The following is a 102,143-nucleotide window of genomic DNA, read 5'->3' as shown; positions in this document are numbered from 1 at the left end:
AACCCCCCCCGTCCCCTGACTGCCCCGACCCCTATCCACACCCCCACCCCCCAACAGGCCCCCTCAGGAGCGGCGGGCCAGAGGCTGGCGGCGTGCTGAGCTGTGGCTGCGGGGGAGGGGGCACAGTGCGGGAGGGACCGGGGGCTAGCCTCCCCGGCCGGGAGCTCAAGAGCTGGCTGGGACAGTCCTATGGGCCGGATGTGGCCCACGGGCCATAGTTTGCCCACCTCTGGCCTACATTGTAGATTTTGCTATGTAAGAGGGTACACTATAACTACATTTATTTAAGTAATTATATAGATTAATATTTTCAGATTCTTATTTGTACATTTTTAGTATGTTAGAAAATGGTGAATGATGTATTGCTTATTTACTAGATAATTAACGTTTTGCTCATGATTTGTGTGCCATATTAGGATGGTAACTGGAATTAAAACAAACACACAAAACAGCATATAAAATGTATTTTTATTAAACAAACAAACTTTAAATGTTTTGGATACATAAACTTCTCATCAAAACATTTCACATTTATAATTAAATTATAATAAGTTTAGGCCTAACATATTTTGCATTAAATTCAGATTTCATTTTAAACAGATTTATTTTTTAAAAAGTTATAATTTAAATAAATTGAATTTATTTGATTTTTAAGTAAAAAAAAATTTTTTTTTTAAATCAATTGATTTTTATCCACCCTGTTTTTCTGCTAACCTATTAATCTATGCATTGAAAGGAACTGATATAGTGTGATACATAATAACAAAATGGCCAAAATGAGCCACTTATGAATTATGACTTTCATTATCTTACCTGGAATATTCTGGTGAGCAAACTGCCATTTACAATGTGCTATTACATTGTTACTCATTGTACTGTGCAACATATCTATTTAAGAAAGAATGAGTAATCCACTAGTAAATAGTAATTACTCCAGTTTAATTCAATAGATCTGGGTCAAACTTGGACCACAGGTGATCTCAAATCTTATGTGTTTCCTATTACTTCCTTTTTCTTGTACTTTTGGTACCATGTCAATATCCATGCTTGGCCAGAATAGCATGTCTTGGGCTCTGCCAGAATGTCTGATCCCATGGTGTGTGGCACTGTGACAGAATGCCCTATCTGTAGGATTCCATTATCTGCAGCAATTTTGTCTCTACAGGCAATATGTTTATATGCTGTTTTCCATTGGTCATCCATCCATCTAGGACAGGTGCTGAGGACCAATGTTGGGCCTGGGAAAAACGTGGTAGTTGGAGTCTTTCGACCATCCCTTTCAAACCAGAGATCAAAGAGCTGTTAAAGTAGGTCAGGCAGATTCCCTTGCCATCGCTTCCTGATTCCTCAAGCAGTAGCTACCCCTGACTCCAAGCAATGGAAAAGAATGTGCCGAACAGCTGCCCTCACCTAGCAGCAGACCAAGGGATGAGTATTTCCCTAGGTGCTAATGGACGAGCCCCCCGTGAACTGGGGGCTCCTGCATCAGTATTGCAGCAACCCCTTCTCACCACATTTAGGCTTATCCCTAAAGCCCCAGCCTGTGGAGTCCTCCGGGAGCGGTGCGGATCTCAGCTTTTACTCCGACCCACTGACAGTTCCAGCCCGCAGGGCTGCAGAGAACAGTTCTCGCCCCGTCACCCCAGCGCCCTGGCAGGCTCCGAAGACAGGCGGGCAAAGACTGGGAGCTTCGTATTAACCCCCCGCCCCCCGGGATTTCCAGACCCTGGGTTTTGGAGGCCAGAGGAGGGACATGAACATTGGTCAGACTGAAGGCTGCGCTACGGCCTCTACCTCGGGGTCCCACCCTGTCCCGTGGGGACCCGGCTCCCATCCCCTCGGATCCCGGCCAGGCCCCGCCCCGTGGGGAGCCGGCCCCCCCCCCGCGGGGGTTCCATCCGGCCCCTACCCGTGGGGGTCCCGCCCAGCCCCCCAGCGGAGGCGGCCCCCACCCCGAGGGGCCTGTCCCGCCTCAGCCTCCCCCGGGGCCGAGGCTCCTCTCCCCGCACCACCAGTAGGTGGCCGGGGCAGGTCACATGACCCCCCCAGTTGCTACCACAGAAGCAGAAGCGGGGAGCCTCGGAGAGTCTCAGCCACCGACCGGCCCGGCACCGCCACCGGCACCCTTGGCGCCGCCGCCTGCAGCGTAGGGCACCGGCCGGGAGGCTCCCGGGGCTGCAGCTCCCCGCGCCCAGGTGAGGCAGGAGGTAGGGAGGCGGGCGAATGAGCCCCAGCCCGTTCCGCCGAGGCTGGGGGCGAGGGGGCTGGAGGAGGGCGCGCTCCCCGCGGCCGTTGGCTCAGCGCCCCCCGCGGGTTGGCCCAGCGCCCGGGCGGCACCTGTCCCCCGGCCGGGGGCTCTCGCCGGCGCTGGGCTCTGCAGCGGCCGGGGCTGGGGCTGGGGCCGGGGCTGGGGCCGGGGCCGGTCTGCAAAAAGAAGGAAGGAAACGCTGCAGCGCTGGGAGCCTTTGACAGCTGCAGGCGCGGCCCGAGCGAGGCGGGCCTGGTGCAGCCGGAGCTCCCTGCGCGCGGGGTCAGGGAGGGCAGCGGACAAGCCAGGGAGCGGGTGCAGAGGTCTGGGTGTCTGGTCTTGGCCTTGCAGGGTTGTTAGTGGGGCTGCAGCGGGGCACTTGTATAGAAAGGCCCTTTGGGGCTGCTTCTCCCTTCCCCTCTGGCCGGCCAGAAGCTGTCAGCTAGCCTGAGGGTAACCTCTGCTGAGAGCCCTGCCCAGTTGTGCTAGGTGCTGTACAAACCCAGCTAGAGGCGGTCCCTGCCCAAGGAGCGCTTGCGATCTAAATAGCTGAGACAAAGCAGGGTGAATGGAGGTATTACTAACTCCTTTTACAAAGGGGGATTTGGGCAAACACATAGTGAGTGACCTGCCTGAGGTCAAAGATCTCCAGATGCTGCTGCCACACCATCCTTCCTGTCCCACCTAGGATGCCTGGAAAGCACCTGGCATATCATGGGCGCAACTACAAGAAATAATTATCATAATAAATGCTGCAGCATTGCAGTAACCTACACCTGTGATAATTTGCATTTAGTGCAGTTCTTTCTCTTCTCCCTGCTTCTTAGCAAAGATCTGTTAGCAGGTAAGTGTGGAGAGCTCTTAGTATACAAAGGAGTTGTCTTAACAAATTATGAAGCACTATAACAAAGTATAACTCAATACCGTTGTCTGAATAAATAAAGGTAGTATACCTTATGTTTGCATTATAGTTGTTCTTAGTTATTTGCAATGTTTTTCTAGCCTTTAGTGCACATTAGTGAGATTATACAGTACATTCAGTGTTCCCAGTCCTGCAATGTGACATATGCAAGACCCCCCATCAACTCAATTGTCTGCCCACATCACATTGTGGGAGTAGGAAGGGATTATCTAGTGGATTGGGGACTAGATTTGTGTTTAGAACTGTTACTGTGTTCAATTCTCAGGTCAGTCACAGACTTCTTTTGCACTGGTCATTTATTTTCCCCTCTGCTCCAGTTCACTATCTGTAAAAGAGGGATAACACTTCTGTTCCTCACAGCGATATTGTGAGGCTAAAGTCCACTGACTGTGGCATGCTCAGATACCGTGAGAATAAATAACTACTTTGATGAATAGATAAAAAAAATTTCTGATAGGTCAAATAGTACCTCTATACTGGTCAGTGCATGATTGTTACAAACATCACACATTGTGCTTTGCCCAGTCTAATCTCATGTGCTTTCATCACTTCCTTTACGGGTCTAAGAAATTTCATAGTTGAGAAACTCATTGTGATGTTACTTTAAATGAACTTTACTTCATTTAAAATACTTTAAAGTTACTTTAAAGTAAACGGGTAGGTCACTTTGAAAGGTGAATGGTATAGAGTAAAAGTAGTGGAAAGTTTTATACTGTAGGGAGCAATCCTTCATTGGTCAATTTAAGGTTTTTAGTCCATCCAACAGATCTTTTTCCATGTCTGTTCAATGAAGTAGATATCATTAAATTTAGGATGATTTCAGAGTACAGTACAAACCTGACCACTGATATGTATCTTGAAATTTAGAATTAATGATAAAATAACCAATGAAGATGCTTACATCTTAAGGGGGGAAAAGATAATCTTTTATAATTCTCAGAAAATTTAGGAGCAGAAATTTATTAAAACCAGTGTACCATATACATTGAGAAGTGTACAAAAGGCCATCCTTATTAAGCAACTTCCTGTGTGAAGAGACTGCCCCAAAGCATTCCTCGAATGAAATAAATTTGTTAGGTTTTGCTTTACAGCTACTGTTTGTCCCTATAAAAGACATATCTGATCTGTTTTGTTAGATTATCAAGAAAATGAGATTAATTTAGTAGTCAGGCGCTTGACTGTGTATAATTCAGTGGAGCATTAAAAAAATGAACTTCTAAAAATTATTTTTTAAAGACTCAATGCTACAGATCTGAATTATGGTCTGATTGATGTTAATGCAATTCTTAATTTTGGGTATGATGGGGGAGGAAGGAAGGAGAGATCAAGAACAGTATTGTATGTTTAAAAGTCAGATCAAGGGTTTCCTTTGATTTTTTCCCCTTCATGCATTGCCATTATCTCTTGTTATTGGAAAGCATTGTAACTGAAGGGATTATGGGTAGATCACTAGATATGAATCCACTATAATTTCATGAATGAATTATGTGATTAGTTCTATAGAGTCAAAAGGATCGATTGCACTTTCGGCTAAATCCTACCAACACAGTGACCCTGATAGGTAATTTGTCATCATTCCCTGGGGATTGATATATATAACTCCCATTAGAGTTAATAGAAGAATTTAATATGAATAAATGGGTACAGAACACCACAAACCTCTGTAGTGCTTTGCAAAACATGGGCTAAAAGGCATGGTCCCTGCTCCAGAGAGTTTAGAATCTAATGTAAAATGGGATAACAGGGCAGATCATTATCTTCTTCATCAGTGTGCGGTAGGAAGGATTAAGTGAAGTATTATTTAAGAAGGGATTTGAAAGAGAAGGGTGACTGTAGCAGAGAACTTTGAGAAGGCTGGGAGAGTGGACATTGTGAAAGGAGTGGATGATGAGATGGTGAAAAGAAAGTAAGTGTTGGTGAGAGAGAGAGAGAGAGGAGGAGGGAGATCTGAAGAAAACGGTATTTAGTAAGGATCAGGTCAGGAGACAGTGATGGGGGGGAAGTTAGGTTGAAGAAGGAGGTTACAGAAGGGAAGCGAGAAGTAGCAGAGTCAGATTGGTTATCCAAATGGAAACTGAAACTGCTCACGGTGAAGGGTAGTGGATTGAGGAGAGCGGAAGAGAACCAGAGGAGATTCTGGAGCTGGTGGTTGAAGCTGCTCTGAGGGGCTTTAAGCCCTTCCTACTTCTGGCCCTGGTTGAGAGGGATGTCAAGAAAGCTGTGGTGACAGCCACTGCTTCTTGTGCGAAAATTAAACCACTTCCTCCTTTGCTCGTGGATGAAAGAGTAGGCTCCACAGTGTCCATTGTGTGCAGGATTCTGCACCAGGGTGAGGTGTACCCGCGACTGTAATTCGTTAATGGCTGCAGTGATGTGCAGGAGACATGGAAGCCTCTTGATATTTATGAGAGTTGCAGCATGTGCATTGGGCCTCTTGTGTCTCTCAGCAGTGCTTAATTTGTGCCACCTCTAGGCTTGGCAGTTCATAGCCCCGGCACCTCTCGGCTTGCTGCATCGGTTATGATGTAAAAAAATTGCTTGAGCCCTGGCACCGAATTGCTTGAGCCCCTGCACCTCTTTCATTACAAATTAAGCACTGTGTCTCAGCGGTCTCCTCGCTTGATGGCTGTCATGTACAGAAACATGTGCCATTTGTCACATAAATAAGAGATGAGGTGACCACGTGGATATGTAAGTACTGTATGGTCGTAAAGCTTTAAAGGTGCAAAGACTGACATTAAATACAATATTGTAATTTGTCTTTTTCCCTGAGGTCTTTCTTGTCCTCTTCTGAGTCATGGGGTCAGATCCTCAGCTGGTGTAAATTGTCATCATTCTACTAACTTCAATGGAGCCTTGACAGTTTACACCAGGGGTCGGAAACGTTTGGCACGCGGCTCGCCAGAGTAAGCACCCTGGCGGGCCGGGCCGGTTTGTTTACCTGCCGCGTCCGCAGGTTTGGCCAATCGTGGCCCCCACTGGCCGCGGTTCACCGTCCTGGGCCAATGGGGGTGGCGGGAAGCCGTGGCCAGCTCATCCCTCGCCCACGCCGCTTCCCGCCGCCCCCATTGGCCCGGGATGGCGAACCGCGGCGAGTGGGGCCCGCGATCGGCCGAACCTGCCGCGTCAGCAGGTAAATAAACTGGCCCGGCCCGCTAGGGTGCTTACCCTGGCGAGCCGCTTGCCAAACGTTGCTGACCCCTGGTTTACACCAACTGAGGATCTGACCCAGGATGTAGCCTTTTCTTGCATTATCCCAAGTTTCAGTCACCATCCTTCCTGCAGCTCTCTCAGCTCCTCTTGGTGTAGTGGCAGAGAGACAGCAACACTAATTTGGGTTCTTCCCTGCCAACTTTCTACCCAGACATCAAAGGCCCCCTCAAGTGTCAATTTAATACTTTCTTTATAGGACAGAGCAAGAGTAAGAATTAGTTCTTTTTTCCTTTTCACCCCAATTAGAAATAATCCAGGCTTTCCCCCAAGCAGTTTATAAGCAGCATTTGCACCCTGGGAGAAGGCCAGACTCAGAGTTAGGGATAAATTATAAGAATGGTAAGATTTTAGGCATACTTTAAAACTGTTGCAGAGGCTTATTCTCCTTTATTGATATCTAAGCCACTATGTTCTTAATACCCAGGATGTAAAGGGTTTCTAGATATTTCTGACAGGAAGGGAAATCATAATACCCTTTGAGCCTGAAAGCCAGGATATGTCTACACTGCAATTAAAAACCCGTGGCTGGCCTGTGTCAGCTCACTCGGGCTCGTGGTGCTCAGTCTGTGGGACTGTTTAATTGTAGATTAATTGTAGGCAGGTGGGAGGATCGCAGACCTCAGGCTGCAGCCCAAGCTGGAATATCTAAACCACAATTAAACAGCACGTCAGCCCAAGCCCTGTGAGTCTAAGTCGGCTGGCACGGGCCAGCCGCGGGTGTCTAATTGCAGTGTCGACATGCCCTAAAAGTTTTTAGTTTGCACATAGAACACTTGAAAAAAGCTGATATAGAAGATAAATATGGTGGTATTGTAAAATGGGAAGACTTCTTTTAGGGAGAGAAAGTGAGTAGTGGTTTCAGATTTGGAATAGAGCTGCTACCTTCTCTATATGTGTCTCTATTAAAGATAATTGCTAAGAGTGAAGAGTCAGTGGTCTCTCACTCCTTGTAAAACAATAATAATTAAAAAAATGAAAAAAACGTTCTGATAGTTGTTGGAGAGCTGGGCCATGGGGTGGAAGGTACATCATTTAACATCTGCTGAGACTACCCAAAGGAGGCCAAATTCTGGACATTTGCCCGTGATTTAATCTTTGAATTCACCAGATCCAGACTGCATTGGCCTCTCTAGTGATACTTCTGGATTGCCCTGCAAACGAGAATTATTCGCTGAAGGATTCAAAGCTTATTTTTCACCTTTTGGTGTCAATGAGGTGCACCTTAGTAAAAGAAAGACCCTGTAGACACTATTATGTGGTGTAAAAGGACCCAGGGCACACTTTGTATGGAAAAGTTTACTGACAACACAGAAATGGGTTCCAGTGGTTACAATATAACAGGGGTCGGCAACCTTTGGCACGCGGCTCGCCGGGGTAAGCACCCTGGCGGGCCGGGCCGGTTTGTTTACCTGCCGCGTCCGCAGGTTTGGCCAATCGTGGCTCCCACTGGCTGAGGTTCGCCATCCCAGGCCAATGGGGATGGCGGGAAGCGGCGGCCAGCACATCCCTCGGCCCATGCCGCTTCACGCTGCCCCCATTGGCCTGGAGTGGCGACCTGTGGCCAGTGGGAGCCACGATCGGCCGAACCTGTGGATGCGGCAGGTACACAAACGGGCCCGGCCTGCCAGGGTGCTTACCCTGGCGAGCCGCGTGCCAAAGGTTGCCGACCCCTGCAATACAATTTGGATTAATATTTTAGGCCAAGTCTACACTAGAAAAATGTTGCCAGTCTAGGTATACTGGTATAGCTATACTGGCAAATGCTCCTGTTGTTGACACAGTTTATACTGTTAAAAAAGTTCTTTTGCTGGTATAGTTTATACTGGATTGGTAAGCAAAATAAGATATACTGACAAGTATTTCTGTGCCAGTGTAAACTGCATTATACTAGGGCTTTTGCTGGAAATGTTGCAAACAAATCACCCTTCTAACTGACATTCCTATACCAGCAAAAGTTTCTAATGTAGACCTAGACTTAGAATTTGAACAAAATAATCCTTCACACTTATTCGGTTTCTTGATTATTTTTAGCTGCTTTCTTTGTTATAAGATAGGCACAGTCTTCTCTCATGTACACATGAATCTCCTTTTAGTTTCAGATGCTTTCTCCTCTTTGTCACAGCTATGCTTACAGTGAGCGTATCTCTTACATCTCCTCTTACACTGTTTTCTCTCCCATGTCTTCTCTGTTGTTTCTGGGGAGAATCAAATCATCCACTGTATAAAATATAATTTTGAGCCTTCTGCATAATGCTGCAGATAATATTTGAAAGAGACAGACCACATTTATAACTGTGTGTGCATGCAAATCAAAGGTCAGGTGCATTTGCGCTACCTTTGCATGCTTGCAATCCCAGTTTTCCTGCATACACCAAAGGGACAGGGGGAGCATTTGTTCACATACTGTTATAAATTTGGGCCAGAATGACCTTAGCTCGCCTTATGCTACCGTGGAACTTTAGATAGTCATTATCGTTGCATTGTTGATGAAACAGTGGAGTTTTTGTTTTGTTGTTTAGAATCTGAGATCATATTTCATTGAATGCTAAGGCTGCTCCACCCAGCTGATTGTTCTGAGTCCTGCTGCACTGGATCACTGATCCCTCCCCCAGCGAAACACATTTCTCCTTGAAAACCTCACAGACTAGGTAGGATTGTTGTCAAGGTTAACCAGATAGCTGAGACTGTATGCTTGCACCTGAAGTGCAGTGATTCATTTTGATCTTTTTTCAACACTGATCCTTTATTTTATTTTTTATTTTTTGGTAAATTGAAGGAAATAAAACAAAGTAAAGTTATTTAAATATTAAATTTTGCTCCCTTCTCTCCTCCCCTTTTTCAGCACATCAGGAACGTATCAGTTTGATGAAATTTGATTTTAAAAAATGTCCAGAAAGAGCACAGACTATGGAGTGCTGCCGGAGTATGAGAAGAGCCAGATTAAAAGGACTCTAGAGCTGGGAACAGTTATGACAGTGTTCAGTCTCAAGAAGTTTACTCCAGAAAGGAGGACCATCCAAGTCATAATGGAAACCAGGCAGGTGGCCTGGAGCAAGACAGCTGACAAGATTGAAGGTTTCTGTGAGTATTGGCATGGCATGCCAGAACTTGGAATTTATTACTGATAAATGTAATTGACAAAGGGTCATTTAGATCAGCATTTGACAGTTTGCTTCTTTGCACCCAAGAGCATAATTAAACTTTAAAAATTGCATTCTGTGAGCCCTGTTGGTTTACTGTAATGTAAACCAAGTTTCTCCTACTAGTTAGCCTTCAGAAGGGCTAGCCGCCTACTCTCAGGCTTTTCTTCCTAGAGGCCTTTTGTCAAAGGCTAAAGATTCAGATCCTGGTCTTGCAACCTTACTTATACATGAGTAAGGGCTAACTTGCATAATTAAAAGTAGTAGGATCAGGCTGTAAGTACTTACTAAAAAAACACACAGAACCCAATTTAAAACATACTGGGAAGAAACTTAACACAAGGACTTGGGCTTAGAGCCTTTTTTTTTTTTTCCTTTCCAGTGTGTTCAGTTTGGATGAACTGGGGAGGTTGGGTTGGGAAAGCCGATTTGCAAACTTTGCTGTTGTTTTTCTTTACCTATAACTCATTAATGTTTTTAAAAATAAATGTTTGCAGATTATTAGTTTATACTAAGAGTCAGCGTCTTAGGTTATTTTCAATTCTGAGCCGTTTCATTACAAGAGGGGAAAAATATTCTGAGTAACAATGGCAAACTGGGATCATCGAGTAATTGCAATCTCATTGTAGGGCACAGAGGTCTGAAATGCAACCCTACCTTAAATTTTACTAGATGTGCAGAGGTGTGTTTCCTTGGTACGAAAGCTTTGTTGCGATAGGCTCTGTGTTTAAAAAAATAATTTCTGTATACATGGATCTCTTAGTCTTCAAAATCAACTCAACTCACAATTAATTAAAAAAATAAAACCAGGCAACAAAAGTAACACAAAAAATGAAACTATCCAACAAAAACTACATTGGGATCTGAAAGAAAAGGACAAAAGAATCATAGAAATATAGGACTGGAAGGGGCCTTGAGAAGTCATTAAGTCCAACCCCTGTGCTGAGGCAGGACTAAGTATACCTAGACTATCCCTGACAGGTGTTTGTGTAACCTATTCTTATCAAGCTCCTTTGGAAACCTAGTCCAGAACTTAACTACCCTTATAATTAGAAAGCTTTTTCCTAATATCTAACCTACATCTCTCATGCTGCAGATTAAGCCCATTACTTCTCGTCCTACCTTCAGTGGACATGGAGAATAATTGATCCAATTTATAACAGCCTTTAACATATTTGAAGACTGTTATCAGGTGCCCTCTCAAGTCTTCTTTTCTCAAGATTAAACATGCCCAGCTTTTTAAATCTTTCTAAACCTTCTGTCATTTTTGTTGCTTGTCTCTGGACTCTCCAATTTGTTTACATTTTTCCTAAAGTGTGGTGTTCAGAATTGGACACAGTACTCCAGCGGAGGCCTCATCAGTACTAAGTACAGCAGGACAGTTACCTTCCTAGTCTTATGTAGGACACTCCTGCTAATACACCTCTCTCTCTCTCTCTCTCTCTCTAAGTGGTCTTGGTGCCACTAGATGGGACAGAACACCACACCCAAGAGCTGTGTAGGTTACATACTTTCCCGTAGCTGAGGAAGCGTGTCCTGAGCTTCAGAGACTTCCCAGTTGAAATCCCTGATGAGCCCCCACTTGTAACGCTGACAGACCCTGGTCATCGGCAGACGGGATCAAACCGGGGACCTTTGGACATTAGTGCATGAGCCTCTACCACGTGAGCTAAAAGCCAACTGCCTGTTAGCTAAGGTTGTAGAGTCATTTAACACTCTCTCTTTAAGTGGTCTCGGTGCCACTAGATGGGACAGACCACCACACCCAGAAGGTGTGTGGGTTACACAACCACGTCACATTGTTGACTTTTATTCAATTTGTGATCCTCTATAACCTCCAGATCCTTTTCAGCAGTACTACCACCTAGCCAGTTATTCCCATTTTGTAGCTGTGCATTTGATTTTTCTTTCCGAAGTAAAATACTTTGTACTTGTCTTTATTGAATTTCATCTTACTGATTTCAGACCAATTCTCTAATTTGTCAAGATTGTTTTGAATTCTAATTCTGTCCTCCAAAGTAATAGCAACCCCTCCCAGCTCGGTATCATCCATGGATTTTATAAGCATGCTCTCTACTCTATTATTCAAGTCATTAATGAAAATGTTGACAAGTACCAAACCCAAGACTGACCCCTGTGGGACTCACTAAATACATCCTCCTTGTTTGACAGCAAACTGTTGATAACTACTCTTTGAGTACAGTCTTTCAACCAGTTATGCACCCATTTATTAGTAATTTCATCTAGAACATATTTCCCTAGTTTGTTTATGAGAATCTCATGTGGTATTGTGTCAAAAGCCTTATTAAAATCAAACTATATCATGTCTACTGCTTCCTCTCATCCACTAGACCAGTAACCCTATCAAAGATGGAAATTGTGTTGTTTTGGCACAGTTTATTCTTGACAGTGCCATGCTGGCTACTCCTTGTAAACCTATTGTCCTTTAGGTGGTTACAAATTGATTGTTTAATAATTTGTTCCAGTATCTTTCCAGGTATCTAAGTTAGGCTGCCTGGTTTATAATGCCACTGGTCCTCCTTCTTTCTCTTTTTAAAGATAGGTACTGTTTGCCCTTCTCCAGTCCTCTTGGACTTTACCCGTCTTCCATGAGTTCTGGGAGATAATTGCTAATGGTTCTAAGATTGCATCAGCTGCTTTAAGTATCCTAGGATTAATATCATAAGCTCCTGCTGACATGAATACATTTAACTTATCTAAATAGACTTTAACCTGTTCTTTCCCTATTTTAGTTTGCATTCCTTACTCTTTGTCAGTATTAATTATATTGAGTATCTGGTCACCATTAACCATTTTAGTGCAGCCTGAAGCAAAATAGGCATTGAACTCCAGCCTTCTTGATGTCATAATTTTTTAGCTCTCTTTTGCCACTAAGTAGAGGACCAATACTTTCCTTCCTATTGCTGTTGCTCCTAATGTAGAAAGTAAATTCGAAATACTGTAGTAGCTAGGCATTATGGACAACTGCTAATTACTTTCTCGTTATGCCCAGGAAGACCCTTATGCCCGGATTCTGCAACGGAATCTATCTGGTTAGTCCAGTTGACTTCAGTGGGGCTCTAAACTGGTGAATCTAAATTTGCAGAATTAGGGACATAATCTGGAATTTACGGGTTTGGGTAATTTTTCCCTGGTCCTCTCCCTTAGCCCTATGGGGTGTGTGTGTGTGTGTGTGTGTGTGTGTATATATATATATATATATATTATCATAGGAGATCTCTGATTGCAGAATATCAGGTGCAAATATTTTGTCAATGTGGTGCAAGTTTCTGTAAAAGTGAAAACCACAATTTGTGGCCTAAAAGGTATTGAGTTAGCCACTGTTTCTATATAGCATAAATTCTGGTTTAATATCTGAGGCTGATCCCATACTTCAAGGACCATTTTTTTGTATCACTATACTGTTTTTGTCTGCCTATTTTCATTATAATATTGTAATATGTAAGAAAACAAATTAAAATAGTTAAAAGGACTGTAGTGGTGTGAGAGAGATACAGGAATTAGACAATAATCTTACCAGTATACATTTACTGACAACATTTTACATTCTTTTTGTAAAGTTGCATTTAAAATGAAAATGATATATAAATGTGTCAGTCCTGTTCAAGACATTAAAATGATGAATTCTGGTCCACGTTTCCAGAAATAAGTACGGTATGTTGATATTTTAAAATGTATATGTATTTAATTTGTTTGTTTTCATTTTCTTCCTGTCCCTGTATACGGAAGAATTTCTCCTTTCCTCTCTGTGGTAGTGGCAAGCTTGCTTTTACATGACCCGTCCTTATTCTTTCAATAAAGAAATTGAAGATGAAAGGGATGCTGTTAAGTATTTTAGGTCCAGAATGTGAGGTTTAATTATATATAATTGAAATATAAAATTGAAAACATATTTTCCCTGCAAAGTTGGACACTTTAACACTAACAGTATTCTGATAACGGTAAAGAGTCAGAAAGTGAGAGTGACTATAAACAATCAAACCGACAAGTTCAGTTTCATTGTCCAATTTAAGTGTCAGGTATATAGTCGTAAAAAAAAATTATAAATTGTAAAATGTAAATTTTAAACTTCCACAGTTTAAAAAAACCCCATTAAGATATTATGAATAAAACAGATAAGGAAACACTTTTTTAACATCTAAGATTTTGGAGCCTCATTCACCATTCTGTTACTTTAGTTGTACACTAGTATGACAGTAATGTTATGGCGGTAAAAAATGGAATATTGTAGTGATAGTCAGAGATGCTTTCTGAAGCTTAATCAATAAGTATTTGCAAAGTGCTCTGAGATTCTTGGATGAAAGAAACTGTATTGTGGGTTGGGCTGGTAGTGCTACCTATTAAGGTTACTTGATACTCCCCATTACAAGACCCTGTTTTTAGTTGCTTATAACTTTGTCAAACTTTAACCATTTGGGCTGAAATGTTCCATGCTGGATGTCTGCCTCATGTTGAATTATTTTTTTTTTTTTAAAATTTCAGACACAAGAGTGAAGCTAGATATGTTGTTTTACCCTCGTTAAGTTCTGGCGACCTTTTCTTTGAAAAGCTCTAACACCCCCATGCTTTGGAGCAGGGACTTGAAATTTAACAGAGGTGGCCCTTGTGTCCGGGATGTGCCTTTTGCCATCCCTGTGAAAATCCACTTACGTTAGGCCAAGGCCTTTGGAAAATGGCAGTTTGCACATGCTCGGCAGACACGACTTAGACTTTAGCAGCTAAATTCCCCAAAGGTTCTGTCCTCAGTGAGCATGCTCCAGCACAGGGCTGAGCAGGACTCTACTTGCAATTGCAGTTCTGGGCTGCAGTGGGCCATCCTGGGTCTGGGCACCTGAACTGAGATCAGGGAGCCTATATGTCCTGTGCTCTCAATGACCTCTCTACTGGGCCCAGGTAGCATGGAGGGGAAAACTGCTTGATTCAGATGCAGAAGGGACAAGTGCTAGACCTGTGCGAGGGGAAGGTGGCAGGGGAAATGTATTGGGACAAGGAGCCTGCGGGTGGGGCAGAAATTGGTACTAGAGGCTGATAGTGGGTAGGGAAGAGGGAAACTAGGATTGGGAGGGTAGGGTAGATTGGGATTGACTGGGTAAAGAGACTGAAACTGGGAGCCAGGAAGCAAAACCGGTGAGTGTGCTGGGAGCCAGAGAGTGGGCGGATGAAAGACTGAGACAAATAGTATGTGATCATGCAATTAAAGACTGTATCATGATGCATACGCAGAAGGGGGCATTTCCTAACTTCTCAGTGATTGACTTTGCAACCTTCTTTTAATGTAGTTTTGGTGGTTTGTGTAATAATAATCTTTGTTATTTATATAGCTCTTTTCATTCATAAAAATGTGCCAAAGCAATTTGCAAAGGTAGATGAGCAACATTATCTCCATTTTACACTTAAGTTGGGAAAACCAAGGCACAGAGAAGCCTAGTGACTGGTTTATGTATACACAGTGAGTCAGTAGCAGAGCTGGGAATATAATCCATGTGTCTTGATTCTTAGTCCTGTGATTTATCCTTGGGGCCATGTTGCTTCTCTCCCTGTAAGTGCAAGTATTAATGCAATTCTACTTCACAGTTATGTAATTACCCTTTTTAACAATGGAATTTTGAGAATATGAAGTGTCTCTAGTCATGAATATGCAAAAAATTCCATTGTAGGACCATTTCTTTTGGACATGCTGTAACTCGTGTTAATGACAAATCACAGCTGATTTGCTTAAAACTAAAGTTACTGTAACTTTGACTGGTTGACAGTGTTTCTGCTTAAGATGAAGAAAAGCTTTAATTTAAAAAACAGGTTGTTTTTGCCTTTTTTCACAAATATGAATCCAGACTTCCATTTTGTTGAGGCAGTAGATGTAATTTATGAATCTAAAGTTTATGTAGCAAAGTGGTTAAATGTCAATGGAACTCAAAAAGTCCATCCAAGAGAATTATAACTTTTATTTCTTCAGAGCTATAACGTAGAGATATCAAGCTTGTCATAGTTTTAAAAAAAAATGAAAATCCCTGTCACAATGTGTAAATATAAAACAGAAAAAATATTCAGCTACAAGTTACGTTAACATTGTAAAAACCACATCTGGAACATTTTAATGGTCAAGAAAATGAGTCCTTACTCAGTTTTCTATTACAGAGTTTAAAAAAAAGTCATGTAGAAGTTGCATTAAAAAAAGGGTTTTTTGAATATAGTTTAATAATTTTCAATATATCAGGCAACATGGCACAGTATGGCGAAACCTGGAGCTTCTGAAAGATAACCCTGGTAATAAAATATACACTGAAAACAACAAATATGTAAGTGATTTTATTATTTAAATAGCACATACAGAAAAAGATTTCTTATTGTTAAAAATGAAGAAAATTTGCAAACAAAAAACTTCATTTAACATTAGTTAAGTTTGCTCTCATCTATAAATGAAACCATAATATATTAGAAAATACAAAGTTAAGGATTAAAAGGTTGCGAAGTCAAGCATTTTCAAATTGGTATTAGAATTAATGTTCCCATACAGCCTTAATTCAGCCCCCTGATTCTTTCAGGTTACAAGATGGATCTGCTCTGGGGATGAATCAGGGTTGTGTAGTGAAGGAATCTGTTGTCTGTAGAACCCCTGCTTCTTCATGTCTGCATGTTGTTAAAGGCTGTATCATAATTTGGTCCCCTTGTGAGTATGCATTAAGGTTGCATGGGCAGCGTTCATTTTGGTTTTTCCTGTCTTGACAGTTCTTGACTTTGTAATCTTTTACAGTAGAACCTCAGAGTTACAAACACCTTGGGAATGGAGGCTGCTCATAACTATGAAGTGTTTGTCACTCTGAACAAAATGTTAAGGCTGTTCTTTCAAAAGTTTACAACTGAACTTAGACTTAATACAGCTTTGAAACTTTACCATGCAGAAGAAAAATGCTGATTTCCCTGTCTTTTTTAATAGTTTGTTTAACACAGTACTGTCCTGTATTTGCTTTTTTGTTGTTGTTGTTCTCTCTGCTGCTGCCTGATAGTATACTCTGGTTCCAAATGAGGTGTGTGGTTGACTGGTCAGTTCGTAACTCTGGTGCTCATAACTCTGAAGTTCTACTGCAGTGTTTCTCAAACTGGGGTCACCGCTTGTGTAGGGAAAGCCCCTGGTGGGCCGGGCTGGTTTGTTTACCTGCCCCGTCCGCAGGTCCGGCCGATCGCGGCTCCCACTGGCCTTAACTTTGTATTTCCTAACTTTTCATAGCTTTGCTCATTGATGAGAGCAAACTTAATTAATGTTAAATGAAGTCTTTTGTTTGTGAATACCAGTATAATTCCCTGTATAGACATTCATATTCTGTTATATAAGAGGGCCTTTTTCTGATTTAGTTTGTCATTTTGGAAGTGGTTTAATTTAAGATTAATAAAAAAGCCACTTTTGTTCTGAAATAAGTGCATCCACGCAGGGGGGATATATGGGTATAATTAAATCTGTTTATTTCTACTGGTATAACGTGAAGAATCTCCTGTGTAGATAATTCCTGAGTATCGGGGCACGACAGTACTTGTATGGTTGAAATCCTGTTTCCTCTTGGAGAGAGTTGCAATTGTGGTCATTTCTGTATAACAACCAGTCTGTCTTGAACGGGATGGTGGAGTTTCTAAAACTGCACTTCATTTCCAACCCAATGCAAGCGGTTGTTGCTGGACAAAGAATTTTGGATGGAGATACTTCCCTGGTTCCAGAAGAGGTGATCTGTTAAAGCCTAGAGACCTGGGCCTTACAGGTGATAGCCAGCGGCTAGCCAATCTCCATTTTCACAGTCCTCAACTCCATTATAGTATTTAACATTCTGTTTTAAACTTAAAACTCCCCTCTGCCAACTTGACTGGATGAGCAGTTCATTATAGAGAGTATCGACTTAAACGTTACTGTGTACAAAGGAGATTTTTTTTGACAAAAATAGTCTTTTGTGAAATCTTTTTCTGTGTTTCTTTCACTCAACGTTACAGATTAGTCATGTTCTCTCGGAAGGAAGTGCTGTGTCAATGAAAGATCACTGGGCCAGATTTACAGCTGAAATAAATCAAGTAAATCCCTTGACTTCTACAGAGCTACACTGATTTAGAGCTGCTAAGAATCTGGCCCTATGTGTTTGGCCTATGCATATTACCCCAATGGAAATGAGATTGCTGCTTCTAATATCTTTGGGACTAAGAATACTTATTTATTTAGGCGGGGGAGTCTGACTTTACAATCCAGCCTGAATAAGGGATAGCAGGTTGCAATCTTGTTCCTGCTTCCCCTTGCTCTGTGGGGGAGGAAGAGGAAGTAATGTGCCCCAGCACGTCTGGCACAACTTACTTCCCACTCTGCCCGTCAGCACTAATATTGCCAAGTGCCTTGTTGACAGAAGAAGCAGACATCACCCCCTGATGTGTTTGTTATCAATCTCTTGGAGAATGTCTAGCTTTAGCGCTGTGGCATCTGAGGTGAACTAAGGAAATCTAGATTGGGCAAGAGGATTAAAATAGATTTTACTAGGTGCACTAGAAATTCCAAAGCCAGCAAATGCACTGTGGTTGGCACGTGCAGGATCCTAGCTCTGCTGAAATTGAGATACCAGATCAGTTGCTTGCTTTCCTTTGTGGCTGCATTCTCTGTTGCAGAGGAGTAAGACTTGCCTTCTAGTTGCAAGGTGAGAGGTTGCCAATAAAGAATCAAGCATCTCCATGTCCCAGCCTGCTTGGCTAGATTGAATGTGTTCCTTAAAGGTTCTTGGTGCCACTGTTCTTTTTCTTTCCACTCCCAATATTTTACTACGCAGAATAGCCTATGTAGACTCCTGCTAGCTATGATGTGTAAAAATCAAATGTAGCCTGCTGTGCAGGTTAAAAGCCAGGCAGACTGAAGAAAATAACATACCTTTGTGAGAGAGCTTTTCACAGCAGGTGCTGGGCACAGAGGATTTCTGAACTTATTAAAATTAAAACCAACAACATGTGTATCCTTATGTGGCAATGCAAAGTATTATGCAAATAGCTGTCTGTGAGAAACAGATCTGAGCTTGCACTGGCCATGTTCACTCATGCTTGGGGTGTTTTTAGCCATCTTGATTTTGTTCTGCACAAAGAAACTTTTTTTTTTTGGTTGTGCAGCACCGAGTTCCACAAGATGCAAAACAATGAGATGAATTTATCTGCAGAAATTGGCTGCAAAATAATGGGCCTTCTTCCCAAACCCCCAGTTATTACATACTGTTTCTTATAGCACCCCAGATAGTCCTCCTGACACCTTAGAAACTGTCCTACGTATAAGATATTTTAGAGGGGCAAAGGTACTGGTAATCAGCTACCAAACTTCTAAGTCACTAGTTCAAAACCATCCTATATCAGCAGTAACCAAAAATTATTTAACTTCAGATAGCTGAAACTTTGCCCTTAAACTGGTTCCCATTGTGCTTAAATACCACACCCTCCCATTAGTAGTATGTGGGATCACCCAGTAATCAGAAGCCTTCATTTTATTTTTATTTCAAATTTTTGGTAATGCTATGCATATTGGGCTCCATCTTGCGTCCACCAAAGTCAGTGGGAATCTTGTCATTGATTTCAGTAGGAGTATTGGTCCCATATTACTTCAGTGGATTTGCACTGATGAGCTTTGCAGAAGAAGTGTGCTTTAAGGATAGATTTGAATGATTACCGTGTGGTCATTTTGGTGTAAGAGCACTGGACTGTTCATCAGGAGGCTTGGGTTATATTTCTGGCTCTGCTTCTGTGACTCTAGGCATGTTACTTAACCTCTGTGTCTCAGTTTCTCCATCTGTAAAATAGAGATAATAATACTGCTGTTGTAAAGCATTTTGAGAGTAAAAAAAAAAAGTGTTATTTTAGGCTAGGGCAAGAAATTCTTGGTGGAAGTGATAGCATGTGAGACAGTGCAAAGAAAGATTTTTGTGACAAAGACGCACCTTTCCACTGAATTTTTACTGGAGATGCTCACAGACCCTGAACTTTGACACAAACTCTGCTGCTAGTATCTAACACGTTTTCAAGATAAGGAAGCTGATCTCATAAAGGGCAGGTCTACACTACCACTTAAGCTGATCTAACTTACGTTGCTCAGGGGTGGGAAAAAGACACTTTCTGACTCTGAGCCAGGGGTGCCGGAACAGGGTGGGCCAGGGGGCCATGCTCCTCCCACTTTTTCCCAGCCGTAAGGGCGAGCAACAGAGAGAGGGGCAAACAGGGGGTGGGGCCTCGGGGGAAGAGGCAGTGCGGGGGAGGAGCCTGGGGGGAAGAGGCGGTGGGAGGGCAGGGGCTCGGGGAGAAGGGGAGGTGCGAGGGCAGATCTTGAGGGAGGGGGAGGGACAGGGCCATGGTTCAGGTGCCTGTGGCCCTCCCACTTTCAAGATGCTTCCACTGCTCCAACCTTGAGTGTTGCAAGTTACAGCAACCTAAGCGCAGTCCACGCTGGTGCTGTGTCGGCAGGAGATGCTCTTCCACTGACATAGCTTCCACCTCTCACGGAGGTGGAGTATTTATGCTGACAGGAGAGCACTCTCCTGTCGGCATAGAGTGTCTTCACCAGATGTGTTATAGCGGTGCAGGTGCGACGATGTAGCACTTAGACCTGCCCAAAGTCTAGATCCTTTAATCACTGTAGCAAAGCTGAAATAATGGTGGTTGTATGGTCTAATCCAGAGAGGAAGGCTTGGAGTGTCTGACATTGGGTGTATTAATTTGTTTCTTTAATTTGCAGCAATAGTTTCTGTTTTGCCCATACCAACTTAGAGATGTTGGGGATGCAGTTGCAAGGTTCTAACTCAGGGGTCGGCAACGTTTGGCATGCGGCTCGCCAGGGTAAGCACCCTGGTGGGCCGGGCCAGTTTATTTACCTGCTGACGTGGCAGGTTCGGCCGATCGCGGCCCCCACTCACCGCGGTTCGCCGTCCCGGGCGAATGGGGGCGGCGAGAAGCGGCGTGGGCGAGGGATGTGCTGTCCGCGGCTTCCCGCCGACCCCATTGGCCCGGGATGGCGAACCGCGGCCAGTGGGGGCCGCAATCGGCCGAACCTGCTGCATCAGCAGGTAAATAAACTGGCCCGGCCCGCCAGGGTGCTTACCCTGGCGAGCTGCGTGCCAAACGTTGCCGACCCCTGTTCTAACTCATGCAGATCTTGGTTAGCCTTGTTCATTACAGGGTTTCCTTACAGTTCTGCTGTATATTTGCAGTGCCTAGCTGGCCTTTAATTTAAGAGTAAGTATGTGTCTGGCTACTTTTGGACTGTATGAAAGATGGGAGGTCTTTTCCCCCATGAGTTTGTTAGTGAAAGTATATTTTCTGCTCCAACCTCTTCTATTAGTGTAAAATGAGACCAGCTAGCGAGAGTAACAGGCAGTTGTTGTTGGTCTTTTCTAGCCAAAGCCAGGATTTCCTATAATAATTAGAATATTTTCATCTAAGCCTATCTAATTTAGCCTCACATATCTCCTGGTATTATTATATCCTTTTTACAGATGAGCAAACTGAGACCCAGAGAAGTTATGACTTGCTCAGGATCATAAAGCAAGCAATTGACAAGATCAGGGCACCAAAAGACCAATCCATAACAGCCATTTCATCCTTTATCTACACTGAACTGATTCGTGGAAAGCCTTTGAGGGAAAGTTTGTGGTGACTAGGTTCTGCTGGAGTCAGTGGAAGATTTGCAATTTTCTGCAAACTTTTCCCTGGATTCCCACTGCTTAACTTCCAGCTGGATGATTCACAGCTATGAGAACTTACACTCAGATGAGTTAATAGAGTCTCAGTTGAATGTGAAAAAGTAATGTGTGTATGTGTGTGTGTGTGTGTGTGTGTGCATGCATGCAAAGATTTTGAAAAGAAACTTCTTGCTGAAGGTAAAAGGGTGGACTATCTTGACATTTCTTTATCTACTTGGCCATTTTGAGAGCACCTCCTATCCTCTGTAAAATGACTTCTGCAATCTTTTTTTAAGAAAAAGGAAGCTGACCTAGATTGTCAATATTTTTGATTTCTTCCATATTGTGGTAAAATCAAGTTAACTTTCAGATATGTGGGAATGTTTATAAAACTGGGACAGGTCACACCCACTAGTCAGGAAGTGGGGGGAAATTTGGGAAGGTTCCTCTTTTCGCTAGCTCTTGGCAATAAATGCCAGTAGTTTGATCCTACATATTATGGACTTGCTCCTTCCTAGGTGTGTGTTTCCCTCTCCCACTTGTCAAATTTAAAAAAGACTTTGATTTTAATGATATCCAAACTAGAGTGGTAAATTAAAAAAAAAAAAAAAAACAATTAATTGATTTAAAAAAATTAAATTAACGGCAGGGTTATTTCTTAAAAATAAACTTACCGATATTTAAAATTAAATTTGAAATTGACAATGTATTTAAGGCCTAAATTTATTATAATCTATTAACATAATTTAAATTAAATACAAAAATATTAAGCATTAACTTAATATTAACTTTGCTGCCAAGTTAAACAAACAAACCACTGAACTGGCGGAAGTCACTAGCTAAGCACCTAGAAGGGGCTAACTCAGTTTTTGACAACAATAGCCTCTTCTGCGGGTGCAGAGAGAATATTTTCTTCAGTTTATTCAACCAGTTCAGTTCAATGATTAGTTCATTCAAAGTTAGGAAACCAGCTGGGAGTTGAAAAATAAGGAAAGCTTGTCTTCCTTTTCCAATCTATGAATGAAAATTAGGTGTGAGAGGATGAGACCTACTAGTTTTTAAAATCTTAAAGGACATGGTGACCAGAAACAATCAGTGTAATTAATTAACTACAGATAATATTTCCTTTGTTTAATACATGGAAAAATATGTTTAATAGTTTTTTTTCTTATGTATCCAGCACATTTAACAATAAAATTAAAATGCTGTTTTTATGCTTTTTAAATTACATTTGAATTTCCATCCAAACAGAGCTTGACTCAAATTGCAAATAAAAAAGAAATAAGAAATGGATTAGTCACCATATTCTGACACAATAAAAAATATAAAGAGTATAAAGTTAAGCTATGTAATTGCTTAAATAAATGTGTATAAGTGTAGTATATTTTATTGGTTAGCAAAAAGAAGCACCAAATTTACTGTAAAGGCTATATTTAATTGCAAATCAACATGTTTTACTAACTAATGACAATCAATCTTTCTTAAGGAAAATAACTAAAAAGTAAAAATGTAAAACACATTTTAAACTGATAAATTAAATCAAGGTTTCCTTCTTGCTGAATTAAAATCAATGATTTAAATCACTTTGATTTAAATCAATCCACCTTGATCCAAATCAATCCACCCTGATCCAAAACCATTGAGCTTCTGTTTAGAAGATGGTATGTCAGTAGTTCTTGATACTAACTAGGTAATTATAGCATTCCACCAGACTACTGATTGAGTGGTCCATAGGGTGCATAGTTCTCATCCTCTGAGAACTCTGAACACCTGTTGGATTGGTTTAGGTGTGGACAGCAGGGAGTGAGGTAACAGGAAGGTTGGTTACAATAGTCAAGGCAAGAGGTGACCAAGGGACAGACAAGGATTTTAGCTGGTAGAATGGAGAGGAAAGGATGAAGTTTAAAGGAAGAAGTGACAGGATTTGGTGATGGTCTGGTTGTGGGAGAAGTGGGCAGAGATACAGCTGACGTGCAGATTGTGAGCATCACTGGGCTGTAGGAAGGGCGATGGAATTATTGACATTGATGGAAGGGGGAAGTTTTGGAAGGAAGCTGAGAAGTTCAGTTTTCAATAGGAAGTCGGCTATGCCAAAAGAAATGGTCAGTCATGCGTGGCTGTACAGAAGGTAAAGGTAGACTTTGAGAATCATCAGGGTAAAGGTGGGAATTGTAGCCATAAGAATGGACTATGCCACCCAGGGATAAGTTGGAGAGGCAGAAGAGGAGGGAGGTCAAGGACGGAGGGAGGCTGACAGTTTGGGAGGAGAGGAGTGCGTGTAGATGTGGTGGTCTCTTCTCATTACTCATAATTGTTAAATTGTCCGTTCTCTGTCTCCCTCTGCAAACTTCTGGCACAGTATGGCTGCTACATACACACATAACATGTCCCACATCTAGCCCCTGTCAGCTCTCGGTGAGTTTGCAACAAACATGGGGTTTTGCCGTTGTGCAAATCCAAGCTCTTCATGAGCTGTCTGTGATCTGCATGAGAACTGGACTGACGGTAAAGCTCACAAAATGTTGGAGACTTCATTCCAAATTACTCTTCTTCCTCTTTCTCATCATCATTCTCTTTATTAGTATTGTAGTAGCTGCTAGGAGCCTGAATCAGGGGCCCATTGGGCTAGGCACTTTACACACGCATTCTAGAAAGATGGTTCTTGTCCCAGAGCTTACAATTGAAGTATCAGATTGGAGATAACAGGTAGATACAACAAACAGATGTGGGGAGTCAAGACAGCAATGGGATGGTTATGAAGACTCATCAACTGTGGTCGTAGCATATCAGCTGTCAGACCATTATCTGGTGTGTTTTTTGGTAGGCCTCACATCAGAGAGGAGTGTCAAGGAGAACATTGAGGAGGTTTTGCTAATGGTCTTTATTTTTTCTGCAATTGTTGTTTTTCTTAGAAGGTTAAACAGCTGTGTTTGTGAGTGGCAGACATGGACACCCAGATAATGGGCTAACAGTTGCTAAACACTGGAATATAAACGGTCCAAATTAAGGCTTTTAATGCTGATGATACGCCTCAGAGTAGAGCATATTAACCATTTCTTCTTTCTTCAGCCCAGTGCTACCTGGATGCAATGTAAGAATATTGTGCTTGCTGCTGTCTGCTACTTCCTTCATTTGTAGTGGAAAGATGTGAAAAGCGCCATATTTTATTTTAGTATAAAGTAAAATAAAATACTTGACTGCTCTCTGCCTCAGTTTCCTCATTTGTAAAAAGAACATAATTTTCGTATTCGAGCTAAAAATTAAATCTGGCTATGGAGAACTCTTTCCTCTTAGTTCTCCCCTTTCCAGTATTGGCATGTAAATATGTCTTTGTAACGTATGGCCTGTGTTTTCTGATTGCAGTTACCCTTCTTGCACATGCAAATATCAAACATTCGGGGAAGCGTTGTGGCCTAGCAGATACAGAACTGCACTAGGGTCAGAAGACTTGGGGTCTATTCCTGGCTTTGCCACTGGCCTGCTGGGTGACTTCAGCAGGTGACTTCCCCTTTCTATGCCTCAATTTTCCTGTCTGTAAGATGGGGATAATAATACTGACCTCTTCGTAAAGCGCTTTGACATCTACTGATGGAAAGCTTTATAAAAGGGCTTGGTGTTATTATTTGTGCTTGTAAATTGGGTGGTTAAGCTCCCAACTATCCGCTGTACAATCATGAACTATATGGGTTTTTGTGAGAGCACAAACACAGATTTAGAGATTGCATTGTGGAAAAAGTGGGTTTAAGAGCTTTGTAACAACCTGTGAAGTATGTAAATAGGCACTATTCTACCCATGCAGTCCAGGAGCCTTGAGAGTCCTCCTGCCTGACAAAGGGAATTCCACTGAATTCCTGTTTAAAACAAAACAACCCCCGCCCCCCCCCGCCCCAATTCCTTTCTGGAGGATAGGTGGGATTTTCATGCTACCTTACTGTATTTACAGTGGATGAATTTAAGGCAGAGAGTCACTGGCAGACAGAAATAGAATCTAGGAGTCCTGTTTTGCAGTTTCTGGCTCTGCTCATGAGATTGACTGCCTTTGTTCTCATTCTCAGATTGGATTACTCTGTATGGTAGGGAACTCTGCCTGTGAAATGTGTCTCTTGCAGTATTTCACCCTTGTAAGAGGATATCTGATTACACTGGTCTACAATTTTTTAAAAGTCGTCTGCTTCAGAGATAAAATGTGCTATTTATTATGTATTTTGATGTGCTGAATTCAAATATGACAATTAAAACAACTGATTGGCTACTGTTTCTAAGATATTTAAGTTTTTACATTTTATGTCTATGTATATTGTGTAGATAGTAGAGTTTTAATCATAAATTGTAAACCTAGGTCTTTTCATGTGTTTACGGTTGCTTTACATGATAATATTTCACCTGTCCTGTTTATGTAACACTTTAAAAATCAGCAAAAGGGTTATATGAATAAAATTTATTATGAAACAAAAGGCAAAAAACTATTATGTACATAGGTTAGTCCTATTCAGTGTCTACTCGGCGCTTCTTGGCTTGTCTCTTGTATTCATTAAATGGAGCATCTCTTGTCACTGTCCAGCAATAGTCTGCAAGCATTGATGGGCTCCATTTGCCCTGATAGCGTTTCTCCATTGTTGCAATGTCCTGGTGAAATCGCTCGCCGTGCTCGTCGCTCACTGCTCCGCAGTTCGGTGGAAAAAAATCTAGATGAGAGTGCAAAAAATGTATCTTTAGTGACATGTTGCAACCAAGGGTTTTGTATGCCTTGAGGAGGTTTTCCACCAACAACCTGTAGTTGTCTGCCTTGTTGTTTCCGAGAAAATTTATTGCCACTAACTGGACGGCTTTCCATGCCGTCCTTTCCTTGCCACGGAGTGCATGGTCAAATGCATCATCTCGAAGAAGTTCACGAATCTGAGGACCAACAAAGACACCTTCCTTTATCTTAGCTTCACTTAACCTTGGAAATTTTCCACGGAGGTACTTGAAAGCTGCTTGTGTTTTGTCAATGGCCTTGACAAAGTTCTTCATCAGACCCAGCTTGATGTGTAAGGGTGGTAACAAAATCTTCCTTGATTCAACAAGTGGTGGATGCTGAACACTTTTCCTCCCAGGCTCCAATGCCTGTTGGAGTGGCCAATCTTTCTTGATGTAGTGGGAATCTCTTGCACGACTATCCCATTCGCAGAGAAAACAGCAGTACTTTGTGTATCCAGTCTGCAGACCAAGCAAGAGAGCAACAACCTTCAAATCGCCACAGAGCTGCCACTGATGTTGGTCATAGTTTATGCACCTCAAAAGTTGTTTCATGTTGTCATAGGTTTCCTTCATATGGACTGCATGACCAACTGGAATTGATGGCAAAACATTGCCATTATGCAGTAAAACAGCTTTAAGACTCGTCTTCGATGAATCAATGAACAGTCTCCACTCATCTGGATCGTGAACGATGTTGAGGGCTGCCATCACACCATTGATGTTGTTGCAGGCTACAAGATCACCTTCCATGAAGAAGAATGGGACAAGATCCTTTTGACGGTCACGGAACATGGAAACCCTAACATCACCTGCCAGGAGATTCCACTGCTGTAGTCTGGAGCCCAACAGCTCTGCCTTACTCTTGGGTAGTTCCAAATCCCTGACAAGGTCATTCAGTTCACCTTGTGTTATGAGGTGTGGTTCAGAGGAGGAGGATGGGAGAAAATGTGGGTCCTGTGACATTGATGGTTCAGGACCAGAAGTTTCATCCTCTTCCTCTTCCTCGTCTGACTCAAGTGAGAATGATTCTGGTGCATCAGGAACCGGCAGTCCTTCTCCGTGGGGTACTGGGCGTATAGCTGATGGAATGTTTGGGTAATGCACAGTCCACTTTTTCTTCTTTGACAGACCTTTCCCAACTGGAGGCACCATGCAGAAGTAACAATTGCTGGTATGATCTGTTGGCGCTCTCCAAATCCTTGGCACTGCAAAAGGCATAGATTTCCTTTTCCTGTTCAACCACTGGCGAAGATTTGTTGCACAAGTGTTGCAGCATATGTGTGGGGCCCACCTCTTGTCCTGATCTCCAATTTTGCAGCCAAAATAAAGGTGATAGGCTTTCTTAACCATAGTGGTTATACTGCGCTTTTGTGATGCAAAAGTCACTTCACCACAAACATAGCAGAAGTTATCTGCACTGTTCACACAAGTACGAGGCATCTCTGCTCACTTTGGCTAAACAGAAATGTGTCCCTTTGCAAAATCAAACACTGACAAATAAGAGAGCACGACACTGTATGATTTCTAGAGCTGATATAGGGCAATTTGTTCAGCAGAGTGATGTAAGCTTCGTTATGATTGCATCATCCATGACTTCTAGGAATAACATGATGCAATTCATATCATGTATGACGCAATACCAGCTTCAGATTGCATCATTCATTGTTTTGCCTAAAAAGCAAGTACTGTCCAAACCCAGTCATAGATTTATTCATAGATCCAGTCAAAGATGTATTTTAGTCATTTCTGGTTTAAATTGAGATCCCTTCCCTTTATAACTCACTTATCCTCCGCCATTCCCAAGTCAAGGGTCGTATATACTGACCCAATAGCATATCTTGAAAACTAGAGCCAATCAACAATTTTAAGCATCATTTTCGTTCTCAGTGACCCAGAATTAGTAAAGTTTGACTACATTTATTTCAGAAGCATTTTGGCTATAGAGCAGTGTTATCAATGTTTGCCAGAGCTGTACTACACAGAAGCATAGTGTAATTATCTGGATACCAGCTGGCAGACCGGGCAGCCGTCATTGGACAGGAGTTTGATATAGATGTTGATACAGTCATATCTATCATGCCAAAGATAGTGCCACTCTGATTACTAAGGGTGGTATTTCTTTTAAATTAAATTGTGATCTGTATAACTCATGAACTTTATGCTGTTGTGCAAAATTTGTCTCTGAAAACGTAACTGTTAATTTTAGTTTGAGAATATGTTAATGGCCTTCCAATGAGAGAACAATTCAATTGTGCACAATTCCCCAGCCTTCAGAGACAGGGGTAAACATTTTTTAAAACATCTGTGAGTGCTATTTTCAAAGTGATGTAGGTGCCTAAATCTCATTGAAAGTCACTGGGATTTTGCCAACTCAGCATGCGAGTTGCATTTGAAAATGTAACTTAGGCACCTAGTTCACTTGCTTTTGAAAGTTTTACTCAAGATCATCTTGCTGAAGGAAACTTGCTGTGTTGTGGGAAACCCTCATCTCTTTCCCCTTCATATGAACTGATCTAAAGACCAAAAATAAACATTCATGCCACCTACACCTTATGGAAAAAGTGGTGAATATTTTGCATATTTTCCTATTGAGAAGTGAAGGTTTTTACAGTGTGTAAAACAATAGGAGTGCTTCTGTTGGCTGAATTTTAGGGTTGATTATGTCAGTTTCTAGGAGTAACTTTTATTTTCTTGGTCGTCAGAGCCTTGCCACTCTTTCTTTTATCTGTCTGAATTTCCTTAATTAGCAGTGTATACATACATGTAAAGTTTTACCACACCAATCTCTTCAAAATTGCATTCCATCACTTCCTTTCTCTTGTATATCCTGAATGGCAACTGAGTGTTTTATTAGCTCACCTTAAAAAGTTAATTTACTTTTTGATTTGTATGAAGTTACTTTTCAGAGACGTTAAAATTCACCATTTTTTTTTTCTTTTGAAGCTGATCTATTTCAGTTCTTACCCAGGGGACTTTCAAGTGCTTTGGTGTGAGTGTGTATGTGTTTTTTTTCAGCTGGGTATTTAGAGCTTGGTTTCTGTGGTAAAATGAAAAGATGAACATGTGTAGCCTTTAACTCCTCTGTGATCACTTCTTCCCTTAGCAGCTCATGCACTTTGTGTTTAAATGCTAATTTACAAAGGCCAGACTTCCTGTTACGGCCAGTCACTGAAACAGGGACAGCGTTTAATGAACTTCATAGCACTTCTGCACCATAAATGTGCATGAATGCGCCAAGCATCCACAACTCCCATTGACTTCAGTCAGTATTTTATTCTTCAAAGGTCCGGATTTCATTTCCATTAAATGTAAATTTTATTTCACTTCTTGGGATTTAACCCTCCCCCCCCTTTTGTGTGTGTGTGTGTGTGTGTGTGCATTAAATCAGGGGTGGGCAAACTTTTTGGCCCAAGGGCCACATCTGGGTATGGAAATTGTATGGCGGGCCATGAATGCTCTTGAAATGGGGGGTTGGGGCATGGGAGGGGGTGAGGGCTCCGGCTGGGGGTGCAGGCTCTGGGGTGGGGCTGAGGGGTTCGGAGGGCAGGAGGGGATCAGGGCTGGGGTAAGGGGTTGGGGTGCAGGAGGGGGTCAGGGGTGTGCAGGCTCTGACACCCCTCTGAGGTGCTTACCTCAAGCAGCTCCCAGAAGGAGCAGCATGTCCCCCCTCCAGCTCCTACGCAGAGGCGCAGCCAGGCAGCTCTGTGCGCTGCCCTGTCCACAGGCGCCGCCCCTGGAGCTCTCATTAACCGCAGTTCCCGGCCAATGGGAACTGCGGGGGCAGCGCTTGGGATGGGGGCAGCGGGTGGAGCTCCCTGGCTGCCCCTACGCGTAGGAACCAGAGGGAGGACATGCCACTGTTTCCAGGAGCTGCGCGGAGTGGGGCAAGCCTCCGACCCTGCTCCCTGGGTGGAGCGCCGGAGCGGGGCAAGCCCTGGGCCCCAGATCCCACTCCCCGGCGGGAGCTCGAGGGCCAGATTAAAATGTCTGGAGAGCTAGATGCAGCCCCCGGGCCATAGTTTGCCCACCCCTGATGTAAATGTTATAAAGTGGGATAGAAACCGCTATATGATTAGCGTGACTTGGCCTCACAATTTCAAGCCCTAGCCTTTTCACATTGACTGCTGCCTAATCTAAAAGATCCCAAACTAGAGAGGACTGTAAAAAAATCAGTAAAGTTTTGTGAGCTGCCTAGTGAGAAGTCTTCTATTTAAAATGTAGTTATAGTCAGGAAAATGGTACTTGTCCTTACCGTATTCTTGTGTGACCTGAATTTGTTAAACTGTGGGTGTTAGCTTTGCACCTCCCGCTAGTTTCAGTCTGTCACATGGCTAAATTCCCTGTCATTTGGAACTTTAGCCCTGTGTGTCTTCTGCGTTGTATCAAATCCTTAGGCTTTGTAACTGTGTTTCAAATGGATTTGTGGTTTATAATTATCGCTCAGTCCACTACAGCATAATACCTCTCATTAAATTTTACTGTCCTCGAATCAGGGCTTAATTTCTCATAGAGTATTTCCTGGAGTGCTGGGGCTCGGGGCTGATGCCCCATGAAGCGCATTGGGGCTCGGGGCTTGTGTCCCATGGGGGCCCCCGGGGCTTGGTGCTTCTGCCACACGGGTTTGAAATATTTACCAGAGCTCTGCTCCGGACAGCTTTGGTTGAATTGAAGCGCTGCCATGAGTCAAGTTATTTTCCATACTGCATGTGCACCAAGGTGTGTGAGATTTCTGGGGTGTGTACTGTCTGTAGGTGGTCAGGCCACCTTACTCTCTGATGAAAAACATTGCTTTGCACTCACAGCGCTACACCATGTTCGTGTTTTGACTAAAACAACAGGTGTACAGTGGCACACCTTGTTAGTGGCAATTTGATAGTTAATTCTTGGGTTATGTGGAAGTGAGAATAGAGCCATTGTCTCTGCCAACCACAGCAAGGTGCATTTGCAAAGGGAAACTAAAAAAGCTTTTTTACATTCGCTGGGTGCTCATTTGCACACTTTCCTACACTGCAGAGTTCTGTGTGTCTATCAGATCAAGTCAGGTTTCTGCCCCTCCCAAGAAGAAACCTTCTCATTTTATAGTGCAAATGGCTGATTATATTTTCTGAAATCCATTTCTCAAATGCATGAGCAAAATTTTGGCTACAGGCAAAATCATCCTCTGTTCATGTGTTTAAGTCTGTATGCGTACTCCTATCCATACTTACATATATAGTTCTCTCTGACCATACCACTAAAGTTTTCAAAACTTCTTATCTTTTCACATCTTATCTGTCACCGTCTTCTCTCTTGTCTTCCTGAGACCCTACTTATTCCATCAGGTCAATTCAAAGCACTGCTCCTAAATTAATCTTCCTGACATGTTGTTCTGACCATGTCACCCTCTTCTTTGAGTCCCTTCATGGTCTCCTCCTTCTCCAGCCCATCAAAAACTGGCTTCTGGGTCTGATCCTAAACCTGCTGATGTCCTTAGAAGGACTCTGATGGACTTCACTGGGATTTGGATAAGGTTCCTGGTCCTTACCTGTAAGGCAGTTCGTAGCTCAGTTGTTCCCTCCCTACTTACTTGTTCTTATATATTATCACTTCAGCCCTGCCCTACTAATGAAGTCAGCCTCCATTGTCTGTTTGTCCACGTCTTACACAGGCATCTTTATACTTTCTTTTATGCCTACCTCTCATGCACAGAACACCCTCTGTGGAGTTGTTCATCAAGCCACTACTCTTCCTTCCTTCAAATCCTTTCTCAAGATCTTCAAGATCCTTACAGACCAGTCAGCTTAACTTCTGTACCGGGAAAGAAAATGGAGCAAATAATTAAGCAATCCATTTGCAAACACCTAAAAGATAATAAGGTGATAAGTAACAGTCAGCACGGATTTGTCGCGTCAAACCAACTTGATAGCTTTCTTTGACAGGGTAACAAGCCTTGTGGATGGGGGTAAGCCGCAGACATGGTATATCTTGACTTTAGTAAAGCTTTTGATACTGTCTCACATGACCTTGTCATAAATAAACTAGGGAAATACTACCTAGATGGAGCTACTATAAGGTGGGTGCAAAACTGGTTGGAAAACCATTTCCAGAGAGTAGTTATCAGTGGTTCAGAGTCATGCTGGAAGGTGTATAACGAGTGGGGTCCCGCATGGATTGGTTCTGGGTCCCGTTCTATTCAATATCTTCATCAATTATTTAGATAATGGCATAGAGAGTACACTTATAAAGTTTTGGATGATACCAAGTTGGGAGGGGTTGCAAGAGCTTTGGAGGATAGGATTAAAATTCAAAATGATCTGGGCAAACTGGAGAAATGGTCTGAAGTACATAGGATGAAATTCAATAAGGACAAATGCAAAGTACTCCACTTAGGAAGGAACAATCAGTTTCACACATACAAAATGGGAAATGACTGCCTAAGAAGGAGAACGGTGGAAAGGGATCTTGGGGTCATAGTGGACCATAAGCTAAATATGAGTCAACAGTGTAACACTGTTGCAAAAAAAGCCAACATCATTCTGGGATATATTAGCAGGAGTGTTGTAAGCAAGACACTAGAAGTTACTGTTGGTAACAGCTGGGTAGATGGCTTGTAGGGTGAACCTGGCCTATGCATATACATTTTCTTAGAGAAATTTTCTGTTTCCAACTGTTCGTTACATCCAGAGGGTAAATTTTGTCATTTATTCTGAGTTTGTACAACACCCTGCATAAGGGTCCCAGTCCTGATTAGCCCTTGCCTCTAGGCACTACTGTATTAAAAATAATAGTAATGCATATTTTGAACAATGTGACTATTTAAATAAGTATTTCTCTTGGTAACTTATTTGAATGGAGAAGAATATAGATTTCTTGGGTCAAAAGTTTTCAGGCAAAAAACTTGGAGCCCTGGTGCAATGGGAGTTCCTGGAGGCATTGTGCATATAATCCATGCAACATCTCTGTTATAATACTATTTATCTACTTCCCAATGCATAGAAATTAAGACTTGCCTAAGGCCATGCATCTCGCTGGCAGAGCTGGAACTGGAATTTGAGAGGTCCTGGATCTTAGCCTCATGTGCAGGCCACTACACCACAAGTCCATCTCAGGGTCTGAAATACTATGGTAACTGAAGGTGCTTCGGGATCCAGTCCGGACAAGTAGTCACTTGAATAAGTTGTCAAAATTGAGAAGATGACTGACTAGCCTCCCAAGTAAATCCTTTTAAACCCCACAGAAATAGCCACCTAATGGAATGAATGAAATGTAAACTAGAAGCTTGACATTTTGAAACCGGTTTAGCGCGTTCTGGCTGTCCAAACTGGCATGAGATTTATTGGAATAAATGTGAGGTTTTCCTCTTTCTCACGTTGCTGGGTTTGAGTTTGTGGCTTTATTTGATTTTGTTTTATGGTTATATATTTCCTTGGGATGTGTGCTAGTTGTCCTGAGTACTCTTTTATGGACCAACAGGGAGCCTGAAACTCTAAGTATTACCTTTCGGGGCCTGTGTTATTTCTATTAACTATGGTGGGAGCACGATCAGGCCATTGGTGTCAAAATTTACCCTTGGACATACATACTGGTGTAACGAGAGTCCTGTGTGCATATCTGGGAGCGGAACTTGGCTTTATATTTTGAGCACACGATTGGGAAGATGAACGGGTCTAATGCTTTAAGACAGCAAGAGGGTGGCAAATGATAGAATTTCTGGTGCATTCTACAAGTATTGTGGGGGCAGGAGTTATTTTCCGTTTGTATTTCCCAATAAAAGACCATTCTGTTCAACTGCCAGTGCATTCTAGATGTTTGATTATAAGCTCTTGTCAGTACAGCAAACTTATCGGACTGAATTTGAGACATTTTTAAACAAATCTTTCTCCATGGTATGCGTTTTCCTGGCTATACCCTTTTCTCATTCAGTCAGGGGCAGCCAGTCTGGATAGTGGAGTTGTAGAGTTTGATCCTACAGTGAGCTCTATGCCTGTGAAGTCAGAGGAGCTCTGCACAACAGCAGGATCACATCTGTTGTGGCTCTTCCTCTGTCTCTCTGAGGGTCTAGCCCATGATTTTCACCATGACAGTGCCCTAGAGAGAGCACTTTTTCCCAGTGCGTTGTCCCCCCTCACAATTCACAATATAGGCCGTATGGGAAAGCCCTATAGTATTTAATACAAAAGGATAGCCCTTCTATAGGGCGGCCTAGTTTTAATCATCATCATAAAATTAAACACAGAATTATGTATCTTTATATAAAATTCGACAAAGTGGTTAAAAAACAGCCTTACAGAATGGTTATCCTTTCCTATTCTAGAGTTTATTTAGGATAGTTTCTACAGCAACCTATCAATTTCATCCCTATAAAATTCTATAGAACTTTTTTTCTAAGGGAAATAAAGTATAATAATTCCAGGAACATAAAAGATACTGAATTTGAACCCTTGATAGGGAAGTTGACCTACATCACTCTCATTCTTTCTATTCTCCCTCCCTCGTAACTGCCTTCCCTCATGGTTGAGCTTAGTCACTTTAGATGGCCTTTCATTGTGAGATCCATCAAGACTAAACCCATAACCTTCAAGATTGGAGGTCTGGAGTGGCGGCTGAGTGGTTAAGGCACTCAAGTAGAGTTACAGGGAATCTGATAAATGTTTCCTGTTGGTTTACTGTGAATTGAAATCTGGTCTCTGCACCCTGATGTGACTTTGTCAAACCCCCTTTGACATGCTTGGGAAGTAACACCAACATTTTAAAATGTGGACACTGTGACGCTACGGTAACCCATCACAGACACCTTAAGATAGGCTCAGATCCATTTGAGGCATCTAAGTAAGAATTTCAGAGGGGCTGAACACTCAGTGGGAGCTCTTCGTTGCTCAACATCTCTAAAATTCAGGCTACATATTTCAGTGCCTAAACGTAGGGTTACCATTCGTCCGGATTTACCCGGACATGTCCTGCTTTTTGTGTTAAAGATAGCGTCCGGGGGGGAATTTGTAAATCACTAAAAATGTCCAGGATTTCCCCCCCATGCAGAGCGAGGCGCGGCTGGGAGGGCTGCAGGAAATTCAGCCGCTCGCATGGGGCTCTGGCAGCCAGAGCCCTTCCCCCGCAGCTTGCCGGGCTGGACTCCGGAGCAGCTGTAGAGCTCCTCCTCCGCATTCTGAGCCGGCCGGCCTGCCGGGCCGTTTGCATCGGGCCTCGGCAGCTCCTCCTCCCCTGCTGCCCAGCGCCCCGCTCCGGCAGCACTGGGTGGGGTGGGACCGGGTTGTGTGTTGCGCTGGGGAGCGCAGCCACGTGTCCGGCTCCGCACAGAGCCCAACACCATGTTCTGAGCGGCAGGGTAAGGGGGCCGGGGGCAGGAGCAGGGGCAGGGAGATTTTGGAGGGGGCAGTCAAGAGACGGGCGGGGGGGTCGGGAGTTCGGGCGGGGGCTTTTGGGGAGGGGTGGAGAAGGTTTTGGGCAGTCAGGGTACAGGTAGGGGGTAGGGTCCTGGGGGGCAGTTAGGGTGGGAGGTCTTAGGAGGGGGCAGTTAGGGGACAAGGAACAGGGAGGCTTAGGTAGGGGGTGGGGTTCTGGAGGGCAGTTAGGAGCAGGGGTCCCAGGAGGGGGCAGTCAGGGGACAAGGAGCGGGGGGGTTGGGAGTTCTGGGGGCGGGGCTGTCAGGGGGCAGGGGTGGGAAGAGGGATCGGAGCAGTCAGGGGACAGGGAGCAGAGGGGTTTAGATGGGTCGGGAGTTCTGGGGGGGGCTGTCAGGGGGTGGGGAGTGGTTGGATGGGGCATGGGAGTCCCAGGGGTCTGTCTGGGGGTGGGGGTGTGGATAAGGGTTGGGGCAATCAGGGTACAGGTAGGGGGTAGGGTCCTAGGGGGCCAGTTAGGATGGGGGGAGGGTCTCAGGAGGGGGCAGTCAGGGGACAAGAAGCAGGGAGGCTTAGGTAGGGGGCGGAGTCCTGGGGGGCAGTTAGGGGCAGGGGTCCCAGGAGGGGGCAGTCAGGGGACAAGGAACGGGGGGAGGGTTGGGGGTTCTGAGGGGGGCGGGAAGTGGGAGAGGCAGGGGCGGGGCTAGGGCGGGGCTCCTCCCGTCCTCTTTTTTGCTTGCTGAAATATGGTAACCCTACTAAATGTAGATTTAGGGGCCTACTCTATGCAGCCACATTTGAAAAATGTGGATGGAGATTTTTCCCATCTATTTTTTCCCACTATTCTTACTGGGAGTTAGTGGGTGGAATCTGGGAGAAGGAGTGGTCACTTTATCTTGCAGATAAATATCTGGGGGAAATAAAGCTCCTTGGGGCAGGGACTGTCTGTTTGTTCCATGTTTCTACAGAACCTAGCACAATGGGGACTTGGTCAAAGGCTGCAGCTTATAAGGGCTACCTCAATACAAAATAATAATCATTTTCTTCCCCTTTCCCAGCAGCAATGTCATCTCTGGGATAAACAACTCCAAATGGAGCAGTAAGTTTGGTCTGGGATAGTCTCACTCACAATAAGAACTTCCTAGGTGTATGACTATTCCACCATCCAGGCTTTGCTGATCAACCCTCTCCACCACCTCACACCAAACCACATCACATAAAAATTAATCATCCCACAGAGCTTTAGAAACAGGTGGTCAGCCCTTTCCCTCTTTATTTCACTACATTTGAGATGTTGTGATCTAGTAGCAATGAGGTGTTCTTTTAAAATACATTGTCTGTATCCCTGAATTGTAAAACACACAAACAGAAACCCCCAGTCAATTTCCTCTGACACTGTATGGTTTGATAAACACATTTCAAGAGCAGCTGTGCAACTTTTTTTTTTTTTTTGGTTCACTCCTCATCCTGTAACAAGTAACTCTTGACCTGTCAAAAGTAGGAAGAGCCATGCGTGCTTCTGTCCAGTCTACGGGCAGAACGAAACCACTTCCTCAGTTTTCTAATAAATATCTTATCGTAAGAGTGCACATATTCTATTTCAGTGCTGCCTCACAAATATTATGCAGACCTAGGCCTCGGGCTATGATAAGGACTGACTCTAGGCCATATATCAGCACAGTGTTCTCCTTTCATGATTTTTTTAAAGTGTAGCTATGCTCTATGGGAAGGCATAGGTCACTCAGCAGTGCTAAAAGTTGTATTAAAAGACAGAGACCTGTTTGGATCTGAGCAGAGGAAGGTTCATAGATATCGTAATGGTTACATTGAGGCTTAGCCAAAAAAAGTTCTGAAACGTAAGTGTAAAGTGTAGATTTCCCACAAAAACTGCTCAAGTTCTGCAGACCAGAAAAAGTTTGAGTTGGTTTCATGGTGCAAATAAAGTAACATCAACTAGTGGTGGTGGTGTGTTGTCCATTTAGAGTACCCCCAAACAGTTTGCCATTCAAAAAGGGAACTCCAGTGCCAAAGTATATCACACCTGCAAAAGTGTGCGGACAACTCTTCCTGTCGAGCCTATTGATTTTGATATATAACTTGGTCAGTGGAGAGAGCGTCATGGTCCCAGGAATAAAAAGAACGAGGAGTACTTGTGGCACCTTAGAGACTAACAAATTTCTGCAAAAAAGCCGCCTCTGCGTCTCCCAGTCTCCCCTGGCCCAGCCTTGAGGGCTGAAACACATTTAGGCAGTCACCACAATAGCAAGTCCCAGATGTCAGAATCATATAAATTAATACAATAATAATAATAATAATTAATAATAAATGTTTTGACATGTTTGTCTTTTTGCATTGGTCTCTGCTGGAATTATGTAAGCACAGGTTGTACTGACACATGTTATTTTCTTTCAGTGGATCTGATGGAAATAAAGGAAATTCGCCCTGGGAAAAATGCAAAGGATTTTGAGCGCGGGAAAGCAACACAGTATAAAGAGCATTGCTTCACTATTTTTTATGGTACCCAGTTTGTTCTCAACACCTTAAGCTTAGCAGGTACTTTTTGTGTGTGTGTGTCTTTCTTCTTTAAACCTTAAACAGTAAACCCTCCAGACTAGGGATTTATAGCATTGACAGAGCAGTAATGCAAAGCTTAGGCTGTTTTTCTTTTCCCCTGGCCTTCCTAACACATACCAAACATTTAAAATTGAGGAGGCTGAGAGAGAGCACCCTTTTCCCCTTACTGCTTTTAATGCCCCTGAATTGTGGCATTTGTAATTTTTGAGTAAAATAATTAATTAGGTGAGATTTTTTTCCTTGTGTTGTTTAAAATGATCATTTTCATGGCTTATGAGTGGGTCATTTTAGGTGTCTGAATTGTTGCAAGCAGCCTTGTGCCCTCCTTGACACCAGCACTGTATGTTTTAGGAAGATGAAATGCCTATTTCTCACTGCAAGGCACAAGTGTGAGGTATAAGCAGGAGATATATAGTAAATCCCTATGTGTATGTTTCTGTTGATCCATTTCTTTATACCCTGCAGCTTCCTGATGCCTCTTTAGAAGGAACATTATAGAGAGTCTTTTTTATGAAGTACATATCTTTTATTCATTCACTCATGTTTAGCAGTGTAGATCCTTTCCGGTTAAATATCTCAGGTGAGATTTTTTTTTTAACACTGGAGACCTGGGTGAAATCCTGGCCCTATTGAAGTCTGGAGATTTTGCCATTGGCTTCACTGTGGCCAGGATCTCACCCCTGGGTCTGAAACCTGCCTGGGGTCACAAGTAAAAGTGAATTTAGGATCCATAGCATAGTTTTTAGTGACCACATCAGAAAAAACAACCACACAACTGGCAGGGTCTGTTTACTTAGGCCATGTCTATACTGCAAAATTAAGTCAACCTAACTTATGTTGGCATACGGTCGTGACAGTAATTACATTGCTTGTGCGTGTCTACACTTTGCTCCTTGTGTCAGCAGTGCGCTTCCTTACCAGGAACGCTTGAATCAATTGTACTATCAGCGTGGGGCATTGTGGGATGGCTTCTGAAAGCCAGTAACAGTTGATGTAACCAACGCAGTGTCTACGCTGACATTGCGTTGACCTAACTATACAACTGTGACTCTACACTCCTCATGGAGGTGGAGTTATTAAGTCGTCATAGCAGGGCAATTACATCGGGAGCAAAATTTAAGTGTAGACACTTCCATAGTTAGGTCAACATAAGCTGGCTTGCATTGACCTAACTCTGTAGTGTTGACCAGACTCTATGAGAGGCCAAGCACTGGAATAGGAGGTGAATTGTATGCTCAAGTGCACTGTAAGGGCTGTGTATGTCTATATGAGGAGAAGGGATGTTAATCAAATTGAAAGGTAGGGAATTGAAAACTAATACAAGGAAATATTTTTATGCGCAACACAATATTATGCTATGAATCTCTTTGCCACAAGATACCATTGAAGACAAAAGCTTAGAAAGTTTCAAAAATGGATTGGATATTTTTATGGAAAATGAAATCATCAAATTACATTAAAAAGGGTGTTTTTTTTAAAAAAAAAAAAAAGCCAAAACTAGAGTTTGGATGTGATATTAAACCCTTATACTTCAGGGCATAAAACAATTTCTAATCAATGGAGATTAGGAAGAAGGGGATAACTATCTACCGAAGGGGTCTTGAATCTTCCTTGGTACAAGAATACATGGACTGCTGGTTTCACTGCATATGGGAATTCCCTTGGTCCTATGCTTGATCAACATTGTCAGTTTCATGAACATTAAATTCACTTGCAAAGTTGTAATAAAAACTGAAGTAATTTTTAAGATGTTCCTAGTAGAGTAGAGAAGTGATCAGTGTGTTGTAAGCATTATAATCCTAACAGCCATAGAGCTTTTTTTTAAATGTGGAAGTGATGCACTCCCTAGTTGAGGTACTTTCCCATGTGTGTAAGCAAACCCCATATTTATGCTTGTGAAATAATGTATTGCACAGAGGATTGGTATACTCAAATGTGGGTTTACATGTGAAGGAGCATGCACAATGAAAATTAATGGCTACTTGTGAAAATTTGGCTCCACATACCAGATTTGAATTTAGATTAAGCCCATAATATCCCTGAAATTTCAGATTGTGCAGCATCACTTTAAATATAATTGTGCACTCAGCACTGTTGGGCTGTATTTTCCCCTTGTTTTTTTCTCAGAATCTAGTCTCTGCAAGTACTTTGAGAACAATCAGTACCAGGAGGTATGTTGCCATAACACTGGTTCTCAGAACAACATGACTGATATTTTCAATTTCAGGAAAATCCTTTTCTTTATTAAAGCACTTTGTCTTGGTTTCTGAGAACAATACAAAGTAACTGTTACTTAAGGGGGAATGGCAGCTTTCTTTATGGGCAGAATTGCTTTGGGACAGTTAGACTGGCAATGGGTGGTGTCTGTCCTTCCCAAAAAAGTAACTAATTGAAAAAGATTTCCACAGGGATCTGAAGCTGGGCTCTGGCTTCAGTTTTGGAGAATACAGCATTGTTTGAAAGTATACTTTTAAAAACAATCTGTATCTTTTGAGAGACTGTTTTTGTTTTAAAGGATATTGCAGAAATTGCTCAAGTTGGAGATATTGGCTGGAAATAATTCTTCAGGAGGACTGTTTTGGTGGAGGGATGCTTTGATGAATTTCTGAACTGGAATGCAGTAACGCGGGGCTGTCCAAATTCTGCCCAACTGAGGGCTGCAAAGGCTGCGCCTAATCTGCAGCATGAAAGGAAAATTGCAACCCACCTGCACCTTTAATAATACAAATTTGTGTCCCACAGGGACTGTAGCTCCCAGAATGCTATCTGACTAGTAGTTACTCAGATCAGGTTGGATCATCACCAGCTGGCCCTTCTGGTTTGTGGGTACTAGAAGTGTAGATGCAAACTCATTTTGGAACAAAATAAAATTTCTAGCCATTTTCCTTCTGAAAATAGACCTGAAAATGTAAAGCTCAGGATGAAAGGAACAAGCATCTGAGCTCTAATTCTGCAGCAGGAGTCTGAGGGAATTTAAAGACTCTTCTCCCAAATACACCTCTTATGCAAGAAGTTAACTTTCCCCCAAACCATAGTCTGGCATAGACTGTGCATAGTGGTGTGATTATGGCAGCCAGGATGAAGGATTTGTTTTGCAGGCCACTCAGAAATGTTAAGGATTAGGGTTAGAGCATTGCATGCTGGAATCTGCAGTATCCACCGGCCACATTTTCATTTTAAAGGAGAGGGTGGCTCTGGGCTACATTCAGCCCATGGCATGTACTTTGGTCACCTTGAGAACAGAAGATGGAAAAAGCAAAAATTCTGCTGTATCACAGTGAGAACCTAGTTGTAGGTTGGCAGTAATTCTGCTGCAGCTTTGAAACTTCTTATGTTCTGATGAACAAAGTTTTAAAAGGAGATGTTTTAGATAGGTCTAACAGTTTTTTTTTTTTTAATCCTTAAGAATTAACATAGATTCTTTCATTGGAATGTGTTGGATTGGCAGCGTAAAGCTCTGTAGTGAGATTATCGTAGAGAATGGGTAGCCAACCCACCTCATACACCAGGGCTTATCTAAACATCACAGATTATGTCTTTGTTATGTATTAATGTTTCTCACAGTGTATTAATCTTTGCAGCTGATTCCAAAGATGATGCTGATAAATGGCTGTGTGGCTTGAATATCTTGCATCAAGAGGTTATGAACGCGTCCACACCTGCAATCACAGAGAGGTACATGGAATTTCCCCCCTTTGTTTATGAGAGACTCTTCAACAGCTTGACACTTCTTTGCAATTTGACAGTGAAAAACTGAAAAGACATTTTCAAGGATGAAACCAGTGTGGTCTGTCAGTTACATTAAGAGCAATACTCTACAGACACATGCTATGCTTAGAAAGTGTGGTCCAAATTCAGATCTTGTAGAAGCATATGCTACTTGATAGTCTTCTATGAAGTTATGGCTACTTACACTGTGATGGATTTGGCTCTATTTTTGGTTGGTTGATTTGTTATATAAACTCACCTGGTTCCAGGTTTGGATGCCAAAGAAAGTCTTTAAGAAGTTCATGGGAATGTCTGGTCTATGTGTGTGTTGGCGTCTGTTTCAAGTGAACCAGAGTTTCTCAGGATCTCATAACTAGAACCTCTTTTTCCCCCCCTCTCCCTTCCCACCACCCAGCCCTGGGCAGAGAATCCCCCTCTTCTCAACAGGCCCTGAGCTCCCTCCCAGACTTAATCTTTTCTCACCCCCTTCACCTTTTGTTAACAGTGGGGGAAAGTCATGGCCTGCTACCCTGTCTTTCTTTATCGGTTGTTTGTCCAAATTGCAGCTCAGGTGTTGATGCCCTGCCCATCTAAATCCAATTTCAACTGGGAAAAAGTATTCCTCACTTCCTGTCTTTAACTTTTGTATGGTGTTGCTCTGTGCTGTTATACAGTTGCTGTGCATCACTCTAGAGGTGTCTGCATTTCAGCAACAACAAAGTGATTCCTGTATAGACAGAGTATATGAAGTTTTTAGTGAAATGCTATGATTATCCTTTGGGATGAAACATGTCTATATAAACAGATCTTCCCTGTCAGTATTGCCAATATCATTAAAGGGATGCTGGCCCTAAAATTGACACTTCTGTCTGATTTATGTTTTTTTAACCTAAGAGAGGTCAAAGATTATTACAGCTAAAAGAGATTAAGTGGATTTTCTTTTTCATTTTTACTTCATGCGTTTGACGATATTTGAGACCACATCCTCAACTAGTGTCAATCAGTGTAGCTCCATTGACTTAATGGAGCTATGCCAGTTTATACCAGCTGAAGATCTGGCTCCTTTGTGCCCAGTTATTTTCACTGTTTCCCATATGTATGGTTAGTCATTTCCCTTGTTTATGTGGGCTTGTCACACAGCAACAAGGGGACAAAAACATTTTGTTTAGAAATAGGAAAATATTATTGTAAAGCCACAAAAAATAATCAGGGCAGATGCAGCACCTGAAAATGCTTGTGACTCGTTTTTCAGAATGTGCTAGATTTCCAGTTTAAATATCTCTACTTACTTTCATCACTGAAATTGTGATATTGAACAGGCTCTGTTTGCTCTTAATTCTTTAAAATAACTTTTCTGTTTTTTTTTTTTAAGTTGGCTGAGAAAGCAGATCTACTCTGTTGACCAGACTAGAAGGAACAGGTATGAATCTCACCCTTTTTAGATTTTGCTTAGTTTTCATGGTCAGTTTTTCTACATGAAGTATAGGAGTGGAGTTTAAAGTAACAAACATCACTTTGCATAAGAAAGCTGTGACTTAGGTAACATGTGAGAGTCCGGGACACTGCACCTGCTCTTTCGTTAGTAATTTGTGTTCAGTTTTGTTACGGAGACATCAAGCATATGAAATTCACTGATGCGTATACATAGTGTAACAGAGAAGGAAATGACCACCACTGAATCATTTTGCTTTTAGCCCTTTCGTCATGGCTGGAACTAGGATGAGTGTAGTTTTAGGCAGGGAGAGGGGATGTTTTCCCCTTCCCGCTTTCAGCTCCCCACTCCCAGCAGCACCGAGCTGCTTCCTTTGGAGAGGCTAATCAAGTGGGAACCCAGAGGCTGGGACTCTGCTCTCCTGCCTTGGCTATGCCCCGAGCACTGCCTGAGAGGGTGAAGAGAGTGAGGAGGGGCACAGATAGAGTTGGCCTAACAGCAGCAGCCACAACAGTCCTTCCTCCCCACACTGAGTCAGAGCCTTGAGGAGGGGGAGCATGATTGGGTGAAAGGACAGGGGAATCCTTGGAAGGTGAGGTAGGGACAAGGAGATCCATGGGGGGGGACAGTCTGAGTAGGGATAGAGAGACCAATGGAGCAGGGTCATCCTGGAGATCCGGGGAGTGGGGTAGGTTAGGCAAGGGGAACACAAGATAGTCCTTGAACATAGAGGTGGGAGGAAGCCAGCAGTGGTCTTTCAGAATTAGACTGGCGACTGTGGCAGTGTTCCAGAGAGTTTGCAGAGTTCTCACTTGCAAGAACTTGCTTTGGTAAATATAACTTGGTGAAACTGGCCTGGAGGTTTGCGATTGTTACTCTGTTATGTGTCAGGGGAGGAGACCTAGGGCTTAGGAGTTACCTCAGGATTCATGCTTCTCGGCTGAGGAAGCCGCAGCATATTGTAATCATGGAGGTGGCATATTTGGGTTCCTGTGGGAAATGGAAGCTGCTCACTTCAGGCCCATGCAAAAAATGGCGTAGATTTTAGTCTTCAAAATTTCCCTTTATGGTGAGTGAGAGCGAGAGAGAATCCTTGCTCTGCTAGCTGAGGTGCTGGATAGCCTGTTGCAGTGCAGAGGATGCTCTCTTGCAAATTCAGCTGCAAATTTCTCTTTAGAATTGATGTAAGTTGTACGATGCCTTGAGAAGGAAATTAACCCCTCAGTGGGTGGCACTTTAATGCAGCTTAGCTGTCCCGTTTTCCCAGCAGCATGAATGTTTGTACTTCTGGTTCAGTGCAGAAAATAACATTCGTTTCCTCTCATTTAGCCTTTTCCTAAGAGTAAAATAAAACGTTCTCATTGTCTGGATGAAAACATGTTACTGCAGGAAATAACACCATTCTGCAAGCAATCTGTAGTACTGGGCAGATGATTGCGATACAAACCGAGATGGAAGGGCACGAACAGAATTGGGTTCTCAAGCGTAGGGGCTCACAGAGATTTTAGATATCAGAGACTGACTCGCTTAGTCTGGAGTGGGAGGACAAAGTGCGCCAGCTGCACCATTCTTTACTGGATGCCAGATCACTTCACTGCACTTGGCACCTGCTCTGTTGCTGATGCATTTTGATAAGAAAGCACCACAACAGGGGAGAACCATGAAACAAAGGAAAGCCATAGGGCAAAGAAGCTTCAGGAGATACTACATCTAGTTAAGGTTATGTTAGTTTCCATAGTTGTTTTACCACTGGAAGGTAACATAACTGACCCCCCTTGGATGTGTGCTGAATTGTGAGGTGATGGTGTTTTCACTTTACCCAGAGAGGATTCCCACCTTTGGAAAACTCCAGGAAACAGATGAATGCTGCAATTAATTTTTTTTTTTTCATTTTATTTTTAGTCACTTAATTATAAAGCTGACACTTCCTGGCTAGCCCCAGCAGTGAAGCTTTGCTGCCATATGCAGTAATGAAGTCAGCCCTAGGTTTAGGCCTTTGCTTGCCTGTCCAGAAAGAGCTGTTGAGAGGCAGTGTGCTCAGCCCCGTGGGTGCAATGGGAGAAGTGTGTGTTCTAATGGTCTGACAACAGGACCAGGACCTTCCTGAGTTCTAAACTTGGCTCCAATACTGACTCCCTCTTTGGCTCTTGACTGATCTCTCAGTTTCCATGTCTCTTGACTGCTCTGCCTCAGTTTCCATGTCTGCAAAATGGGGATGATGATACCTCACAGGGCAGTTGTGTGGATGGATATTTGTAAAACACTTTTTGAAGATCAAAAGGGTTTCTTACAAGTGTTAATTGTTGGGTTTTTTGCTCTCATGTGACCATTTCTAGCCAGTGCTTGGAGTAGCATTGGCATCTAAAGGGTCACAACAAAGGCCTAGAACTTGAGGCCTTGGTTCCCATCCCTGCTCTGCCAGAGACACTCTATGTGACTACTTAGTTGCTGTGTGCCTCAGTTTCCCCATCTGTAAAATGGGGATGATAGCACTGTTCTGGGAATACGTAAATTAAAGATCGTGAGGCACTCTGATACACTGAAACCAAAGCTGAAGTTGATGAGGGAGATGGGAGGTCTGAAGCCCCATTCGCTTCTCAGCCGCAGGGGGAGGGGTCACTGTACAGAGGTAGCTGCTCCACAGTTTGCTCAGCTCCCATGCATCGGGACCCCCCCGCACCCAGAACCCCACCACTGAGTCCTCTGCACCTGAGCCCCTACCCCGCCGAGCCTCACCCCCTGCACCCAAACCACCCTCCCGCTGAACCCCCTGCATCAGGACCCCCACCCTGAGGAGCCCCACCTCCCACACCTGGACCACCTCAACAAGCCCCCCGCACCTGGACCCCCACCTCACTGAGCCCCAACCAGTTGCATACAGATCCCCACACCTCCAGCACCCGGAGCCCCTGACACGCAGAGCCCCCCTGAGTCCCAACCACCATCACATGGACCATTACCCCTCTGCACCCCCCCACTGAGCCCCTGTGCATCCAGAGCCCCTCCCCCACACCTAGGCACCCCACTGAGCCACCTGCACCCAGATTGCCCCACACAGAACCCTCTCACCCCATAGCTGGATCCCCACACTAAGCCTCTCCACACTTCGATCCTGCCAGGCTGAGCCTGTCTGCCCCACACATGGATTGTTCCTCTTGCTTGCTATCTTGGTGCACCTAGCACGGAGGGGGCAGGGTCCCGGGGTGTTTCTGGGGCAGACCTGGCCCTTGTGCTTTGTCAGCGTTGGGTGCAGCCTCACTGCCAAGTCCGTGTCCCAGGGTGGGGGCTGCAGGGTGATCTTCCACCCTGGGACACGGTGGCCCCCACTGCCATGCTGGAGCCTCCACATTTATTTATTGACAAATAAAATATGCAGAATTTTTTTTTTTTTTTTTGGTGCAGAATTTTTATTTTTTTGGCACAAAATTCCCTCAGGAGTATTGTGGCTCTTCTCTAAATCCTCTCCAATTTATCCAAATGTGAATTGTGGACACTAGAGCTGGACAATGGGTGTGGATGATGCTATGTCTTCAAAGGAACCCCTCTCTGGAGTTATTCTCGTGCAAATTTTGCTTGAGTCAGGAGTATAGGAGCATGCCCCAGGGTTGCATGAGCAGTCTTTCACCAATAAAAACCAACTGTAATACCTTAATGAAAAGCGGTTGGAATTGATGTCTGAAGTTATCAAATGCTGTTCTAGATTTCACGTTCCTAAAAATGTGTGTACAAGTGTTGTTCCTGCATGATTGCAGAATACCTGTTTTGCACATGGAGAAGGACAACTGTGCGTATATGTTGGAGATGTGCCAACTGTCCATTTGTGTCTGTGTTCGTGTGTGCATAAACAGGTTCAGGCTGAATTTTATGGGACCCAGAATTGATATGCTATTTTTTCTGATCACAAAACCAGGGACTGGTTTAAGGGCAATTGAATTTTGTATCGTTAACTTTTACAACATTTGCTACCTATGTATCTTTAAAAAGGAAATTTACTGTTTTTATAACAAGGTCAGTATAGGTTGGTCCAGGAGTGGGCAAACTTTTTGGCCTGAGGGCCACATCTGGGTATAGAAATTATATGGTGGGCTCACGAAATTGGGGTTGGGGTGTGGAGGGGGTGAGGGCTCTGGCTGGATGTGCAGCTCCGGGGTGGGGCCAGAAATGAGGAGTTCAGAGTGCAGGAGGGGGCTCCGGGCTGGGGTAGGCGGGTGGGGTGCGGGGTGGTGGTGAGGGCTCCGGCTGGGGGTGCGGGCTCTGGGGTGGGGCTGGGGATGAGGGGTTTGGGGTGTAGGAGGGTGCTCTGGGATGGGACTGAGGGGTTCAGAGGGCGGGTAGGGTATCAGGGCCTGGGCAGGGTGGTTGGGGCGCCGGGGTGTGGCTCAGGGGTGCAGGCCCCAGGTGGCGCTTACTTGAAGGGGCTCCTGGAAGCAGCGGCATGTTTTCCCCCCCACGGCTCCTATGTGGAAGCACAGCCAGGCGGCTCTGCTGCGTGCTGCACTGTCCATAGGTGGTGCCCCTGCAGCTCCCATTGTCTGCAGTTCCTGGCCAATGGGAGCTGTGGGGGCAGTGCTTGGGGCGGGGACAGCGTGCGGAATCCCCTGGCTGCCCCTATGGGTAGGAGCCGGAGGGGGGACATGCCGCTGCTTCCAGGAGCTGTGTGGAGTGGCCCCCGACTCTGGCTGGAGCGCCGGAGCGGGGCAAGCCCCAGTCTAGACCCCACTCCCCAGTAGGAGCTCGAGGGCTAGATTAAAATGGCTGGCGGGCCAGATTCGGCCTGCAGGCTGTAGTTTGCCTACCCCTGGTTTAGTCCAACTTTCAAAGAAGTCAGTAGACTTCTGTTGCACTTGGATTGATCTATGGACAGAGAATGTTTTAAAAATGTATCAATAATTTAACTTTTGTGTTGATGAAAATATATGCCACTGGATAGTTGTAGGTTGCATAGATACTAATAGAATGCTGTTTTTGCCCTCTTGTTTTTCAGTATCAGCCTTAGAGAACTGAAGACCATACTTCCCTTAGTAAACTTCAAAGTAGGCAGCGTGAAATTCTTGAAGGATAAATTTGCGGTAATTATCCAAAGCACCTGATGGCCAATATTTGGTGAAAATATTTATTGACTCTTATATACAGCATCTTACCTGTGGCTTTTGCTTCTTATCATGTGACTTAATCTGATTTATATTGGTTAATTTCAGAGTTTAGGTTTGAATGTAATGCAGAAGAGTTTTTTAATTATCTTTATTACTGTTATTAATATTGCAGTATTGTCCAAAGTCAAAATCAGGCTTATGGCCCTCTTGTCGGCACTGCAAATGTGTAGGAAGATCTGGTCACTGCCTGTTTTAAGGCTAGAATTTGCATTATGAATGAAGCAATACTTTTGGTTTCTATTCAATGTGAACTACTGTTAATAACTTTTGAGGCCCCTTTGCATCCCTGCAGGAACATTAAAGATCCCCTTATTTTTCTTGCTTTATACCTCTCTATTCTCCAAGTCCCAAATTATAGTTATTGGTACTCTGGCTAATGAGCACTGAATGAGTCATTCTTCAGAATCTGCCAGCTGCCTTCTTAAGTGAGCAACTGGCTAACTGCCTGCTGGTACTCTGAGCCTGGGTAGTGGACAGAGATGAGGGGCAGGAACAGTGTATTACAAATCAAGATTCTGTTTGTTCAGTTAGCATATTAATGTTGTTAAGAAATCAATTAGCCATCATGTCAAAACAATTAAAGTAAAAGTATGGCAGCCATATGTGCCTTGGAAGACTATGGCACCTGGACAGGGCCGGCTCCGGGCACCAGCTTAACAAGCAGGTGCTTGGGGCGGCCAAGGGAGAGGGGCGGCACCTGCGGCAATTCGGGGGTGGCAGGTCCCTCACTCCTTCTAGGAGCGAAGGACCTGCTGCTGAACTGCTGCCGCCAATCGCGGCTTTTTTTTTTTTTCAATTGCCGCCACCGATCGCGATCGCGGCTTTTTTTTTTTTTTTGCTTGGGGCGGCAGAAATGCTGGAGCCGGCCCTGCACCTGGAAAGGGTATGTCACATGTGTTGCTGTACAGGTGTAACCTAGGATATTCCAAATACACTGTTTAATACTTCCTCCTCACAGGAAATAGGAGCTCCCAAAGAAGAACTTAGCTTCGAACAATTTCACGTGTTCTACAAGAAAATTATGTTTGAACAGCAGAAATCGGTAAGCTCATTTATAGATAGATAGCCAATCTCTACATACTATTATCCTGCTTGGTTTGAATAAAAGGTGAATACTGATTTCTCCTCCTTACCCCCACCATAGAGAAGCCCTCACTTACAGTATTGTATTTGATGTGTCTGTGACAATCAGTGCCAATAACTGGATTCATAAAATAAATAGATAAGAAGTTTGTGTTGCTTCTTAGGTGTTTAAAAGGTGAAAGTGTGCACACATGTAATGGGATTTTGTTTGTCATGTGAGTCTTTCTGACCAGTTTGTAGGATGTCCTTAGTCAGGTGCAATTAATAAATGTTAAGTGAAATAAGGTTTTCATTTTTGCATGACTTCCCAATTTAATTTATCCCATATGCCAAAGGATACTCTTTAAATTATGCCGGTGACATGTCATGATCACCAAATAATGACCACTGCCATTCTCACTTATGTCTAGAGATGATACGTGAATATGTTTGGTGTACTGCATGACATGCTTGTGACAGTGTAAATGCCATGGAATTATGCTAGTGATTTATTTGGTTAACTATTTGATCACTACTTCCAAATGTTCATTCCATCCAGATTCATGAAGTCAATGGGAGCTGTAAGTGTTTTAGCATCTCTGAAAATCAGGGCTCTTATTTAGGTGCCTCACTTTAGCACCCAAGTTTGAAAATGTTGGCATAAATATCTGAATGCTAGTTTCTGCACCCTGTTAATTGTGCCTGCAAATATGTAGGACATAGTTAAAACTGAAGCCTTCTATCCTCAGTTGTACATGGGCATGGTTTATTAGTAATTCTTTTTTTCAGCTTTGCAGATTAAGCTAATGCTATTAAAAAGACTTCTTTGTTTAGCTAACCTTGTTGATGTCTCTTTTCATGACACTTCACTTAAACAGAAAAAAGTTACTTAAAGAGGAGAGCATAGCACAGTATAGTGAGGTTATCTGATTGACTAGTTATCTGATTGTCCACACCCTTGGTGCATCATTTCAAGGAGACTCCTCAACTTGCTTAATTACTGTTTACAACTAAGTTTCCCAAGCTCTGTACTCTGCTGGTCCAACCTGGAGGCCATTTAGTTTAGATTTTGTATCCAGGTGACTAAATATGATACAAAATACATGTTTCCAGTTTTTCTGGACAATCTAGCAGGAAACTTGACTGCTTGTGTTTATGATGTGCATTAGCAAAACCAAGTTTGGCTGTGAATTGTGTGCTTTTACATGGAGAAGGCCTGAAGTGTAATCACGACACATGACAGTCTGTTGTTTCTTACTTTTCATTTTAACTCAAAATTTATCGTGCTAACATAGCTTGTATAAAATGCAAGTAGACATTTCTGTCCCTGCTAATAGTTACAGATATTTCTGATCATTGTGTGTCTCTCTTTTCCCCCCCCTCTTCTTAAGATTCTTGATGAATTCAAAAAGGATTCTTCCGTGTTCATTCTTGGGTGAGATTTCCTGTTACTATAATTTTGTGCATGTGTGTGTGTTGGTTATAACACTGCAGGACTTTGCATACCCAAAGATTTCATGGAATCTCAAAGTCCATTCTAATTTTTAAGTGATGTCACTGTTCTCTATTATGATATTTTCATTAGTGATCAGAGGTGGCATATCTTGTTGCTATGGTACTCATTAAGATGAATGAAAATTTTTCATATACCGTTTTATATGAATTTTAACATCTCACATTTTAAGACACTCTTCCTAAAATTCTGACTTCAGTGGAAGATTTCCTGAGTAAGGACAGAGTAAAAGTGGCATAAGGAAGCTGTTGATAAGAACCAATACTTTGCCCACAGATGGATTTCAGTCAGAGCTGCTCATGCTTAGCCTAGGACAGAAGTTGTCTCTGTGTCTTCTGATGAAGAAGTTTAATTTTTAACTGAAGAGGCGTGTGGTGCATGGACTTGACAGAAGCAGGGCAGAATTCTAATCCCACATCATGGAATGTCATTGAATCTCAGTTTCCCTGTCTGTAAAATGGGTATAATATTTATTTAGGGGAGTTGAAAATTAACTGTTTGTACAGCTTGTTGAAGAAATGAGATGCTGCAGCATAAAAGTGACAAGTATTGTTGCTATTATACTTTTCTGAGACTAGTTTTTCATAACTTTGAACATTACATCTACAATTTTGTTTAAAGCATTTGAGAAGTTCCTTTAGAAATGGTTGCCTTTAATATAGGGCCCAATTCTTTAGCCTACTGAGTAGAATTTATTGAACTCATTGGGACTGCTGGCATCAGGTTTTGGTTCTCCATGTCAGCTCATCCAATAAATATTCAGAAGAAATGGCTTGTGGGATTATGGCTATGCAAATAATTTACAATAATAATATTGTTATAGTACCATAATTAAGATGCACAACATCCTAGTGAGGTGAGTGTTGTTTCCACTTTACAAAAAGGTAAACAGAGAGAAGTTAAGTAACTTGCCCAGGGTGACAGAGTGAGTCATAATGAAAGCTGGGAAGGAAACCCAGAAGCTCTGATTCAAAGTCTTGTGATCGAGATGCTAGACAGCTGCTTTTGGGGCCTGATCCAAAGCCCATTAAAGATAATGGAAAGACCCCCTTCAACTTCAGTGGACTTCGGATGAGGTTGTAAATTCATGATATAATTTACTCGGTTCTCTACCATTGTCCTGCTATGGCCCTGACTTAAATGATATTTGATCTACCCCTTTTTTTTTTTTTAATGAAACATTAAATTTTTCCCTTTTCTCTGGTCTAGAAATACTGACCGTCCAGATGCTTCAGCAGTTCATTTGCATGACTTCCAGAGATTTTTGCTACACGAGCAGCAGGTGAGAAGGTTATGAAACTCAGAATTCTTCCTCACCAAGGTTCACAGCGTTATGTATTTTTCAAAGAGTCACAGTCTGACATAAAGGATGACTGATGATAATTGGCATTGAACCTTGTGGGCTAAATCTGAGCATTGGTCTTAATTATTAAGGCATGATCTTTCATTGAGCTACTGTTTTTCAACTGCACAAAGAACAAAAAGGTGTGCAAATGGATTTTTCTGGCCTCTGCTAAGCTGCTAAATAAACGGAGGTGGTTATTGACTGACGACATGTAAATGTCAAGGATGATACCCTGGCCCCTTTGTGGGTGGCACCATGTGAACATGTGGACTGAAATCCTGGCTCTGGCCCCATTGTGGCTGGCACAATGTAAACGTTTGGGGTGGTGTGCCAGCCCCATTGGAATCGAAGAGAGTTTTGCCATTGACTTGAAAAGGGCCGGAATTTCACTCCTGATGGGTGCTGTCTTTGAAGAAGTTGCCCTGTACTTGCAGGCAGTTGGGTTCAGTGATCTGGGAACGGGCTTGTCTTCATCTGTAACAGCTCTGATCCTGATTCACAGACAGCATGGTTTAGTTTGACTGATAAAGTAATGAATTAATTAATTAAAAAAATTGTCAGGCCAAAGATTCACTAAAGGAACAAAGCAGTTCATTTTTGAAGCTGTCTGCTGTATTACAGTGTGCATAGTCTACATCTTTGGAAAGTCTGGAAGTCTTCTGTACATTTAAGCTTTAAGACGTTCCACAGCCACTACTGAACTCCAAGTTTGCAAATTTGTTTGAACACTCAAATCAAACACTGAAGTTCATTGTTCCCATGCATTCCCTGTATGGGAATACCTAATATCTTTTCCCCTACAAAACAATGTTGAAAGAGCATAAAGGTTGTAAAGTCAAGCACTCAAAAGTTAGGAGAGACCAGAATGAAGATCTTCTCTGTCTTCAGTAGGGCCAGGATTTCACCCATGTATAGAGTCCCCACCTGTGACAGCCTAGCATTTAGACAGAGGGCATCTTAGATCCCTAAAACATCACATAGGCTTTTCTTCAGCTAGGAAAGACATTATCTTTTATTTTTAAACTATCATTTATTATTTTATTTCTGTAACGCCTATGAGCTCTAGTCACTGACCAGACTATTGTGCTAGGCCTTGGACAAACATTTAACAAAAAGACATTCCTGAATATTCTTTGGGGAAAAAAACATGAGCCTAAATTACAGTAGAAAAATTCAGTGAACTCAAACAGCTAGAGAGGTTTGTAAAACCTCCAGATATTCTGGTTTCACCCACTTACAAGTATCAGTATGTGATCTTAGACACTGATTTTAAATGCAGCAGTAGCCTGAACCACTGAGAGTCTTTCTTACTGGATGGGTTCATCAAAAGCTGCAGTTCTGTTAACTGTAGGCAATGAAGAACGTAGTTTAGTAAATCACTGCTATGGGCGTCTGTCTGTCTATTTCATATATATAATATATAATTTCATTCACAAAGTCTTATTACCTTTTTTGATAATAAAATAAAACAACTTAAATGATAAACTTTTTTTAATTTAAAGGAGTCTTGGGCACAGGATCTCAGTAAAGTCCGAGAACGAATGACAAAGTTTATAGATGACACTATGAGAGAAACTACTGAGCCCTTCCTCTTTGTGGATGAGGTGAGATAAAATATTTTCTTATAGTTCTATATATGTTTAACTTTCTCTTCTAGTTCCTTGAAATTTAGTTTGCTGGGCAAATCCCCCTCTATTAGCAAGAGGGCAGTTCCTCTAAGCTCTGTTGTTAGTGTTATATTCTCTTTTCTTTTCTGATTGCATGCATTTAAATCCATTCTCTTTTTTTATGTTTTAGTTCCTCACTTACCTTTTCTCAAAAGAAAACAGTATTTGGGATGATAAATATGATGCAGTAGATGCTCAGGATATGAATAACCCTTTGTCCCACTACTGGATTTCTTCCTCTCACAACACGTAAGTTTCCAAAATCTTGATCGTCTCTGATGAGACAGACCTGGTGTATATTAAGAGAAGCAAATATTAGTTTAAGTTTTATGCCAGGGGTGCTCAGACTGGATCTGTGAAGCCTTCCTGAGAAATTGCATCTGATAAGACTCGCTGACTTTTTCACTGAGTTATAGTGGCAGAAGACACAACCCCTTCCCTCCATCTCCCCTCTCGCCCCCAACAGAAGAGCACAAGAAACTTTGTTAAAAGAATGTAGTCCAGAAGCTGAGTTCAGACTGCCACCGTGAGCTTCCTGTAACTCCTTGATGCCAGAAGATGGGGATTGAATGACTGTGGGTGCAAAAATTCATGCTAATGAAGGAGTCTCCGCTCCTCTTGACACCTACAGCCCTGTTCAGTTAGCATCATTGTGCCTGGGCATTACAATGCCTAAAGGGTCAAATCCTGCTGGCCACATGTAGCGGGACTTTTGCCTGAAACTGGGCTGCAGAATTTGGGTCAAAGTCCTGTCAGAGAGTCTCCATGGGACACGTTACTTACCACTTCATTTCACTATGGTGGCTTGTATTTACCGAGAGATACCAGTACTCTGAGCATCACCTGTATTACAGCATTTTAATCTGTTGGGCATGCATCTGTGATTATAAACATCTAGAGAAGGGTTACGATAGTATTTTGAGCTTATATATTATCTACAGTTACAAAAGAAGCGTGTGACAGCACCTGGTGTCCTTGCTCCCAGGCCGCTTCTAAAATCAAAATAATATGTAATATAACTTTAGCATGGTTGGATCATCTTGGGGAAACTGTCGTCTTCCTTTATATGACCTGAAATGTAGCAGAACTGTGATGGTTGTTCTGAGCAAGATGGGGGAAGAGCAGGCTGCTGGTGGGAGTGGGGACACTGGGATAGACCAAAGCTCTGTGACTATTCACACTGCAGAAGGGGGTGGTTCAGGGAAGAGGAAGCATGTGGCTAATGGATCTTGAAACAACACGTTTCCACTGGTTAGAAACTAGCCCTACATGGCCTTTGTATGGGAGACAAGGATTCTAGCAGAGAGGGACCACAGGTGCTGCTATACAAAGGCATATTGGAACGGAATTAAAAGTAGCAACCTTAACTTTGATCTTCCTTATTGTTCTGGATTTATTGTACAACCAAAATGCGTTCTGTGTTTAATAAATTGTTGGCAATTACCATTTTGGGGGAGGGTTTCCTGTTAAACATTTTACTATTATGAATCATGTTTGTTATAATGGTGCCCCATTGTGTTAGGTGCTGTAGAGAGTATTAGATGGTCTCTGTTCCAGTCAGTTTACAATCTGAATAGACAAGACACACACAGGCTAAGGGAAGGGGTATAACACAAGTAGAGTGAGTAGTTTGATAGCAGCAAATGTCATGTTAGTGCCACGATTAATTTTTTGGGGTGCGTTTACTTGGGGATCAGCTAGATGGAAAGAGAAGAAAACTGGGGTGAGGAGGTACAGGTCAGGTGAGAAGAGGGTAAGGGGAGCAGGTGTGGAGTGAAACTGAGGCAGAGAGACTGCGAAGGAGTGGTAAGAAGAGAGTGGGAGGGTTGGAGCAAACATCCAGTCGGCACAATGCAGAGAAAGTTTGGTCAAAACCGTAGAAATTCTCTGAACTGTAGTAAGGCTCTCAGTACTTGTCCTCTGTGAACTGTGGCATGCAAACTGTTAGGCCAGATACAAATCTATGTGGTGGTGAATTTTCATACTTAATCAGTACTGGATGCAACAGCAACATAACAAAACGGAACGTTAATTTACAGGGATGGGGAAGTTTATCATCTAACATTGTTTTAAAAAAAGAAAAAGTGGAGAAAATATCCCAAGGAGTTTAAATAACATGTATAATAAGAAAAAAATGGCTCATGGAGTATATGGGGACCTTTCCCTTTCACTAGACAGGTATGCTGTTTGACCTGGCCTCGACTTGGTGGAGTTTGGATATATTGTAGAGATATGTTCTACTCTACAAAAAGCTGGCAAGGGGCAATGAATGAACTCTTGGAAATTCTTGCTAACTGATCCATGCCAAGGTGCTTTAGCATCTGATTCAGAGGAGTCCACTCATATCATAGAGAGTCAAAAATTCAGTATTCAAAACTTCCACAATAGAAAAAGATTCAACATTCAGAAATTCTGCAACAGAATATATGGGACCCTTTTTAGAATTGTTCCCTTCCTTCTGATGGTCTCTCTTTACTATTCAGATACCTCACAGGAGACCAGCTTCGAAGTGAATCTTCCACAGAAGCTTATATCAGGTGCCTTCGAATGGGATGTCGATGTATTGAGCGTGAGTAACAAGCTTGTGGAGTGGTTTGTGACAGGAATGCTTTTGTTCTCCACCCTTGCCTAGCTTCCTGTGGTTGCTAAACACAGCAAAACCAAAACTTGTAGTTTTTTTTAACACAAAATTAATCCTCTCTTTTTGTTTAAAGGATGTGCTGACTATTAGAACCAACGTTCTTCAGAATTCCATCATTTCCCTGCTCGCTTGCTCTTCTTTTATTCCTTTGAAACACTAAAATTCAAGCAGCTCTTTTAAAACCTATTCCAGTGTGTACACCAGAGATGAAGCTACCAGAATGACCAAATTAATTGGTTAAGCCCCAGCGTGCCCTTCTCCAGTACATCTAGGATAGGGGTTTGCAGCTAATTGATTTAATTACCCTGCTGCATATTTTCTTCATTTAGACAAAGCCACAATCCCTCTAGATTTGTATGTTTTGGTGTCACAAAATTTGTATCGGCCCAGCTAACTTTTTATAAAAGTTAATTTCCCCATGCTCTGTTTTCCACTAACTGCAAGAAAAGAGCTTCTTTAGTTCTGCTCTTGTGCATCTTACAGAAGCATTTGGTCAAAACCTCATGATATTCACCACTTCAGTCTGGCCAGGCACCACTCACTGACTCTTTGGCCTGGTCCACACTAACCCCCCACTTCGGACTAAGGTACGCAAATTCAGCTACGTTAATAATGTAGCTGAATTCGAAGTACCTTAGTCCAAACTTACCGCGGGTCCAGACGCTGCAGGCAGGCTCCCCCGTCGATGCCGCATACTCCTCTCGCTGAGCTGGAGTACCGGCGTCGACGGCAAGCACTTCCGGGATCGATCCGGGATCGATTTATCACGTCAAGACAAGACGCGATAAATCGATCCCAGAAGATCGATCGCTTACATCCGGACCAGGAAGTAAGTATAGACGTACCCTTTGTTGCACTTGTTGCTATTGCTTCTCAATCCTAATTACAGGAGCCCCCAGTCTGCAGTTGTTTACTCTGATAATTAAGAGTTTATCTTGAGTAAGGACTTCAGGACTGGGATCAAGAAGACTTAACTGGACAAACTTTCTAAATCTCTCTTGGAGCAGCATATTGCCCCTTTAAACTGTGGTGGACACTAGTAAACCCAGAATTCAGCTGCCTAAACTCCTACTTTTCTGTTCCTAGCTGCGTGTGCTTTTAGAACCTCCATATTCTATTTTTTTTTTATTACCATTACTTTATGCAAACTTAATCTCCTCTGTGAGGGATATAAATCTACTTAGCAAATCATTTTAATATAACATAAAAGTATATGACTCATTGTAGGAAACACTGTGGAGTGCTGAATGTGTGTTGTGTTTTGTATATTGGAGTTATTTAGATGGCCTCTTTATTTCTTCCATTGTCTGCACTAGTGGATTGCTGGGATGGTCCTGACGGGAAGCCGATCATTTATCACGGATGGACACGGACAACAAAAATCAAATTCGATGATGTGGTGCAGGCAATCAAGGATCATGCATTTGTCACATCCGAGTGGGTTTTCGTTAATGTATAAACTTGGTTTAGAGGATTTTAGAGCTTTCCTCAGGAGAAAAGAAACCTTTCATGTTTGGTTAATTGAAAAGGCCAAGATGCCTGTCTTTTCCCTAATGTGGTTGTTGTTTTTTGTAAATCACCAAGAGTTTTAGATCTTAATAGATCCTATTTTCAAGAAAAGGCCCACAAAATGTCAGGATGCTGCTCGGGCAGGTAGGAAATGCCCCCAACAGGCTCCCCATCTCCCTGCTTGAGACCTTGTCTCTAAAGATGAGTTTGCGGCTGTAAAACTTTAATAAATGTGATTTTAAAAATACTAGAATTGGAGAGCAGAGCATCAGTGAGAGGGAAGCTCACAGCCCCAAACTTACCATCGTAGATGAGGTTGCAGCTGAGGAGATGGGGAATCCCTGCTCATGCTTCCTGCAGTGATAACATGGGCTGCAGCAGTGTCTCAGCTCTCCTCTACATTAAAACACCTTTAATAGGAAAAGTGTGTTACCTGTTGGCAGGAAGGAGGCAGGAAGGATTTGGGGCTGCAGGCTCCTTTACTCCTCACCATGCAAGGTAACTGGCTGGCCATAGAGGAGAGAACATATTTCACCCTCTTGCGGGTGGGACAGGCTAGGAGCTCTAGGAGATTAAATGCCTCCCAAAGCTCCCACTGGGGTTGTTGCCGTCTACGTGAGTCTGAGCCTGTTGTCAGTTGCCACAATCTGGCACATCGTTATTTTGGTTGGAAACACTTCATTTTTGGGAGCTCGATAATGAAGAAAAGGCATCTTAATATTCAGGGTGTCCCAAGCCTCTTTGTTGCAGTTGGCTTACTGAGCTGCCTGGGTATCCTCGCCATGATTAGACATTCAGATAACCATCTACAGTGCAGATAGGAGTCCAGTGCTTCAGACATGTCAAACCATCAGCATGGTGAATGTATTGAGGAATGCACTGGCACTTCCTCACACTGCTCATGTTTGGTGGTGCGATCCAGTGATTGCACGTCTGTAGACTTTCCCCAGAGCCACTCAGTCCTCAGTTTGCTTTGGATTTCCCACCCCCCCCCCTTCCCTGGCTTTTTCAGAAGCAGAAATTGAATGTGCCTCTGCCTTTCTGTTCCCTTTTACCAAGGTTCCCAGTGATCCTGTCGATTGAAGAGCACTGCAGTGTGGAACAGCAGCGCCACATGGCCAAAGTATTCAAGGAGGTGTTTGGGAACCAACTCCTAATGAAGCCAATCGAAGTCAGTGCAGATCAGCTGCCGTCGCCAACCCAGCTGAAAGAAAAATTCATCATCAAGGCATGTTTCCTTTACTAAGAGTCCCCAGTATGTTTTGGTAGTTAGAACTGGAGAGTGGGAGCCAGGACGCCTGGCTCAGCTGCTTAGACACTGTATGGCCTTGGACAAGTCTCTTAACAGATTCATGTCTCTGATTGCTTGCATAATATTGGTTTAATTGTAAAGCATTTGGGGCTCCTTTGGGCTTGAAGAGGGTACATGCTGCAAGTGCACGTGACTATCATTTGGCAACATTTTATTGAGTTTTGTTAAAATACATACTAAATTGCTTGCTATTGGCTTTCTTTGTAATTAATGTTGTTGGTTCAAGTGCCCGAAGAAATGTCTTTTCTAAAGGTCTCCCAGCAAACCTTTCAGCCTCTAAAATGTCACCATTAAATTTCAGTGAGGTTCACTGCTACAGAGGCTCATCATAGACCTTCTGCACAATAACATCGTGCTTAAAAATGTTTAAAGTGTTCTCTTGAGTGGAAAATCACATTAATATTTCATTCTAATGGATCACAAAGCACTTTACAGACTGAATTTTCAAAAGATGCCACTTACCGTAAATTGCAAAGGCAAATGAACACTCTGGCACACAAAAAGAGTAAAGATGTGATTTACATATGCAATTTAGGTTGCAACTTTGAAAAATGGAGGTTTTCCTTAATGATAGGGATCAGTTACTCTTAGAATCCCTCAATCCACCCAGTGGAACTCAGCAGACATTTTGATCCAACAGTACCACACAGCAGTGTTTAGGTAGGTAAGTGGAAGAACAGCTTCTCCAGTTAAAACTGCAGTGGAGTTTTCAGAAAATTAGAAAGCTGGAATTTGGCAAGAACACTGGGGCAAACTCACCATGTTTTCACATAAAAGAAAATAATAATGACGACTCTGGTTGATCAAGGCTTCTGCCTTACAGCTCCTATTAGAAAACAATAACATAGATTCTAAACTTGTAGACAAAAGACACATTCAGTGCAAGTACAGTACATGGAAATGCATGTAAATGGCAGCAGGGCATTCCACTATGAGTCACAAAGGAGCACAAAGTAGAGCATTCTGATCTATAAGTTTAGATCTTATCTGTGAATTCTTACACTTTGTGACCATATAAAGCATGGAAGAGAAATTGCTTGCATGTAGCCATAATAATCTATATCTATAGCACCATTGTCCCTACAGATTCCAAAGTGGTTTGCAAACTACAGTAAAACCTGCAGAAGATAAAAGTTTCATCAGGCAACTTCCTGTCCTGAGGGTGCCTCAAAGAATCCCCAAACACGGGCCACTAGTTTGCAATGAGCTTTGGCCCATGACTCAGATTTCCCTTTAGTGTGTTTTGTCTGTGAACATTCATGTAAACTCTCACTCTGAAGAAAAATGCCAGTGAGATCTTCAGTGTTCGTTTTTAAGGACTTATCTGAAGGACCGACCCAAGGAATCTCATGGAACTCAGTTTATCTCAGAAGGACTAACCAGATGTATGAGAATTTAAACCTGGGTTTATCTATTACAGGGGTTGGCAACGTTTGGCACGCGGCTCATCAGGGTAAGCACCCTAGCGGGCCGGGCCAGTTTATTTACCTGCTGACGTGGTAGGTTCGGCCGATCGTGGCCCCCACTGGCCGCGGTTCGCCGTCCCGGGCCAATGGGGGCAGAGGGAAGCGGCGCGGGCGAGGGATGTGCTGGCCGCGGCTTTCCGCAGCCCCCATTGGCCCGGGACGGCGAACCGCGGCCAGTGGGGGCCGCGATCGGCCGAACCTGCCGCGTCAGCAGGTAAATAAACTGGCCCGGCCCGCTAGGGTGCTTACCCTGGCGAGCCACATGCCAAACGTTGCCGACCCCTGATCTATTATTTAGGTATTTGAAATGTAATGATTTGCCATTTCAGCTATTGCTATTGGATGTGTAGAAGAGAGGCGTGGCCCATGACTCAGGACTAGTCTGCACGGTGCATTAGTCTATACTAGAGGGGGGTGAATTCTAGTGTTCACGAGCGTGTCATGCGGTAACTGGCCTGTGTGGACCCTGCTGGTGTGTATTAAGTATTTCCTAGTGCATGTTAATGTAGTTCCATTTCAAACAGTACTATGTTAATGTGCGTGCCAGCCGGATTCACATGCAACATGCTAGTGCACACTAGAATTTACACCTCTCCAGTGCAGACTAACGTACTGTGTAGACAAGCCTGGAGACTTGTTGCTGTTGTTCTTTCAGACTGGATCTGGATACTAGAATATTTGAAAGCAAGTGGATTTAATGCAAACACCGTTAATCTATTTTAAAGAATAAATATGTGGCACAATGTAATTACAAAAATGACCGGCATTGTCCTGAAATGAGAAACTGAGGGTAGAACTAGAGCTCAGTGAATAACAGATTTTTCAGATCACTGGCAGTTCTGGGGGGAAAAAAATGTGGGTTGAACTGAAAACAATTTTTTTGTGAAGGCAAATTTTTTCCCCCAGCAAATTGAAAAGTTGAAAAAAATAATTTTGTGTCAAATGAAACATTTCATTTCAACAAAATTGAAATGTTTCATTTTGATTTCAACCATTTTAAAATGATTTTGATTTTTTAAAAATAAAATTAAAGGAAATTTTGAAATTAAGTAATTTTGAACCAGAAAATTGAAACATTTTATTTCTAAACAAATGTCAAAATGAAACATTTTGATTTTTTTCTTAGATTTTTTCCCCCCAACTGAAACAATTTGGCAAAGTCAACACAAATTCATGAAACATTTCAGTGTTATCAAATCTACATTTTTTTGCTGAGATAATGATGGTCAAAATTTTTTGCCAACCTCTAGTAAGAACCCTTCCTGTCTACTTTGCTGTGCATCATATGCTATGTCTGGTTCCTCTTTCAGAACCTCCTGTCATTAAAATATCCCATCTGTTGCCATTTCATCTGTTTAACCTTCTCTGGAGTATCAGTCACATTGGTTATATCTTCACTTTGTTTTCTCTTTGTTTGGTCCTGTTTTGTCCTTTTACTATATATCTCCGTGTCACACTGGGATCCTCTAAATCTTTGCTGCATCTTTTTTTATTATAGCTGAGGACTTTGTTCCATATATCATTGTTGGAATTACACACAAGCTGAAAACCCTCTTCTCCAGGGTACTGGAATATGCTTTGCATGTACTTTCCATCAGCCAAAATTTGGTCCCCTGAATAAAATAAAAAGCTTCATGTCTATATTTGCGAAACAAGAATCCTCTTCCTCCCCTATCTGTGAGCACCCATGTGGTCCCTTTGCTCCCAGTGGGTGGGATTTTGTAATTACAGGTGCACTAGCTGTGTCCTTAAAGTGCCCTCATCATGCCTGAGTCCCCACCTTCATCCTCCCGGTACAACCTCCCCCCCACCCCCCGCTGTAGAGAGATCTGCCATGGAGCACTTCTCTGTGGCATGCATGTGGCCTTTTAGCCCTTGCACAGTAGAATTGTAGTAGTGCTAAAAGGTTAGGGCTTTATATCCCTATGTGGAGAAGCAAGCAGGATTTGGTCACACTGAGAAATAATCCCCTCTGTTTCCTTCTTATAATCCTTTTCCTATTTCCTCCTTAATTTCTCTCCTTTTACTCATGTTCTTTTTCTCTTCACCTTGAGGCCTGACAACTACTCCTCTTTTATCTTCATTCCTTCCTTACCACATAAAGGTAATTTAACTTTCTGTCTCCTCTAATGAATTGTGGACTCTTATCAGAGTAATTGCTCCTCGGTCTCCCTCATCTGAAGCTTGCTGTCAGGAAGTTAGAGGAGCACTCGGCTTGTCTATATGGCGAGCTACTGCCAGGGTGTAAATCTACAGAACATCAGCATGCTGAACCCTAATGACTCTGTGTGGACATTGCTACAGCACAGTGCAAGCCCTAGTGTGTGGTTCTTATTGCATTGTTGCAATGTCCGGTGTGTGACAGGCTGGTGCACTGTTGATTCACACGCTGGCTTGGCGCACGCTAACTCACCATGCAGACAAACCCTCCGGTTAAATTTGCAGTCAGTGCGGAAAACTACCCCTAATGTTTAAGCCTGCATGTAGCCTCCACTCTTAAAGTCCAAACAAAGGAGAAAAGCTCAAGAGGAGGGATGCATCAGATAATATTACCAAGATGTGCCAAGGTGATGTGACCAGGCTTACACATGATTTTTATTTATGTTTTTTTAGCATAAAAAACTTGGACCAAAGGGAGACATAGATATGAACCCAGAAGACAAGAAAGAGGAGAAAAAGCAACAAGGAGAACTCTACATGTGGGATACGATAGAACAGGTATTATTTCCTAGATGTTTGCTGCAGTTTGTTGCAAGGTTTTTTTAATTTCTTTGGTGTTTGAGATTTAAATGAGCATTCTCAACAGCAATAGGGGAAAATATTTGCTTCTAGCTGACCCGATGTGAGTATGGAAAAGACACTGCGTAAGATGTTGCATTGTTAAATTACTATTTATTGTTACAGCTTCTTGGTGGTGGTTAGTAGTTCTATTTTTATCTCTTTAATTTTATGGATAGAGTTGTCTTCTTGTGTTGTTAACAGTTCTAACACTTGTCTTTGTGTTCTAGGCATGGACTCGGCACTATTGTGCTATAGCAGATGAAAAGCTCTCATTCAGTGATGCTATAGAACAGAACGCTGATGACGATTCATTAAAGGTGATTACCTACCAGACTGGGGGGAGGGAGGAGGGAAGCTCGGGACCTCTGCCTTGCAGTGCAGAGGAGGGTGTAGGGGCTTCTGCCCTGCGCAGAGGGGGGCTGAAGCCCAGAGTCCTGGCAGGGACCTCCCATGGAGCTGAAGCCCCGAGCCCCGGCAGGTACGCCCCCGCTCTCGAACTTTTGAAGATTGTCATATGGGGCTCTGAGGGACAGTAAGTTTGGCCACTCCTGATATATAAAGAAGAATTACACTGTCTAAAGGAGTGCCATTCTTCCTTATCTCTTGGCCAATGGGAATTACATGCTCACATCAAGAGAATAATAAGATTATTTTCTCCCTTTAATATAAAACCAAAGGGAGATGAGTTTTACATGAAGCTTTTTAACATTTAAGGTCAAATTCATCCTCTTAAACTGTCCCTGCAGTGTTTACAGATGCATTTGTTTGCACTCACAAATCATTTGCCCGTACAGTTGTTCAGTGGAGGGTCTGTGCCAGATAATTGGGTGCATCTGCAAATGTCACTTAATGAAAATGTGGGTCTTTATTAAGCACTTTGATACTTTGTTTTACTGAAAACTGGATTATCTTTAGTGCAATGAAATGGCTTGTGGGCAGTTTAGTGCTGAAACAGGTGTGTTTAACAACAATCAAATGCTTTATTGTGAGTATATTCGTCTGCCAGGATATTATTCCTATTCTAGGACTAAACAAAAGATGATTCATTAAATAATGACACATAACACAGCACACCTTTTCTTTCCTTTTTACTGTTTATTTAGGAAGCATTAACAAGTTTAGAAATCCTTACTATGTAAATATCAGAAACAAAACAATAATCATTACAACAGTGAGCTTTTGTTTAAAGAAGCATTACACAGGAAAATAGTCATGAGTCACTCTCTAGTGGGGTGTTGCCATATTTCAGAATGAGCATCATTATAACACAGGGGTCGGCAACATTTGGCACGCGGCTCGCCAGGGTAAGCACCCTAGCGGGCCGGGCCAGTTTATTTACCTGCTGACGCAGCAGGTTCGGCCGATCGCGGCCCCCACTGGCCGCGGTTCGCCGTCCCGGGCCAATGGGGGTGGCGGGAAGCGGTGCGGGCGAGGGATGTGAGTGGGGGCCGCGATCGGCCGAACCTGCCGCGTCAGCAGGTAAATAAACTGACCCGGCCCGCTAGGGGTGCTTACCCTGGTGAGCCGAGTGCCAAACGTTGCCGACCCCTGTTATAACACCTATGACATGTAGTTTCTAGTGATTTTATTAAACTGAGTGAAATGTCTGATTATGCGTATTTAACAGACCAGGCATGACTACCAACGGTTAATATTCAAAACAATTAGACAGATGTACTGGTTTGTTTTCAGGTGAATCTACTTTGCCTGAGTATTGAATAAAAGATAACCAAATATCCAAGTATTTTGTTTATTTTCCTGGGTTCACAATCGGTCTGTTAATTTCCCCATAGCAACAACCTCTCATTTGTTTTAACCTTTCCTTTATGGTAGGATTGACTTTCTTTTCCAATGAGAGATTACCGATAGCCATACAGCTACTAACAAAAGAGAGGTTAATTCTTCATTTCCTTTTGTGTGACCATTTCCACTAGAAATCCCCAGTAGAATTTCCAAAGCATCATTTGGGAATAAATATTCAATAGTTTGTGATATCTGGTTATATACTTTCTAGTGACTGGCAATGTTCCCTCTAATTTTTCCATGCATGTGCGAAATGAATTTTGTTATGTGCTCCAATATGGAGGTGATGTGTGGCAGGGATGCTGGAGGGGGCTCAGGGCTGAGGCAGAGGGTTGGAGTGCAGAGGGGCGAGGGCTCCGGCTGGGGGTACGGGCTCTGGGGTGGGGCCGGGGACCAGGGGTTTGGAGTGCAGGCTGTCCCGGGCCTGCAGCGGGGAGAGAGGACTCCCCCCAGCCCTCTCTCCTCGCAGCAGCACCTGGGCTGGGGGCTGGGTGAGAGGTGCCTCTCCCTGCCGTGGCAGCTCCTGGGCTGGGCGAGAGGTGCCTGTCCCCACTGCGGTAGGTCCAGGGCTGGGGCCGGGGGAGAGCCGCCTCTCCCTGCCGTGGCAGGTCCGGGGCTGGGGGAGAGGGGCCTCTCCCCGCTGCAGCCCTGAGCACCTGCCCGGTCCTTGATAGGCTGCTGTGCGGCTGCGCAGCTTAGAGGGAACTTAGGTGACTGGAGATATCCACCATATATGCATAAAGCCGCCTTCTTCAGCATAACTTCTCCAATATGTCATCCTGTTCAGCATATAGTAACTTGATTGGTGCAAGGTACCATTGAAACAGTATCTTAAAGACATTTTCTTTTATTTGTTGCCACTCCTCTGAGGTTGCTGGCCCTCATTTCCAGATCAAACCCCATTCCTCTGGGATAATTTGTCTATTCTGGTCCCTTTCCCAGTGTATCACATATGGACATTTTTGGTTAGGAAAATTTTCTGCAAAGATTTGATATAAATTAATTATAATGTTTTTGTTTCCTAATTGACCAGATGCCATCGCTTCTACTAAAATTATCTTTTTATATAGACAGTTTTGCTAGAAAGTTGAGAAACATAATGCCTATCTTGAAAGTAGTGGTACCATGGGAGAGTGGGCCATTTAAAATGATCTTTGATCTTTAAATAAGTTAGAAAAGTTTCTTTACTAGGTAGCTGGTCTCCACTGCTGTATGTATTCCACTCCTCTCCCAATCTTTAAAGCTCTCTGGCTTGACAGCACACCTCTGTAAATAGCACTTGTCATCCAAAGGTCTTTCAGAGATGAGCAATTATTATCCCCATTTTACAGATGTTAAAGCTGAGGCACAGGACTCAGTAAGGGCTGGAATTTCAGCGATGCCTCAACCTGGCTTCCATCTGTCAACATGGAAGTTTGCATGTGCGCTCTTTCATCACTAACATCTGTATGCACAGTTCAGCCACATGCAAGCCAGATCACCTGTTCATGCAGGTTTTAATGGTGGGAGGGTCTCATATGATTATTCAGGGCTGTGATTAGCTAAAATCCTCCTGTCAAAAAATCCTAAAATAGAAGCTGCTCTGATCTATAAGAGTATGTTCTTTAAGTTTCTGGCCACAGATCATAACTACTTGCACAAGTCTAGGAAGGTGAAAATCTTTTGACTGTAAGCAACCTGAAAAGTGATCTGACTTACCTGAATGCACATTACAACCATAATAAACCTCTCCATGCTGAGGAAGGGGGAATATGAAAGTCCTGACACAGAACTTTTTGAGGAATATTAAGAAAAGGTGCACAGCAGCCATAACCTCCCACAGCACGTGGCTAATAGTTGGTTTTTCATTTGATAGCAAACCATACTTCAGATTTTAGACAAACATTCCTTCTTTTTTTTGAGGGTATTGAAAGTTCAAGGAAGCTAGAAAATTGACCTGCCATTGTAGAAGTCCTTTTAACTGAGACAGAACCATTTATTGTCATGGTAAAATACAAGTTAAAAATGGAAACTCTTCTCTTGTGATCTAGGACGTGAAACGTACTGAGCTGCACTGCAACGAGAAATGGTTCCATGGGAAAATGAAAGCAGGGAGAACAACTGCTGAGAGGCTGCTCCAGGAATATTGTGCTGAAATGGGTGGCAAGGATGGAACGTTCCTAGTTAGGGAAAGTGAAACTTTCCCTAATGATTACACCCTGTCATTCTGGTATAGTTGGTTTTTTGATATTGGTGTTGTTTATTCTACTATGTTGCATAAGAATATATTTTTTAGAAAATATGATTTTATAGCTGCTATGGGAGGAAGTAGGAGTGGGGGATTTAGTGCAGTTGTGGAAAGATCACACTTTTTTGATTAAGGTGCAATTTAGTCTAACGTTGCTAGGCACGATTGGGCTCCATTTGGGGTTATGTTCATTGATTGGAATAGGTAATAGAGGTCTAATTGGTCTAATCTTCCACTCCTCTAAAGCTATAGGAGCATGAAGGGTTTGTTACAATATTTCTTCAGTATGTGGGCCAAAACTGGATCTCATTTGCACTGGTGTAAATCATCAGTTTCCAAGCTGAGCAGGTAGTTTCCCAAGTTCATTTCCATTGGCAGAGTTTGATCTTGTTGATAAAAGAGGATGTCCCTGTAGGGGAAAAAATAAAAGATTTTGCCTAATTTTTCCCAGTCTGGAGTTATAAGTAACAATATATCAGATAGAGCTACTGGTGAGAGAGCCTTCTGCGCTAATTCTACAGTGATGCATATTGGTACATTTAAAACTCCTGTAGGTTGAAAAGAACAACTCCCAACAATCTTATTATTTGTTAAAGAAACAACATGATTTGCTGCAACTTTATAAATTCACAAACTAGAATTAACCAGGAGCAGGTTAGAAAACATCCTAAACGTCCATCTTTATTAACTGTTATTTTTCCTCCCTCTTCATTTCTTAAGGAGGTCAGGTAGGGTCCAGCATTGCCGTATCCGTTCTAATAGTGAAGGAGATACCATGAAATATTACCTGACCGACAACCTCACCTTTGATAGTATCTATGATCTCGTTCAACACTACAAGGAAGCCCACTTGCGATGTGCTGAGTTTGAGCTGCGTCTGACTGATGCTGTGCCTAACCCCAAACCTCATGAAACTAAAGAGTATGTACAGATGAAGGGAAGTGCTCGAGTTGTTATGTTAAAGGGTGCAACTTTTTGTTGTCGTATATGGCCATGGATTTCATGCATTCAGGGTCACTTTGGTAGCAGCTGTCATGGGAACAAATTTCATTGATTTCTAAGAACCTTGAAAGATTCAGGTTATACTCTGGGCTTCATGGGGGGCTAATGGTAAAGCAGGTGCTCACTGGTAACTATATGCAATTCAGAGAAACAGTGAAAGCTGTAATTCACCCAGAGGATACCAAGTCCTTCCTGTCCCTGCTCCCTTTCTTTGCTTGCTAATTTAAAGAACTCAGCAAGTAGGGTAAGGTGTTGAGTTGTTGCCTGTGGTCTGGCAACTAATTTGGGGAATTCAGAAGTTACTGTTCATGCACCATGTGCACTTTTGGTCCATTGTTTGCTCTACAGATCAAAAAAGAAAGTTTGCTTTGTGTGCAAAACATATGTCCATGACTTTAGACAGTTTTCATGTTCTGGGGCCTGATTCTGTACGGTCCTATACATCCTGAGATACCTTTTGAAGTTAGTGTGAGTTGAGGGTGCCTTGTAGGATTCAGCTGTTTTTGTTTTTACATCACTGGGTGGAGAGCCACAACTACTGTAAATTGTTCTAGCTCCACTGAAATCAGAGCCAGATTCTACCATTGTTACTCATCTTGAGTAGTACTTGTGAGAGACAGAATCTGGTCCTAAGGAAGTATCTAATGTCTGCTGTTTTTCCCTAGCCGATATCGGGACTCTTCCTTAAAATCTTCCACGTCAAAACTCTGACTCCAGTCTGGCATTTGGTTATGAACAGATAAAGCAGCATTTTCTGCCATTGTTCTATGAAGACAAGTTGATTTATGTTCTATTACTATAAGCAGACAAGGTGTTCTGATGTTTTCCTGATGGTTTTACCCCAAATAAGCTGATGTGTTACAGTATTTTGCTTTAAGATGCTGTCATATGTGCCACGATGAGGAAAATCTAATGTATAATTTATCTTGTAATGTCTCAGGCTATAATTCTAGTAACACCGCCAGTTATTCTTACTGAGTGACAATTTGACAAGCTTTGTAATCGCTTGTCCATTTTCTTTCCCTCTACTGTAGTTGGTACTACCGTAACCTGAGTCGAGGAGAAGCAGAAGACATGTTGATGCGAATTCCTCGAGATGGAGCGTTTCTGATTAGAAAGAGAGATGAGCCCGATTCATTTGCCATGACATTCAGGTAAGAAAAGACACATGTGACTGTACAACATATAGGGCCATTCACGCTCTCTGGTTTTGAACATGAAAATCTTCCTATTGTAGCCTTTGCATGAATAAAACCTGAGTTTGCTCTTGCAGCTTAGGTAGTTAGCCACACAGTTTCTTGATGTGCACGCATAAGTGGATGCATGGGCAAAATATATGTGCACGTATGGAGTGGATAATTTTGAGTGTGGCTAAAAACTTGGCCCAGGATATCTCATACTGTAGTGCGTGTGGACCTCTCTTGACTTCTGTGAAACTGCATGCCAGTGCAGTTCTCTGTGCCGGATCAGCACTGCGGACCCCAGGTCTCTGACCAGAGGAAACCTAGTTAAGTTGCATAATAATTTGAGGTTCATTCATTCAGCATCTGTTACATTATGCAGCTCACTAAAAATGAAAGTTGCCATCTGTCTGCTGTTAAGTATCCTTGCCAATAGTAACTGCTTTATAACAACAGTTTCTCTTATTGAAACTGTGTGTTTATAAGAACAGTAATATACTCTATTGCAATTTTGAATCATATTAAGTTTCTTTAATCATGTCTGTTAATGCAGTATAGAATATTGTCTTGGAGAACAGATACATGCTGTCTTATTTATGTACTTTACTTTGCATTGAAGATTTCCAGACTTCTCAAGTCTGCAGTGAGCTCTAGTTTCATCTTTCTCCTATTGGGAAGATAGGGTATTAAAGTCCATTATGGATTATATACAGTAGTGTCCTTATGCAAACACTTCATAGCCAGAAAAGTTTGTAGGTTTGAAAATTTTGTAGGTATCCTCATGTATTGAAAAGTGGTTGGATGGTGGTTTTTACAGTGATTACCAAAAATTCAAAATTTTTTGCTTAAGTGGATAGGAATTTTTCCTTTAAAAGTAGATTGCAGTGGCTATCAGGAGCATTGTAGGGATAAAGTAGCCACTGTTTCTGGGGAGACTGCTTCTCGTCACCTAATAGTGATTGACAGTGACTGGCTTCCAAAGAGAATCTTAGTCCAGATAAATCCATTTTGGCTAGATGACTGGTGAAGCTGAGCGGAGTCTGGAGTGTGAGGGTTAATGGGGAAATGAAAACAGGAAAAAAAATGAGGGTATTTCCAATGCTCCACATATTGGAGATGGGTGAGACAATTCCTGAATCTGTTCTATTTGTGAGTTGAATGGGGGAACCTGAAATTAATTGGGATAAATGAGGCTTTGGAAAAGTGTGGAACTTTGTTATACATTTAAAACATGTCAGGGGATAATGATCCAGTTCATGGTAAGTGAGGTTTTACTGTGTTAGGCCCCAGTGACTTTTAAAGTATCACAGCACCTGTACTAATTCCACAGAGCTGAGGGGAAAGTGAAGCACTTCAGAATTCGACAAGAAGGCCACCACTTTGTGCTGGGCACCTCTGCCTATTTTGAAAGCTTAGTCGAACTGGTGACCTACTATGAAAAGCACACGCTGTATAGGAAAATGAAACTGCGTTACCCTGTGACTGAGGAACTGCTAGAGCGCTACAGCACGGCAAGTGATTACCTTTGTAATGAAGTGATTCAGTGAAAGATAAACACCATCCTCCTCCATGGTAGGAGGTGAAGGAGATAAAATTCCAAACCCACCCAGAAAAAAAAAATAACCATGTACATCAAAGCAGCTTTTTGCAGCTTAGTTTTTTGTCCATTAAAGAAAACCATTGCTGTAAGCTAGGAGACCTGCAGTGATTATGGAACCAAAGCCATAGAACCACCTGCTAGTTTTTTCAGTTCCACATAATAATCTCACTCAGCATCTCAAAGTTCTTCACAAGCATTTAATGAATTAAGTGATATTCCTGTGAGGTGATATGGTCATAATACTGTTTGATCAAAGATAGGCACAGGCAGGTTAAATGACTTTCCCAAGGCTACATGGTGAGCTAGTGATAGAAATGGGCCTCTAACAGAAGTCAGGGCTCCCAGCTCTAGTCAGCCCCACAGTTTCTGAATTGCTGAAGTGATAGTGTAGATAAGTGTGTACAGCACATAAGGGTCCCTTATTTGGTAGAACAGTCCTGTTGTAGATTTAAAATATATTTCCTTAACTCTGTTTTTTCCTCTCCGTTTTTAGGAGAAAGATATTAATTCGCTCTATGATGTCAAGATGTATGTGGAGCCTAACGAAATAACCCCATCAGTGGTACGTTTATGTTCAAGTGATTTTTCAAACTAACCTTTCTGTAGGTGCCTGAAAAGATATCAGAAAATTTGTGTTGATTTTTCTGGTACTTTCAATATTTGTATCTGGCTTGTGGGGCGAGGTAAAACTCAAGAGGGGTATAATTTTTTCAGCCCATCCTCCAAAATTGCACCTATGCATTTTCTATATGCAAAGCTAGTATTTACTCATCCAGTGAGAAATCGGGCACCTGGCTTCTCAGTGTGCCTAGGTGATCCTGATTTCGCATGCATGCTTGTGTGGATGTGCCTGGAAATTTGAACCTACATTTATGCACCAAGTAAAAATGATTACTCGTGCAGATCAGGGTTTTGCATGCAAATGAAGGTGGACAGTCTTGCACACTTTTTATAAAGCACTGAACTTTTAAAATTACTTTTATTATGCATTTGTTTCACATTTAAAAACAAATGGCATGGTAAATACATATTTAGTTGTAATTCTCGCAAAAGCCAGCTTGGCTGTAAATGCACATTCAGCTATAGTTCTTTCTCTTTGTGACTAATGATTGTGAATTATTGTGAAAGAATTCAGGTAGAAGTAAATTCAAGATAAGGAAATTGCTTGTCCTGATAGAAACTTGGGTTTCCTAGAGGAAATTTATTCTGTGGTATTGTTGATGAGGTTTTGAAGGGGATGATAGGACTGCTGCGTACTCTGAAGAGAGAGAGACTGCATCCCAAGCCTTAAGGCTCAGATTTTATCTGGGTGTATGTAAGCAGGGATGATAGCTCATGGTTCTCTGTGTTGTATAACCATGCATCCACAAAAGTAGTACTCTTGGCTGGTGTTTGAAGAATACTGGTTAACAGTGACAATCCCTTACACCAGCAGATGTCACTCTGGAACCTTAGCGTTAAGCTTACCAATTCTAATAAAGAAAGAGATCTAATTTCTTTTTTCTTTTGAGATGGATTTATTAATCATTTTGTGACCTGTCCCTCTCTCTGACCCCTTTATTTTGTTTCCTTTTAAAGCCTCAGAGAACAGTGAAAGCCATATATGACTATAAAGCTAAAAGAAGTGATGAACTGAGCTTCTGCAGAGGGGCCCTAATTCATAACGTCACAAAGGAAACAGAAGGCTGGTAAGTTCCTTGTAGAAGAGCCGGCACGGAGTGTATGTGATGGGGAAATTAATTCAGCTTTGTGCGGGGGGTTCTTAAAATCTCTGCTTCTGACCCAGCCGCTGTTCTTTATACATCCCAGAAGTCGATGAAGAAAGAAAATCCCCTTTTACTTTTCTCAGCTTCACACCTTGACACACATTGTTCCTGCCTGGCTTTTTGACAAGAAGTACCGTAAAGTGTTTGGTAACCATCAAAGAGCTTTTGAGAGGAGTGACCCTGTGGATAGCACTCTGTACTGCTGTGTGACATCCAGGTTTGAGTCCTAGGTCCAGTCCTTTGCTGTCTGGGATGGCAGGGGTCACTGTCTTTATCAGGAGGGAGTGACTTGCATCGCTTGGTAACTGCATTGTGGACAAGCCAATAATGAGGTTGATGGGATCTGAAAGGAGTCCCATCTGTCTCTCCTAGATAGTGACATTGCTAGCCCTCAAAGGAAAGGGGTATCCTTGTAGAGAAATGGGCAGGGGAAAAATCTTTCCCCTGGAATAGCAAAACTTGCTATGAAGGAAACCAGTGCTGCTCTCTGGAACAGCTGGCAGTAGTGATTCCAAGTATGGCATGACTTGATTTTTTTTTTTCTGCTACCCACATTCTTTTGATGATCACCCTTTATTGCAGCCTCAGCGCTCCCTTCATTGCCTTCTCCCACTCTCATATCTGTACCTTCCCCCATACCAACAACCTATGCTCCCTATCTCAGGGTGTCAGGCCTGCTCCCTTTCCCCATTCACATCCCTCCCAAAAAACCCCTTCTTGCAGGAAACCCTCCAAAGGCTAACCCTGTGTCAGTGCAGCATCCCTCTCCAGGCTTTGCACAACACCCCTGGAAAACCAAAATGGGTTTAGGTTATCTCCATCCTCTGAGTATCCTCCCATAAGTTTTCTTTCCTACCTGGCTTATACATTGATCGGAATGCTTAGGAATCTAATGTCCTCTAGTTGTTTCCACAAAGCAATCATCATCATGTTTAGTGCTGGAGGGGAAGCTTCTTAAGTCATTAACTGCAGTTTGCAATAGCTGCAATCCCTTTGAAATCACCTACCACAGTTATTAATCTCTTTGTTAGAGCTTTTAGCTACTTCGTCACTTTTATTTTGGCAATGGCCAACTAGCAAGCTGGTTTTGGGGATTAATGACCAATTTATTGAGGATTATTGCTTAATTAATGGTCTGTGTTTGAAGGTCTTCAGTTGTCTCTTTTTTTAATTTCAGGTGGAAAGGAGACTATGGAGAAAAAGTCCAACACTATTTTCCATCTAATTATGTTGAAGACATGTCAACTGATAACTTTGCAGACCTTGAAAGCCAGGTGAGGAGTTCAGGGTTTGGTTCATGTCTTCCATTAGCACGATGCTGCCCTCTGCACACTGAGCTGGTTTCTCTCATTCATGGGATTATAACTATATGTTGTGCATGATGCAGCCTTAGCACAGAGTAGAAAAGTACACATAGTGTTTGCTGTCCTTGGGGCTGTGCAGACACAATTCTCTTCTGTCCTTGATGCCACTAGTTGTGCTTGGCAGGTTATTCATTATGGAACCGCATTTGGGGAGAGTCGTTGATGGAGTGCGTTATAAGGAGGCCATAGCAATTCCCTGCAGGCTAAAGATTAGCATACAGTAACTCCTCGCTTAACATTGTAGTTATGTTCTTGAAAAATGCGACTTTAAGCAAAACAATGTTAAGCGAATCCAATTTCCCCATAAGAATTAATATAAATGGGGGGGGGGGGATTAGGTTCCAGGGAAATTTTTTTCACCAGACAAAAGACATTATATACAGTATAAGTTTTAAACAATTTTAAACAATGTAATACTGTACTCAGCAATGATGATTGTGAAGCTTGGTTGTGGTGGTGGAGTCAGAGTGTGAAAGAGGGTGGATCATCCAGCTGCTCCTCTTGCTATTCTTTCCAATGTGCTGGGCGGTGCTCAACCCCAGGCTCTGCCGCAGGCCCACCCCCGCCCCGCCTCTTCCCACCCCTGCTCCATCCCCTCCCCCGAGCGTGCCATGTCCTTGCTCCTCTCCCCCCCCCTCCGAGCTTCCTGAACACCGCAAAACAGCTGATTGCTGCGAGTGGGAAGTGCGGGGAGGGGAGAGTTGCTGATCCTCTGGGCCGCTGGCGGGTGGGAGGCGCTGAGGGTGGGTGTGGAGGGAAGCTGATAGGGGGGCTGCCAGCCCACCCTGGTTCCAAGCCCCCACGGCCAAACAACGTTATAAGTAAACATTGCGCAGCTTTAAATAAGTATGTTCTCTAATACATTGGCGATGTAACAGCAAAACAACGTTAACCAGGACAACGTTAAGTAAGGAGTTACTGTACATGGTCAGATTTTCAGATAGATGTGTGGAACAATTATGTGCCCCATATAAGCACTTAATTTGCCAACATAGTTACTGCAGTGGTTTTTGCAAATGGGAAAACAGGGTGTACAAATGCATCTAATTAGCTGTTTTCACACCCTGTTACCTAGTACATAATTGAGCCAATTGTGCATGCCAAAAGCATGTGAAAATGTGTTCCAGAGTCTTGGACAAAGAGCAATTTAATCTAACAAATGAAAGCAAAAGTCTGAGTAGGCAGTTATTAAATTGCATGAATCCTTTTGGTTTTTTAAAATAAAATGTTTGATGAACCCTCAGATCAGTGATGCCTTGGGTGTGTGTGGGGAAATTTATACGAACACTTTGGTCTTTCTGGTATTGTAAAGGAAAGCTTTAAAAATGAGCAATTATGCCAGGACAGTAGCTTTGTAATGTAATAGTCAAAACACTGCATTTGATTTCTGAATTCAAGTGGCAAATGTTTACAAGTTGGAAAACAGTGAACCAGTCGAAGTGAAGACTCACAGATGAACCAGGGTTATTCCCAGCCTCACTAGTCATCTTTCATCCATAATGAGAGATCCTCTCACTAAAAATGAACTTTTTAAACAGAGCCCTTGGCAGTTTCTCCGTGACATTGTGGGCAGTTATAGGCGGTTAACTTTGTGTTTAATTTTTGTTATGCATCCTGTGACTACTGATTAAAAGGGAAAAGATTAAGAGAATCAAATTAAACCCATTGTTTCTTCACAGATTATTGAGGACAACCCCTTAGGAACTCTGTGTCGTGGCATATTGGTCCTCAGTACATACAATGTCGGTACGTAGCCTCTGGAACTTGTAGCGGGATTCCTAGGTTTTCCTCCTTTATTTGGGCTGTTTCCCCTAGAGCAGGAAAGATGATGCTATCTATTCAGCCTGACAAGAGATTTTATCATAGTGGAAATCTGTATGGTTGGCTGCTGCATTGAACCAACCACTCATGCAGTTAAGACTAAAAGAGTTGATAAATTTTTGTATGTCTCTGTCGTTACCGTGCTGTTCAATAGTGAAAATGCCACAAGGGAAGCATGACAAGGCTTTTGTCTTCGTACTGGAACCCAAGAATCCAGAAGATCCTCCTGTTGAATTTGCAACTGATACAGTGGAAGAGCTGTTTGAATGGTACCAAGACATCAGGAAAATCACATTGAAATCTACAGAAGAGGTACCAGTAGAAAAGAAAATTTTTGTTTTATTTTGCAGTGGATAGTTATAAAATTAGGAAATAATGAGACTTCAGCCTTTGAGAACCAGCTAAGCTCCCCAAGCCTCACTAAAGCCTGAACCCCTGAAGCCTCTTGCATATTTATTTTACAGGACTTGGTTTCTGTGGGACTATTTACAGGTTTAAAGTAAAACACCTTGCTAATCTGGGTCTTGTTTTCTAAATTTTCAGGCCCTTTAGGAGAGTTAGCAGAACATCAGCCATCAAAGAGAATTTTAACACTTTCAGCAGAGTTCTCCTTCAAGTTGCAAAGTAGCAGCCGTGTTAGTCTGTATCCGCAAAAAGAACAGGAGTACTTGTGGCACCTTAGAGACTAACAAATTTATTTCAGCATAAGCTTTCGTGGGCTACAGTTCACTTCTTCAGATGCATAGAGTGAAACACACAGACAGAAGATATTTATACATACAGAGAACATGAAAAGGTGGAAGTACGCATACCAATTGTAAGAGGCCAATCAATTGAGATGAGCTATCAGTAGCAGCAGAAGAAAAAACTTTGAAGTGATAATCGAGATGACCCATACAAGGTGTGAGGAGAACTTAACATGGGGGAAAAACTTGAGTCTCCTGTGCTTTATGCCTTATGTTGTTGCCTGCATCTATGCAAAGTAGATAGGAAATACTAAAAAATGATAATGGTAGTGTTTTACATCCACTTTGCACAGGTGTAAGTTATGGCATGCCTCGTGCAAGGCAGTGGAGAACCAAGCTTGAAAAGTATTATAGTAAATCCACTAATGTATGTGCTATCTGAGCTCCTTTGCCTAAACGTCTCTTCATAATCTTGCTTCCTACCTCTGCTGTCCAGTGAATGCATTTGTAAAACACTTTCCTACTTGTGCCAATAACTTTATTATATACTAGTAATAATCTGCAGTTTGGAATTCTTTATCTTTATCTTCACCTGGGTGTTTTCCAGATTTCTGAAGATTTCCCCCCACTTCAGTTTCTCAACTCAGGGCTTTATCGACTTTGTCATCCCTGTTTTATATCGGCACTAACTGTGTCCTAGGAATGGTCTATTTTTGTTGGTATTCATTCCTGGTTAGCTATCCTTAGAAGCGTACTTTTAAGAATGAGTTTACAGCACCTGGAAACGCTCCGTTGCTTGTGAAAACATTGCTTTCAAGTGAAAGTTGTATGTCTATTAGGATGTTACACTGCGGTGGGTCGCTGTGTATTACAAAGAGGTAATAGCTTATATCTGCACTTCTCCAAGGCTATGTCAGTTGATAATACTAAATTCCTCTTTGCTTTTCTTAGACCACAGCACACAGTCTCTGGTCTGGTGACTGCTTCTGGAAAAACGTCTCTCTGCAGCTCCTGTTTTCCTCCCTCCTCCTGCTGTTGTGAGAATTTCTTTTGGAGATTTCCTATTTCCTACTGCTTTGTAGCCTTTTGTACTGAAGCTAGTAACTGTTCAGTATGTGACTCCATTTATACTTCCTATCCTGCAATCACTTCTTGTATCTTTTTTGTAATTTTGACCACCTCTTGCTAAATTCTACCTTCACTTGATGCAGGGCTCTCATTGACTTCAGTGGCTTCTAATCTCCACCAGCAATGGCCATGAATAGCTGCTGCCTGCCAAAGTGAGGAGTAGCCTGGCTTCCCAACTCCCATTTGAATGGGTTGCAGGTATCCTCATTGAGATCCCACAAGACCAAGATTTAAACCATCTAGTGTTGCAGTAGATTATGGACTTTTCAATAATGATGCCTGTTTGATCGTAAATTATGTTTTCATACCTGGAAACGCTGACTTGCTTTGCAAAAAGTGAACTGCTGGAGCAGTGCGCTTTGCATTTGGAGGCAGCTGGAATTCAGTCTTGGAGTCACAAGAGATACTTAATCCTGATCGAGATCATAAATAAGTGGAGAGAAACTTCATTATGCTTTGCATTTTTTTTTGTCTGTGCATTTATATGAGGTGTTGAGTCAAGAGTTTAGCTAGATTTATGTGGATGTACATAAAAACAGTAATTTAACTGCCAGGTTTCTTTATACGATTCCGATTCAGGAAAGTGCTTAGGCCCAGATTTTTAAAGGTATTGAGGCGGTTGCTGCACTCAACTTTGCAATGTCTAAGTCTCATTTTGAAAAGTAATTTGGATACTTAGGAACCAAAATCCTATTGAAATAGGTGTTTTTATCTAGTAAACACTGGATAAACACTGTAAATGGTTATTTGCCTCTAAGGGTCTGTCTACACAGAGCAGTAATGTGGACTACAGGGGTGTGATTCCTAAAGCACAATAGCGTGTTGTGCATTAATTGGTCCATGTAGACCCTGCTGGTGTGCACTGAAGGCTCCCTAGAGTGCTTTTATATAGTGCTGTTTGAAACAGCACTACATTAAAGCGCCTTAGGGAACATTACAAAGAGATTACTTGTTACAATATATACTACTGTAATGAGTAATGGATATAACATAATATCCATTACTCATTACAGTATAAAAGTGAGAGACCCGAAAACCCCCAGTTATTGGAAACCTACATAAAACTCAAAAATTGCTAAAAATGAACCCCCAAAATTATATTAATAAACCCTGAAAAACAGAAGCCCTAAATATATGTCACATCCAAGTACGTTTGTGAAGTGTTAAATATGAAATCAGGGAGCCGGGAATGTTTTAACATAATCATCCTTTCTTTAGAATATGTCCTAGTTTATTGTGCCATCATGTTCTACATAAGTGCAATCTAAAAATATTTTTTTAATCTTAAACAGGAGCATATGAGGAAGTACTGGGAAAAGAATCAATTAATTGCCATTGAATTATCCGACTTGGTAATCTACTGCAAACCTACAAGCAAATCCAAGGACAATTTAGGTGATTTATTTTTAATAATAAATTTCGCCTTGCCTGCTTGCATGCTGATCCTGTTCAAAGAAACATTATTTGAAATTTTAGAATTGAAAATAAAATACCTCCTTTATGCACTGGGAGAGCTCAGAGAGCTCATACAGGCAGGATTTTCAGTGGCAAATTGGAATTGCACACTGGAGAGAGCATTACAGTATTCAAATGATAAAATGTCAGGTAAAATCTAGTGAGTTATCAGAATTGTTTTGAGCGTACATCTCAACCTGTCGAGGCTCAAGTCTGGGACTAAATGAGGAACAAATTACTGAAACGAGAGAGAGAAGAGACCATAAAGAAAGAGGAAAAGCTCTGAGGAGACAAGAACAACTTGGAAATGATTCATTCAGGTTTTTCTTTTCCATAGTGCTGCATTTCTGAAGTTAATAAAATGATAGTGACAAAGGGTGGGAAGCTATGCTGTCTGTTGATGGGTTGAGGAAGTGACATTGTCCTTTATGATGGAAGATGTAGGCGAAGATATGCTTTGGAGTGGTGACAAATTTCCATCTGGTCTATCCAAGCCATTCTTCCAATATAACACTATGAAGCTCACCAGATCAATGTGCACTTGGCTCCTTTTGTTTTAAGAGATGAGAAAAGGCTCTGGATGAATTCTTTTGTGATTTATGAAAAAAACTCAACCCTAAAATAGACTTGCTCTACATTATGTAATATTCTGCTGTACAGTCTGATTGTCATTTACAATAAGACCCCCTGGAAGCTACTGGAGTGACATGAAGATGTCTTAATGTAAATGAGAATGTGGTGCAATATCAGTAAAAATTCCTGGATTGACACTGAAATTGATTACTTGCTGGCTTTTTGCTATTGCAACCAGATCCATGGAGTACCCAACAAATATCCCCTTCCTGCTTAAGATTCTTTGTGAATGCATGCTGTAAGCCATCAGTGTAGATAGACATTATAATTGCAGTCATTATTTGAGGCGTTGTTAACCATGGATTGCCCTCCATTCCTCCACTTACACACAGGAAAGGATGTCTTATTTAAATATGTGCTGCAGTGCTCAAAGGAGCATTATTAGCAGTGATGGGATGAGAACTGTAGCCTTCATCCAGTCCCACCACAATGAGCAATTAGAGGACTTGTCAGGCAGACAGGTTATTTTAATTTTCAGACTTGATGTTCAGCCAATTTGCGGTGTGTGCATTAACAAGAAGTCAATTATTGTGTTAAAGGATGAGGTAAAGCAAGGCTCCAGTGGAAACGGAGAATAAATGGTGGTTTCTTTCTCCTTTTTTTTGCCCTCCTCCTGCCCCTCCCCTTGTGTAGAAAATCCTGATTTCAGAGAAGTCCGTTCTTTTGTGGAAAACAAGGCTGAAAGTGTTGTCAGGCAGAAGCCTGGTGAACTGCTGAAATACAACCAAAAGGGACTGACGCGGGTTTACCCTAAAGGACAGAGGGTTGACTCATCTAATTATGACCCATTTCGTCTCTGGTTTTGTGGCGCCCAGATGGTGTCTCTTAATTTCCAGACCCCAGGTAATATTCTCATAAAGAGGAGCTTTAATTGTTTTTCATTCTTTCAACTGACCATTGACAAGTTCCCCCTCTAGTCTCTCCACCACCCTGGTCATTGTGGTTGGTATCTTACTAAAGAAGGAAAATAGATGGAAGAAGGAATGTGAGTGCTTGAGAAGATTGAAACTATATGAGTTGTTTGCTTGTGACTCTGTGGATCGGCTACTAGGGCAGATCCCAGAAAATTCATATCCTGCAGAGTTCACTTGTGGGACGTGAGCCAACTCCTTTGAAATAGTCGAGTCTTTCTCTTAACTTTAACGGGTGTTGGACCGGCATGTACGGCCACAACATCAGCTGGCGTAAATCAGCATAGCTCCACTGATTTTGATAGTGACACTGATTAACAGCAGCTGAGGACCAGGCCCTCTCACCTCACAATGTACTGGGTTGTATTAACTGAGTAATTCCATTTAATGATCAAGAGATACTAGAAGAGCTGGTTGGAGAAACTTTGGTGTCAGAATACACAGTGCCATTAAAATTGACACACTCCATGAAATTGTGTCAGGTGCACAAAAATTTCATTTCCTGTTTCAACATTTTTGGATATGAATTGTATAGATTTTTCATTTTGAGATCACTTTCATTTTGTTTCTTAATTTTGTATGATCATAAAACTATTTTTAAAAGGTCAGAATCTAAACAAAACATTTCAGTTTTGTCAAAATGAAATGTTTTGATTGACCTGGAAAAAAATTCCAGAATTTTCTTTCATGGGGAATTTTGAAATGGTCCATTTTTGTTCCTTTCAAAACCTCAAGATGTTTTCTGAAAGTAGCTTCTTCCCTCTACATAGCTCTAGCTATCAGCTTGTATTTGTTACTGAATTGATATTTTGACCAGTTCATTGGCAAGGCAAAATGTGTTGTGTGAATGCAAGCCTCTCTTTCAGATTTCTTATCAGTGGACCAAGGACAATAGTTCTAATTACTGAAGTGAAACATTAGTCATCACCTAGTCTTTGTGAAAGTGGCAACCAGTGGGAATGGCACTAAAGAGCCATCAAACTGATACTTTGTCATCCTTTTGGATTTAATAAAATGGGGAACTCTACTGTCATGACTATTTCATTCTCTCCCTAGATAAATACGTGCAAATAAACCATGCCTTGTTTTCACTTAATGGACGGACTGGATATATTCTGCAGCCAGAAAGCATGCGAAATGAGGACTATGACCCAATGCCAAGTGAATCAAAGAGGAAATTGCAGATGCTTTTGACAGTGAGGGTAAATCTTTTCTTTTGTAAATATATTCTTACAAGTAGTAAAGGTCTATATGACTGACTACAAATAAAGCTATTTTTTTTTCAGAGCAAGAGCTGTGACAAACTGCCAAAACATGCTTTATTTAAATGTCAGTGTTTTAGGAATAAAACTAATTCTGCCACTTTCCCTGAAATGAAATAAGTTTCTCTCTGTCACGTCAGTGAATATAGAACAGAAAAAATTGAATGTATATGGTAACTATTAAAAATCAAATCAAATCAACTTACATTGAACTCCACCTTAGTTCTCATTAGAAAGATCCGATTAGAGACTGGTTAGCAACAGATTTATTAGTTCAGCAGGTTTCCAATTTGACAGAAATAGATTTTTATAATGAAAAAAAGAAACTAAGCCAGAAAAAAAGTTAGCTTTAACATGATAGGGGAAAATGCAGCTATTTTTGTACACTTCATCGTTTCAGAATCTCATTTTTCATTAAGAAAAAAAGTTTATTGTTTGAAAATTACACTACAGTGGGTTCTGGCACCATCTGTAAATTGAACTTGTTTGTGTTCTCAGCTGCTATTCAGTAAGAGAGATGTCTTCCAAAATAGCATATGTTTTATGAGAAATGATGGTAAGGAACGAACAAACACTGTAACCACTTCTCACTGCAGTTTGGATGCTGACACGGGCTATACAAGTAAAGCAAAAGAACAAATGCTTTTTAAAAAATGTAAGTGGTAAAAGAGTACAGAACCTCACTAGTATCTTGTCATCTTGAGAGTGGAACTGTGGCAGTTGAAGTGAGGCATCTTCTGTATGTTCTGTGAAAGTGTGGTGTACAGAGCTGGATTTTTAGACACTGTCCTCCATTTTTGCAGACACATTTTTGCACCCATGATTATTTATCCTCATGATTTAGGTCACTTAGATGTTTGTCATTGATTTACAAGTGCATTTACCAGCGTGTGTAAGTAACCAGAACTATGGTGACAAATAATTGCTCGTGCCAGATTACACCTGCAATTATTTGTGCTTGCAAAAATGGAGTTCCACTTAAAATTGGGCTGAAAATTTGATTCAGACTCTTGAATGCATATGAGCAAGAGAGAAAGAAAGAAAAGAAAGAGAGAGGGGTTGTGTGTGTATCTATATATTGCATCAAAAAAAATCTACCTTGAAAGATGTTCAGATTTCAAAGACAAGCACACACAAATCAGTAAATGCCAGAATTATGTTTGCCTGTGCAACTCTGATTCAGGCCCCTTGTGTATACATTGTGGCACAGTCTTTAATTATACAGTCACATACTAGTTTTTCCATAGACTCTCACCTCATTCGGTGAATGGGTAGTTATTCAGTATTCATTTTCCCCTCCTCATTCAGTATGTGGCCCCAGGTCTTATTACCACATACCATACAAACCCTATTCTGAATACAGAATTAATGTCTTTATGGGTGTTTCTGAGGTGCTCTCACCATAGTATCTGAGTGCTCCACAAACACGAATGAATCTTCTCAACTCCCCTGTGAAATTAGGTAGGGGAACTGAAGCACAGAGAGATTAAGGCCAGAATTGTCAAAAGGGTCCACTGAATTGGGTGTCAATCTTGGGACACCTGGGGCCTGATTTTTCAGAATATTTAGAATTTTTATAGCACTTCATATTCCCAGAGCACAGCTCCAGTCAAATTCAGTTGCAGTCATGAGCACTCAGCAAGGTTGCCAATCAAACCCCAAGGGTCTCGTGTTTAGCATGCAGAAAATGAACACCCGATTAGTGGCCAACAGTTGGCCACTTGCTTAGCCTCGCATAGGCACTCAATGGCACAGACAAGTGTAGAATCCAATTACCTAGGGTGGCACTCAATTTCCTTAACCATGAGACCATCCTTTTTCTTCCTGCAATCCCCTGCCTCATTTCTTCCAATGACAGTAATAAATGAGGCAGGAGAGCTACTGACAACCACCTCCTTTGCTACAGAACCCTGATTCATTCCCAGAACATCGTCCACCCTCTGCACTCCCTTTCCTCTTATCCATTTTTCACTCCTCTGCATTTGAGTCAGGCACCTTCCACCTTCTACACTATGATGCCTGCAGGGGAGTATTGAGAGCACAGGAAGTATAGCCTCCCTGCTCTCAGTTTCTGTGTCTGGTGCCACAGTGGCCCCTTAGCAGCTGGGAAGAGCAATTGCAAGCAAAGTCCTGCTCAGCCTCCCCGCAACTCTTCACTCGCTCTGTAGGGAAGGCACATGCACAGTCTAGTTGGCACATAAGAGCTGTGAGGGGATGGAGCATGCCCAGTACAGACAGAATTACTGGAGAATTTAGCTGCTAAATTCTAACAAGTCGGTTCTGAGCGTGTTATTTTTTTTGGAGGCTTATAACTTGGCCATATTGGCACGTATTTTCACAAGGATGTCAATGGACACCTCCCTGACAGCAGGAAAACCCCTTGCCAAGTCCCTGCTCCAGAGTGTGGAGTTGCTAGAGCTTCTTAATGAAATGGTTAGAAGAGGTTTGTTGCTTTTTTTTCACACGGACAAAACATCCTATTTTTCCCTAGTCTCATTTCGGAAATGGCTGAATCATTTTAGCTGAAAATTAAAAATAAACAAACAAGCCACTCCTCCCCATCAACCTGAGGCAGATACTCAGCATGGAAAATTTTAGCTTGAATGCTTTAAGCTTGGAGTTATGCAAAGTTATAAGCAACTGAAAACAGGATTTTACATTGGAAAGTGTAGGGCAACCTTAACTATAAGTGTTGTTACCTGTGCCAGTGATACGTGTGTGTGTTTGTAAATATATATATTTCTACACACATATCTACCTAGCTATCTATACTGGAGAGAAAGTGCATATATGCGTGCTCTCTTGAGGACTATTTGATAAGAAAAATAGTTGTCTTTTTCAGTGGCACTGTTTAATAGTTTTGTAGACCACTAGCAGTACATAAATTGCAGTGCCAAGTTTTTTTTCAAATATTGGTATAACCTATTGTCCCTTTATAGGTTTTAGGTGCTCGCCATCTGCCTAAACCTGGCAGAAGCATTGCCTGTCCATTTGTAGAAGTGGAAATTTGTGGGGCCGAATGTGATAATAGCAAGGTCAAGACAACTGTTGTGAGTGAGTATCTGCACAACCTTCTGGGTGGGAATGGAGTTATACTTGCAGTGCACTAAATAAAATTGGTAGAGGACATTCATCATGCATGCTATCTATAATTAAGGTTAAAATTTTGTCACGGTTATTTTTAGTAAAAGTCACGGACAGGCTGCGGGTAATAAACAAAAATTCACAGAAGCTTGTGACTTGTCCGACTTTTACTTTTAAAAATAATGGGCCGGGGGAGGGCTTGACAACCCCTGGGCTGAAGCGGAAAATGTCATGGAGGTCTCTGAAAGTCACGGAATCCGTGACTTCCATGAAATATTTTCCTTATCTATAATTTACAAACATCATATACTAGAAGGATAAGGTGACTTTATTGCTCTTAACTGATGATTCATGTAATGATACTCTAGTGCTTGCCTTAGAACCTTCACTATGTGTCAAAATCAGGCAGAGAAACATGCAAGTGTTAAACTGTGTTAGGTTCATAATAAGGTGCATTTCTGTTAAGTTTCTGGCTGTGTGTAATTTCCATATTTTTAAATTGCTTGGTAAGTTGAAAGTGTCTCTGAAGATGCTATATGCAATATTGAGAGCTCTGTGTAGCTTGAAAGCTTGTCTGTTTCACCAACAGAAGTTGGTCCAATAAAAGATATTACCTCACCCACCTTGTCTCTCTGAAGATGCTAGTCAATTTCTGAAGGTGCACTCCAAGCAGAAAGATTCTAAGGTCCTGAGGCTATTATATTTAGGTTTGAGTTCAAAGATTAGATAATTTCTTTGGAGATATCTTGGACAAGAAGGGTGGTAATACAGCAATGGAGCATGCAAAGTACTGTCCTCTTGATCCAGAGCCCAACAAAGTCAAGGAAATACCCCCATTGATCTCATGGAGCTGTGTGTGCAAATGAGGTTCATTTACTAAATGTATCTGTGTGGGCCAAAGTTACACTAAAAGCCAAACCGGGGTAAGAATTTTAAATGTGAGGGTCCTACTCCACGGTTTTTCTTACTTTAAGCCATCTGATTGGCTGTCTATTTTATTGCCTGATTTTGGCATTTCTAGATGTTTCTCTGTGACAGAGGAGGCCGTGCAAAATTCTGGGAGTGGAATGAGTGCAGAATGTTCAGTAGAGAGCTGCACCAGTAGGGGAACCACAGTGTTCCCCAGAGAAGAGTATTTTGACCTTTATATTTTGTATTGGTGATCAACCTTGAGAGCCAGATTTTCAGCCTCCAGCACACATGCAGATGACCCCACAAAACTCCACCAATGAGTATGCAAACTGGATAGTTGCATATCTGTCTACTTGGTATGTTTCATCCTAGTGTCTGTTTTTAAGCTCAGACCTGGGTCTTGTTTTTCATTAATGCGTGGCAAGCAATTCACCTTTTAAAAATAGATGTCCAGGGAGGTTTGTTTATATAAATATATTAAATATGAAGAAATGTATTTAAATTTAGATTTTTTTAATAGATTTTTTCACCCCCCCAGAACTTCTTGAGTGGGCATACAAAAACAGGTGGGATAAAGAATTTCAGACTTCATGTATAATCCCAGCATGTGCCCTTGGATATACAGCATGAAGGGAAGTGATTGCATCGTATCACAAAAGTTTTCTTTTCGTTCCAGATGACAATGGCCTTAACCCAGTTTGGGCACCCTGTCCAGAGCAAGTGAAGTTTGAAATTTATGATCCTAACCTAGCGTTTCTGCGCTTCGTTGTTTATGAGGAGGATATGTTCAGTGACCCCAACTTCTTAGCACATGCCACTTTCCCCATCAAAGGAATCAAATCAGGTAAAGATCAATAGGGTATTATAAAGTGTTAAGCAAGAAACATGGTCTTTAGAACTGCTAGTACTGCGCATTTGCTCTCAAAACTTAGGTAGTAAAGGGCCCATCCTGCTGCAACACACCTTGGGAGATAGCTACTTTAAACTGAAAATACCACACCCTCCCTCTGAACTAGGATGTCAGGCATGTTGGAAATAATCTTTTAAATGAATCACCCACCACCAAATTGTTTTTCATTCTTTCTGCAAGAGGAAAGAGTTACATAGAACCAGTTGTATCAGCAACGAGAAAGTGAGTATGGAACTACCTATTACTGCAGTATGATCAGTTTCACAGTGGGAAGTAAAGGCAGCTCCTGCATTCTTGGTCCCACTAGTTTGAGACTGATGGATTTAAATCTGACCCTCTGGATTAGGAGAGAGCAAATGCCAAAAAAGGATCGATGTTCTCCACCCTGCCCAACACCCAGTTATAGATTTATTTTGGAGAGGTAACAGTATCAGCGGTGCAGTGTTTGTGCCTACCTTCTAATGATTTGATTATGGAATGATTACTGTGATTTAATTCATTTTGCCACAGTCTCCATTTCATTAATGTGATTGTGTGCCCAGAATGAGTTCTGGAGAGATCACTGCTTAAGATTCTTCTGCTATCTTGAGTTCTACCTTTGCTTTTTTAGCTGATCCAAATGTGGGCATCCCTTGAATTAACTTCTGATTTCTCCAGGTCTGGTTTGATTTGCAGGGCTGTGGGAAAACTTTGTCACCCCATCTCTGCCTGCTGCTTCCTTGTAAACTTCAAAGCTCTGCCTGCTCCAAGGAATGGAGCAGGTGAGCAGAGTGGAAGGAACTACCCAGTCCCATGCATGCTTGCCCCCAACTGCAAGCAACCCTTTCTCCTTTACTTTAATTACCTCTGTGTACCCTCTCCCCAGGTTTTAGGTCGGTACCTCTCAAAAATGGTTACAGTGAAGATATAGAGCTGGCTTCCCTTCTGGTTTTCTGTGAAATGCAGCAAGTTCTGGTAAGTGCAAAGCCACTTCCTGTGTGTTACACTTTCCTCATCACTTCCGCTACGCCCAGAGCATGGGTCAGTGAATGCTTTGTGGTAACCAAGAGGTGACAATTCAGCTCATATATTTCTGCCTGATTCTGTGTGACCCTTAAGTCTTTCATACTGGTTCCTGAATGTTCATTAACCTGAATTCAGTTGCTCGCTGTCTGGGTGGAGAGATGTCTCACTCTTTTTAAGAATATTCTGCTCATGCAGCAGCTTTGCTGCTGGCCTCCTTGACTGGAATGAAACCAGCTAGAATTTAATTCTCTGGCAGTAGGAAAGAGCCCTTCTCAAGCTTATATGCCCCTCTTGGAGGTGAGACTCACTAATAGTGAAGCCTCACTTGGCGGTAGATACTCAGGACAGAATATATTCCTTCTCTGGTCTTCAGAATCAATCTCTGGAAAAAACAGAAGGCTTTGCCAAAGAGCAAAAGTAAAAACAATAATTGCCAGTATTTTATAAAAACCAGAGACCCAGCACTGGATCCCACTGCAGATAAACCTGCCTCATTTAAGCCTTCACAGAACATCTGTTTGTTTGAAAGACTAAAATTTTGTGTGCACATAATCCTCTTCTTGGAAAAAAATTACAAATCCCTAGTCATGGAATCAGCCAGGCAGATGGGTGAGCCACAAGCAATTAATTACTATTGGTACCTAAAGTTATTGCATACAGTACTTTAAACCAGATCCATCCTGTGTAGTTAGCGCTCTCTCCACCTTCCAAATTTTCAAGTCGCAATTCTCCAGGCTTGACAGACACTCTATGAAACAAGTGAGATGCTAGGGACTCAAGGTGATCTCCCACATACTGCAAATTTCAGAGGAAAAAATACTCTGTTTCTGCTTTACATTGGTGTAAGCCCATTGGAGTTGATGGAGTGACTCCAAACCCACGCTGCTGTAACTGACACCAGAATCTGACCATTGCATTTCTTACAGCAGAACACTATGTGCTTCTCGTCAGTAAGTCATTGGGTCTCTGGAGGGATTTAGTCCTGCAGCTACGTGGACACTGAACGGGAAGGTATTGCACTTAGTCATGCTCAGTTTCACAGGAGAAGCAGCAGATTGGGAAGAGTTGGGAAACACCCTTTTCCAAGTTGTGTAGAAAGTCTCAGGAGACCCCCTGTGCAATGACTGTATGCAATCCTGTCACAGCTTCTTGGCAACCATTGTAGCTTTCCATTACCCACTGGAGAAGGGAGAGAAAAGAGGAGTTGCAATGAGGGGATCTGAGGGGAAATAAGAGGTCAGGACTGCAGGATCATGAGGGGGAAGGAAGGATCCCGAGGAAGAAAAGGGGCCATAGGTGAGGGATCGCAAGAGGGGGAGAGGGTCATAATATGAGACTTGTGTGTATAAATAAATATAATGTATATCCTTTAAAAAAAAAAGTTTTTAAACACGTAAGGTCTCAAATCCCATGGGGATGAGCCTGGCATAGAAGGCTAGATAGAACTTTGTGTTGCCACCTCCTACAAACCCCCCACCGATAGTGACTCAGTGCCTTACAAAGTGATATCCATGCTCAACATGTAAATATGCTGAGAATCTCTGGTGTCTGGGATTTTCTTCAAAAAATCCAACTCGTTATTTGCCTGGGGCAGTGGTGTCTTTTAAAGTGTTGTTCATAGCAGCCGTGCACCTCCCAACCTTCTCAGCAGCAAGTTCTTTGACTATAGCACATCTCAGAGCCTCAGTCCCCTTTCTTCCAGCTTGGTAAACCAAAATTAAGATGCAACGTAAATGTATATTTACAATGATGAAACCTCAGGATGCTGATGCAGTGGCGGGAGAAATTTCAAATATTTTTTTTTTTTTTTGACAGTCTATAGCGAATGAAGACTTGCCGTGGTCATTAAACTTTTAGAACCTTTGCCAAACCAATCTAGAAGCATCATAAAAATGATCAAGGTCTTTTCCATCTGTTATGCTGATTTAAAAAAAAATCCTCCATAAAATGTTATAGTTTAATAACAGATCTGTTTATACAGAAATCCCATCTGCATACACTTGGAGAGAAAATCTAAAATTATGAAAGGGCTTGCAGATGGTTTTGAAATTTGTTGAGACATAGAGATGCAAAAATGTTGTAACAGTGTGTAAATTATCATGTCGGCCCTTATCCAGTTCCGACTGAAATTAACTGGAGTCTTTTCATATAGTCTGGAAATGTAAGTGTATTAAGAAAGTTTTTAAATTTAGAAGCATGTCTTATTTGCTTCCAAATTTGATTTACTTGCTGTGGAAAGTATGACTGTTTTTGAAGCATTTTCGGATTATAATCAGTTTAGCTGGCATTTGTATTTTAACAGAAATTCCCAAAGTGTCCACTTTAATCTTACTTTTGAAATCCAGCGTTGGTGGATACTGTTATTTGTGAGAATAAATGAGGGCATGTAGATGTCTAAGTGATCAGCAATTGGCCATCTGCATGTCTTCATTTATGACTGAAGGAGGCAAGGTTGGTTCCCTTTAAAAACGAGACCCTTTATTCCATATTTATAAAATGCGTAGTTTGTAGGGTAGAGCAGAGAGGCTGTGCTTCAGCTCTTTGACATCCCCAGAGAGGGAGCTGCAGCAGGGTTTCAGCTGTAGTGCAGGGGGATGGGTGTGCGTGTGTGTGTATATGTGTCCGTGATTTTACAGTTTGCTAACCTGGTAAGCATGTTGCGAAGTCCATCCATTATTTTAGGCATCTGGGGAGCCAGTGGGCTGAGGGGTGAAAGGACCTTGATTATTAGTATGTCTGCTGTAACAGTGCCTTGCTTACTGGTCGCATGTTTCTTTGTTGGTTTGGGATGTTTTGATATTAGTGTGGAACTTAAGACCCCAGTCCTGCCAAGATTTACGCAGATGGGTAACTACACAGATGAGATTACGCATGTGCATAATGTTTTAAAATAGTCCATAAATAGTTCCCGGTGTCAAAGGGGTGTTATGTGATTTCCTGTTTGTTTTGTGAAGAGTTTTGAGAGCCCTTTTTATAGAAGATGACATGCAAGTACAAATGCAAATTAAAGGCCTAATCCTGCAAATACTAAGGGTAAGTTTACACTGCAGCTGGGACCCCTCAGCCTGGTAGACAGACCCGCTCTAGCATAGTTCAAGCTAGCGTGTGAAAAATAGCAATGTGGACGTAGTGGCTCGAGTGGCAGCTTGAAGTCTCCAGCCCACCTGACCCCCTGGGTCTGAACTTGGGTGGCTAGCCCGAGTCTCTGCCGAAGCTTCAACCTCTGACGTTATTTTTAATGTACTAGCTCGAGTCCCACTAGTCAAGTGAATCTGCTGGGATTGGGAGGCTCATTCCTGGCTGTAATGTAGACATATCCTAAGGGGCAGATGCTTCGCTGGTGTAAACTGTCATAGCGGCAGTGAAGTCAATAGAGCTATGACAGTTTACACCTGTGAAGGATCTGCCCCCCTAGCCACAGTACTAATGGCCATGAATGGTCCCATTTAATGTTTGGTGTTTGAAGAATCTGATCTTTCCTTTGCAGTTTAATAAGAAACTCCATTGGAAGCAGATTTAGTAATAAGCCCCATCCTTGGTAGTGTTTGCATACTGGGCTCTATCAGATGTAACCTTCAAAAATTAAAATTTCTTTCCAGTGTTTCAAGGCTATTAGAAGATAACTGCAGTCGTAACACACAGCTTCCTCCCCTTCTTTCCTCAGCATGCCTGTATACTTCATGGAATGCTTTCTCTGTAATCCATTTATTTCTCACTGATCACCATGGTGTGTGAACGCCTTACCTTTTTTTAAAAAAGCTTATTTTTATGAGCATCTTCTTTTTTTCAGTGTTTTCTCAGTTATTTATTTTGTTTCCAGATGTCTTATAAAAATGAATTTACAAACTGCTTCTTAGAAAAATCAAGGAACAATAGCTTGTGTAAGACGTTGAATTGGTTTCTGATGTTCTTTTCCTCTTGAAGGAAAGCGAAGAGGAGCTTTATTCATCGCGTCGGCAGCTTCAGCAGCGCCAAGCAGAACTGAACAACCAGCTGTTCCTGTATGACACTCACCAGAACTTAAGGAACCCTAACAGAGATGCCTTACTAAAAGAATTCAGTGTGAATGAGAACCAATTACAAATGTACCAAGAGACATGCAGCAGGAGGTAGGTTGATCCTCTTTATTCTGCCCAGGGCCCCCCCAAAAGGCTCCTCATATCTAAGGGGTCCTGTTTGGAACAGAGGCTTCAGCTTTATTAAGATAAGATAATTTCTGACCCACTTGGCTTGGATCAGAAGCCATGGTTCACTCTTGTAAAGGGAGTTTGAGCTGCCACTGAACCAGACTCCAGCAGACATGACGATGAGTCTCTTGGTCCCAGTGACTCACTGAATGCCACAATCTTTGGAGCTTAGATCCTTCCCTCCCATCCAGCTCAAACAGCCAAATAAATTACCCACCATAAAGACTACATAGTGACATAAACATACTGGAACATGTGGGACCAGAACATAGTTCTGGTTTGACCCAAATACCAATGAAAATGCAATGGTTAGTCTTAGCGACAACATGGAACTGTCAGTTAAATACCCAGACTCTATCCTAAGGAAAAAAGACCCCTTGCCCTAAGCCTTGCCCCAGCTCATGGCTGGGTACAGGGAGAACAGCACCTTCCTGCAGCAGGAGGAGATCCTGAATGGATCTTTGCTCCTCCCCCAGCCTAAAGCGGGGAGAGGGGTCAAATCCTTTCCTCCCAGCCAATCAGAGGCCAGTCTTTCACGTCTCTTTAGGGAGAGTGGATTGGGCTAACATACTTAGAGAGCTAAAGGCAGATGAGGCCTGGGATTATTTCAAGCTGAAGTTGCACGAGCTGTCCGAGGCCTGTATCCCGAGAAAGGGGAAACGGTTAGTGGGCAGGAGAATTAGACCTAGCTGGATGAGCGGGCGTCTCAAAGGGGCGATTAAGAAAAAACAGAAAGCGTACAAAGAATGGAAGAGGGGACAGATCGGCAAGGAAACCTACCTTATTGAGGTCAGAGCATGTAGGGATGCGGTGAGAAAGGCCAAAAGCCGTGTAGAGTTGGACCTCGCGAGGGGAATTAAATCCAATAGTAAGAGGTTTTATAGCCATATAAATAGGAAGAAAACAAAGAAAGAGGAAGTGGGACCGCTGAAGCATGTAAATGGAGTGGAGATTAAGGATAATCTAGGCATGGCACAATATCTAAATGAATATTTTGCGTCGGTGTTTAATAAGGCTAATGAAGGGCTTAGGAATAGAGGGAGCGGGACAGAGGGGAATAAAGGAGGGGCGATTGCAATTACAGTATCAGAGGTGGAAGCCAAACTTGACCAGCTAAATGGGACTAAATCGGGCGGACCGGATGATCTCCATCCTAGAATATTGAAGGAGCTGGCGCGAGAAATTGCAAGCCCCTTGGCGATAATTTTTAATAAATCTGTAAACTCGGGGGTGGTGCCAATGGACTGGAAAATAGCTAATGTGGTTCCTATTTTTAAGAAGGGGAAAAAAAGTGACCCGGGTAACTACAGGCCTGTTAGTTTAACTTCTGTAGTATGCAAGGTCTTGGAAAAAATTTTGAAGGAAAAAGTAGTTAAGGACCTTGAGGTGAATGGCAATTGGGACAAATTACAACATGGGTTTACGAAAGGCAGATCGTGCCAAACCAACTTGATCTCCTTCTTTGAGAAAGTAACAGACCTTCTAGATAAAGGAAATGCGGTGGATCTAATTTACCTCGATTTTAGTAAAGCGTTTGATACTGTGCCGCACGAGGAATTATTGGTTAAATTGGAAAAGATGGGGATCGATATGAAATTCCAGAGGTGGATAAAGAACTGGTTAAAGGGGAGACTGCAGCGGGTAGTACTGAAAGGTGAACTGTCGGGTTGGACGGAGGTCACCAGTGGGGTTCCTCAAGGTTCGGTTTTGGGTCCGATTTTATTCAATCTATTCGTTACTGACCTCGGAACCGAATGTAGGAGTGGGCTGATAAAGTTTGCGGATGACACAAAGTTGGGAGGTATTGCCAATTCGGAGAAGGATCGGGATATTCTGCAGGGAGACTTGGATGACCTTGTAAATTGGAGTAACAATAATAGGATGAGATTTAATAGTGAGAAGTGTAAGGTGATGCATTTAGGGATGACTAATAAGAATTTTAGTTATAAGTTAGGGACGCATAGGTTGGAAGTGACGGAGGAGGAGAAGGACCTCGGAGTCCTGGTTGATCGCAGGATGACTATGAGTCGGCAATGTGACGTGGCTGTGAAAAAAGCTAATGCGATTTTGGGATGCGTTAGGCGAGGTATTTCTAGTAGGGACAGGGAGGTGCTGCTTCCGTTATACAAGGCGCTGGTGAGACCTCATTTGGAGTACTGTGTGCAGTTCTGGTCTCCTATGTTTAAAAAGGATGAACTCAAACTGGAACGGGTACAGAGAAGGGCCACTAGGATGATCCGAGGAATGGAAAACCTTTCCTATGAAAGGAGACTCGAGGAGCTCGGTTTGTTTAGCCTAACCAAAAGAAGGCTGAGGGGGGATATGATTGCTCTCTTTAAATATATCAAAGGGATTAATACCAAGGAGGGAGAGGAATTATTTCAGCTCAGTAGTAATGTGGACACGAGAACGAATGGATATAAACTGGCCGTGGGGAAGTTTAGGCTTGAAATTAGAAGAAGGTTTCTAACCGTCAGAGGGGTGAAATTTTGGAACAGCCTTCCGAGGGAAACGGTGGGGGCGAAAGACCTTTCTGGCTTCAAGATTAGGCTTGATAAGTTTATGGAGGGAATGGTTTGAAGGGATAACGTGATTTTAGTCAATTAGGCATTAACGTGCCATCGCGGGTAAAATGAGGGTCCGGCTGTAGAATCTTGCCTGTATGCTCGGGGTTCTGCTGATCGCCATATTTGGGGTCGGGAAGGAATTTTCCTCCAGGGTAGATTGGCAGAGGCCCTGGAGGTTTTTCGCCTTCCTCCGCAGCATAGGGCAGGGGTCGCAGGCTGGAAGATTCTGTTGTAGGTGGGTCAGCTTTTGTGGCCTGCATCATGCGGGAGGTCAGACTAGATGACCATATTGGTCCCTTCTGACCTTAAAGTCTATGAGTCTATGAGTCTTTAGAACCAGAGAAGTGACCAATGCCATAGCTCAATGCAGAGCCAGGTTATGATTGGTCAGTAGGAGCAAGGTGCCGCTGGCATTCATCCAAGGAAAACCCAGCTGGCAACTATCCTACCATCCTGTGAGTCTGTGGTGGAGCTAAAGGTGGGGAGCTGAGGTTAGTTAATATTATAGGCTAGTGGTAGGAGCAAAGGACTGGGAGTTGATTCATGAGTTCTATTCATGAGTCCACATAACTTCTGTGTACTGGTGAGTCTTTGTGTTCAGTGGGGATGATATTTACTCCCTTCCTTGGGGTGTGGTGTGTTTTTGAGATTCCTGGATGGAAGGTGCTGTAAGTATATGTTGTGATAATTATAAGCACACCCCAAGAGACACTTATCTTGTAGTAAACTGTGTGGAAATTGGAATATTTGGGGAACAAATATTTAAAGATGGGAAAATGGCTGTTCCTACAAGGACCAGCATTTCAGCATGCAAATAGAGAAATATGAAAGTAATTCATGTGTGCATTTTTGTGGGAATGTCCATGACATTGTTCTTTGAATTTTTTGGCTCTTTTTTTAATACAGTATGTATACAAAGCTTGAAGTGCCATATATATATTGTTACTGTGTTCAGATTTTAATTTAAAGAAAAGAAACGGAAGTACACAGTGTTGCTGTTACACTAGTTGCTGTACGGTGCTAAGTGAGTTGACCCAATTGTTGACTTTAATTTTCTTTTTCTTGAAGATTAAAGGAGAAGAAAGTCAGTAACAGCAAATTCTACTCCTAGAGAAGCTATTCCTTTTGGTGCACCTTTTAGAAAGCCACTCAGGAAGAGACATTAATTTACCCTGATCGTCGTACTCAATGAAGGACTCATCAGGCTGAATTTACTAAGAAGAAGAAAGATGGGTTTCCTAATATTTTTTTGTTATAGGAGGAACTATTTTCATTGTTGTTTAATTTATCTTCTGTACAAAGCATACACACAGTGCAGGCTAGATTTTCTGCATATTCAAGTTATTATTTGCATCCAGTATCACAAATCTTAGAGTAAGAAGGAAACTAAGGGTCAGCTTTTCACAGCTACAGGGTGTGCAGACAACTTGCATGCATTTGTGCAGGCCTAACTTACCCTTAAAAATACCCAAAGTGCAAGTACAAATCATCTACAGTATTTGTGTGCACAGGACACAAGTTAGGCATTCACAACTATTTGCACACACACACAACGTTAATAATCTGACTCTTTATGATTGACAGATAATAGGTTTAATTTATTAAATGCTGTAAAAGCACTTTTACAATATGATTGTGACATCAGATACAGCAGATTGTATCCCCCCCACACAAAATATTCCGGGCAATGGATGGTTATGCTGTATTTTCTTCTGATAGATTTTCTTGTTACATTTTTTAATACCAGTGAATGAGTTAATTTTCTAAAACTAAATGTACTCCAAGATTGTAGATGGGTTATTTGTTGGATTTTATGAAAAACTTTAAAAAAGAGAAATACGACATCATTTTGTGTCACGTAAATCAGCTCCATCAAGGCAGTGCAAGAAAATATTTTTAATCCATAAGGTAGGAGCTATCCTTTACTCCTAGAAACGAAAGGTATTTTAAACTCCAGTTGGATAATTTACTTTGGTGTAACATCGTTTCTCATATCCTTCCAGCTGCTAATCTGCATACAAATGAATTGTTTGCAAACTATCCATCTGTAGTCTTGCAGACCTTCTTACCAGACAATGTCAAACAGTACTGTTTGGTTTTTTTAATGTTGTCTGTTTTCCCAAAATATATTTAATCCATAACATAACTGTGCAGAAATACAGACAGATACATTAGTATCCTTATGGTTTCAGTCACTAGTAGGAACATAGAAGTTATAGATGGAAAAAACCTATTAGATCCAGATAAATGTCTATCAGGGATGGTCTAGGCAGTATTTGGTCCTGCCATGCGGGCAGGGGACTGGACTCGATGACCTCTCGAGGTCCCTTCCAGTCCTAGAATCTATGAATCAGCAAGTTTGTTTCTCTGCAAGAACAGAACAGTCTTTGGATGATGTATCAGATACCAGACATCTTAATATTTGTATGCATTGATTCTTCATGTTAGCAGCACATTACTCATTAATAAGAAACGACTAGTCACAGTATCCATATGTGGGTGGAGTTTTGCAATCTATATGTTTGAATGTGCATTTCAAATAAGTACAGAAGAGATTCTTTTCTTCTAAGTAATTGCCCAAGGCTTAAATTGATACATAGGTAGTGCTGGATCTCTCACCACTGAAATCCTGTTTGGGTTTGGAATTCATTGCACAGTGAACTGCCTCAGCGGTTTTCAGTTTTCCTTGCTCCCCTTGCCACCACTTCTGCTGATCTGCTGTCTCAAGATTCATTTAATTGATTCCACTATGCATTCACAGATGATATTTCAAGGAGCACCCTTGAGGTTTTAGTTATTCCAGAAACACAGTCCTGTCTCATTTAACTTCATATGAAAGTGATATAGCAGAGAGTCAGGAAATACTAGGGTTGGGCTTCGAATTTCCCTCTGCATACAAACTCCCTGAAGATGTGGGCTTCTCTTGTACATTTTTTTGGAAATTAAATGCCAGGTACTGAATCCAAAAGATGAGAGAGGAGAGTAGATTAAAGGCAGCTCTTCTCCTTCCTGATAAGTCGAAAAACTATTCCGTCCCCAAATGGAGTTGGGATGCACAGCCTGGGACTAAAAGGAAAAGAACTTTTTGCATGTAGGTTCAGATTTCTTCCCCATCCTGCTTCCTGCCAAATCACCACCACAGACCGTATTGCCTAGGGGCTGCCATGGGGGAGTTTGATGCCAGGCAGCCAATTAACAGGCAGGACAGGAAAAAGAAAATTCCAGAAATCCTTGCATGCCAGACCACTGCGTGGCTGCAAAGTTCTTTCTTACAGGACATCCACTTCCCTTTAAAAAAAAAAAAAGACACTTTGGGCAGCTCCTGGAGCCATATGTAAGGTAACACCCTGGCTATGCTGTGTTCTCACTTCTCAGGGAAGTATTTTGGATATAGTGTTTTGACTGCTAGAGCCTCGAGGTAAGAGATTCTCCTTGGACAAGAGCCCAATAATTTTCTACCAAAAATTCAAAACTAAATAAAAACATCAGCTGTGGTTTCTGGACATAAATTGTCCATGTAGCATAATTGTCCTGGCTTCTCTCATTATATGCATTGCTGCCACAGAGCACCATGTGTATGATGAATCATATTGCTCTCTACTACTGCTGTGTAAATGTTTTTATGAATTAGCACATTGCACTGCACTTCAAAGTGTCCCATGCAGATTCTCTGCACATGTGCTATGTTAAACTGGTTGTGAGAAGAGCCCTTGAATGTATGTTTAAGTTCAACTCATTTTACAGTGAGCTACTTTTCCAGAATCACTCTTCCCAAATATTGTACTATACTTGGAAGAAAAAGAGTTGAATTACCAATTTTGCAGGCATTCAAGACCTGGTCAAAATTGAGCAATAGTTCTTTCTAGCCTAATTTCTTTCTATCCTAATGTTAGAACACTTTTACCCAAAAATCTCTGGATACTTTGCCAGGGTAAACTCCATGTCTGTTCTTTCATGGCTTTGAGACTGTTATGATACTGTTGATATTGATGTATGTCAGATTTTATTCACCCTAGAGGTGAAGTCTGACCAAGACAAAACTGAAGGCTGTATCTACTTGGAAGGACAGTAATCCTGATGTTCACCAAACATTAAATTAGGGAACGAATTTCTGCACATGCAGTTTCCTTAATTACACAGGCAGATGCCCTTTGCATGAGCACATGCAGTTACCTGCTCATGCGGTAAATTTTATGTCACTTGGGGTCATTCAATCAAGGCTGGAAGTCTTTCTAACAGATCAGTTCTAGTTCAGCTACATGTTGCTGGGTGTGATGCAGGTGAAATCTGTAGCCTGGGTCATGCAGGAGGTCAAACTAGATGATCTTAATGGCCTCTGCTGGCCTTTAAATCTATGAATATAGTTTACCTCCTCAGAAATAATAGAAATTTACTGATTCTCATCACATGACTATTTTAGCCAATCAGGAACCAAGATTTTCTTCTCCTATGTAACAACAGTGTTCATGGGCATGTCTACATAGCATCTGGGCCTGAGCCTTCCAGCCCAGGTCCACAGACTCATGTTGATGGGGCTTGCACTAGCTCTCTACAAATAGCTGTGTAGATGCTGCAGCTTGGGCTGGAGCTCAGAGCAACCGTGGCTTGGGCTGGGAAGTTTGCTTTCAGATTCAGTGCACACTTGCCCTATGTGCAACCTAAGCTGTTAGTTTGGTTTTGATGAGTTCCAACTCCATTTCTGTTTAGTGCTAATCTACATTTTTAGGTCCCAAGTGCACGCTTAACTGAAGCATTAGTTATTCCATTGACTTAATGGAAGTGCTTTTCTGGATTGGGATCTTAGTCCTTGGAATCAAACAAACCTCCCAGAGCTACTAAAGATAAGGATTTCTGCCATGTGTGTAAACCACCAATGCTTAGAACAATGTTCCTTGAGGATCATGTTATATATTGTTAGATTAAACAATCTGGTATATTGTTGAAAATGTGGGAACTTTTTCAGTAATTAGAAAATAATGAACATTTTTGAAGGAAAATGCATTGTTGTTGTTTTTTAGGAGCAGAGGGTGTAAAAACCGAGTCAGTTCTCTGGGAACTGGGGTGGAGGTAATTGAAATTTAATTTATTTTTTTTAAATAAATAAGTATATATGTGCATTAAAAGTGTGTGTGTATGTAAGTGTGTGTGCGTGCGTGCATTGGTATCTGTTACTTTTGTGACAGGTTATACAGCTGCCATAAATTCTCAATGAATCTCTAGTGTGTTAGTTTCTTATTTATAAATATCAGCCTCACTGCTTCATCTCTTTAAAGATGTTTTGAGAAGGAAAGGAGGGACATATGTCAAGTGTTGACATAGTTTGAGGACTAGAAATTTTAATGGCATTTCTTCTGAAATGTCAAGAGATACTTTTTCAATTTGTAGCTGTACTTCTGATAATTCACATTCAGGAACACAAATAATGTACTAAATTTTGGAAACATTGTGGCACAGCATGCGAGTTAAAGTAATACCTTAATTATCTCTACCCAGGTGCACAAGGAAAAAAAAATGTGGCGCTGGCTTAGATGAAGGATCATCATAAAACATTTGAAATGGAACATCTGCAGCTGATTTTTGGGGATGTTTAAAAGTATTTTTCTTAATAAGCTGCAGGTTTCCTATTTTGATTTTGAAAAGTGAAAGAGGCAGGGTGTCCCTCACTCCTTTCTATCACCAGTCCTTTGCTGTATTTACTAGGAAGAGCTGGAAGACAGAAGAATTATTGACTATACCAAATGCTGATCTAGTATGGGCTAGTGTATACAGTGCTTTTCATTCATAGATCTCAAAGTGCTGTACAAAGGGAGGTCAGCATCATTAGCCCCATATTACTCACATACAGCTAACTGGTTGTGGGAGTGGGTGAGCAGGCTATTTTGGGGGGCTGGGAAGACGGTGTGTTCTACCTGTGCATGATGTGTCAGGAAAAGGGTCTGGAGCGAAAGGATCTGCCATTCTGTGGATCGACATGTCCTTCCACCTGCAGGGAGCAGAAGGGAGTAGTGGCTGTGGACCAGCTCCGGAGGCAAGCAGAGAATGATTCCTCCTGCATCCTGCTTGCTTCTGTGCCGTTCTCCTGTATCCAGCTGAGCTCCATAGGCTGGTCAGGCACTGGGGAGAGGTCCTGGAGCAAATCATGCTTTTGGGGTTTTTAGCTTTGGTTTGTGTGCATTTTGTCTCACTGCATGAAAAGACTACCTTCCTCACTGTTCTGCTCATCCTGGATGAAGAGTCTGGACCTGATCCCAGAGCCCTTACTCTTGCAAATAATCTAGTTGAAGTGATCAGGCCTTCTCTTATAAGTAATGGCTACAAGCAATCCAGTGCTATACATAATCTTTATCCAGACAGCCATCCAGGCTTTTTCACCCATTAGAAATAATGTCACTGGTTAGTCTTTTCACTCAAGATTTTGGCACATCTCCCTGAGGTTCCCAGCAAAGTTGTCGTTGAGGCATTATAAAACGCACAGATTTTCATTGTCTGCCTCCGAGGCTCTGAGCCAAGATCCTCAAACACAGGGCACGACTTATTTTGCTGCTCTGGCCTCAGTGCTGCCTTCTAACATGGGCCCAAGACTGGAATCTCCTTGATCTTCCACTAAGAATGAATCCCTTATCTGGCATTGCCTGGCACTGGTTAAATTGAAAGTGGCAGTGAAGAGCAAACCAGTACAGCCTATTCAGGCACAATAGCCATAGTGACAATGCAGGAAGAACTCCCCTCAGTGCCTATTCTTCATTTGGCATAGTAACCACTGACACCAATTCCAGACCTATCCTCTGCTGCCAATGTCTGTCTTGGCACAGCAAGTCCTTACAGATGCCTGTGAAGGTAAAAGTAGGAAGAGAGAGAATCTCTCTGTAAGAGGGGCATAAGAAAAAGAGGAAGTGCCGTCCTTCTCCTTTGTACTCTGACCCATGAAGGTCATGGATTAGGAGATGTAGAACCCTGCTGCATCTTAGCTAGGAAACCAGTACCCCCTGGTTTAAACACCCATTCCATGAGAGCTATCACAGCCTCAGTGGCCTGGCTTAGGCGGGTGCCCCTTGGTGGAGATAAACAAAGCAGCAACTTCAGGTTCGATGCACACTTTCATCACATGCTGCTCCTTGGATGCCGTTTGGAAGAGCAGTGCTACAGCCCATATTTAGCTAAGAACTCCTCAGCCACCATCCCTCA

General features: G+C 42.3%; 1 protein-coding gene across 1 annotated transcript; it reads left to right on the top strand.

Moving 5' to 3' along the window:
* Nucleotides 1-9,268: 9,268 nt before the first annotated feature.
* Nucleotides 9,269-96,069, top strand: PLCG2 (phospholipase C gamma 2). Its single transcript, XM_065416466.1, has 32 exons — nt 9,269-9,464; nt 37,704-37,844; nt 41,447-41,540; nt 42,946-42,993; nt 47,990-48,074; nt 49,117-49,200; nt 50,612-50,655; nt 51,943-52,015; nt 53,581-53,682; nt 53,876-53,994; nt 56,229-56,314; nt 57,703-57,823; nt 58,955-59,123; nt 63,287-63,391; nt 63,682-63,771; nt 67,288-67,466; nt 68,205-68,405; nt 69,521-69,640; nt 70,998-71,178; nt 71,761-71,829; nt 72,846-72,955; nt 74,211-74,307; nt 76,077-76,143; nt 76,373-76,530; nt 79,325-79,427; nt 80,754-80,963; nt 82,088-82,233; nt 85,233-85,347; nt 86,966-87,133; nt 88,065-88,153; nt 92,129-92,313; nt 96,027-96,069. The coding sequence occupies exons 1-32, from the start codon at nt 9,269-9,271 to the stop codon at nt 96,067-96,069; spliced, it is 3,798 nt and encodes a 1,265-aa protein (XP_065272538.1).
* The last annotated feature ends 6,074 nt before the right edge of the window (nt 96,070-102,143 follow it).

Source organism: Emys orbicularis, chromosome 14 (genome assembly GCF_028017835.1).
Source record: "Emys orbicularis isolate rEmyOrb1 chromosome 14, rEmyOrb1.hap1, whole genome shotgun sequence".
NCBI classification, from domain to species: Eukaryota; Metazoa; Chordata; order Testudines; family Emydidae; genus Emys; species Emys orbicularis.
Note: the sequence above shows the minus strand (reverse complement) of the source record. Positions and strands in the feature narration are given on the sequence as shown.

What these genes read in the sequence shown, in the direction of transcription:
- PLCG2 (XM_065416466.1), top strand. Translation starts at nt 9,269, where the DNA reads ATGTCCAGAAAGAGCACAGACTATGGAGTGCTGCCGGAGTATGAGAAG. An exon ending in TGTTTGAACAGCAGAAATCG is followed by an intron (nt 49,201 to 50,611) that starts GTAAGCTCATTT and finishes CCTCTTCTTAAG; the next exon opens with ATTCTTGATGAATTCAAAAA. An exon ending in CATCAAAGGAATCAAATCAG is followed by an intron (nt 87,134 to 88,064) that starts GTAAAGATCAAT and finishes CCCTCTCCCCAG; the next exon opens with GTTTTAGGTCGGTACCTCTC.